The sequence below is a fragment of the Arachis ipaensis genome, chromosome B3 (assembly GCF_059453495.1).
Source record: "Arachis ipaensis isolate K30076 ecotype BB chromosome B3, ASM5945349v1, whole genome shotgun sequence".
In the NCBI taxonomy this organism is placed as follows: Eukaryota; Viridiplantae; Streptophyta; class Magnoliopsida; order Fabales; family Fabaceae; genus Arachis; species Arachis ipaensis.
In genome coordinates this window covers 115,891,354-116,035,532 of record NC_142438.1, presented here as the reverse complement: position 1 = coordinate 116,035,532, position 144,179 = coordinate 115,891,354, and the positions used below count along the sequence as shown (strand labels likewise).

The 144,179-nt window shown below is 38.0% G+C and overlaps 3 protein-coding genes, 4 non-coding genes and 1 pseudogene across 15 annotated transcripts in view; 3 read left to right on the top strand and 5 right to left on the bottom strand.

Annotated features, from left to right (window-relative positions):
• The window catches only part of LOC107630792 (Mitochondrial substrate carrier family protein), a 4,207-nt gene extending 2,740 nt beyond the window's left edge, over positions 1-1,467 (bottom strand). For 2 of the 8 annotated variants that reach the window (XM_016334035.3, XM_088509352.1), the window contains exons 1-4: positions 1,210-1,421; positions 970-1,077; positions 432-831; positions 1-365 (exon numbers count right to left, since the gene is read on the bottom strand). The exon at positions 1-365 is cut by the window's left edge. In XM_016334035.3, coding sequence (XP_016189521.1) covers positions 1-365; positions 432-758 — 692 coding nt within the window. In that variant the 5' untranslated portion in view covers positions 759-831; positions 970-1,077; positions 1,210-1,421. Of the gene's footprint in view, positions 832-969; positions 1,082-1,209 lie in introns of all 8 variants that reach the window. The other 6 variants (XM_088509351.1, XR_015907483.1, XR_015907484.1 and 3 more) reach the window with 6 other exon arrangements.
• A 25,270-nt stretch (positions 1,468-26,737) lies between these two features.
• On the bottom strand, positions 26,738-26,841 carry LOC148572156 (small nucleolar RNA R71). Its single transcript, XR_015908655.1, has one exon. It is a non-coding gene; the product is annotated as a small nucleolar RNA R71 (small nucleolar RNA).
• Positions 26,842-40,182: 13,341 nt separating this feature from the next.
• LOC107633476 (glucose-1-phosphate adenylyltransferase large subunit 1, chloroplastic-like) lies at positions 40,183-113,671 on the top strand (annotated as a pseudogene). Its single transcript, XR_015907062.1, has 12 exons — positions 40,183-40,192; positions 40,391-40,530; positions 40,610-40,701; positions 40,792-40,875; positions 40,975-41,030; positions 52,137-52,230; positions 52,314-52,426; positions 52,556-52,628; positions 53,074-53,159; positions 53,474-53,522; positions 53,660-53,741; positions 113,200-113,671. The product of XR_015907062.1 is annotated as a glucose-1-phosphate adenylyltransferase large subunit 1, chloroplastic-like (transcript).
• LOC148572155 (small nucleolar RNA R71) lies at positions 47,709-47,816 on the top strand. The gene has a single exon (XR_015908070.1). It is a non-coding gene; the product is annotated as a small nucleolar RNA R71 (small nucleolar RNA).
• Positions 60,914-62,098, top strand: LOC148572154 (uncharacterized). The gene has a single exon (XM_088507384.1). It carries the CDS (start codon positions 60,914-60,916, stop codon positions 62,096-62,098), a length of 1,185 nt encoding a protein of 394 aa, XP_088363510.1.
• Positions 78,562-81,657, bottom strand: LOC148572153 (glutathione S-transferase T2-like). Its single transcript, XM_088507383.1, has 3 exons — positions 81,576-81,657; positions 79,082-79,153; positions 78,562-78,989 (listed from the first exon to the last, which is right to left on the bottom strand). The coding sequence occupies exons 1-3, from the start codon at positions 81,655-81,657 to the stop codon at positions 78,562-78,564; spliced, it is 582 nt and encodes a 193-aa protein (XP_088363509.1).
• An 18,575-nt stretch (positions 113,672-132,246) lies between the features above and the next one.
• On the bottom strand, positions 132,247-132,354 carry LOC148572152 (small nucleolar RNA R71). Its single transcript, XR_015908869.1, has one exon. It is a non-coding gene; the product is annotated as a small nucleolar RNA R71 (small nucleolar RNA).
• Positions 132,355-140,435: 8,081 nt separating this feature from the next.
• Positions 140,436-140,543, bottom strand: LOC148572151 (small nucleolar RNA R71). Its single transcript, XR_015908867.1, has one exon. It is a non-coding gene; the product is annotated as a small nucleolar RNA R71 (small nucleolar RNA).
• Positions 140,544-144,179: the final 3,636 nt, after the last annotated feature.

The following is a 144,179-nucleotide window of genomic DNA, read 5'->3' as shown; positions in this document are numbered from 1 at the left end:
TCTAAAACTAAATCAGGATTGTAAACATCACTCTCATTAGCCACCGCCAAGGTGCTTGTATCTGTTGAAATGCAGTCCCCACCCACTGGGAAATTATTTTTCTTGTTCCCAAGATCTGTAGCCTTCACGTGGTATTTAAGTCCTTTAGGTGCATCCCTACTCATCCACCAATAAACATTTCGGGATTGAAATGAGATTTTCTCAGTCCCAAGTTTTGTTTCTTTCCGATATTCGTTTAAACTGTTATCAGTGGCCTGCATAAATCTCTGGAACAAAGAACCAATATGCTCTTGACGTCCATTACGTGACTGAAGCACCAATGCCTTTTGTGTTACCGTAGGGAAATCTAATTTTTCCTGCAAAATCTGTGAACCATATGCTGTAGCTCCCACATTAACATGAAAGTAATTAGTGTTAGTTGAGCTACATACCCCTCCATTCCTTTCCACATGAATGCCATCAGGAATATTCTTTATCGGGAACCCTTTATCATCTTGATTCACATTTTCCTTGCGGAGCAAAACTGACAATGGGCAACTTGCAGAATCCCATATCTGTCCTACTGCAGAGATGAGCTGAGCGGTGCTCAGTATCTGAGGGTGCTTCGGCTTTGGCTCAGAACTCGTGTAGCACTGCTTATTCTCACTATTGGAAACAGAAGGCTTATGATTCACACGGGAAAGACTTCCCCCATGTTGATTCCGCTTATATTTGATCGAATGTTGATCACTTTTTGGAGATTTATTGCATCCAGACATTCACAACTGTTTTTTTCTTTCTATATCTCCCTCAAGAATAAGATAACTTGAAAATGTCTGCATGGGGGAGAACCTGCAAACCCAGCATTATCATTCATGAATTGCAAACGAAATTAGTACTAACTTTTAATCACTTAGTACACTATATCCCTTATCTTGCAATTGAAACAAGAAAGAATAAATAAATAGATCAATAAGCAGAGTTAATTACCGGTTAAATGGTTCTCATGTGTGTGACATGGAAAAGAAGGGAATGGCAGGCGAATCAAAATCGCTGACATCAAGGTTGAAGCATATTAAGCTAAGAGAATCAGGTAATCTGCCTCCCAAATATAAATGAATTTATTAAAAGGAAAAAGTCAGGGACAAACCAATAGTAAAAAAGATGCTAGGTTAAAAAAAAATGAGAACATAAGTAAATTAATAACAAGAAGTTGAATGGAAGTGGAACCTGGAAGAGAGCAGCGAGAGTTGATGATGAGTACGAGCGGGAGAGGGCTTGAAATTCATGTTGACGACGCGAAAAAGAAGAGGGTTCAAGAAGCACAGCAAGCAACAATTTCAATGTGGGTTTATGCTTATGGATTGCTGCGCCCACTTTGCCTCGCATTACACCCAACACCTCCGATCGTATGAATCTCCCACCCTTCGTTTTCAACACACTTTCTTTTTTCTTTTTCAAAAAATAAAATAGAATAAAAAGAAAAGGGACAAATTATCCTGATCTTTTGGTCTGAGAGCATTTAAGTTATGGGTAAATATCTTTTTTGTCCCTGAGCATTTTAAATTGAGATATGTCGTACCTTTATCATCCAGAAACTTCAACCAGGTCCTCAACCATCAATATTAGTGGACGTATCGACCCATGTGACCGGTTGCCAACAGGTTGCCTGGATGACGTGTCAGGTGGAGGCTGAGTTGTCAAATGCAGGTGCCACGTGTCACTAGAAGTTGTTGCAGGGACTAAAAACCCCCTTCCTGCCCAAACTGTTCTCAGCCCCACCAGCAACACCCTTCACTCACCACCCCTCTCCAGCACTCCTCCACCACCGCCACTGCCGCCACCACTACAACCGCCTCACAACCTTCGCAACTCATGCGAGTCCTCCACCTCTTCTTCTTCCTCCACAACCTCCCAAAGCTTCACCCAATGGAGGTTCTCTCTCCCGACAACACCTTCCACAACAACCACCACCAACGCCACCACCGCTTCTACTTCCCAACAATCTCGAAGAACTCTTTCACCTCTCCGAGCTTCAACTCACTACCACCGCCTCACAACCTTCGCAACTCTTTGAAAGGGTGGTCTCCAACCATGGGGTTGAATTTCTAACCCTCTTACTAATTTTCATCCCCACGCCCAAGTCTAATGTCTTTAAGCATTGCTCTGTCAAACCAGATTTGCCTTCATGTTTCTATACAATCTAGTTGCTTTATCAACCAATCCATGCTTGCAATATACAGACATCATCGAATTGAATTGCTCTATGGATTTCAACCCTTTTCTAGTTTCCATTTCTAACCAAAGTTCTTCAGCACGGTTCAGATGTCCGATTCTACCAAATGCTTCAATAGCTAACATATAACTTTTTTATCTAACCAAGGGGAGTTCCTGAATGATTCCCCAAACTCTTTCTAGCTCTTCTGGGCTCCCCAAATATCCATACAATATAAGTAGAACATCGAATGTTGACCAATTGTTCCCTATAACAGACTTTTTCACAGCTTGAACATATGCTTCAGTTGCAGTATACAACCTTGCCACTGCATGAGCAATAGCTAAAATGCAGTAAGATATCTTGTTCGGTTCAACCTGTGCCTTCTTCATCTGAGCAAAGACCTTTACCAAGGTAAAATCCATCTCCCATCCAAGTGCAGAAGGCAGACCCAACAGCCTCCCCTTTCCGAAGCTTCTCGATCCTTCTAGACAAGCTCTCTGAGTTCTGAGGGCTCTCGGAATCGCTTTCGGAGGATTCTTGCGGTGATTGGATGCAAAGGAATCTGAAACGGAGGTGGGCATAAGGTGCTCGACGCATTGCCTCAATAAACCTGCGTCGCAGCATGTTTCTCTTTTCTTCCCTCGCCCAACAGAATTGAACAAATGAACAGCACGTTATGAGAATTTCCTTTCCTTTCTCATTGGGCAAATAACCCAATATTTTTTGGCGTTGGTGGTGGTTGTTGTGGCGGAGGAGTAATGGTGGTGGTGGTGGAAGGTGTTTTCGGGAGAGAGAACCTCCATTGGGTGAAGCTTTGGGAGGTTGTAGAGGAAGAAGAAGAGGTGGAGGACTCGCATGAGTTGCGAAGGTTGCGAGGCGGTTGTAGTGGTGGCGGCGGTGGCGGTGGTGGAAGAGTGTTGGGGAGGGGTGGTGAGTGGAGGGTGTTGCCGGTGGGGTGAGAACAGTTTGGGCAAGGAGGGGGGTTTTAGTCCCTGCAACAACTTCTAGTGACACGTGGCACCTGCATTTGACAACTCAGCTTCCACCTGACACGTCATCCAGGCAACCTGTTGGCAACTGGTCACAGGGGTCGATACGTCCACTAATGTTGATGGTTGAGGTTTCTGGATGATAAAGGTGCGACATGTCCCAATTTAAAATGCTCAGGGGCCGGAAAGGGTATTTACCCTTTAAGTTACTGAAGATTTTTTTTGGGTGACTAAGTTATTGAAAATTTAAAAATATATATGAGTTTTTTATTTCTTTAATTTGAATACATCGATTTAATTTGAATACATCTATTCCTGAGTCTAATTTATCTTATTTTAAAAATTCTTTTACGTGGACATCATTAGTTAGGTTAGTACAATAGAAGTCATATTTAATTTTTCCATTGGATGTGACAAACTCAAATAAATAGTAAGAATTAATGTGTCCAAATTTAAGAAGGTCAAAAATTTAAATATATTTTTAATTTTTGGAGACTTAAATGTTTACGAACTAAAAGATCAAAAACCTATTTATCTTTTTCTCTAGGATAACATAAATGTATTTACGTAAAATTAAATATTCAATATTAACCTGTAGTGCCAAGATCTTTTAAAGGCTAATTTTTTTATATGGAAATGATTATGGTGTAAGGCTAATTTTTTTATATGGAAATGATTATGGTGTAATGCAATGAAATAGACGTGCATCAAGTTTTTTGGATGTCAGTCAAAACACAACTTACATTTTACCCTTTTCACCCTTTTTAATTTTTTTTAAACTAAACAAAATGCAACTTGCATTTTTTGACATGCAGCTTTTTAAAATTTTCTGGTTTTTGACATAGGCCCAAAATGCAGAGTTTATGAGATGGCCCTTGTTTTTTTTTTTTGAAAAAGTAAAACGCAGGTTACATTTTAATTGGGCTGAAAACTTTTTTCAGTATCTGCAAAATGCAGCTTGCGTTTTATATGAAAAAGAATATTTTAATGGAGAGCCTTGCCTATAAATACGAAAGGCAGTTCATTCCAACTTGTACCTCACTTCTATTCCCTCACTTGTATTCCCATTCCTCTTTCTTTCATATATGTCATATTTGTAATTTTTTTGGCAATTAGTTGTGTCAAAAAAATCAGGTTAGGTGAGGTTGAGGTTATGGAAGATATTGCAAATATGCGAGTGTATTATAACGGTGAGATTATACCAAATACACACGAAAGAGTGACTTTTGTTTGTGAATGTCCGTTTTCATTTACTATTCCATGTACCATGAGTTTTGTAGAGTTGCAAAATGGTCTTTGTGAGAACATACAAAGTCACATTTCGAAAAGGGTGAGCAACATTTTGTACAGAAATCCTATACAAGTATTTGGTGGGTTGATACAGTTTCAAATAATGTCCACACTGACGACGCATGTATGCAGTGGATGTTCTATATTTATCAACAAACCCAATTTCACGTGCCGATGATAGAGTTGTACGTTGAGTTTGAACAGCGTACGGGAATGGTTGCGGTTGGCGACAATGTCAATGTTGATGAGCTCGGGAATATAGATTGGGAAGAAGATAACAACGACAGTGAAGAGGAGTTTGAAGCCAACTATGAAGTCGATGACGAAAACGATGACGAAGACTTGGTAGGCAATCCGATGGTACAAAATGAAGCGCATGCGATTGTAAGTCAACACCCCTTTGGTGTTCCGTCTTTTATGCGGACTTTGGATCTCGAAGCTATGCGTTCCCCAGAATTTTCTGAGTATGCGAATATAGGTATGTTATCTTATGGTTATTAATTAAAGTTACCACTACCATCAATTTTATTTGCCTTGTCCGAATAACAGTGATTCGCATGTCGTAGGTGAAAGCAATGTTGCGGCAGAAGATGGTGAGTTTAGTGTTGGAATGGAATTTGGTTTTAGAGAGTTAGTGATATCTGCAATCAAAAGCTACACTATCTCTAGAGGAGTTGATTACACTGTGTATGAGTCTGAACCGCAGATATTCTATGCAAAATGCAAGGGTTATAGTGCAGGGTGCGATTGGCTTATCCGGGGGCGCAGTCTGTGTCCGTAAATTATACGGATGACCCTGAGATATACCGACATCCAGACCACCGCCAACGTCAGAAGGACCGACATCTAGCATGCTTGCACCGCTAGTGTCATACAAACCAGAACCACTCATGTCCGGAGCACTCACTCCACCATAATCATACTCGTGCTAAAGGTCATGTCCCAAAAATCTCTCTTGCGAGTATTCATTTAAATCGAACAACTCGGTACGCGGTGGTGCGGAAGGACAAGGAGGATCTACATGACCCGGCGATCGATCCATTGAGAAGTCACTGGCATGACCTAATGTGGCGCGACGACCAACAGATTGCTCAGAAGGAGCATGCCGTTGCTGCTCTGGCATCCGAAATAGATAAACTGTATCTCTCAAGACCTGAGAGAAGCTGATGGAATCAATTCCAGCCAACGGACTGAACTGACCATCGGCTGGAATTACCAGTTGTGGTATGTAGGATTCCGCGAGCTGATGTGGTTGTGGTTCCGGTATATACGGTTATTGCTGCTCATATCCCGACACTGCTGTTGTTGCTCATATACCAAAAACTCTTGCTGTTGGCCGTAGGGCAGTGCCTGAAACTGCTAGGCATATGCCAGCTCCTGAAATTGCTGCTCATATGCCGGCACTTGATACTGATGTCATACCCTGACATCTGAAACTGGTGCTCATATGCCGGGGCCACTCTATACACTTGAATGACACTAACGGCGGCTTAGTGGAGCACATAAACAAATTTACAGTGAGGTCGTCCGGAACCACCACTCTTATATACGGCCACCATATAAACTGCATATCAGTAATCACGAGGCCAATTAGTAAAATTATTATTCTAAATAAGCAGCCTAACATAAATGGGAAAAACTTACATCGTTGACTCCTATGTCATTGAGTCCTTGCCTAAACTGCGCCGTAGACCTCCGTGTATATCTTGTTAGTCGGCGCCAATGACTCCACATAAACAAGATTAGAATGATTGCAATAAGAACAACAATAAAACAACAACGACAATAACAACAACAACAATAACAATAATAATAATTAAAATATATAATAATACCGTCGTGCAAGTGGAACACCAATATCGACGAGCTCATTGCGGGGAATAGGCGCCAGGAATGACATACGCTCCCATGCCCAAACAAAAAGTAGAATGAGTGGCCCATCCATCTCTTTACAGTTGTATCGTGATGCATGACACAACGATCTGTATAGATGTACTAGACTGGCTGCCCCCAACTGTATAGTGGAATTCGGTGGAAATCTTGAAGTAGAGGCAGAAACTTCGAGTTTAAAGAAGTGGTAGACTTATCTGGAAACACAACCATCCCGAGCACGCAGAAAATGTGAGCCTGGATGTACCTCTCAATGGACTCCTGCGTGTCATACGATTCGGTGTCTCTACATCGTCGGACCCATGCAGGATTTACCTTACCAAGACGTGATCATTCGGACCAGGCTGTCGACCAAAACAAGCAATGTAGTTCTCCACCAAAAGCTGGTGACTGCTGTTCGTTCTACTCGTGACAGGCTCCTCATTAACCGGAAGGCCAAGTATATGTGTCACGTCTTCCAGCGTCACCGTCACTTCGCCGATTGGAAGGTGAAACGTGTGGATTTTTGGCTTCCGTCGTTCCACCAAGGTACTTAGGAGTGCAGAATGGCCTCTCATTTTGCCTACTCGCGAAACGTATTGAAACCCAATAAATGCTAATGCCGCTGCAGCTATCTCGTTAAAGGTCTCTGGCGGATCAAGTTTTCTGGGCAATAAATTTCTGATAGCCTGCAAAAAAAATGATAATTATTAATATTACTTTATAACTATAATTAGTGTTAACAATAATATTAATAAAAATATTAATACTTTTCTTAATAATTAGCAACAACAATAACTATCACAATAATAATAATAATAATAATAATAATAATAATAATAATAATAATAATAATAATAAATTATTAAAAAATAATAATAAATTATTATTATCATAAACAGTATTATAAAAATTAACAATATACTAATCATAATAATAATTTTTTTAGGAGACTTAATCATAAAAATAATTACTCAAATATAACGAAAACACAAATAATAATAATAATAATAATAATAATAATAATAATAATAATAATAATAATAAAATACAAATAAATATATTTATTCATCATAAAATTAAAAAAAAATACTTACTCATTGAGGATGATCCAAATATTCAATAATATTTTCTTCAGGTAACGTAAAATCACGAACTATTTTTTTTCTAATAATTACTACTCTCTCTTCTTTCTACTATTCTTCTTCCTCCCTTCCTTGCGACCAAAAACCTCAAACCCTCCATCCCTTACAACACAAACCATCACTCACTAAAACTGAAGCTGAACCCTCACTTTACAAAACCTCACTTGCGTTCTGCTTTTAAAGACCCCCTTCGGCCATCCCCAAACACGTGCGAGCATGCAGCTTCTGCTCTTGCCAATCGCAACCTACTTATGCCAAGGCATCTTAGCCTAGTTTTACTAGTCTTTTTCCTTTGTTTTTAATAGGTTTTATGCACTTTCTTGAGTTACAAGTAAGTCATTTGGGTGGAAATTCATGTGTATTTGGATTCAATCAACCATGAGTAAATTGATGCATTTTCATGAGGTTTTGTGCTATAATTGCTTATATGTCAAGGATGATAAGAAGTCTCATGATTTTAGCATAGCTTTGATGCAATTGTTGATTGATGACAGGTGACCAAAAGGCTTGGAGGAAGGTTAAAGAAAGGGGATGGCAGCAATGGAAATGAAGGCAGCAAAACCACCCTGGGAAGAGCTCAAGTTTATACCAACGTTTGCCTCAAACTTGAGGTCAAACGTTGGCTAAAGAAGAACCCAGAAGATGCCAAAGTTTGCGCCAACGTTTGCCTCAAACTTGAGGTCAAACGTTGGTTCAAAAATAAGCCCTGGAGAAGCCAACGTTTGCGCCAATATTTGCCTCAAACTTGAGGTAACGTTTGTCTCAAACTTGAGGTCAAACGTTGGTTCAAAAACAAGCCCTGGAGAAGCCAACGTTTGCGCCAACGTTTGCCTCAAACTTGAGGTCAAACGTTGGCTCAAAAACAAGCCCTGGAGGAAGCAACGTTTACGCCAACGTTTGCCTCAAACTTGAGGTCAAACGTTGGCACAATTACACACCCAAGAGGACTAACGTTTGCGCCAACGTTTGCCTCAAACTTGAGGTCAAACGTCTGCTGCAAAATGGCCTTGGAGGGAGCACGTTTGAGCTCACGTTTGACCTTAAACACGAACTCAAACGTGAGTGACAGAAAAGCACCGTTCTGCATAATTTTTAACACGCCAACATTTGAGTTAAAGTTTGCCTCAAACGTTAACTCAAACGTAAATGCTCCAAAGTCCAAATTGCAAATGAATTTCTTCTCAAATCCAAGAGCAATCAACTGAGGCTATCTTCAATCCAATTCCATTAAGGCCAATGCCCAAATTCAAGGCTTTTTAATGATCAATAGAAGGAAGTGTATAAATAGAAGTTAGTTTGATTTAGAAAGGACCGCAATTTTTACTTTTGAACTTTCACCTCTTTTAGAATTTTTGACTTGTAATATGGAACTTTCATTTTTTAGATCTTAAAGAATTGGGAGGGAATTGAGTTCTCTTTCCCTCTGGGTTCTCTGTTTTCATTTTTTGCAAAGCTTTATTTGAGTCTTGGGTGTTGAGAATTGAGAAAATTCTGTCTCAATCTCACCTTGAGATCTCTCTCTGTTTTCATTTCACTGCACCATTGGAGAAATTGAGATTTGAATTTATTTCTTCTACTGTTTGATTTTAAATTTACTTGCAATTGATTTCTGAATTGGATCAAGGAAGGTAGTGAGATCTAGATTTAGTTTTCTAGTCTCTTGACCCCTGAGATCTGGAATTTCCTTTCTGTTCATCTGCTGAAGCTTTTTCAAGCCAAATTAATTTTCTGTTTGAGATTTACTTCAGTTTAATTCATCTTTTATTCTTCGGTCTATTGCAAATTTACTCTTCATGTTTAATTTCTGCAATCCCAATTCCCAATTTCTTTTATAATTCAAGCAATTTACATTTTTTGCACTTTAAACTTCAGTCATTTACATTTCTTGCAATCTAAGTTTCTGCAATTTATATTACTTGCACTTTAAGATTCAGCTTCTTTACTTTTTTTGCCCTTTAATTTACAGTCAATTGCCTCTCTCCTTTTACAATTCATGCAATTTAGCTTCTATTAGATACAATTCACTCAAATTAACTCTTGTTCGCTTGACTAAATCAACCACTAAACTAAAATTGCTCAATCCTTCAATCCCTGTGGGATTGACCTCACTCACGTGAGTTATTATTACTTGATGCGACCCGGTACACTTGCAGTGAGTTTTGTGTTGGATCATTTTCCACACATCAAGTTTTTGGTGCCGTTGCCGGGGATTGATTAGGTTGACAATGATTAAGTGAGGTGGTGATTTAGATTAAGCATTTTTCTTCTTCTTTATTTTTAGCTAACACATTAACTGTTTGAATTTTTGCCTAAGCTAACCAAAACTTCACTCTAGCAATGGATTGAAGTGTTACTGTTTTTCTGATTTTGTGTGATTTTCTTTGTTTTAGTTGTATGTCAGGAACAAGGGGAGCTATACCCACTTTTTGTGAACAAGACGAAAGAATCCTCAGGAGATTAAGAAGAGCAGAAAGAGGGAAAGGCATTGTTGGAGAAGAGGATTCAGAAGAAGAGTTCCAAGATATGGAGGAACACTCAACAAACCCAACAAATCCACCAGGAGGAGCAGCCAACAACAACAACAATCCACCACAGAGAAGAGTTTTGGCTTCCTACACATTTGCAAATCCTAGACATTGTGGAAATAGCATTCTTACCCCAAATGTTAATGCAAACAACTTTGAACTAAAGCCACAGCTCATCACCTTGGTGCAAAACAACTGCTCCTATGGAGGAGGACCACTTAAAGGCCCAAACCAACACTTATCCACCTTTCTGAGGATTTGTGATACTTTCAAAACCAATGGTGTACATCCTGATATTTACAAGCTGCTGTTATTTCCATTTTTCCTCAGAGACAAAGCTACTCAATGGTTGGAATCCTTTCCAAGAGATAGCATCAACAATTGGGAAGATCTAGTGAGCAAGTTTCTTGCCAAATTTTACCCACCTCAAAGGATCATTAGATTGAAGACCGAAGTACAAACATTCACACAGATGGATACTGAACCCATCTATGAGGCATGAGAGAGATACAAGGCTCTAATCAGGAAGTGCCCTCCTGAAATGTTCAATGAATGGGACATATTACAGAATTTTTATGAAGGCTTGACATTGAAATCTCAGGAGGCTCTAGATCACTCAGCTGGAGGCTCTTTGCAACTCATGAAAACTACAGAGGAGGCCCAAAATCTCATTGATATAGTTGCTAACAACCAATATTTTTTTGCTCACCAAAGGCATCGCCAACCATCACAAAGGAAAGGAGTGATGGAGTTGGAAGGAGTGGACTCAATCCTAGCTCAAAACAAAATGATGCAGCAGCAGATTCAGCAATAATTTGAGTAAATGGCCAAAAGGATTGATAGCCTCCAAGTTGCAGCAGTAAATACAAGTCAGCCATAAACCACATGGGAGCAAGGTGAAGAAGCTTGTGAAGATCAACAACAAGAACAAGTGAATTACATGCATAATCAAGGCTCTGGACACAATGAGGTTTATGGTGACACTTATAACCCATCCTGGAAGAACCACCCCAACCTCAAATGGGGAGACAATCATACTTAGACTCAACAGCCATGGCAAAGGAATTCAACCCAAAACAGTTGGAAAAACACAAACCACAACAACCAGCAGAATAACAACCAAAATACATACAGAAAACCCCAAAACACTTACCCCAACTCTAACCATCATCCATCCAATAACCAAGCCACCAACCAAAATACTTACCATCAATCCTCAACACCCCACAACCAACCAATCTCACAAGACTCTCAGAGGATCACCAATTTGGAGCTCTTAATGGAGAAAATGATGAAGCACCAAGAGATGACAACAAAGAACCAGGAAGCTTCCATGAAGAATATGGAGAGGCAGATTGGACAGCTTTCCAAGCAAATTGCTATTGAGAGACCATCAAGCTCATTACCAAGCGACACCATTCCTAATCCAAAAGAGGAATGCAAAGCTATACGGCTAAGGAGTGGGAAGACATTGGTGGACAACAGAGAAGCAACCAAGAAGCCTAAGAAAAGCAACAAAGAGCCAATAGAGACAGAGGAAGCTGGCAACAGGGATATGACAACAAGCAAAAATATCCCGGAGAAGCTCAAAGAGAAGGACAACCAGCCACAAATTGCAAGAAAAGGGAAGGAAGAAATGGAAGAACCAACCAAGGATCACAGGCAGGGAGTGAACTTGACACCTCCATTGCCATATCCCCAAAGGTTCAACAAAGAAGCAAAGGACCGACACTTTCCTAAATTTCTTGAAGTCTTCAAGAAATTAGAGATAAACATTCCACTGGCTGAGGCACTAGAGCAGATGCCTCTATACGCTAAATTTTTGAAAGAGCTTATCAACAAAAAGAGGAGTTGGTAAGAGAAGGAAACAATGCTTCTCACTGAAGAATGTAGTGCTGTGATTCAAGGGGGTATCCCACCAAAGCTCAAAGATCCAGGGAGTTTTGTAGTTTCATGTACCATAGGCAAGATAACCTTAGACAAAGCTCTCTGTGACCTTGGCGCCAGTATTAATCTGATGCCGTTATCAATAATGAGAAGGCTTGCCATAGAAGAACTCAAACCTACCAGGATGTCTTTGGTAATGGCTGATAGATCAATCAAGACACCCAATGGAATTGTGGAAAATCTTTTAGTAAAGGTGGGGGAGTTTATCTTTTCTGTGGATTTTTTGATTTTGGACACAGAAGAGGAAGGGAACAATTCAATCATCTTGGGAAGGCCATTTCTAGCCACAGCCAGAGCCATTATTAATGTAGAGAAGGGAGAGATGATCTTCAGAGTGCACAATGAGCAAATGGTCATTAATATCTTTAAATCAATGCAACACCCCCCTGAACAAGAGAACTACATAAAAGTGGATATAATATAAAGTCTGATAGAGGAAATGTTAGAGGCCACCTGTCAAGAATAAGATGAAGAAGAAGTGGAGGAGGAACAAGAAGAGGAAGTGGTAGAAATCTCCATTGAAGATAAGGAGAAGGATAAGCCAAGACAGGAGTTGAAGCCCTTTCCCCCTCACCTCAAATATGTGTTTCTTGGAGAAGAAGAGGCCCTGCCAGAGATTATTAACTCCTCCTTGAATATGGAAGAAGAAGCAAGGTTGACTGAAGTGTTGAAAGCTGATGAGCGGATAATTTATACGCTTTTTGGCATTGTTTTTAGTATGTTTTTAGTATATTTTAGTTAGTTTCTATTATATTTTTATTAGTTTTTATTTAAAAATCACTCTTCTAGACTTTACTATGAGTTTGTGTATTTTTTTGTGATTTTAGATATTTTCTGGCTGAAATTGAGGGACCTGAGCAAAAATCTGATTCAGAGGCTGAAAAAGGACTGCAGATGCTGTTGGATTTTGACCTCCCTGCACTCAAAGTGGATTTTTTTGAAGCTACAGAAGCCCAATTGGCGCGCTCTTAATTGCGTTGGAAAGTAGACATCCTGGGCTTTCCAGCAATATTTAATAGTCCATACTTTGCCCGAGATTTGATGGCCCAAACAGGCGTTCCAAAGTAGCTCAAGAATTCTGGCGTTTAACTCCAAAACTGGCACAAAAGCTGGAGTTAAACGCCCAAAATGGCATAAAAGCTGGCGTTTAACTCTAAGAAAAGTTTCTACACATGGAAGCTTCAATGCTCAGCCCAAGCACATACCAAGTGGGCCCGGAAGAAGATTTCTGCATTAATTACTTATTTTTGTAACCCTAGGCTACTAGTTTTCTATAAATAGGACCTTTTGCTATTGTATTTGGATATACTTGGATAGACCTTTTCACGTTTGGGGGCTAGCCTCATGGCCATGCCTAGACCTTGTTCTTATTTATTTTCAACGGTGGAGTTTCTACACACCATAGATTAAGGTGTGGAGCTCTGCTGTTCTTCATGAATTAATACAAAGTACTATTATTTTTCTATTCAACTCAAGTCTATTTCTTCTCCAAGATATTCATTCGCACCCAAGAACATGATGAATGTGATGATTATGTGACACTCATCACCATTCTCACCTATGAACGCGTGATTGACAACCACTTCCGTTCTACATGCAAACAAGCTTGAATGTATATCTCTTGGGTTTCTAATCTAAGATTGGAACCTTCGTGGTATAGGCTAGAATTATTGGCGGCCATTCTTGAGATCCAGAACATCTAAACCTTATCTGTGGTATTCTGAGTAGGATCTAGGAAGGGATGGCTGTGACGAGCTTCAAACTCGCGATTGTTGGGTGTGTGACAGACGCAAAAGGATCAATGGATCCTATTCCAACATGATCGAGAACCGACAGATGATTAGCCGTGCGGTGACAGCGCATTTGGAACGTTTTCACTGAGAGTACGGAAAGTAGCCATTGACAATGGTAATGCCCAACATAAAGCTTGCCATGGAAAGGAGTATGAATGATTGGAAGAAGGCAATAGGAAAGCAGAGGTTCAGGAGGAACAAAGCATCTTCATACGCTTATCTGAAATTCCAACCAAAGAATTACATAAGTATCTCTATCTTTATTTTATGTTTTATTTATCTTTTAATTATCAATTCTCCATCACCATCTGAATTAGCCTGACTGAGATTTACAAGGTGACCATAGCTTGCTTCAAGCCGACAGTCTCCGTGGGATCGACCCTTACTCACGTAAGGTTTATTACTTGGACGACCCAGTGCACTTGCTGGTTAGTTGTGCGGAATTGTGACAAAGTGTGATTCACGTTTAAGAGCTCCAAGTCCTTTGGCACCATTGTTGATGATCACAATTTTGCATACCAAGTTTTTGGCGCCGTTGCCGGGGATTGTTCGAGTTTGGACAACTGACGGTTCATCTTGTTGCTTAGATTAGGTACTTTTCAGAATTTTTAAGAATGAATTTTAGAGTTTCAAGGTGATGTTCTTATCATCACAAAAGCTGATTGATTCTCATCAATTTAGCTATTGAATGTAATGTCCTGCTGAAGCTTGGCCAAACATGTCTAATCTTTTTAGACTGAAGCTTTAGACTAACATTGCATGATTCCTGGAATTCTTATTAAAAGTTTTGATTCTCTTTATTTTCTTTTCCATATAAGTTTCGAAAATCACAAAAAATTTTTTTATAAAACCATAAAAATAAAAAATATTTTATGTTTCTTGTTTGAGTCTAGTATCAATTTTTAAGTTTGGTGTCAATTGCATGTTTTTATTCTTCTTGCATTTTTCGAATACATGCATTATGTTCTTCATTGATATTCAAGTTGTTCTTGATGATTTCAGTGCTCTGATCTTTAAATTCTCTTGTTTTGTGTGTTTTGTTATTTTTCTTATGCATTCTCAATTTATTAAAGCCTCTAATACAAAATTTCTAAGTTTGGTGTCTTGCATGCATTGTTCATTTGATCTTAGTTGCATTTTTTGTTATTCCTCATCATTAAAAATTCAAAAATATTTTCAAAACTATGTGTTTTCAAGTTAATAATACAGAGAATTGAAGATTCAGAACATTCAGCAGAGGAATCAAACATAAAAAGCTGGGCGTTCAAAACGCCCAGTGAAGAAGGAAAACTGGCGTTTAAACGCCAGCCAGGGTACCTGGCTGGGTGTTTAACGCCCAAAAAGGTAGGATTTTGGGCGTTAAACACCAGAATGGATGCCTGATGAGCGGATAATTTATACGCTTTTTGGCATTATTTTTAGTATATTTTTAGTAGAATCTAGTTACTTTTAGGGATGTTTTCATTAGTTTTTATGTTAAATTCACATTTCTAGACTTTACTATGAGTTTGTGTGTTTTTCTGTGATTTTAGGTATTTTCTGGCTGAAATTGAGGGACTTGAGCAAAAATCAGATTCAGAGGTTGAAGAAGGACTGCTGATGCTGTTGGATTCTGACCTCCCTGCACTCAAAATAGATTTTCTAGAGCTACAGAACTCAAAATGGCGCGCTTCCAATTGCATTGGAAATTAGACATCCAGGGCTTTCCAGCAATATATAATAGTCCATACTTTGCTCAATTTTAGATGACGCAAACTGGCGTTCAACGCCAGCTCTCTGCCCAATTCTAGCGTCTAGCGCCAGAAACAAGTTGCAAAGTGGAGTTCAACGTCCAAACTGGCACAAAAGCTGGCGTTCAACTCCAAGAATGACCTCTCCATGTGTAGACTTCAAGCTCAGCCCAAGCACACACCAAGTGGGCCCCGGAAGTGGATTTATGCATCAATTACTTACTTCTGTAAACCCTAGTGACTAGTTTATTATAAATAGAACTTTTTATCATTGTATTCAGAGTCTTGGTTACTCCGGTTCCCCTCTGGGGCCGAGACCAATGAACTCCATTATCACTTATGTATTTTCAACGATAGAGTTTCTGCACTCCATAGATTAAGGTGTGGAGCTCTGCTGTTCCTCAAAGATTAATGCAAAGTACTACTGTTTTCTATTCAATTCATCTTATTTCGTTTCTAAGATATTCATTCGCACTTCAACCTGAATATGATGAACGTGACAATCATCATCATTTCCTATGAACGCGTGCCTGACAACCACTTCCGTTCTACATTAGATTGAATGAGTATCTCTTAGATCTCTTAATCAGAATCTTCGTGGTATAAGCTAGATTGATGGCGGCATTCATGAGAGTCCGGAAAGTCTAAACCTTGTCCGTGGTATTCCGAGTAGGACTCTGGGATTGAATGACTGTGATGAACTCCAAACTCGCGAGTGCTGGGCGTAGTGACAGACGCAAAAGGATAGTAAATTCTATTCCAGTATGATCGAGAACCTCCAAGATGATTAGCCATGCAGTGACAGCGCATCAGACCATTTTCACAGAGAGGAATAGGATGCAACCAACGACAAGAGTGATGCCTCCAGACGATTAGCCGTGTTGTGACAGAGCATTTGGACCATTTTCCCGAGAGGATTGAAAGTAGCCATTGGCACCGGTGACATCCTTACACAAAGCCAGCCATAGAAAGGAGTAAGACGGATTGGATGAAGACAGCAGGAAAGCAGAGGTTCAGAGGAATGAATGCATCTCCATACGCTTATCTGAAATTCTCACCAATGACTTACATAAGTATTTCTATCATTATTTTAGTATTAATTTCGAAAACTCCATAACTATTTTATATCCGCCTGACTGAGATTTACAAGGTGACCATAGCTTGCTTCATACCAACAATCTCCGTGGGATCGACCCTTACTCACGTAAGGTTTATTACTTGGACGACCCAGTGCACTTGCTGGTTAGTTATGCGAAGTTGTGAAGATATGTTTAGACCATGGTTTTGTGCATCCGTTTTTTGGTGCCATCGCCAGGGAATCAATTTCGAACAATAATTCACAACCTGAGTAACAATTTCGCATACCAAGTTTTTGGTGCCGTTGCCGGGGATTGTTCGAGTTTGGACAACTGACGGTTCATCTTGTTGCTCAGATTAGGTAATTTTCTTTTTGTTTTATTTTCAAAAATTTTTTAAAAAATCTTTCAAAAATTTCCCCTTTGTTTTCGAAAAAAATTTTAAAATAAAAATGTTTTGAAAAATATATTTTTCTTCAGAATTTTTAAGAATGAATTCTAGTGTTTCATGAAGCATGTTGAAGCCTGGCTGGCTGTAAAGCCATGTCTAAATTCTTTTGGACTGAGGTTTTGGCTTAAAATTGAATGAATTACACTCATATTTTTACTAAAGCTTGGCTGGCTATTAAGCCATGCCTGACCCTTTGATTGGAGCTTTAGACTAAAGAGCATAAGATTCCTGGAATTCATATTAAAAATTTTGGAATCCTTATTTTTGTTTTTCAAATAATTTTCGAAAAAATACAAAAAAATTAGAAATCATAAAAATCAAAAATATTTTTTGTGTTTCTTGTTTGAGTCTTGAGTCATGTTATAAGTTTGGTGTCAATTGCATGTTCATCTTGCATTTTTCGAAAAAATTCATGCATTCATAGTGTTCTTCATGATCTTCAAGTTGTTCTTAGTAAGTCTTCTTGTTTGATCTTTGCATTTGCATGTTTTGTGTCTTTTCTTGTTTTTCATATGCATTCCTGAATTCTTTATGTCTAAGCATTAAAGAATTCTAAGTTTGGTGTCTTGCATGTTTTCTTTGCATTAAAAATTTTTCAAAAATGTGTTCTTCATGTTCATCATGATCTTCATAGTGTTCTTGGTGTTCATCTTGACATTCATAGCATTCTTGTGAATCATATCTTGTGATTTCTTGTGAATCAAGTCATTAATTGAGATTTTAAAAATCAAATCTTTTTCAAAAACTAATTTCTATCATATCTTTTCAAAAATATCTTCTTATCTTACCTTTTTCAAAAAAGTGATTGCAAAATATCTTTTCTAACTTCCTAACTTCTTATCTTTTCAAAATTTGTTTCAACTAACTAACTAACTTTTTGTTTGTTTCTTACCTTTTTCAAAACTACCTAACTAACTCTCTCTCTCTAATTTTCGAAAAAATCTTCCCTCTTTTTCAAAATTTCTTTTTAATTAGACTAATTATTTTATTTTTTATTTGAATTTTCGAAAAACTACTAACCTTTTTCAAAAACTATTTTCGAAAATCATTAACTCTTTTTCAAAAATTATTTTCGAAAATTCTCTCCTCCTCTCATCCCCTTCTATTTATTTATTCATCTACTAACACTTCTCTTCATCTCAGATCTCTGCTCCTATCATCACCTTTGTGTTTGGATTCTTCATTCTTCTTCACCCCTATTCCTTTTCTTCTTCTACTAATAATAAGGAACCTCTTTACTGTGACATAGAGGATTCCTCTTCTTTTCTTTTTCTCTTCTCTTTCTTATGAGCAGGGATAAAGAAAAAGGCATTCTTGTTGAAGCTGATCCAGAACCTAAAAGGACTCTGAAGAGAAAACTAAGAGAAGCTAAATTACAACAATCCAGAACCTTATTGAAAATTTCGAACAAGTAAAGGAGATGGCAGCCGAACCCAACAACAATAATGCAAGGAGAATGCTTGGTGACTTTACTGCACCTAATTCCAATTTACATGGAAGAAGCATCTCCATTCCTACCATTGGAGCAAACAATTTTGAGCTGAAACCTCAGCTAGTTTCTCTGATGCAGCAGAACTGCAAGTTTCATGGACTTCCATCTGAAGATCCTTTTCAGTTCTTAACTGAATTCTTGCAGATCTGTGATACTGTTAAGACTAATAGAGTAGATCCTGAAGTCTACAGGCTCATGCTTTTTGCTTTTGCTGTAAGAGACAGAGCTAGAATATGGTTGGACTCTCAACCCAAAGACAGCCTGAACTCTTGGGATAAGCTGGTCACGGCTTTCTTAGCCAAGTTCTTTCCTCCTCAAAAGCTGAGCAAGCTTAGAGCTGATGTTCAAACCTTCAGATAGAAAGAAGGTGAATCCCTCTATGAAGCTTGGGAAAGATACAAGCAGCTGACCAAAAAGTGTCCTTCTGACATGCTTTCAGAATGGACCATCCTGGATATATTCTATGATGGTTTATCTGAGCTATCAAAGATGTCATTGGATACTTCTGCAGGTAGATCCATTCACCTAAAGAAAACGCTTGCAGAAGCTCAAGAACTCATTGACATGGTTGCTAATAACCAGTTTATGTACACTTCTGAGAGGAATCCTGTGAGTAATGGGACGCCTATGAAGAAGTGAGTTCTTGAAATTGATACTCTGAATGCCATATTGGCTCAGAATAAAATATTGACTCAGCAAGTCAATATGATTTCTCAGAGTCTGAATGGAATGCAAGCTGCATCCAACAGTACTCAAGAGGCATCTTCTGAGGAAGAAGCTTATGATCCTGAGAACCCTGCAATAGCAGAGTTAAAATACATGGGTGAACCATATGGAAACACCTACAATCCATCATGGAGAAATCACCTAAATCTCTCATGGAAGGATCAAAAGCCTCAACAAGGCTTTAACAATGGTGGAAGAAACAGGTTTAGCAATAGCAAGCCTTTTTCATCATCCATTCAGCAACAGACAGAGAATTCTGAGCAGAATCCATCTAGCTTAGCAAATTTAGTCTCTGATCTATCTAAGGCCACTTTAAGTTTCATGAATGAAACAAGGTCCTCCATTAGAAATTTGGAAGCACAAGTAGGCCAGCTGAGTAAAAGGATCACTAAAATCCCTCCTAGTACTCTCCCAAGCAATACAGAAGAAAATCCAAAAGGAGAGTGCAAGGCCATTGACATAACCAAAATGGCCGAACCCAAAGAGGGAGAGGAGGACATGAATCCCAAGGAGGAAGACCTCCTGGGACGTCCAGTGACCAATAAGGAGCTTCCCCCTGAGGAACCAAAGGAATCTGAGACTCATCTAGAGACCATAGAGATTCCATTGAACCTCCTTATGCCATTCATGAGCTCTGATGAGTATTCCTCTTCTGAAGAGAATGAGGATGTTACTGAAGAGCAAGCTGCCAAGTTCCTTGGTGCAATTATGAAGCTAAATGCCAAATTATTTGGTATTGAAACTTGGGAAGATGAACCTCCCTTGTTCACCAATGAACTAAGTGATCTGGATCAACTGACATTGCCTCAGAAGAGACAGGATCCTGGAAAGTTCATAATACCTTGTACCATAGGCACCATGATCTTTAAGGCTCTGTGTGACTTTGGTTCAGGGATAAACCTCATGCCCCTCTCTGTAATAGAGAAACTGGGAATCTATGGGGTGCAAGCTGCTAAAATCTCATTAGAGATGGCAGATAATTCAAGAAAACAGGCTTATGGACAAGTAGAGGACGTGTTAGTAAAGGTTGAAGGCCTTTACATCCCTGCTGATTTCATAGTCCTAGATACTGGAAAGGAAGAGGATGAATCCATCATCCTAGGAAGACCTTTCCTAGCCACAGCAAGAGCTGTGATTGATGTGGACAGAGGAGAATTGATCCTTCAATTAAATAAGGACAACCTTGTGTTTACAACTCAAGGATCTCTCTCTGCATCCATGGAGAGGAAGCAGAAAAAGCTTCTCTCAAAGTAGAGTCAACCAAACTCTAAGTTTGGTGTCAAACCCCCATATCCAAACTCTAAGTTTGGTGTTGGGAGGTCTCAACAAAGCTCTGCACATCTATGAGGCTCCATGAGAGCCCACTGTCAAGCTATTGACATTAAAGAAGCGCTTGTTGGGAGGCAACCCAATGTTTATTTATCTAATTTTATTTTTTTTTCATGTTTTCTTAGGTTCATGATCATGTGGAGTCACAAAATAAATGAAAAATTTAGAAACAGAATCAAAAACAGCGGAAGAAAAATCACACCCTGGAGGAAGCACCTGTCTGGCGTTCAACGCCAGAACAGAGCATGGTTCTGGCGCTGAACGCCCAAAATGGGCAGTATCTGGGCGCTGAACGCCCAAAATGGGCAGCATCTGGGCGCTGAACGCCAGAATTGCACCCTGGAGAAGAGCTGGCGCTGAATGCCCAGAACAAGCATGGTTCTGGCGTTCAACGCCCAGAGTTGTGTGCAAGGGCATTTTACATGCCTAATTTGGTGCAAGGTTGTAAATCCTTGAACACCTCAGGATCTGTGGACCCCACAGGATCATCTCAGGATCTGTGGACCCCACAGGATCCCCACCTACCTCCACTCACTCTCTTCTCTCTTCTCAATCATCCTCTATTCCCAATAAACATTCTTCCCCAAAACCCTTCACCTATCACCTCCATCTCTCTTCCCTATTAACCCTTCACCACTCACATCCACCCACTCTTCCACATAAACCTACCCAATAAACTCCACCTACCTTCAAAATTCAAATCAATTTCCCACCCAAACCCACCCATATGGCCGAACCTTAACCCCCCTCCCTTCCCTATATAAAGCCTTCCATTCTTCCTCATTTTCACACAACACAACCCTCTCTTCTCTTCTTGGCCGAAACACACCTCCCTCCTCTTCTCCATCTTTTCTTCTTTTTCTTCATCTAATTCTTTATTTTCTTGCTCGAGGGCGAGCAATATTCTAAGTTTGGTATGGTAAAAGCATAAGCTTTTTGTTTTTCTATTACCATTGATGGCACCTAAGATCGGAGAATCCTCTAGAAAAGGGAAAGGAAAGACAAAAACTTCCACCTTCGAGTCATGGGAGATGGAAAGATTCATCTCCAAAGCTCATCAAGACCACTTCTATGATGTTGTGGCCAAGAAGAAGGTGATCTCCGAGGTCCCTTTCAAACTCAAAAGAAATGAGTATCCGGAGATCCGACATGAAATTCAAAGAAGAGGTTGGGAAGTTCTAACAAATCCCATCCAACAAGTCGGCATCCTAATGGTTCAAGAGTTCTATGCCAATGCATGGATCACCAAGAACGATGATCAAAGTAAGAACCCAGATCCAAAGAACTATGTTACAATGGTTCGGGGGAAATACTTGGATTTTAGTCCGGAAAATGTGAGGTTGGCATTTAACTTGCCTATGATGCAAGGAGATGAACGCCCCTACACTAGAAGGGTCAACTTTAATCAAAGGTTGGACCAAGTCCTCATGGACATATGTGTGGAAGGAGCTCAATGGAAGATTGACTCCAAAGGCAAGCCGGTTCAACTAAGAAGATTGGACCTCAAGCCTGTGGCTAGAGGATGGTTGGAGTTCATCCAACGCTCCATCATCCCCACTAGCAACCGATCTGAAGTTACTGTGGATCGGGCCATCATGATCCATAGCATCATGATTGGAGAAGAAGTAGAGGTTCATGAAGTCATCTCCCTTGAACTCTACAAAATAGCCGAAAAGCCCTCTCCTGGGGCAAGGCTAGCTTTTCCTCATCTTATCTGCCATCTATGTTACTCAGCTGGAGCTTCCATAGAAGGAGACATTCACATTGAGGAAGAGAAGCCCATCACTAAGAAAAAGACGGAGCAAGCAAGAGAGCCCATTCATGGAGCTCAAGAGGCGCAGGAAGCTCATCACCATGAGATCCCGGAGATACCTCATATGCATTTTCCTCCACAAAACTATTGGGAGCAAATCAACACCTCCCTAGGAGAATTAAGTTCCAACATGGGACAACTAAGGGTGGAACATCAAGAGCACTCCATCATCCTTCATGAAATAAGAGAAGATCAAAAAGCAATGAGGGAGGAGCAACAAAGACAAGGAAGAGACATAGAAGAGCTCAAGGACATCATTGGTTCCTCAAAAAGGAAACGCCACCATCACTAAGGTGGACTCACTCCTTGTTCTTACTTTCTCTGTTTTTCATTTTCTCTATGTTAAGTGCTTATCTATGTTTGTGTCTTCATTACATGATCATTAGTAGTTAGTAACTTTGTCTTAAAGTTATGAATGTTCTATGAATCCATCACCTCTCTTAAATGAAAAATGTTTTAATTCAAAAGAACAAGAAGTACGAGTTTTGAATTTATCCTTTAACTTAGTTTAATTATATTGATGTGGTGACAATGCTTCTTGTTTTCTGAATGTATGCTTAAACAGTGCATATGTCTTTTGAAGTTGTTGTTTAAGAATGTTAAATATGTTGGCTCTTGAAAGAATGATGACAAGGAGACATGTTATTTGATAATCTGAAAAATCATAAAAATGATTCTTGAAGCAAGAAAAAGCAGCAAAGAATAAAGCTTGCAGAAAAAAAAGGGGCGAAAAAAAATTAATAGAAAGAAAGAGAAAAAGCAAGCAGAAAAAGCCAATAACCCTTAAAACCAAAAGGCAAGGGCAAATAAAAAGGATCCCAAGGCTTTGAGCATCAGTGGATAGGAGCGCCTAAAGGAATAAAATCCTGGCCTAAGCGGCTAAACCAAGCTGTCCCTAACCATGTGCTTGTGGCGTGTAGGTGTCAAGTGAAAACTTGAGACTGAGCGGTTAAAGTCAAGGTCCAAAGCAAAAAAAAAAGAGTGTGTTTAAGAACCCTGGACACCTCTAATTGGGGACTTTAGCAAAGCTGAGTCACAATCTGAAAAGGTTCACCCAATTTTGTGTCTGTGGCATTTATGTATCCGGTGGTAATACTGGAAAACAAAGTGCTTAGGGCCACGGCCAAGACTCATAAAGAAGCTGTGTTCAAGAATCATCATACTGAACTAGGAGAGTCAATAACACTATCTGAACTCTGAGTTCCTATAGATGCCAATCATTCCGAACCTCCATGGATAAAGTGAGATGCCAAAACTATTCAAGAGGCAAAAAGCTACAAGTCCCGCTCATTTGATTGGAGCTATGTTTCATTAATAGTTTGGAATTTATAGTATATTCTCTTCTTTTTATCCTATTTGATTTTCAGTTGCTTGGGGACAAGCAACAATTTAAGTTTGGTGTTGTGATGAGCGGATAATTTATACGCTTTTTGGCATTGTTTTTAGTAGAATCTAGTTACTTTTAGGGATGTTTTCATGAGTTTTTATGTTAAATTCACATTTTTGGACTTTACTATAAGTTTGTGTGTTTTTCTGTGATTTCAGGTATTTTCTGGCTGAAATTGAGGGACATGAGCAAAAATCAGATTCAGAGGTTGAAGAAGGACTGTTGATGCTGTTGGATTCTGACCTCTCTGCACTCAAAATAGATTTTCTGGAGCTACAGAACTCAAAATAGCGCGCTTCTAATTGAATTGGAAAGTAGACATCCAGGGCTTTCCAGCAATATATAATAGTCCATACTTTGCCCAATTTTAGATGACGCAAACTGGCGTTCAACGCCAGCTCTCTACCTAATTCTGGCGTCCAGCGCCAGAAATAAGTTGCAAAGTGGAGTTCAACGCCCAAACTGCACAAAAGCTGGCGTTCAACTCCAAGAATGATCTCTCCACGTGTAGACTTCAAGCTCAGCCCAAGCACACACCAAGTGGGCCCCGGAAGTGGATTTATACATCAATTACTTACTTCTGTAAACCCTAGTGACTAGTTTATTATAAATAGAACTTTTTATCATTGTATTCAGAGTCTTGGTTACTCCGGTTCCCCTCTGGGGCCGAGACCAATGAACTCCATTATCACTTATGTATTTTCAACGGTAGAGTTTCTGCACTTCATAGATTAAGGTGTGGAGCTCTGCTGTTCCTCAAAGATTAATGCAAAGTACTACTGTTTTCTATTCAATTCATCTTATTTCGTTTCTAAGATATTCATTCGCACTTCAACCTGAATGTGATGAACGTGACAATCATCATCATTCCCTATGAACGCGTGCCTGACAACCACTTCCGTTCTACATTAGATTGAATGAGTATCTCTTAGATCTCTTAATCAGAATCTTCGTGGTATAAGCTAGATTGATGGCAGCATTCATGAGAGTCCGGAAAGTCTAAACCTTGTTCGTGGTATTCCGAGTAGGACTCTGGGATTGAATGACTGTGACGAACTCCAAACTCGCGAGTGCTGGACGTAGTGATAGACGCAAAAGGATAGTAAATTCTATTCTAGTATGATCGAGAACCTCCAAGATGATTAGCCATGCAGTGACAGCGCATCGGACCATTTTCACAGAGAGGAATAGGATGCAACCAACGACAAGGGTGATGCCTCCAGACGATTAGCCGTGCTGTGACAGAGCATTTGGACCATTTTCCCGAGAGGATTGAAAGTAGCCATTGGCACCAGTGACATCCTTACACAAAGCCAGCCATAGAAAGGAGTAAGACGGATTGGATGAAGACAGCAGGAAAGCAGAGGTTCAGAGGAATGAATGCATCTCCATACGCTTATCTGAAATTCTCACCAATGACTTACATAAGTATTTCTATCATTATTTTAGTATTAATTTCGAAAACTCCATAACTATTTTATATCCGCCTGACTGAGATTTACAAGGTGACCATAGCTTGCTTCATACCAACAATCTCCGTGGGATCGACCCTTACTCACGTAAGGTTTATTACTTGGACGACCCAGTGCACTTGCTGGTTAGTTATGCGAAGTTGTGAAGATATGTTTAGACCATGGTTCTGTGCATCCGTTTTTTGGTGCCATCGCCAGGGAATCAATTTCGAACAATAATTCACAACCTGAGTAACAATTTTGCATACCAATGCCAATTTGGGCGTTTAACGCCAGAAGGACACTAGAGGGAAGATTTTGTTTTTAACTCAAATTTTTTTCAAATCTTCATAATTTTTCAAAATCAAATCTTTTTCAAATCACATCTTTTCAATCATATCTCTTCAAAATCAATTTCTTTCCATTTTTTTAATTTTCGAAAATCCTTGTTATAATTAAAGATTTACTTCAAAAATTTCAAGTTGTTACTTGCCTATTAAGAAAGGATCAAACTTTAAATTTTAGAATCATATCTTTTAATTTCTTGTTAGTCAAGTAATCAACTTTAATTTAAAAAAAAACTTTCTTTTTCTAAATTGATTTTCAATCATATCTTCTCAATCATATCTTTTCAATCACATCTTTTTCAAAATTAATTCTCAATCATATCTTTTTAATTTCTAATTTCAAACTCTTTTCAAAAATCACTTAATTTTCGAAAATATCAATCAAATTTTCAAAATTTATTTTAATTATTTCAAAATCTTTTACTTTAATTTTCGAAAATTCTTCCCCTCTTCTCACATCCTTCTATTTAAAGGACTAATACTCCTCCTCAAGGTACAATTCAAACTCCCTCCTTCTTTATATGTTCGAATTCTCTTCCATCTACCTCCTCCTTCTATTCTTCTTTTCCTCTGACACCTCAAGGAATCTCTATACTGTGACATAGAGGATTCCCTACTTTCTTGTTCTCTTCTCTTTCATATGAGCAGGAACAAAGATAAAGGCATAGTTGTTCAAGCTGATCCTGAACCTGAAAGGACCTTGAAGAGAAAGCTAAGAGAAGCTAAAGAACAATTCTCTTTAGAGGGCCTAACAGAGCTTTTCAAGGAAGAAGAAACCATGGCAGCCGAAAACAACAATGCCAACAATGCAAGGAAGGTGCTTGGTGACTTTACTGTACCTACTCCCGACTTCTATGGGAGAAGCATCTCAATCTCTGCCATTAGAGCAAACAACTTTGAGCTTAAGCCTCAATTAGTTTCTCTAATGCAACAGAATTGCAAGTTTCATGGACTTCCATTGGAAGGTCCTCATCAGTTCTTAGCTGAATTCTTACAAATTTGTGACACTATTAAGACCAATGGGGTTGATCCTGAGGTCTACAGACTTATGCTCTTCCTTTTTGCTGTAAGAGACAGAGCTAGGACATGGTTGGATTCACAACCCAAAGAAAGCCTGAACTCTTGGGAAAAGCTGGTCAATGCCTTCTTGGAAAAGTTCTTTCCACCTCAAAAATTGAGCAAGCTTAGAGTGGAAGTCTAAACCTTCAGACAGAAGGAAGGAGAATCCCTCTATGAAGCTTGGGAAAGATACAAGCAATTGATCAGAAGGTGTCATTCTGACATGCTTTCTGAATGGAGCATCATAGGTATCTTCTATGATGGTCTGTCTGAACTATCCAAGATGTCATTGGATAGCTCTGCTGGAGGATCTCTCCATCTGAAGAAGACGCCTGCAAAAGCTCAGGAACTTATTGAAATGGTTGTAAATAACCAATTCATGTATACTTCTGAAAGGAACCCTGTGAATAATGGAACAACTCAGAAGAAAGGAGTTCTTGAGATTGATACTCTGAATGCCATATTGGCTCAGAACAAAATATTGACTCAGCAAGTTAATATGATTTTTCAGAGTCTGTCTGGAATGCAAGCTGCACCAGGCAGTACTAAGGAAACTTCCCCTGAAGAAGAAGCTTATGATCCTGAGAACCCTGCAATGGAAGAGGTGAATTATATGGGAGAACCCTATGGAAACACCTATAATCCTTCATGGAGAAATCATCCAAATCTCTCATGGAAGGATCAACAGAGACCTCAACAAGGTTTCAACAACAATAATGGTGGAAGAAAATGGTTCAGCAATAGCAAGCCCTTTCCATCATCTTCTCAGCAACAGATAGAGAATTCTAAGCAAAGCCACTATGACTTAGCACCCATTGTCTTTGACCTAATCAAAACCACTCAAAGTTTTATGACTGAAACAAGGTCCTCCATTAGAAATTTGGAGGCACAAGTGGGTCAGCTGAGTAAGAAAATTACTGAACTCCCTCCTAGTACTCTCCCAAGCAATACAGAAGAGAATCCAAAGAGAGAGTGCAAGGCCATAAACACGTCTCATATGGCCGAACCTGGAGAGGAGGAAGAGGCAGTGATTTCCACTGAGGAAGACCTCAATGGACGTCCATTGACCTCCATGGAGTTTCCTAATGAGGAACCATGATAATCTGAGGCTCAGACTGAGACCATAGAGATTCCATTAAATTTACTTTTGCCATTCATGAGCTCTGATGAGTATTCTTCCTCTAAAGAGGATGAAGATGTTACTGAAGAGCAAGTTGCTAAGTACCTTGGAGCAATCATGAAGCTAAATGCCAGGTTGTTTGGTAATGAGACTCGGGAGGATGAACCTCCATTGCTCATCAAAGAACTGGATGACTTGAATAGGCAGAAATTACCTCTGAAGAGACAAGATCCTGGAAAATTCTCAATCCCTTGTACCATAGGCACCATGACCTTTGAGAAGGCTCTGTGTGACCTGGGGTCAAGCATAAACCTTATGCCTCTCTCTGTAATGGAGAAGCTAGGGATCATTGAGGTACAAGCTGCTAGAATCTCACTAGAGATGGCAGACAATTCAAAGAAACAGGCTTATGGACTTGTAAAGGATGTCTTGGTAAAGGTTGAAGGCCACTACATCCCTGCTGATTTCATAATCCTAGAGACTGGGAAGTGTATGGATGAATCCATCATCCTTGGCAGACCCTTCCTAGCCACAGCAAAAGCTGCGATTGATGTTGACAGAGGAGAATTGATCATTCAAGTGAATGAAGACTCCCTTGTGTTTAAAGCTCAAGAATATCCCTTTGTAACCATGGAGAGGAAGCATGATGAGCTTCTCTCAATACAGAGTCAAATAGAGCCCCACAGTCAAACTCTAAGTTTGGTGTTGGGAGGCCACAACCAAACTTTAAGTTTGGTGTTGAACCCCCACATTCAAACTCTAAGTTTGGGGTTGGGAGGTTCCAACATTGCTCTGAACATCTGTGAGGCTCCATGAGAGCCCACTGCCAAGCTATTGACATTAAAGAAGCGCTTGTTGGGAGGCAACCCAATCTTTAATTATCTATATTAAATTTCTATTTTCTTTTGTTATTTTATGTTTTCTATAGGTTGATGATCATGTAAAGTCACAAAAACAATTGAAAAAGCAAAAACAAAAGGAAAAACAGAATGAAAAACAGCACACCCTAGAGGAGAAACTTACTGGTGTTTAAACGCCAGTAAGGGTAGCAGAATGGGCGTTAAACGCCCAGTCTGGCACCATTCTGGGTGTTTAACGCCAGAAATGGGCACCAGACTGGCGTTTAACGCCAGGAATGGGCAAGAAGCTGGCGTTAAACGCCAGAAATGGGCAGCAGCCTGGCGTTTAACGCCAGGATTGGCAGCAAGGGGCGTTTTGCACGCCACATGGTACAGGGATGAGAAATCCTTGACACCTCAGGATCTGTGGACTCCACAGGATCTCCACCTACCCAGCTCTCTCTCTATTCTTCACCCATTCACCAATCACCCCAATACCTCTTCCCCAAAAACCTCTCACCTATCAAATCCCACCATTCTCTTCACCACTCACATCCATCCTTCATAACACCCCACCTACCTCACCATTCAAATTCAAACTACTTTTCCACCCAAACCCACCCACAATGGCCGAAACCTAACCCTTTCTCCACTCCTATATAGACCCATCTTCACTCCTTCATTTTCATATAACATACACACTACCTATCCCCCTTGGCCGAAACACTTAGCCCCCTCCATCCCCTCTATTTCTTCTTCTTCTACTCTCTTTTTTCTTCTTTTGCTCGAGGACGAGCAAACCTTCTAAGTTTGGTGTGGTAAAAGCTAAAGCTTTTTGTTTTTCCATAACCATTTATGGCACCAAAGGCCAGAGAAACCTCTAGAAAGAGGAAAGGGAAGGCAAAAGCTTCCACCTCCGAGTCATGGGAGATGGAGAGATTCCTCTCAAAGGTGCATCAAGACCACTTCTATGAAGTTGTGGCCAAGAAGTTGTGACCACTACTATAGACCGGACTATCATGATTCATAGCATCATGATTAGAGAGGAAGTAGAAGTTCATGAGGTTATATCCCAAGAACTCTACAAGGTGGCGGACAAGTCCTCTACTATGGCAAGGTTAGCCTTCCCTCATCTCATTTGTCACCTTTGCAATTCAGCTGAAATTGATATAGAGGAAGACATCATCATTGATGAGGATAAGCCCATCACCAAGAAAAGGATGGAGCAAGTGAGAGAACCTCACCAAGAGCATGAGGAAACTCCTCATCATGAAATCCCTGAGATACCTCAAGGGATGCATTTTCCTCCATAAAACTATTGGGAGCAAATCAACACCTCCCTAGAAAAATTAAGTTCCAACATGGGACAACTAAGGGTGGAGCACTGATGACAAGTCATCTTATCCTAGTTTCACTAGTCTTTTTCTTTTGTTTTCACTTGAATTGTGCACTTTCTTGAGCTACAAGTAAGCTAATTTAGGTAGATTTTCATGCTTCCTTTGATTGAATCAACCATGTATGAATTCATGCTATTTCATGAGGTTTTATGCTATAATTGTCACATATTATGATAAAATGAATATCTCATGATTTTAAGCATAGCTTTGATGTGTTTGGTTGATTAATGATAGGTGAAGAAAGCTTGGAGAAAGGTTGAAGCAAGAAGGAATGGCTAGGAGTAAAGAGAGGACAATGGAATAAAGTGAAAATGAACCAGGAAGCAAAAAGCTGGACCAAAAGTTAGCCTCAAACTTTTGCACAAACTTTTGGGTGAAAAGTTAGCCCTAACGTTAGCCCCTAACTTTTGGGCTAACGTTGACACATGAAAGTTACTCCCTGGGCACCAAAAGTTTGCGCCAACGTTAGCCCCTAACTTTGTGGCTAACGTTGGCATGAGAAAAACACCCCCTGGCCACCAAAAGTTTGCGCCAATGTTAGCCTCTAACTTTTGGGCTAACGTTGGCACATGAACAATACAAAGGGGGAGCAAAAGTTTGCGCCAACGTTAGCCTCTAACTTTTGGGCTAACGTTGGCGCCATAAGTGCACTAAGGAAGGCCAACGTTGGAGCAAAAGTTAGACCCCTAACTTTTACACCAACGTGGGTATCAGCAAAACATGGGGGCTGATATGAAAAGTTGGACCAAAAGTTTGCCTCAAACTTTTACTCAAACTTTTACTCAAACTTTTGCAAAACTCCAACCCGGTTCACTTGGTTCACTTTGGTTCCTCTCCAAACTCCAAGAGCAATCAACCAAGGCCTCTCTCAACCCAATTCCACCAAGAGCAAAGGCCCAACTCAAGGCTTGAAGATCATTTGAAGAAAGTGTATAAATAGGATAGAATTCAAGTTCTTAAGGAGCTTTTCTTTTTGGAGTTTTCATAATAGTTTTCGGAGAGCTTTGGATATTGAGTGATCTTTAATTTCTTAGTTTGGGGGAAGGAGAATTCCACTCTCTTCCTCTTAGTTTTATTGCTTTCAATTTTAATTGCAATTGTCTTGGATCTTGGGTTGGAGAATTGAAGGAATTCTGTTTCAATCTCATCCGAAGATCCCTCTGTTTCTTCTACTGCTTATTGAATTTAATTTCTGTTAATTGTTCTTCATCTACTTTCTTTGCAATTTACAATTCCTTTGCAATTGTTCTTGTTGGATCTAGGAAGGCATTGAGATCTAGACTTGGTTATCTAGTCTCTTGGGTCCTGAGATCCGGATTCCCCATTTCCCATTCCCTGTTTACTGTTTTCATGCTTATTTACAATTCTGTTTTTAGATCCGGTTCAATCCAAGTGTTCTTTTACTTCTCTGTTGGTTGCAATTTACTTTCCCTAGTTTAATTTCTGCAATTCCAACTCCCAATTCCCTTTACAATTCAAGCTATTTACATTTCTTGCACTTTAAGATTCTGCAATTTACATTTCTTGCGTTCTAAGTTTCTGCCATTTAATTTCTTGTTCTTTAAGATTCAGCATTTAAATTCCTGTTCTCTTTAATTTCATGTCAATTACCCATTCCCTTTACTTTCCATGCAATTTAAATTCTGCAAATCACAAATCACTCAACCAAATCTTGATTCGCTTGACTAAATCAACCACTAAACTAAAATTTCTCAATCCTTCAATCCCTGTGGGATCGACCTCACTCCCGTGAGTTATTATTACTTGATGCGACCCGGTGCACTTGCCGGTTAGTTTTGGGTGTTTTGGAGAAATTGGTTTCTCTGCGAAAATATCCCATCAAGTTTTTTGCGCCGTTGCCGGGGATTGATTTAGATTGACAATGATTAAGTAAAGTGGAGATCTAGATCAAGCATTTTTTCTTTTCTGTTTCTTTAATTTTTGACTAACACGCTAACTGTTTGAATTTTTGCCTAAGCTAACTAATATTTCACTTCAGCCATGGATTGAAGTGTTATTGCTTTTCTGGTATTGTGTGATTCTTGTGTTTTGCTTGTATGTCAGATACAAGAAGAGAAGCAAGAGGAAAAAATGTTGCTGGAGAGGAAGAATCAGATGAAGAATATCATGAATTGGAGGAACACTCAACAAATCCAACAAATCCACCAGTGAGAATGGCCAACAACAATGGTCAACCCCAGAGGAGAGTCTTGGCTTCATATACATTTGCTAATCCAAGGCAATGTGGGAGTAGCATCCTTACCCCAAATGTCGATGCAAATAACTTTGAATTGAAGCCCCAACTCATTACCTTGGTGCAGAACAACTGTTCTTATGGAGGAGGCCCCTTGGAAGATCCAAACCAGCACCTATCCACCTTCCTGAGGATATGTAACACAGTGAAGACCAATGGTGTACATCCTGACAGTTACAAATTGTTGTTGTTTCCATTTTCCCTGAGGGACAAAGCCACTTAATGGTTGGAGTCATTTCCAAGAGAAAGCATCAACAATTGGGAGGATCTAGTGAGCAAGTTCTTAGCAAAGTTTTATCCTCCTCAAAGGATCATCAGGCTCAAAACAAAGGTTCAAACATTTACTCAGATGGATGGAGAGTCATTGTATGAAGCATGGGAGAGATACAAAGCTTTACTCAGGAAATGTCCACCAGAGATGTTTAATGAATGGGATAAACTCCAAAATTTTTATGAAGGACTGACAATGAAAGCTCAAGAGGCACTTGACTATTCAGCAGGAGGCTCAATGCAACTCATGAAGACAGCTGAAGAAGCTCAGAACCTCATTGACACGGTGGCTAACAACCAATATTTCTTTGGCCATCAGAGACAACACCAACCATCACTAAGGAAAGGAGTGTTAGAAATGGAAGGGGTTGACACCCTCCTAGCTCAAAACAAGATAATGCAGCAGCAGATTCAAGAACAATTTGAGCAGATGGCTAAAAAGATTGATAGTTTACAAGTTGCAGCAGTGAATACAAGCCAACCATCAACCACATGGGGACAAAATGAAGAAAACCAAGAAAATCAGCAGCAGGAACAACCTCAATATGTGCACAACCAAGGCTCATGCCAAAATGAGGTTTATGGTGACACCTACAATCCATCCTGGAAGAACCATCCAAATCTCAGATGGGGAGATAACCACACCCACAGCCAGCAACCGTGGCAGAAAAACTCAAACCAAAACAACTCAAGAAACACAACTTACTCAAACCACGACCAGCAAAATGCTAATAATAATCAATACAAGAAACCACAAAATACATATCAACCACCCCACCACAATCTACAAACTCATCAAAATAGCATTTCCGCACCAACATCTAACCTCCAAAACTACCACACTACCCCTACAAATAACTTCCAACAACCACATTCCACCCCCATCATACCACCAATAGACTATCATGAAAGTAGAATTTCAAGTCTTGAGGCAGCCATACAAGCAATTGCTCAGTCCACTCAAAGCTTGGTCAAAATGCAAGAGAGAAATGAAGCTACCATAAAGAGCCTTGAACGACAAGTGGGACAATTGGCCAAACAAGCTGAACGGCAAACCAATGTTCTCCCAAGTGATACAATCTCCAATCCAAAGGACAAAGGAAAAGCTACAAAGTGGGAGGAGTGCAAAGCAATCATAGTGGGAAGTGAAAAGACTAGGGAGAAGGAAGCCATCAATCAAGAAGAACACAACAGAGAAGTTCCACAAGAAGAGACAGAAGAGAGAAGTGAAGAGGAGAGAAAGACCAAGAATGCAAAAAGCTCAAAGAAAGATGTGGACATCCTTGAAACACAGCTACAAGAGAAGAAGGAAGGGGTGAAGCCAGATGTCCCCAAACTTCCGTACCCTCAGAGGTTCAAAAAAGAAAACGAGGATAAGCAATACTCAAAATTCCTGGATATATTCAAGACTCTCAGCATCAATATTCCTTTCTTAGAAGCACTTGAACAGATGCCATTATATGCCAAATTTATGAAAGAAGTACTCACAAAGAAAAGAACCCTGAAGGAAGGACAGATTATTGAGATGACAAAGGAATGTAGTGCTATCCTCCAAAGAGAGTTGCCAGAGAAGAAAGATGATCCTGGGAGTTTTTACATACCTTGCACCATAGGAAACATAACAATTGAGAAGTCATTTTGTGACCTCAGTGCAGGTATAAACTTGATGCCTTTGTCTCTAATGAGGAAACTTCAAATTTCTGAACTGAAGTCCACACGAATAGTTCTCCAAATGGCTGACAAATCCATTAAGCAAGCACTGGGAGTTGTGGAGAATGTGTTGGTAAAAGTGGGAAAATTCTTTCTCCCAGCTGATTTTGTCATCCTAGATATGGATGAAGACCCTAACACTCCCATCATCCTGGGGAGGCCTTTCCTGGCTACGGGCAGAGCATTGATAGATGTTGAAAAAGGAGAATTGTTGTTAAGAGTGCATGATGAGCACCTAGCATTCCATGTTTTTAAAATCCTGCATGAGCCTACTCAAGAAGAAGACTGTATGAAGGATAAGGCCAAGGATCAAAGCTTGAAGGAGGCATTCAATGAGTTAACTCCAAGACTTCTACATCCATGCTTGAAAGAAGTAGAGATGGTGCAACAGACCAAAGAAATCAAGGAGGAACTAGATCCAAAACCCCCAGATGAGAACCTCAACATTCCAGATAAAGAACCACCAAGGCATGAATCATCTCTTAAGAAAGAAGAGAAGAAGAAGAGGCCAAAAGGGTGGAAAAACAAGAAAATCCCCACTGAAGGCTTTTCACCAGGGGATAAAGTAATGTTAAACACCCAACCAACGAAGGTGTCCCCACAATCATCTGAATGCTATACTGTGAATCGGATCCTTTCACTTGAACACCTAGAGATCATCAAAGAGGAGACCGGAAGAAAGTTCACAGTAAGAGGAGAAAAGCTGAGGTACTATGATTTTCAACCTCCTTGATCAAAAGAACAAGATGTCAAGCTAGTGACAATAAAAGAGCGCTTGTTGGGAGGCAACCCAACCTGAGGTAGTTTTCTTTTCATAGCTTTTTCAATAAAAATGTTGAATAATTGATATGTATTGCAAGGAGCTAAGTTTGGTGTTGCACACCAAAAACAACTTAAGGGAGAATGGAGGATTCTAAGTTTGGTGTTCCACCAAAACCTCATTCAAAAGCACATTCTAACTTCCTGCACATTGTTAGTTCCAAGCAATCAAACAGATTATTCAACCACTTAACTGCTTTTTAGTCTTAACTTCATAACCTTTAGCAAGGACACAAGATTTTGCCTAGAGTTAACCTGCTGTATCCAGAGAAGTGGCAAGAAATTAAGTTTGGTATTCCCACACCAAATTAAATCCACAAGCCACACTCAACTCATGCATACTAACTGGTCATCTAAGGGCTTGAGAAGCAAGCAACTTTTGAGAATTATGCAGGGAATTCACCACCAGTTGAAGACACTATGCATCATAACTCAAAAGGGCACAACAGAAGGAAGGACAAAGGAACTGCAAACCAATAGGTTGTATTTACACTTAACTCTTACTGTTGAAAAATGTTTTGACTTGTGTTTTGTTAAAGTGTTCATCTAATACAAGTAGAATCACTCTTAGAATAAGTAAGCTAGTCTATGTGTGTGCTTGTGTGTTTACTTTCACTGAGCAAAAAGCATGCTTTGTCCCCTGCATTTTCAATTCAATAAAGAAATGTTTGAATGTGAAGTGAGATAGTTATCTGTTAGATAGAAGTATAATAAAAGTAAGTGGTGGTGTGTGTGTGTGATTGTATAATAGCTCACTTTAGTGAATAAGAGAACTAGGATGTCTCCTCTTAAGTAGAAAGTGGCCTACTGTCTATGAATCTCAATCAAATAAAAGTCCTTGGTTAGACAGAAAAACAAAAAGAAAGAAAAAAAGGGGGAGAAAAAGAAATAGCCAAGAAGTGGCAGAACAAAAGAAAAATGAAAAGAAACAAAGCTGGACACCAATAGCTTGAACCTTAGAATATATGCCTGTGGTGTCTTTGTATTAGGATCTGCTTGGATTATTAAGCTCTTTGGAGTGCATCAACACTTGATGACTTGGGTTAACTAACCCGAGATCATCAGCTGAAAGTCCACTATCAAGAGCAACCTAACTACAAGGCATTTAGTAGCCCAAAGAGGTGCTGGGCATCAATGTTCTAAGAAGGAATGTGAGCCAAGTGTCTATAGTGAATAATGTGTCAAGTATAAAGAAAAGGAAATGAACTTGCTACACATGACACTCAATTAAAGCTTATGAACAAAGTAATAGCCAAGGATAAAGGAATAATGAGAGGTCATAGCAGTATGTTGCTTGAAGCTTGAAGGAGACTTTCTAGGCCTAGGAGTCAATAAGAAGTGAGTATTTACATATCCACCCAAAATCCCATGAACTATCAATAATACTCTGCTAGCATGAACATCCTCTTCCATTTCATCCTTTCTTCTCAATAATTTTTTTTTCTTTTTCTTGCTTGGGGACAAGCAAGCTTTAAGTTTGGTGTTGTGATGACAAGTCATCTTAGCCTAGTTTCACTAGTCTTTTTCTTTTGTTTTCACTTGAATTGTGCACTTTCTTGAGCTACAAGTAAGCTAATTTGGGTAGATTTTCATACTTCCTTTGATTGAATCAACCATGTATGAATTCATGCTATTTCATGAGGTTTTATGCTATAATTGTCACATATTATGATAAAATGAATATCTCATGATTTTAAGCATAGCTTTGATGTGTTTGGTTGATTAATGATAGGTGAAGAAAGCTTGGAGAAATGTTGAAGCAAGAAGGAATGGCTAGGAGTAAAGAGAGGACAATGGAATAAAGTGAAAATGAACCAGGAAGCAAAAAGCTGGACCAAAAGTTAGCCTCAAACTTTTGCACAAACTTTTGGGTGAAAAGTTAGCCCCAACGTTAGCCCCTAACTTTTGGGCTAACGTTGACACATGAAAGTTACTCCCTGGGCACCAAAAGTTTGCGCCAACGTTAGCCCCTAACTTTGTGGCTAACGTTGGCATGAGAAAAACACCCCCTGGCCACCAAAAGTTTGCGCCAACGTTAGCCTCTAACTTTTGGGCTAACGTTGGCACATGAACAATACAAAGGGGGAGCAAAAGTTTGCGCCAACGTTAGCCTCTAACTTTTGGGCTAACGTTGGCGCCATAAGTGCACTAAGGAAGGCCAACGTTGGAGCAAAAGTTAGACCCCTAACTTTTACACCAACGTGGGTATCAGCAAAACATGGGGGCTGATATGAAAAGTTGGACCAAAAGTTTGCCTCAAACTTTTACTCAAACTTTTACTCAAACTTTTGCAAAACTCCAACCCGGTTCACTTGGTTCACTTTGGTTCCTCTCCAAACTCCAAGAGTAATCAACCAAGGCCTCTCTCAACCCAATTCCACCAAGAGCAAAGGCCCAACTCAAGGCTTGAAGATCATTTGAAGAAAGTGTATAAATAGGATAGAATTCAAGTTCTTAAGGAGCTTTTCTTTTTGGAGTTTTCATAATAGTTTTCGGAGAGCTTTGGATATTGAGTGATCTTTAATTTCTTAGTTTGGGGGAAAGAGAATTCCACTCTCTTCCTCTTAGTTTTATTGCTTTCAATTTTAATTGCAATTGTCTTGGATCTTGGGTTGGAGAATTGAAGGAATTCTGTTTCAATCTCATCCGAAGATCCCTCTGTTTCTTCTACTGCTTATTGAATTTAATTTCTGTTAATTGTTCTTCATCTACTTTCTTTGCAATTTACAATTCCTTTGCAATTGTTCTTGTTGGATCTAGGAAGGCATTGAGATCTAGACTTGGTTATCTAGTCTCTTGGGTCCTGAGATCCGGATTCCCCATTTCCCATTCCCTGTTTACTGTTTTCATGCTTATTTACAATTCTGTTTTTAGATCCGGTTCAATCCAAGTGTTCTTTTACTTCTCTGTTGGTTGCAATTTACTTTCCCTCGTTTAATTTCTGCAATTCCAACTCCCAATTCCCTTTACAATTCAAGCTATTTACATTTCTTGCACTTTAAGATTCTGCAATTTACATTTCTTGCGTTCTAAGTTTCTGCCATTTAATTTCTTGTTCTTTAAGATTCAGCATTTAAATTCCTGTTCTCTTTAATTTCATGTCAATTACCCATTCCCTTTACTTTCCATGCAATTTAAATTCTGCAAATCACAAATCACTCAACCAAATCTTGATTCGCTTGACTAAATCAACCACTAAACTAAAATTGCTCAATCCTTCAATCCTTGTGGGATCGACCTCACTCCCGTGAGTTATTATTACTTGATGCGACCCGGTGCACTTGCCGGTTAGTTTTGAGTGTTTTAGAGAAATTCGTTTCTCCGCGAAAATATCCCATCAAGCACCAAGGGCATTCCATCCTCCTCCATGAAATAAGAGAAGACCAAAGAACCATGAGAGAGGAGCAACAAAGGCAAGGAAGAGACATTGAGGAGCTCAAGCACTCCATAAGATCTTCAAGAGGAAGAACAAGCCGCCATCACTAAGGTGGACCCGTTCTTTAATTTCCTTGTTCTTTATTTTCTGTTTTTCGAATTTTTATGCTTTATGTTTGTTTATGTTTGTGTCTTTATTACATGATCATTAGTGTCTAAGTGTCTATGCCTTAAAGCTATGAAAATGAATCCATCACCTTTCTTAAATGAAAAATGTTTTTAATTGAAAAAAAAAAAGAAGTGCATGAATTTCAAATTTTAAAACAGTTTAATTATTTTGATGTGGTGGCAATACTATTGTTTTTCTGAATGAATGCTTGAACAGTGCATATTTTCGAATTTGATTGATTATGAATGTTAAAATTGTTAGCTCTTGAAAGAATGATGGGAAAAGGAGAAATGTTATCTGATGATCTGAAAAATCATAAAATTGATTCTTGAAGCAAGAAAAAGTAGTGAAAATCTTGCAGAAAAAAGGATATATGCGAAAAAAAGAGAGAAAAGAAAAAAAAAGAAAAGCAAGCAGAAAAAGCCAATACCCCTTTAAACCAAAAGGCAAGGGTGATAAAAAGGATCCAAGGCTTTGAGCATCAGTGGATAGGAGGGTCCACAGGAATAAAATCCTGGCCTAAGTGGCTAAACCAAGCTGTCCCTAACCATGTGCTTGTGGCGTGAAGGTGTCAAGTGAAAACTTGAGACTGAGCAGTTAAAGTCGTGGTCCAAAAGCAAAAAGAGCGTGCTTAAGAGCTCTGGACACCTCTAATTGGGGACTCTAGCAAAGCTGAGTCACAATCTGAAAAGGTTCACCCAGTTATGTGTCTGTGGCATTTATGTATCCGGTGGTAATACTGGAAAACAAAATGCTTAGGGTCACGGCCAAGACTCATAAAGTAGCTGTGTTCAAGAATCAACATACCTAACTAGGAGAATCAATAACACTATCTGGATTCTGAGTTCCTATAGATGCCAATCATTCTGAACTTCAAAGGATAAAGTGAGATGCCAAAACTGTTCAGAAGCAAAAAGTTAAAAGCCCCGCTCATCTAATTAATACTGATCTTCATAGATGTTTTTGGAATTCATTGTACATTCTATTCTTTTTATCCCATATGACACTACAAAATTCTTGTTTGTTTGTGGAAGTTTTTTAGTGGGAGTTATTATAAACCTCCATAATATATTTTAATAGTGACAATTTATAAAACCTCCCTAAATTATTAACAATAACCCCCACAGCCCAATTAATACTAAAAAAAATTTCTAGCCCAAATAATATTAGCCCATAACAAAAATTGAAAAAAAAATAACAGTTAGAAGAGGGCTTCGAGCGAGAGAGGGAGAGGGACGATTCATTGCCGCCGCCATTCATCTCCTTGCCGCCGTCGTCTCCTCCGTCAAGCGTTGCCGGTGGAGTTATGAATGGAGATCGTGGAGCCTCTGAATTTTTATTGATCTCTCAAAGTGACGATTTGATTCATATTGTTGAGGTAATGCTTTAAATCTTCTGCTTCTCCATCGTCTTCCACCGCGGGTTGTGCCGCTGGTTCTGCTGTTCTTCTGGCGACTTGAAGCACTCAGAGTGCGATTTCAGCGCGGATTCGGTGGTGCTAGCTGAGGAGATCAAGAAGGCGAGCTAGCGAGTCTCTGTAAGCTTCGATTGAAGCTACGTTCAAAACTATTAGATATCGTGGAACTGATTTCATGTCGTGTGGAGTCATTATAATGAGGATTTGTTCCTAATTTTTTATCGTTCTTTGCTTTCTTCAATTCTTCAATTTTTTTCAAAGATATTAGATTTTCTGATAATTTAATGATATAGTTTTGGCAAAATTATACACAAATCCTGCTTCTTATGTTTTAATGTACTCTTCTCTTCTGTAAATTTTTCAGGTCAAGGCAGAGGATTTGATATAGATTGTAAATTTTTTAGGTCAAGGTAGAGGATTTGATATAGATTTAGTTAACAAGGTCTACATTCTCACTCAGTTCAACTCAGCTTCACTCAACAGGCATATTGCACGTGCGTACAACTCTGGCACTGGTGTCACCTTTGGAGATGGCTATGTTGAGGTATACTTGATGGATTTTGTGTTGAAGAACTATACTTGTAATTACTCAAGACTAAGAATGCTTGTATTTATTATTTCAGGTTCTTGCTGCCACTCAAACTCCAGGGAGGCAGGTAAAAAATGGTTTCGGGGTACTGTTGATGCCGTGAGGCAGTTCCACTGGCTCTTTGAGGTATAATAATTCTATAGAAATTATAGTAGTTACATAATCTACACTTGAACTTTTTAATCCAAGTTATGTTGTTTAACTATGATGCTGTAGGATCCTAGAAGCAAGGATATTGAGGATGTCTTGATTCTTTTTGGGGATCATCTCTATCGAATGGACTATATGGACTTTGTTCAAGTAAGGCACCGTTTCGTCCAATCAATAGTACTTCCTTTCCTCCTTCAATACTGTTGATGCATTCAAATTTGACATGTTCTGACTCATCTTCATATCCAGAATCATCGCGAGAGTGGTGCAGATATTACTCTTTCTTGTCTCCCCATGGATGACAGGTAGGTTGGTGGTACACGAAGTTGTGATCTCAGGCAACGGCGCCAAAAACTCTGTACGCACGTCTTAATAAATCGTTTTTCATTTACAACTTCGACACAACTAACCAGCAAGTGCACTGGGTCGTCCAAGTAATAAACCTTACGTGAGTAAGGGTCGATCCCACGGAGATTGTCGGCTTGAAGCAAGCTATGGTCACCTTGTAAATCTCAGTCAGGCGGATATCAAATGGTTATAGTATTTTCGAAAATTAATATTAAATAAATAGAAAATAAAGATAGAAATAATTATGTAATTAACTGGTGAGTATTTCAGATAAGCGCATAGAGATGCTTTCGTTCCTCTGAATCTCTGCTTTCCCGCTGTCTTCATCCAGTCAGTCTTACTCCTTTCTATGGCTGGCTTTATGTAAGGACATCACCATTGTCAATGGCTACTTTTCATCCTCTCTGTGAAAATGGTCCGATGCGCTGTCACTGCATGGCTAATCATCTGGAGGCATCACTGTGGTCAATGGCTGCATCCTATCCTCTTGTGAAAATGGTCCAAATGCTCTGTCACAGCACGGCTAATCATCTGAGGTTCTCGATCATACTGGAATAGGATTCACCCTCCTTTTGCGTCTGTCACTACGCCCAGCACTCGCGAGTTTGAAGTTCGTCACAGTCATTCAATCCCAGAATCCTACTCGGAATACCACAGACAAGGTTTAGACTTTCCGGATTCTCATGAATGCCGCCATCAATCTAGCTTATACCATGAAGATTCTGATTAGGAGATCCAAGAGATAATCATCCAATATAAGGTGGAACGGAAGTGGTTGTCAGGCACGCGTTCGTGGGGGAATGATGATGATTATCACGTTCATCACATTCATGTTGAAGTGCGAATGAATATCTTAGAAGCGGAATAAGTTGAGTTGAATAGAAAAATAGTAGTACTTTGCATTAATTCATGAGGAACAGCAGAGCTCCACACCTTAATCTATGGAGTGTAGAAACTCTACCGTTGAAAATACATAAGTGAAAGGTCCAGGCATGGCCGAATGGCCAGCCTCCAAAACGTGATCACAGTATCAAAAATACAATCCAGGATGTCTAATACAATAGTAAAAAGTTCTATTTATAATAAACTAGCTACTAGGGTTTACAGAAGTAAGTAATTGATACATAAATCCACTTCCGGGGCCCACTTGGTGTGTGCTTGGGCTGAGCTTTAGCTTTCCACGTGCAGAGGCTTCTTTTGGAGTTGAACGCCAGGTTGTAACGTGTTTCTGGCGTTCAACTCTGGTTTGTGACGTGTTTCTGGCGTTTAACTCCAGACAGCAGCGTAGAACTGGCGTTCAACGCCCTTTTACGTCGTCTAAACTCGCCCAAAGTATGGACTATTATATATTGCTGGAAAGCCCTAGATGTCTACTTTCCAACGCAATTGAAAGCGCGCTATTTTGAGTTCTGTAGCTCCAGAAAGTGCAGGGAGGTCAGAATCCAACAGCATCAACAGTCCTTCTTCAACCTCCGAATCTGATTTTTGCTCAAGTCCCTCAATTTTAGCCAGAAAATACCTGAAATCATAGAAAAACACACAAACTCATAGTAAAGTCTAGAAATGTGAATTTAACATAAAAACTAATAAAAACGTCTCTAAAAGTAACTAGATCCTACTAAAAAATACTAAAAACAATGCCAAAAAGCGTATAAATTATCCGCTCATCACAACACCAAACTTAAATTGTTGCTTGTCCCCAAGCAACTGAATATCAAATAGGATAAAAATAAGAGAGTATACTATAAATTCTAAACTATCAATGAAACATAGCTCCAATCAGATGAGCGGGACTTGTAGCTTTTTTGCCTCTTGAATAGTTTTGGCATCTCACTTTATCCATTGAAGTTCAGAATGATTGGCATCTATAGGAACTCAGAGTTTAGATAGTGTTATTGATTCTCCTAGTTCAGTATGTTGATTCTTGAACACAGATACTTTATGAGTCTTGGCCGTGGCCCTAAGCACTTTGTTTTCTAGTATTACCACTGGATACATAAATGCCACAGACACATAACTGGGTGAACCTTTTCAGATTGTGACTCAGCTTTGCTAAAGTCCCCAATTAGAGGTGTCCAGGGTTCTTAAGCACACTCTTCTTTTGCTTTGGACCTTGACTTTAACCGCTCAGTCTCAAGTTTTCACTTGACACCTTCACGCCACAAGCACATGGTTAGGGATAGCTTGGTTTAGCCGCTTAGGCCGGGATTTTATTCCTTTAGGCCCTCCTATCCACTGATGCTCAAAGCCTTGGGATCCTTTTTATGACCCTTGCCTTTTGGTTTTAAGGGTTATTGGCTTTTTGCTCTTGCCTTTTTGTTTTAAGAGCTTTTGGCTTTTTCTGATTGCTTTTTCTTTTTCTATATTTTTTTTTGCCATTTTTTTTCTTTTTTTTTCTGCAAGCTTTGTTTTTTTTGCTGCTTTTTCTTGCTTCAAGAATCATTTTTATGATTTTTCAGATTATCAAATAATATGTCTCCTTGTCATCATTCTTTCAAGAGCCAACATATTTAACATTCTAAAACACCAACTTCAAAAGACATATGCACTGTTCAAGCATTCATTCAGAAAACAAAAAGTATTGTCTCCACGTCAAAATAATTAAACTAAGTTCAAGGATAAATTCGAAACTCATGTACTTATTGTTCTTTTGAATTAAAAACATTTTTCATTTAAGAGAAGTGATGGATTCATATTCACTACTTTAAGGCATAGACACTTAGACACTAATGATCATGTAATAAAGACACAAACATAGATAAGCACTTAACATAAAGAAAATGAAAAACAGAGAATGTAAGAACAAGGAATGAATCCACCTTAGTGATGGTGGCGTTTTCTTCTTGAGGAACCAATGATGTCCTTGAGCTCTTCTATGTCTCTTTCTTGTCTTTGTTACTCATCCCTCATTGCTTTTTGATCTTCTCTAATTTCATGAAGGATGATGGAGTGCTCTTGATGTTCCACCCTTAATTGTCCCATGTTGGAACTTAATTCTCCTAGGTCGGTGTTGATTTGCTCCCAATAGTTTTGTGGAAAAAAATGCATTTGAGGCATCTCCGGGATCTCATGGTGATGAGCTTCATGCGTCTCTTGAGCTCCATGAATGGGCTCTCTTGTTTGCTCCATCATTTTCTTAGTGATGAGCTTTTCTTCCTCAATGGGAATGTCTCCTTCTATGTCAATCCCAGCCGAATTGCATAGATGGCAAATGAGGTGAGAAAAAGCTAACCTTGCCATAGTGGAGGACTTGTCAGCCACCTTGTAGAGTTCTTGAGGTATAATCTTATGAACCTCTACCTCTTCTCCAATCATGATGCTATGGATCATGATGGCCCGGTCTATAGTAACTTCAGACCGGTTGCTAGTGGGAATGATTGAGCGTTGAATGAACTCCAACCATCCTCTAGCTACAGGCTTAAGGTCCAGTCTTCTCAGTTGAACCGGTTTGCCTTTTGAGTCAATCTTCCATTGAGCTCCTTCCACACATATGTCCATGAGGACTTGGTCTAACCTTTGATCAAAGTTGACTCTCCTTGTGTAGGGGCGTGCGTTCTCTTCCATCATTGGCAAGTTGAACGCCAACCTTACATTTTCCGGACTAAAATCTAAGTAATTCCCCCGAACCATGGTGAGATAATTCTTTGGGTTCGGGTTCTTACTTTGATCATGGTTCCTTGTGATCCATGCATTAGCATAGAACTCTTGAACCATTAGAATTCCGACTTGTTGGATGGGGTTTGTTAGAACTTCCCAACCTCTTCTATGGATCTCATGTCGGATCTCCGGATACTCATTTCTCTTGAGTTTGAAAGGGACCTCGGGGATCACCTTCTTCTTGGCCACAACATCATAGAAGTGATCTTGATGAGCTTCGAAGATGAATCTTTCCATCTCCCATGACTCGGAGGTGGAAGCTTTTGTCTTCCCTTTCCCTTTTCTAGAGGATTCTCCGGTCTTGGGTGCCATCAATGGTAATGGAAAAACAAAAAGCTTATGCTTTTACCACACCAAACTTAGAATATTGCTCGTCCTCGAGCAAGAGAAGAAAGAATAGATGAAGAAGAAGAAGAAAATATGGAGGAGAGGAGGGAGAGGTGTATTCGGCCAAGAAGGGGAAGAGAGGGTTGTGTTGTGTGAAAATAAAGAAGAATGGAGGGCTTTATATAGGGAAGGGAGGGGGGTTAAGGTTCGGCCATATGGGTGGGTTTGGGTGGGAAATTGATTTTGAATTTTGAAGGTAGGTAGAGTTTATGAGGTAGGTTTATGGGGAAGAGTGGATGATGTGAGTGGTGAAGTGGTGATAGGGAAGAGAGATTGAGGTGATTGGTGAAGAGTTTTGGGGAAGAGTGTTTATTGGGAAGAGAGGATGAACATTGAGAAGAGGGAAGAGAGTGAGTGGTGGTAGGTGGGGATCCTGTGGGGTCCACAGATCCTGAGATGTCAAGGATTTGCATCCCTGCACCCATTAGGCATGTAAAATGCCTTTGCATGCAATTCTGGCGTTTAAACGCCGAACTGATGCTTGTTCTGGGCGTTCAACGCCCAGATGCAGCATATTTCTGGCGTTGAACGCCAGCTAGATGCTTGTTTCTGGCGTTCAGAGCCAGCTCTTCTTCACTGTGCATTTCTGGCGTCTGAACGCCAGGATGCTGCTTGTTTCTGGCGTTCAACGCCAGAAACATACTCTGTTCTGGCGTTGAACGCCAGACAGATGCTCCTTACTGGCGTTTAAACGCCAGTGAGATCCTCCTCCAGGGTGTGATTTTTCTTCTGCTGTTTTTGATTCTGTTCTTAATTTTTTGATTTATTTTGTGACTCCACATGATGATGAACCTATAAAGACATATAACTAATAAAAATATAATTAAATAAAAATTGGGTTGCCTCCCAACAAGCGCTTCTTTAATGTCAATAGCTTGACAGTGGGCTCTCATGGAGCCTCACAGATGTTCAGAGCATTATTGAGATTCCCCAATACTAAACTTAGAGTTTGGATATGGGAGTTCAACACCAAACTTAGAGTTTGGTTGTGGCCTCCCAACACCAAACTTAGAGTTTGACTGTGGGGGCTCTGGTTGACTCTGTTTTGAGAGAAGCTTACTGTGCCTCTTTTCCATGTTTACAGAAGGATGACCTTGAGTTTTAAACACAAGGGAGTCCTCATTCAATTGAAGGACTAGTTTGCCTCTGTCAACATCAATCACAGCTCTTGCTGTGGCTAGGAAGGGTCTTCCAAGGATGATGGATTCATCCTCATCCTTCCCAGTATCAAGGATTATGAAATTAGCAGGGATGTAAAGGCCTTCAACCTTTACTAATATGTCCTCTACTTGTCTATAAGCCTGTTTTCTTGAATTGTCTGCCATCTCTAATGAGATTTTAGCAGCTTGCACCCCAAAGATTCCCAGTTTCTCTATTACAGAGAGGGGCATGAGGTTTATCCCTAAACCAAGGTCACACAGAGCCTTTTCAAAGATCATGGTGCCTATGGTACAAGGTATTAGGAACTTTCCAGGATCCTGTTTCTTCTGGGGCAATGTCAGTTGATCTAGATCACTCAGTTCATTGATGAACAAGGGAGGTTCATCTTCCCAAGTCTCAATACCAAATAATTTGGCATTCAGCTTCATGATTGCACCAAGGTACTTGGTAACTTGCTCCTCAGTAACATCCTCATTCTCTTCAGAAGAGGAATACTCATCAGAGCTCATGAAGGGTGTAAGGAGGTTCAATGGAATCTCTATGGTCTCTAGATGAGTCTCAGATTCCTTTGGTTCCTCAGAAGGAAACTCCTTATTGAACACTGGACGTCCCAGGAGGTCTTTCTCACTGGGATTTACGTCCTCAACCTTCCTCCTAGGTTCGGCCATGGTAATCAATTCAATGGCCTTGCATTCTCCTTTTGGATTCTCTTCTGTATTGCTTGGGAGAGTACTAGGAGGGGTTTCAGTGATTCTTTTACTCAGCTGGCCCACTTGTGCTTCTAAATTTCTAATGGAGGACCTTGTTTCATTCATGAAACTCACAGTGGCCTTGGACAGATCAGAGACTAAGTTTGCTAAATTAGAGGTATTTTGTTCAGAGTTTTCTGTCTGTTGCTGAGAAGATGATGGAAAAGGTTTACTACTGTTAAACCTATTTCTTCCATCATTATTAAAGCCTTGTTGAGGCTTTTGTTGATCCTTCCATGAGAAATTTGGATGATTTCTCCATGATGAGTTATAGGTGTTTCCATAAGGTTCACCTAAGTAATTTATCTCTGCTATTGCAGGATTCTCAGGATCATAGGCTTCTTCTTCAGAAGCTGTCTCTTGAGTACTGTTGGATACAACTTGCATTCCATTCAGACTCTGAGAAATCATATTGACTTGCTGAGTCAATATTTTGTTCTGAGCTAATATGGCATTCAGAGTATCAATTTCAAGAACTCCCTTCTTCTGAGGCGTCCCATTACTCACAGGATTCCTCTCAGAAGTGTACATGAACTGGTTATTAGCAACCATGTCAATGAGTTCTTGGGCTTCTGCAGGCATTTTCTTTAGGTGAATGGATCCACCTGCAGAAATATCCAATGACATTTTAGCTAATTCAGACAAACCATCATAGAATATATCCAGGATAGTCCATTCTGAAAGCATGTCAGAAGGACACTTTTTGGTCAGTTGCTTGTATCTCTCCCAAGCTTCATAGAGGGATTCACCTTCTTTCTGTCTGAAGGTTTGAACATCCACTCTAAGCTTACTCAGCTTTTGAGGAGGAAAGAACTTGGCTAAGAAAGCCTTGACCAGCTTATCCCAAGAGTTCAGGCTATCCTTAGGTTGAGAATCCAACCATATTCTAGCTCTGTCTCTCACAGCAAAAGGGAAAAGCATGAGCCTGTAGACTTCAGGATCTACTCCATTAGTCTTAACAGTATCACAGATCTGCAGGAATTCAGTTAAGAACTGAAAAGGATCTTCAGATGGAAGTCCATGAAACTTGCAGTTCTGCTGCATCAGAGAAACTAATTGAGGTTTCAACTCAAAATTGTTTGCTCCAATGGTAGGGATGGAGATGCTTCTTCCATGTAAATTGGAATTAGGTGCAGTAAAGTCACCAAGCATCCTCCTTGCATTATTATTATTTTCGGCTGCCATCTCCTCTTCCTGTTCGAAAATTTCTGAAAGGTGCTTGCTGGATTATTGTAATTTAGCTTCTCTTAGTTTCCTCTTCAGAGTCCTTTCAGGTTCTGGATCTGCTTCAACAAGAATATTCTTGTCGTTGCTCCTGCTCATATGAAAAAGAGGAAACAGAAAAATAATAATAGGGATCCTTTTTACCACAGTATAGAGGTCCCTGTGTGAGTAGAAGAAAAGAAGAAGAAAAGAATGTAGTGTAAGGAAAGAAACACAAGGGTAAGGAGAGTAGAGATGTGAGATGAAGAGAGGTGTTGGTAGATGAATAAATAAATAGAATGAGATGAGAGAGAAAGAGAATTTTCGAAAATTAAAAGAAGAAATAAATTAAAGTTGAATTTTGAAACAATTAGTTAATTAAAAAGAATTTTTGAAAAAAAGAGGGAGATATTTTCGAAAATTAGAGAGAGAGAGAGTTAGTTAGGTAGTTTTGAAAAAGATAAGAAACAAACAAAAAGTTAGTTAGTTAGTTGAAACAAATTTGAAAATAAATTTTGAAAAGATAAGAAGATAAGAAGTTAGAAAAGATATTTTAAAATCAAATTTTTGAAAAAGATATGATTTTGAAAAAGATAAGATAAAAAGATATTTTTTGAAAAGATATGATTGAAATTAGTTTTGAAAAAGATTTGATTTTTAAAATCACAACTAATGACTTCATTCACAAGAAATCACAAGATATGATTCTAGAACTTAAAGTTTGAATCTTTCTTAACAAGCAAGTAACAAGCTTGAAATTTTTGAATCAAAACATTAATTGATGATGTTATTTTCGAAAATTATGTGATAAAGATAAGAAAAAGATTTTTGAAAAATATTTTTAAAATTTTCGAAAATAAATAAGAAAAATGAAAAAGATTTAATTTTTGAAAAAGATTTTGAAAAAGATAAGATTTTTAAATTGAAAATTTGATTTGACTCATAAGAAACAACTAGATTTTAAAAATTTTTGAAAAAGTCAACTCAAATTTTCGAATTTTATGAGAGAAAAGAGGGAAAGATATTTTTTGATTTTTGAATTTTTATGATGAGAGAGAAAAACATAAAAAAGACTCAATGCATGAAAATTTTGGATCAAAACATGTGATGCATGCAAGAATGATATGAATGTCAAGATGAACACCAAGAACACTTTGAATGTCAAGATGAACACCAAGAACTTATTTTTGAAAAATTTTTTGATGCAAAGAAAATATGCAAGACACCAAACTTAGAAATTTTTCATGTATATTCACTATGAATGCAAGAATGCATATGAAAAATAAGAAAAGACACAAAACAAGAAAATATGAAGATCAATCAAGAAGGTTTATCAAGAACAACTTGAAGATCATGATGAATGCAATGCATGAATGCAATTTTCGAAAAATGCAAGATGAGTATGCAATTGACACCAAACTTAAAATCTGACTCAAGACTCAAACAAGAAACACGAAATATTTTTGATTTTTACGATTTTCTAATTTTTTTTGGATTTTTCGAAAACTAATGTGAAAAAGAAAAATAAGGATTCCAAAATTTTTAATATGAATTCCAGGAATCTTGCACTCTTAGTCTAAAGCTCCAATCTGAGGGTTAGACATGACTTAATAGCCAGTCAAGCTTTAGCATGTAAATCAGGTGGATCAGGAATAGTAGCAGGTGGATTAGCAACAACTAGCTTGCTCTTGATAATGTTGGGTTGGAAGCCCCAGTCTAAATGAATTTAGACATGGCTTTACAACCAGTCAGGCGTCACGTGCTTCATGAAACTCTAGAATTCATTCTTAAAAATTCTGAAGAACATAATAAAAATTTTTGAAAAGAATTTTTATTTTTTTCGAATATAAAGGAAAATTTTTTTGAAGATTTTTAAAAGATTTTTTTTTGAAAAATTTTTTTTTGAAAACTTTTTGAAAATAAAATAAGAAGAAAATTACCCAATCTGAGCAACATGATGAACCGTCAGTTGTCCAAACTCGAACAATCCCCGGCAACGGCGCCAAAAACTTGGTACACGAAGTTGTGATCTCAGGCAACGGCGCCAAAAACTCTATACGCACATCTTAATAAATCATTTTTCATTCACAACTTCGATACAACTAACCAGCAAGTGCACTGGGTCGTCCAAGTAATAAACCTTACGTGAGTAAGGGTCGATCCCACAGAGATTGTCGGTTTGAAGCAAGCTATGGTCACCTTGTAAATCTCAGTCAGGCGGATATCAAATGGTTATAGTATTTTCGAAAATTAATAATAAATAAATAGAAAATAAAGATAGAAATACTTATGTAATTCATTGGTGAGAATTTCAGATAAGCGCATAGAGATGCTTTCGTTCATCTGAATCTCTGCTTTCCCGCTGTCTTCATCCAGTCAGTCTTACTCCTTTCTATGACTGTCTTTATGTAAGGACATCACCATTGTCAATGGCTACTTTTCATCCTCTCTGTGAAAATGGTCCGATGCGCTGTCACTGCATGGCTAATCATCTGGAGGCATCACCGTGGTCAATGGCTGCATCCTATCCTCTTGTGAAAATGGTCCAAATACTCTGTCACAGCACGGCTAATCATATGAGGTTCTCTATCATACTGGAATAGGATTTACCCTCCTTTTGCGTCTGTCACTACGCCCAGCACTCGCGAGTTTGAAGTTCGTCACAGTCATTCAATCCCAGAATCCTACTCGGAATACCACAGACAAGGTTTAGACTTTCCGGATTCTCATGAATGCCGCCATCAATCTAGCTTATACCACGAAGATTCTGATTAGGAGATCCAAGAGATAATCATCCAATCTAAGGTGGAACGGAAGTGGTTGTCAGGCACGCGTTCGTGGGGGAATGATGATGATTGTCACGTTCATCACATTCATGTTGAAGTGCGAATGAATATCTTAGATGCGGAATAAGTTGAGTTGAATAGAAAAACAGTAGTACTTTGCATTAATTCATGAGGAACAGCAGAGCTCCACACCTTAATCTATGGAGTGTAGAAACTCTACCGTTGAAAATACATAAGTGAAAGGTCCAGGCATGACCGAATGGCCAGCCCCCAAAACGTGATCACATGATCAAAAATACAATCCAGGATGTCTAATACAATAGTAAAAAGTTCTATTTATAATAAACTAGCTACTAGGGTTTACAGAAGTAAGTAATTGATGCATAAATCCACTTCCGAGGTCCACTTGGTGTGTGCTTGGGCTGAGCTTTAGCTTTCCACGTGCAAAAGCTTCTTTTGGAGTTGAACGCCAGGTTGTAACATGTTTCTGGCGTTCAACTCTGGTTTGTGACGTGTTTCTGGCGTTTAACTCCAGACAGCAGCGTAGAACTGGCGTTCAACGCCCTTTTACGTCATCTAAAATCGGCCAAAGTATAGACTATTATATATTGATGGAAAGCCCTAGATGTCTACTTTCCAACACAATTGGAAGCGCGCCATTTTGAGTTCTGTAGCTCCAGAAAATACACTTTGAGTGCAGGGAGGTCAGAATCCAACAGCATCTGCAGTCCTTCTTCAACCTCCGAATCTGATTTTTGCTCAAGTCCCTCAATTTCAGCCAGAAAATACCTGAAATCATAGAAAAATACACAAACTCATAGTAAAGTCCAGAAATGTGAATTTAACATAAAAACTAATAAAAACATCCCTAAAAGTAACTAGATCCTACTAAAAACATACTAAAAACAATGCCAAAAAGCGTATAAATTATCCGCTCATCAGTTGGGTTAATGGTTTTTGAATCTGTTTCTAGTATAAATAATCACATTATGTATATCTTGAAATCACTCTGTCATCTTTCTCTGAATGAGAAAATAGCTCTTTTATCAATCCAAATGAATAAATGATTCAACAATGTTTGTCACATATTATTGTTTAAAACTCTCTTCATATGTGACAGTCGTGCCTCTGATTTTGGTCTATTGAAGATAGATGATAAAGGAAGGATTCTCTCATTCAGTGAAAAGCCCAAAGGAGAAGACCTAAAAGCAATGGTAATAACTCATGTTTGTGCTGCTTCTTACATATTAGGAGTTTCAAGAATAAGGTTTACAGCTAATACTGCTTCATAATATAGCAAGTAGATACAATAGTTCTTGGGCTTTCAAAGGAAGAGGCTGTAAAGAAACCATACATTGCTTCTATGGGTGTGTATGTATTCAAGAAGGAGATACTTCTAAATCTATTATGGTACTGAAATAGAGCAACATGTGGGGCTTTACAAAGAGCATTTAAATAAAATAATATTAACTGAAAATGAACTGACTCATCCTATTGCAAATTTTGTTTCGCTAAGTGCTACAAATTTATTAAATATAGATGGCGATTTCCAACTGTAAATGACTTTGGATCAGAGGTCATCCCTGTCTCAGCTAGAGAATTTTACATGAAGGTAAAGGAATAATTCACATATGATATTACATGTGGTGTGATATTTATCTTTCATTTTTAGTGTACTAGATTTCAATCCACCCATGGAATCCACATATATATATAACCATGAAATATTTATGAGAGAAATGGAATCCTGCCTTTGGATCTAGCAGAAAGCCTATGTTCACCCCATGAACATTGATACTATAGACAGATCAGTATAAACTGTATACTAACTGTTCAGTGATTTTTTTTCCTTTCTGTTTTTATATCCTTTGTTGTATCTATGCTTCTGGTTTATGTATATGAGAGGTCAATTATGGATCTTTGATCCAATTTGTATTAGGTGTTTGGCTATAAGTTTTACTTGAATCACTAATTTCACAGAAACATCTTTTTACCTCGATCTATGCTGTGTTTTTACTTTTACCTATTATTAATTTATTATTCCTTCTTGATTACAGTCCAACATGAGAATATTGGTCACCGAAGAGCTAGATTCATTGGATCTCACCTGGTTGACAGATTGATGGAAAATGAAAAAAATGAGGTCAGCATTAATATTTTTAGTCCAAAATCCCACTCAAAATCATGGAATTCTATGTTGGACCAAAAACTACTGCTGTGTGTGAAAGTGTTTCTGGAAGTTATTGAGCAGAACAAATAAAAAATATTAGTTAATTAATATAATATAATATAATAAAAATCCTTTTGGACCATATGTATATTATTAACTAAGCACTTGAATTTTGAATGGGAAAGAAAAAGGTTCAATGGTCAAAATAAGCAACCTTTGGACCAAAGTAAGCATAACTCTTAATTTTGCTTTTGATCAAGGTTCTAATTTTATTGTGTGTAAACCAGGATGCCGTGGTCTCTCGAAATTGGCTGTCTACTTTGTTTTTCTCTGAAGGTAATTAATTCTTTTGTTTCTGTTTTTTAATGATATAATTATGGTTTTTATATTTTCTATTTTGTTGCATTGATGTTTACCATTATGAACATATGGTCTCTTATTTCAATGTGTACTATGCTCTTAATTTTTTGAAGAGTGAGAGAAGAATCTATTTGCAATGAAGGGAAGAGTTTTGGTATATAATCTCAGATTCATGACAAGGGACATAAGGATGAGGTGTGTATTTTTGTTGTTTTTATTATTCTAAATGCAATGGTTGTTCTATGACAGTTCTTACATGTTTAAGGGATTATGGAATAAGGAATATATATTGGCATGTAGTTTATTTTTCATACAATAGAAAATGCTTCAAGATAAGTCGCTGAAGCTGGTGTATGCTTTTTTTTTCTACTAAGCTTGCAATTAGAGTTATTTCTAGTTTCTGGACAATGGAGAGCATGTTTCATAGATGAAAGGATTAGTGAAAACTAATTGACAATAGCCAGAGTTAGGACTTCAAGCTTGCTGTTGCTTTTTTTTTTAAATTTAAAAATATGTAAATGAGATGAGATTAATGAATAATTTGAAATTAAAAATAAATAAATAATTACAGAGTTTGTGGAGGTCTGAAAATCTCACAAAATAGATAATTTTTTTAAATTAAAAATTAATTTGTGGAGATTTTAAATTACCACAAAAATGATTTAAAACTGTCACAAAAATTCAATATAAAACCCCCACTAAACACACACAAAACCTCCACTGAATAGATTGTGGAGGTTTTTAAAAAGCCCCACAAAAGACCTCGTGGCACCTCAAATTCTGGGGGTTTTAGAAACTCCCACAAACCATTTGGTGGGGGTTATAAACCTCCACAAATAAGAGAAAAAACTGTCAAAAATAAACAAGATTCTTGTAGTGTGATCTTCAGTTGCTTGGGGACAAGCAACAATTTAAGTTTGATGTTGTGATGAGCGGATAATTTATACGCTTTTTGGCATTGTTTTTAGTATGTTTTTAGTATATTTTAGTTAGTTTCTATTATATTTTTATTAGTTTTTATTTAAAAATCACTCTTCTGGACTTTACTATGAGTTTGTGTATTTTTTTGTGATTTCAGGTATTTTCTGGCTGAAATTAAGGGACCTGAGCAAAAATCTGATTCAGAGGCTGAAAAAGGACTGCAGATGCTGTTGGATTCTGACCTCCCTGCACTCAAAGTGGATTTTCTGGAGCTACAGAAGCCCAATTAGCGCGCTCTCAATTGCGTTGGAAAGTAGACATCCTGGGCTTTCCAGAAATATATAATAGTCTATATTTTGCTTGGGATTTGATGGCCTAAACAGGCGTTCCAAAGCAGCTCAAGAATTCTGGCGTTTAACTCCAAAACTAGCACAAAAGCTGGAGTTAAACGCCCAAACTGGCACAAAAGTTGGCGTTTAACTCTAAGAAAAGTCTCTACACATGGAAGCTTCAATGCTCAGCCTAAGCACATACCAAGTGGGCCCGGAAGAAGATTTCTGCATTAATTACTTATTTCTGTAACCCTAGGCTACTAGTTTTCTATAAATAGGACCTTTTGCTATTGTATTTGGATATACTTGGATAGACCTTTTCACGTTTGGGGGCTGGCCTCACGGCCATGCCTAGACCTTGTTCTTATGTATTTTCAATGGTGGAGTTTCTACACACCATAGATTAAGGTGTGGAGCTCTGCTGTTCTTCATGAATTAATACAAAGTACTATTGTTTTTCTATTCAACTCAAGTCTATTTCTTCTCCAAGATATTCATTCGCACCCAAGAACATGATGAATGTGATGATTATGTGACACTCATCACCATTCTCACCTATGAACGCATGATTGACAACCACTTCCGTTTTACATGCAAACAAGCTTGAATGTATATCTCTTGGGTTTCTAATCTAAGATTGGAACCTTCGTGGTATAGGCTAGAATTATTGGCGGCCATTCCTGAGATCTGGAACGTATAAACCTTGTCTGTGGTATTCTGAGTAGGATCTGGGAAGGGATGGCTGTGACGAGCTTCAAACTCGCGATTGTTGGGTGTGTGACAGACGCAAAAGGATCAATGGATCCTATTCCAACATGATTGAGAACCGACAGATGATTAGCCATGCGGTGACAGCGCATTTGGAATGTTTTCACTGAGAGGACGGAAAGTAGCCATTGACAACGGTGATGCCCAACATAAAGCTTGCCATGGAAAGGAATATGAATGATTGGAAGAAGGCAATAGGAAAGTAGAGGTTCAGGAGGAACAAAGCATCTTCATACGCTTATCTGAAATTCCAACCAAAGAATTATATAAGTATCTCTATCCTTATTTTATGTTTTATTTATCTTTTAATTATCAATTCTCCATCACCATCTGAATTAGCCTGACTGATATTTACAAGGTGACCATAGCTTGCTTCAAGCCGACAGTCTCCGTGGGATCGACCCTTACTCACGTAAGGTTTATTACTTGGACGACCCAGTGCACTTGCTGGTTAGTTGTGTGGAATTGTGACAAAGTGTGATTCACGTTTAAGAGCTCCAAGTCCTTTGGCGCCATTGTTGATGATCACAATTTCGTGCAACAAAAGCTCACAAAACAACCTTGGGTTGGACAATTGAAGACATCAAAGGCATTAGCCCAGCCATTTGTATGCATAAAATTCTGTTGGAAGAAGAATCAAAGCCTGTAGTTCAACCCCAAAGAAGGCTCAACCCAACCATGACGGAGGTAGTTCAAAAAGAAGTCATGAAACTATGAAATGCTGGAATAATCTTTCCAATCTCTGACAGCTCATGGGTGAGCCTGGTTCAAGTTGTACCAAAAAAAGGAGGAATGACAGTCATCACCAATGAGAAAAATGACTTAATCCTCACTAGGACAGTGACTGGGTGGAGAATGTGCATAGACTATAGGAGATTGAACGATACTACAAGAAAAGATCATTTTCCTCTACCCTTCATTGATCAAATGTTGGAGAGATTGGCGGGCCATGCTTATTACTGCTTCCTAGATGGATACTCTGGGTACAATCAAATAGTGGTGGACCCCAAGGATCAAGAAAAGACTTCCTTCACATGTCCATTTAGAGTTTTCGCCTACAGGAGGATGCCCTTTGGGCTGTGCAACGCCCTAGCCACCTTTCAAAGGTGTATGCTTTCCATTTTCTCTGATATGGTGGAAAAATTTTTAGAAGTCTTCATGGATGATTTTTCTGTCTTTGGCAATTCATTTAACACTTGTCTGCATCATTTAACTCTTATTTTGAAAAGATGCCAAGAAACTAACATAGTGTTAAATTAGGAGAAATGCCATTTTATGGTTCCTAAAGGGATAGTTCTTGGGCATAAAGTGTCATGCAAAGGTATAGAAGTTGATAAAGCTAAAATAGAAATTATTGAAAAACTTCCTATACCTGTCAATGTGAAAGCAGTAAGGAGCTTTCTTGGGCATGCTGGCTTTTACAAGAGGTTCATCAAAGATTTTTCAAAAATAGCAAAACCATTGAGCAATTTGCTAATGCTTGATAGCCCTTTCATCTTTGATGACATTTGCAAACATGCCTTTGAAACCTTAAAGGGAAAACTCATTACAGCATCAATTATCACACCCCCTGATTGGAAACTACCTTTTGAACTTATGTGTGATGCAAGTGACCTTGCTATTGGTGTTGTGTTGGGGCAAAAGAAAGACAAGCTGCACCATGTCATATATTATACCAGCAAAGTGTTAAATGAAACACAGAAAAATTATACCACCACTGAGAAAGAGCTTTTAGCAATTGTATATGCATTTGATAAGTTTAGACAATACTTGATTGGTTCAAATGTTATAGTATATACTAACCATGCCGCTCTCAAGTATTTAATGTCCAAACAGGATTCAAAACCAAGGCTTATTAGGTGGGTGCTGTTGCTACAAGAGTTCGATATTGAAGTAAGAGATAGAAAGGGGAGTGAGAATCAAGTAGCAAATCATTTATCAAGAGTGCCACAAGAAGCCAACCAGGATAGACCACAGCAAGTGAATGAGAATTTCCTTGATGAGCACCTTTTTCAAGTTCAGCAAGCACCTTGGTTTACTGACATAGCAAACTTCAAAGTAGGAAGGAAGATACCTCAAGAATTCTCCAAGCAACAGGTGAAGAAGCTAATTAATGAAGCAAGAAGGTTCTTATGGGACGAACCTTTCTTATTCAAGAGATGCTCTGATGGAGTAATTAGGAGGTGTGTCCCTGAAAACGAAATGAGAGATATATTGTGGCATTGCCATGGTTCAGCCGATGGTGGACATTTTGGGCCAGAAAGAACAGCTGCAAAGATACTGCAGAGTGGCTTCTATTGGCCAACTATCTTCAAGGATGCCAGAGAGTTTGTTCACCAATGTAATGAATGCCAAAGAGCTGGAGGGTTAACAAGAAGGAATGAGATGCCTCAAAATTTCATTCTTGAAGTGGAGCTATTTGATCTTTAGGGCATAGATTTCATGGGACCATTCCCCCCTTCTTACTCCTTCAAATACATCTTGGTAGCAGTGGAATATGTCTCAAAGTGGGTGGAAGCAATAGCCACAACCACATGTGACGCACAAATTGTTCTTCAATTCCTAAAGAAGCACATTTTTACTAGATATGGAGTACCTAAAGGACTTATAAGTGATGGTGGTGGACATTTTTGTAACAAGCAGATGGAGAAACTCCTTCACAAATATGGAGTGATCCATAAAGTAGCTACACCATACCATCCTCAAACCAATGGCTAGGCTAAGCTTGCAAATAGAGAATCAAAGAGGATCCTAGAAAAGACTGTGGGAGCAACCAGGAAAGATTGGGCCAGAAAATTAGAGGATGCACTTTGGGCATACAGGATAGCATTCAAGACCCCTATTGGGAAGTCACCTTTTCAGATGTTATATGGAAAATCTTGTCACCTTCCTGTAGAGCTTGAACATAAAGCTTTTTGGGCCACTAAACTTCTCAACCTTGATTCTCAAGCAGCAGGGGAGAAGAGGCTGCTACAACTAAATGAGTTGGATGAGTTTAGGCTGGAAGCTTATGACAATGCCAAGATATACAAGGAAAATGCCAAGAGGTGGCATGACAAGAAGATCTCAAGGAAGGAGTTCAAACCAGGACAGCAAGTACTCTTGTATAACTCCAGGCTCAAAATTTTCCCTGGCAAGCTCAGATCCAAATGGACTGGCCCTTACTTGGTAACAAAGGTTTTTCCTTATGGAAGCCTTGAACTGTTAGATGAGGCAACAAAAAGTAAGTTCACAGCAAATGGGCACAGAGCCAAGCCATATTTAGGAGGTCAATGGAACAAGGAAAAGGAGGTTCAGAACTTAAACTGACCAAAGAATGAAAGATGTCAAGCTAGTGACAATAAAGAAGCGCCGATAAACCCATATTTCATGATATATGTTGTGCTCAATTTAAGTGATTTATTCAACCCTTCACCCACTTATTCATATGAAATTGCATGGTTTTACTTTCCCTTCCTTATTATGTGATATATGTGAAAAACATGTTTCCTATGCTTTAAAAATAATTATTTTAATTACCTTTTATTACCATTCGATGCCGTGATTTGTGTGTTGAGTATTTTCAGATCTCCTAAGGCAGGAATGATTTAAAGGATGGAAAGGAAACATACAAAAATGGAAGGAAAGCACAAAATTGAGTTTTTGAAGAAACTGGCAGCGACGTGAACGCATGGACGACGCAGCCGCGTGCCGAGCGCGAAAAGGCAGTGACGCGAACGCGTGACTAATGTGGATGCGCGCCTTGAGCAGAACGCAGATGACACGTACGCGTGACCGAAGTGAACGCGTGATAAGGAAAACTCCCAGATGACGCGACCGCGTGACCCACGCGGACGCGTGACAGACGCCACGCACCAAAAACTGCAGAAAATGCTCCCAACAATTTCTGAAACCCTTTTTGGCCCAAATCCAATACATAAAGCACAGATTAGATGTTATAAAGTGGGGAAATGCATCCATTCATAGGGAGGTCAATTATTATTCACTTTTCACAATTTAGATGTAGTTTTTAGAGAGAGAGAGGTTCTCTCCTCTCTCTTAGGTTTTAGGATTAGGATTCCTCTTAAAGGATTTAGGATTTCAACTCTTCATCAGGTTCAATATTTCTTTTACTTTATATTTCTCTTTTACTTTTAGATACTTTAATGCTCTCATTTAATTACTTATGCTGCCAAATTGGCTTATGAACTCCTTATGTTTAGATTGATTTTCTCTTATTAATGCAATTGAGGTATTTCAGATTTATGATTCTTGTTTAGCCTTTTTATATTCTTGGCTTTAATTGATTAACTGGAGGCTCTTGAGTTATCAACTTATCGTGATTGATTGTTATGTCGGCTAATTGACTGAAATTCCACTAACTCTAGTCTTTCCTTAGGAGTTGGCTAGGACTTGGGAATCTAACTAATTAGTTCACTTGACTTTCACTTACTTTCGTAAAGGTTAACTAAGTGGGATTAACTTCAATTCTCATAGGAGTAACTAGGATAGGACTTCCGAATTTTCATACCTTGCCAAGAGTTTATTTTACAGTTATTTATTTATTTTACTTGTCATTTAAATTACTTGTTCCTTACTTTCAAAACCCCCAATTTACAAAACTCATAACCAATAATAAGAACACCTCCCTGCAGTTCCTTGAGAAGACGACTCGAGGTTTAAATACTTCGGTTATCAATTTTAAAGGGGTTTGTTACTTGTGACAACCAAAACGTTTGTACAAAAGGATTTTCTGTTGGTTTTGAAGCTATACTTACAACGCGATCATATTTTTATATTTCTTTACCGATAGAAAAACCGATCGTCAAAATGGCGCCGTTGTCGGGGAACTACAAACATGTGCCTTATTATCGGTTATTGTAAATATTTTCCTTTTATTTGTTTATTTATTTTTGTTTTTCCCTTTTATTTCTATTATCTACTATGAATTCTCACCCCTCTCGCTTTGAGTTTGGTTCTAAATCTGTTGAAATGAGTGAAAGCTACAACAGGAATATGCATCAAGGTGTAAGCAATCAAAGATGGATGGAGCCAAGAGGCCCTGATCAACCCTTTAGGCAACAACACCCTCCAAGATATCATGGGCAAGGACCACTCTACAATGCATACTAAGCTGATAGACATGGTGGACCCCCTTGTAATTACCAACAAGCCCCACCCTGTGCTTATAGACCATCCTCTCAACGTAGCTTTGAACCACCACACTCACAAGCTCCCTTTCACCATTCACCACCGTATGACCCTTACCCACCACAATTCCAATCCAATTACTCCCAAAAACCACCACATTCTTATTTTGAACCCTCTTCCCCAACCAATGAACCCTCATACCCACCCCAACCTCCAATGAATGACAAACTTCGTGTTCTTCTTCAAGGGCAAGCGAGGATGCAAAGGGGCGTATTGGAACTCACTACTGCCTTAACTGAGGTAGTAAATATAATAGCTTCCCGACATCTGAGCGCTCAAAATACTCCCATGGCTGCATGTGGAGAATCAAAAGAAGAGCGTAGCATGAAAGAAATACTAGAAACTCCGGTGGACAATGAGAAGCATGGCTTTGTATTGGAACAAGTGGAGGAAGCCATGATAGTTGTAGAGGAAGAAGTGGTTGAAGATTTAGGAGATGCTGAACCTCCATGGGAATCGAGAGCTGTAAAGGATTCTGCTGAGAAGTTCAAAATTGATGTCAAAGAGGACAGTGCACAACCTCTAAAGCATATACCTTGTGAAAAATTGGACGGAACAGACCAAGAAGTTGATTCCATAGGCAGTGATGATCATGAATCATGCTCTCCTAGTTACGAACTTGCATCCGCAACTGAACTCCATGAGCCTGAAGAACCTTATCCAAGTGAATACGAAGATGATGTCGAGGTAGATTTCTCTCAACCTCCAACGTATGACTTGAGTGACGAGGAAGACATAGAAGACTTTGATCAGGATGCAGTTGCAGTTGAAAAATTTTGCAAAAAAGTGGAGGAATTCACAGGAAAATACAAGGGAGTAGAACTTACAGAACCACTGGAAACACCTGTCCCAAGGCCACTACCACCTAATACAAGCTTCAAGTGGGTACAATCCTTAACCTTTATCTTTACCTTTCCACTTAAATATGGTTTGCTTGAAATAGATGGCCAGCTTAGAGCTCTCTGCGGCTTTAAGAGTAAGAGGGAAATGGCTCGTATTCAGAGCTGGTGTACAAGGTTCAATAAGATTCCGCGCTTCGATTCGAAGTACAAGGATTGGTATCAAGTTCAATTGAATGGGTCTCGGAAGACATTTGGTCATCTTGGTGAGAAGACAATTTCTAAACCGCCCGGATGGAAGAATATAGATCAAGACGAAGGCGGATTTAAAAACAAAGTTTGGGATCCTGGAAAATTTTCTGACATTCGTCACCCCGGGAGCCTGAGAATCTATTTGAAGCTGCTCAAAAGCTTCACATACCTAGTTTGGGACCCCAGAGGCTGTTGGCATTCCAAACATTGGTGGAGATTTCTGGATGAATTTAAGCATAAGCTACCATAACAGAAGCTCATCAAATGTCCAACTTAAGGACTTTAACTAAAAGTGCTAGGTGGGAGACAACCCACCATGGTATGATCGTTCCTGTTTCAATTTTATTTCGTGTTGTTTATCTTTATTTTATTTTATTTCATTGAACCTGGATATTATTCATAGCATCTACATTAGCACTGCATATTGCATACTGCATAATTACATATATATATATAAAAAAGCACGCGATGCGTAAGCGTCGCTGATGCGTCCGCGTCACAAGTGCTTTAGGAAGAAAAGGAAAGTGAACAGAAAGTCACGTGAAAAGCGTGGCTAGAGGCGTGCCTTTGGCACGAATTGTTCCACGCGACCGCGTCGCTAACGCATTCGCGTCAGTTGCGAAAATACCTTCCACGCATCCGCGTCACTCACGCGAACGCGTGATCTGGAAATCGGCGTAAAAATCCAACGCCCAGAAATCTGGGTTGGAATCGTGCGGCTGGTGTGCGTTTAGCACAAAACGGCTCACGCGTTCACGTCCCTAACGCGAACGCGTCACTTGCAAAACACCCATCCCACGCGAAAGCGTGAGCGACGCGTCCGCGTCGCGTAGATAGCATGGCACCCTAATAGAGACAGAGAGTTGCGCTGAAACGACGCTGGAATTGTGCGTTTAGCATAATTTACAGCGACGTGGTCGCGTGCCTCACGCGTCCGCGTCATCCATCTTGTACCCAACCCGCGCGATCGCGTCAATCACACGACCGCGTCAATCCCATTTCACCCTAGCCATGCGATCGCGTGCCCCACGTGTTCGTGTGGATTCAAAATCAGTAACCCCAACCACGCGAAACCTTATTTCCCCCCCCCCCCCCCCCGCGTCACCATTCTCTTCCCCCCAACCCCCCTGCTCCCTCTCTGCTCCCCACCCAAACACCACCACCCCCAAGCACCCAGACCACCACGCGACACCCCCCCTCTCCCCTTTCTCTCCTTCTTCCTTCCCTCCTCTTCTTCTCTCTCTTCTTCCCTCCACCATAGTTGCCCCCACTGCGGCCAGCCACCACCACCACGCCACCAGCGCTGCCTCCCACCACCGACCACCACCACAGCTTCACCTCCCTCGCTCCCTTCTTACCCACCCCCTCCACCATTAAACCCTACCCGAAACCCCCCTACCACCGAACAGCCACCCACCGCCGCGCCAACCGCCCTTCACCGCCGCGTCAGCACCACCACCACCACACCCCCGTCATCTCTCTATTCCATAAATTTGTTCTTCCACACACCAGGTTCTACCGAACGCCAATTTCTCTATCACTTGTAGTTATTTGCTTATTTTTCAGATTATGTTCGAATTAGGCTAGTTAGAGATGCATATTTGTAGTGGATTCTAGGTGGTTAGATAGCTAGGATGTGGTTAGTGGATTTAGGTCTGATAATTGCGCTGTACTTGTTGCTTGTTTTACCTTTTCTGCAATTTTGGTCTGGCTGTGATATTTATACTGTTCATATGCTGTTCTTCACTGTTTCATGTTGCTGTTACACTGCTCTTTCATGTTCATATTACTTGTGTCTATTTGCAGCTTTATTTTAATTTATATGAACTATTCTGCTTGCTGTTTATTACCCGGGAACATCCAATTTTAGCCGAAATGCTGTCCAATTTTCTGCAAATTGTTTCCTTCTCATTCATGTATTGGTTTTGGCAATTTTGAATTTTTCATTACTTAGCTTTTACCAAACCAATTCATGAATGCACGGGATAGCATTATTATTCCTTCTTAATTCCCTGGCTAGTAAATCGCATTTTTGATGATTTCCTTTTAATTTTTGCTACTCTAATCTCTATTTGAATTATCATCAATAACCTAATATTTTTGCCTGAATATGAGTTGATTATTCTTTAAATTTGTGAATTTCTTGTTACCTAGGAAACATTTATCAATGCCACTCAGTTTAACTTTCTTTCTCCTAAACCCACTGCTTTCCACTTTCTAACCTCTTTTTCACTCTTAACCACTTTTAACTTTCAAACTTCTCTCTTTGATTTTTAACTATTTACTTTAACTTTCTAACTCAAGGCATGATTCTTATTTTTCCTACTTAACATGAATTGTACTTATATTACATTTTGGATTGTAATTTTTCATCTCAGATTTCTAACTCAAATACATTCCATAATGCACATATACTTAACTCATTTCATAATCCTACTGCTCTTTTGCCACTATGTGCTTATCTTCTTATTATTCTATTTGCCTACTTGTCTTCCTGCTTTGTTCTTCAATTATATCTTGGAATTTCTACTTTTCAGGATGTCTAACCCTCAGCGCAAAGGAAAAGGCAAAGCAACCACTGGCAAAAGAAAAAGAGGCAAATCCTCTATGTCTATCCTGGACATTATGCATGATGACTCCTGGCGGGAAAAACACTTTACCCCGCAGGAGAAGGCTGACCAGCTCCTCCCTGCCAATGATCCAGTTAAATTTGCAAACAGATACTGTGAGCTGAAGTATCCAGTGTTTTCCACCTCCAGGAACCTGTACCTGGAGAGGACTCTGAAAATTCCAGAGGAACTACAGCAGTACACCTCCGATCAGATCAAACAGAGAGGCTGGTTCTTCTTAGAGAGAAACTTGACAGAGGTCAATGCTTCCTGGGTCAGAGAGTTCTGCTGCAACTATTTCAAGACTACCCTGGATGCAGTGCACCTCAGAGGAAAACAAATATTGGTAACTGAGGAAGCCATTGAGGACATCCTCCACTTTCAGCCTAAATCAGATCAGCCTAATGGTTACCAAAAGGCTGAAGAGGACATGCGCTTTCTGAGATTTGACTGGGATGCTGTCAAGCAGAGGATAGCCCTTGATTCTATTGCCCCATGGGTCATGGAAAAGAACACAGCAATGCCTAAGGGAATCAAGCTGATGTATCTGAATGATGAGGCTCGGCTCTGGCACCAGATCCTGAGCAACTTTGTTATGCCGAGCACTCATGAGACGGAGCTGCCTGCTGCTATGATCACCCTTATATGGTGTGTGATGGAGGGTAAGGACCTGTATCTGCCACGATTCATCCAGCACTATATGGCCAGGGTCCATGTCAGAGGCACCCTTCATTTCCCTTATCTGATCACCCAGCTAGGCCGTCTAGCTGACGTGCCTTAGGAGCTGGCTGATGCGAAGCCGATTGCAAGAAGATCATTCCTCACAGCAAGAAGTTTCAGGCTTTAGGCTACAGACCTCTATTCCTCACAGCTTCTGGTGAGGCCGCCACATCTTCAGCTGCCCCTTCTTCTTCCACTGCTGCACCAGCCCCACCCACTGCACCTCCACCTGCCTCAGAGCCCATTTATCACCTCGTGCACCGCTTATTTCAGCAGCTATACCAGATGGAGCACCGCAACCGGCGGCGATATGAGCGATCTGAGCGTCGCAACAAGCGACGCTATGAGCACCTCAAGTTGATGATCCGATCTGGCGGCGACATCCCCTCCGAGCCTGACACACCATCAGAGCCATCCAAGGAGGAGGCGGACGAGCATGAGGAGGAGACACATGCACAGAGAGAGGCTGAGCAGGCAGAACTAGAGTAGGCTGCGCTACAGCAGGAGGAGCCACAACAGATTCAGGCCGCAGACCCAGAGATTCCTATACAGTCAGAGCCTCCACTGCAGCAGACATATCCTCCTACCCTCATCCAGTCTGCAGACCTTCAGGCCACCACCGAGACTCCAGCAGCCCATCCTTCCGGTGATGACACTCCTTCACACCCAGCTTGAGTGAGCATCGAGGACGATGCTTTACTTTAAGTGTGGGGAGGTCGCCATCCCTGGCGTATCTTTTTGGTGAACCACTACAGACACTTTTATCTTATTTTGTTATTTTCCTGTATTTTTATTTTTATTTTTATTTTTTAGTACTTATACATTGTTCTTTTGCTGTTTTTCTACCCTATTTTCCGCATTTTGCACTTTAGTTCATATTTTAGCCATTTAGTTTAGTTTGCAATTCTAAACTTATTAATTATAGAATATGTGGATTCATTAGTATAGTTTACCCTTTTAGCATATAATAGTTTGATTTAATTGAAAATAAAAGGAGTAAACTAGAAATCTTAGTAAATTAAAACAATCCACACACCTTGTATATATAGCATTACATGTTAGTTAGTTAACAATATTTCATCAAGGAACAACACTAAGATTTTAAGGGCCACCCTAAGATTTACATTGAGAATAATGGGAACTCTTAATTTTTACTTGCATGACATGTATAACTGATATATGATTTTCGAGCTGGAAAACACACAGCCTGTGAGTTTTGAGCTTAATTGTATGGTTGCATTCAGACCATAAATTTCATTCCTGTGTGTTTTACCCTTCTTTTTCATTCTGATGTTCTTTACTTTGTTTTAATCTATATGTCCAATTATAGAATATAGATACATACCAAGAGATGATTGAGGCCATCATTTGAATTTTTCCTCACTTATCCCAAATTAGTCTACCTTTTACATCACCCTTGTTAGCCCCCTTGAGCTTTTTAATCCCCTCTTGCTCTATAAACCACATTACTAGCCTTAAGCAGAAAAACAAAATAAAAATCCCAAGTTGAATCCTTGGTTAGTTTAAGATAGAAATTGTGTATTGTTTAAGTGTGGGAAATTTTATGGGAACATGGGATGATAGAAACAAAGTAGGAATTTAAAAAGAATAAGATGTTTCAAAAATAAATTTGGGAAGCATGCTCGTGTGAAATCAAAACAATTGAATTACCATGTGCATTGATGAAAAAAAAATTTCAAGCATTTAAATAAAGGGGATACAAAAATTCTCCAATTGCAAAATAAAAAGAATCAATGCACATGGGACAAAATTAAAGTTAATGCATGAGCTTGCAATACAAAGTGGAAAATTTGGGCAAATAGGTTAAAGAAACTTTGATTTATAAAGTATGTATGTTAGGTGAGATCTTAGACTAATCAAGGATTCACTTATTAGCTCACTTAGCCCTATACATATACCCTTACCTTTACCTTGACCCCATTACAACCTTGGAAAAGACCTCATGATTTTTGTATGTCTGTATTCCATATTTGTTGATTGGTTAGATGAGGAACAAAGTTATAGAAAGTAAGGATAGAAAAAGAATAGAGTGATTAACCCAATAAACACTGAGTGACTAGAGAGTAAACACAAAATCCAGTGAGGGTTCAATAGCTCATCACCATATATCTCCGCTTAAATTGTTAATTGTCTTGCAAGTTTGTGAAATATTTTTATCCATGTCAATTATAAAAGTGCTTTAACATTATCTAAGGTTTGGCTATGCATATATGATTCCTTGAGGATATGAATTAATTTAACTACATGTAAGCTTTATATACAAGTGAATAACAATTAGAATTGCATGATTCATTTAGGTAGTTGCATTTAGAATAGATTGCATTGCATGAGATTCCACCACTTTAACCTTACCTTACTCTTTATCTTGGATTTAGCATGAGGACATACTATTGTTTAAGTGAGGGGAGGTTGATAAACCCATATTTCATGATATATTTTGTGCTCAATTTAAGTGATTTATTCAACCCTTCACCCACTTATTCATGTGAAATTGCATGGTTTTACTTTCCCTTCCTTTTATGTGATATATGTGAAAAACATGTTTCCTATGCTTTAAAAATAATTATTTTAATTACCTTTTATTACCATTCGATGCTGTGATTTGTGTGTTGAGTATTTTCAGATCTCCTAAGGCAGAAATGATTTAAAGGATGGAAAGGAAACATACAAAAATGGAAGGAAAGCACAAAATGGAGTTTTTGAAGAAACTGGCAGCGACGCGAACGCATGGACGATGCAGCCGCGTGCCAAGCGTGAAAAGGTAGTGACGCGAACGCGTGACTAACGCGGACGCGCACCTTGAGCAGAACGCAGATGACACGTACGTGTGACCGAAGCGAACGCGTGACAGACGCCACGCACCAGAAACTACAGAAAATACTCCCAGCGATTTCTGAAACCCTTTTTGGCCCAGATCCAAGTACAGAAAGCACATATTAGAGGTTATAAAGTGGGGGAATGCATCCATTCATAGGGAGGTTGATTATTATACACTTTTCACAATTTAGATGTAGTTTTTAGAGAGAGAGGTTCTCTCCTCTCTCTTAGGTTTTAGGATTAGGATTCCTCTTAAAGGATTTAGGATTTCAACTCTTCATCAGGTTCAATATTTCTTTTACTTTATATTTCTCTTTTACTTTCAGATACTTTAATGCTCTCATTTAATTACTTATGTTGCCAAATTGGCTTATGAACTCCTTATATTTAGATTGATTTTCTCTTATTAATGCAATTGAGGTATTTCAGATTTATGATTCTTGTTTAGCCTTTTTATATTCTTGGCTTTAATTGATTAACTGGAGGCTCTTAAGTTATCAACTTATCGTGATTGATTGTTATGTCGGCTAATTGATTGGAATTCCACTAACTCTAGTCTTTCCTTAGGAGTTGGCTAGGACTTGGGAATCTAACTAATTAGTTCACTTGACTTTCCCTTACTTTCGTAACGGTTAACTTAGTGGGATTAACTTCAATTCTCATAGGAGTAACTAGGATAGGACTTCTGAATTTTCATACCTTGCCAAGAGTTTATTTTACAGTTATTTATTTATTTTACTTGTCATTTAAATTACTTGTTCCCTACTTTCAAAACTCCCAATTTACAAAATTCATAACTAATAATAAGAACACCTCCCTGCAGTTCTTTGAGAAGACGACCCGAGGTTTAAATACTTCGGTTATCAATTTTAAAGGGGTTTGTTACTTGTGAAAACCAAAACGTTTGTACGAAAGGATTTTCTGTTGGTTTAGAAGCTATACTTACAATACGATCATATTTTTATATTTCTTTACCGATAGAAAAATCGATCGTCAAGCACTTGTTGGGAGGCAACCCAACCTGAGGTACTTTTCTTTTCATATCTATTTTAATAAAAAGGTTAATTAATTTTATCTATATTGCAAGAAGCTAAGTTTGGTGTTGCACACCAAAATAATCTAAGGGAGAATGAAGAATTCTAAGTTTGGTGTTCCACCAAAAACCTCATCATACAACACATTTTCACCTTATGCATAATGCTAGCTTCAAGCAATCAGATAAACTAGTTAACCAGTCTGCTGTTTGCTAGTTTTTAGTTCCATAACCTTTAGTAAGGCCAAGAGAGTTCATGATTAGTTAACTTGTTACATCAGAAAAATAGTGGTAAGGGACTAAGTTTGGTGTTCACACACCAAAGTAAGTTCAAAAGCCTACAAATGCGCTTTGCATACTAACCAGCTGCCTTAAGGGCTTGAGAAGTAAGCAACTTTTGAGACTCATACAGAAAAATGGCCAACATTTGGAGACAACCTGCAGTAGAACATAAAAGAGACAATGAAGAAAGCTGAATTCTGGCAAAAGCTAACAGGCAAGGGCAAGGGAGAAACCAGCAAACAAGCAAGTGAGAAGAAAAAGAAAGACAGTTGAAAGGTGGAATTGCTCTTTGTTTATCACATTCAATAAAGAAAGAGCATGTTTGTTTAGTGATAGTCATTTTATTTTAATAGTCTCTACATCCTGTCTGTTTAACTTTGCAATAAATAGGCTAGCCTAAATGTGTTCTTGTGTTTATTCACGCTCACCTAACTAATTGCATGCTTTGTCCCCTATGTTTTTTTTAATTCAATAAAAGAGAAATATTTGAATTAGGAAGTAAATGTCCAATGTTGCAAAAGTGAGAATGAAAGTCAGTGGTGATATTTGTTGATTTAATGTATGGTTCATAAAATAAATGCTGCATAATGATATGTTCTTTGAAGTGTGAACTGGTTTGTTGTTATGAAGGCTTGTACCATTTAGGATCCCTTGAAAATGAAATAACAAAAAGAAAAAGGAAGAGAAAAAGCCAAAAGTGGCAAGGAAAATAAATAATAAGGCTAGGCACCAATAGCTTGGACCCTAGGACACATGCCTGTGGTGTTTTTGTACTAGGATATGCTTGGACAAGTAAGTTCTGAGGAGTATTTCAAAACTTGGCCACTTATATCAACTGATTTGGGATTGCCAACTGAAAGTCCACAATAAAGAGCAACCTAGCTACAAAACATTTAGTTATCCAAAGAGATGCTGGGCATCAATGATCCTAGGAAGAAAAGGGTGAGCCATGTGTCTGTGGTGAAGGAATGTTGAGCAAAAATTAAGCCAAAGGCTGCTGCAACATTTGCCACCAAGCCTTCAAAGAATAATAAGCTCTCTGAGCAAAACAAAGAAGGAAAAGTTAGCAAGGGAACAAGCCAAAGTAAAGCCTTATAGCAGCAAACTTAGTAAATCTTTGAGGAGACATCTCTTATGTAACAGCAAGCAATAAATAAACCACCATTGTCTGTATAAAAATCCTATGAACTGAATTCAACTATATGCTCAATAAGGATATGCACACTTCTCTGTTTCATGTCATTCTCTCTTATGTTTGATGCTTGCTTGGAAACAAGCAAGATTTAAGTTTGGTGTTGTGATGCCAAGGCATCTTAGCCTAGTTTTACTAGTCTTTTTCCTTTGTTTTTAATAGGTTTTATGCACTTTCTTGAGTTACAAGTAAGTTATTTGGGTGAAAATTTATGTGTATTTAGATTCAATCAACCATGAGTAAATTGATGCATTTTCATGAGGTTTTGTGCTATAATTGCTTATATGTCAAGGATGATAAGAAGTCTCATGATTTTAGCATAGCTTTGATGCAATTGTTGATTGATGACAGGTGACCAAAAGGCTTGGAGGAAGGTTGAAGAAAGGGGATGGCAGCAATGGAAATGAAGGCAGCAAAACCATCCTGGGAAGAGCTCAAGTTTGTGCCAACGTTTGCCTCAAACTTGAGGTCAAACGTTGGCTAAAGAAGAACCCAAAAGATGCCAAAGTTTGCGCCAACGTTTGCCTCAAACTTGAGGTCAAACGTTGGTTCAAAAACAAGCCCTGGAGAAGCCAACGTTTGCCTCAAACTTAAGGTCAAACGTTGGTTCAAAAACAAGCCCTGGAGGAAGCAACGTTTACGCCAACGTTTGCCTCAAACTTGAGGTCAAACGTTGGCACAATTACACACCCAGGAGGACTAACGTTTGTGCCAACGTTTGCCTCAAACTTGAGGTCAAACGTTGGCTGCAAAATGGCCTTGGAGGGAGCACGTTTGAGCTCACGTTTGACCTCAAACGTGAGTGACAGAAAATCACCGTTCTGCATAATTTTTAACACGCCAACGTTTGAGTTAAAGTTTGCCTCAAACGTTAACTCAAACGTAAATGCTCCAAAGTCCAAATTGCAAACGGATTTCTTCTCAAGTCCAAGAGCAATCAACTGAGGTTATCTTCAATCCAATTCCATCAAGGCCAAGGCCCAAATTCAAGGCTTAATGATCAATAGAAGGAAGTGTATAAATAGAAGTTAGTTTGATTTAGAAAATACCGCAACTTTTACTTTTGAACTTTCACCTCTTTTAGAATTTTTGACTTGTAATCTGGAACTTTCATTTTTTAGATCTTAGAGAATTGGGAGGGAATTGAGTTCTCTTTCCCTCTGGGTTCTCTGTTTTCATTTTCTGCAAAGCTTTACTTGAGTCTTGGGTGTTGAGAATTGAGGAAATTCTGTCTCAATCTCACCTTGAGATCTCTCTCTGTTTTCATTTCACTGCACCATTGGAGAAATTGAGATTTGAATTTATTTCTTCTACTGTTTGATTTTAAATTCACTTGCAATTGATTTCTGAATTGGATCAAGGAAGGTAGTGAGATCTAGATTTAGTTTTCTAGTCTCTTGACCCCTGAGATATGGAATTTCCTTTCTGTTCATCTGCTGAAGCTTTTTCAAGCCAAATTAATTTTCTGTTTGAGATTTACTTTAGTTTAATTCATCTTTTATTCTTCGGTCTATTGCAATTTACTCTTCTTGTTTAATTTCTGCAATTCCAATTCCCAATTCCTTTTATAATTCAAGCAATTTACATTTCCTGCACTTTAAGCTTCAGTCATTTACATTTCTTGCAATCTAAGTTTCTGTAATTTACATTACTTGCACTTTAAGATTCAGCTTCTTTACTTTCTTTGCCCTTTAATTTATAGTCAATTGCCTCTCTCCTTTTACAATTCATGCAATTTAGCTTCTATTGGATACAATTCACTCAAATCAACTCTTGTTCGTTTGACTAAATCAACCACTAAAATAAAATTGCTCAATCCTTCAATCCCTGTGGGATCGACCTCATTCATGTGAGTTATTATTACTTGATGCGACCCGGTACACTTGCCGGTAAGTTTTGTGTTGGATCGTTTTCCACACATCACCTACATTCTGTGCCTGCCACCTGCCAAATGCAACCTGCATTTTGTCCAGTTCAAGGTGGTCAAATGGCCGATCATTGTTTGCATGCAGAGGACATATATGACATGTTTCGGTTGCTGCTCTCCTCATGCAAAACGCAGCTTGCGTTTTGCAGCTACTTTTTTTCATGCAAATCGTAGCCTGCATTTTGTAGGTCTCTACATTTCTCAGGTCCACATATCTGGATAACATAGCATGCACCAATATTACTGCATAACACTCTCTGTTACTCCATTTTTAAATTAATTTATGTCTTTTAAAGGTTGATTTTTGTAAGTATCGAAAATATATTAGTGTTACACAATAAAATAAATGTGTATAAAGTATTTATACTACTATGATGTCATTACAAAATACAATCTGTGATTAACATTTTAACCATTTTTAAATATGCAAACTGGAAACCATAGGTTGCGTTTTACCTTTTTCTCTCTTTTTTTGAATTTTATTTTATTTTAAAACCTACAAAATACGGGTTGTGTTTTGTAAAGTATAGGTTGCGTTTTGATTAAATAAAATATTTTAATTCAAAAACTTTACTTATAAATACCATTGCCATTTATCTTTCTTTTGTACTTGAGTTTTTTTTTGTGACAATTAGTAATATAAAAAAATTTTGGATGAGGTGAGGTTAAAGTTTGAAAGGATTTGCAAATTTGTAAGTATATTATAATGATGAGATCATACCAAACACACACGAGTGAGTGACTTTTGTTTGTGAATGTTCTTTTGCTATTCCATGCACCATGAGTTTTGTGAGAACATACAAAGTCACATTTCAAAGAAGGTGAACAATATTTTATATAGGAATCATGTACAAGTATTTGGTGAGCTAATATAATTTCAAATAATGTTCATCACTGACGACGCATGTATGCAGTAGATGTTCTATATTTATTAACAAACTCGATTTCACGTGCTGATAATAGAGTTAGATTTTGAGTTTGAACAGCGTATGGGGTTGGGCGTGGTTGGCGAGGAGGATGAACTTGGAGATATAGCTTGAGAAGAAGATAACAACGACAGTGAAGGGGAATTTGAAACTAACTATGCAGTAGATGTTCTATATTTATGCAGTAGATGTTCTATATTTTATAGTTTTGTGAATGTTCTTGCAACTATGCATGCTCTAAAATTTATTGAGTATGCGAATATGGATATGTTATGTTTATTAATTAAAGTTACTACTACCATTTCTTTATTTAGGCTTGATCGACTAACGGTGGTTCGCATTTCATAGGTGAAGGTAATGTTGCTGCAGAACATGGTGAGTTTAGTATTAGAATGGAATTTGGTTATAGAGAGTCGCTGATCTCTATAATTAGACACTACACTATCTCTAGTGGAGTTGATTACACTGTGTATGAGTCGTAGTTGGAGACATTCTACGCAAAATACAAGAGGTATGGTATATGATGCGATTGGCTTATCTGAGCTAGCTTGATCCGAAAGAAAGGTTGTTGGGAGATTAAGAGATACAATGATAAATACACATGCACCACAAGGACGTTTCACAAGATCATGCCAAGTTAGACTCAGTCACGATTAAAAATGCTATCAGGCTGTTGGTTGTAGTAGACCCATTGATAAAGGTAAAATCTATTATTGCAAAAGTTCAATCCAGGTTCAATTGCACTGTAAGTTATGCAAGGTTTGGTTGGCAAAGCAAAAGTCTGACACAAAAATTTTCGGTGATTGAAAAGTTTCTTACTAGACTCTGCTAGTGTGATTAAAAGCAATGGCTACGAAGATGCCAAGGTCTCGTGTTTAAATAAAAACTCTCCCTGTTTATCGTGAGAGTGAGGAGGTAAAAGGTGTATGAGTTCTCCATTGAGTATTTTGGAGCTTTTATCCGTGTATTACAGTATTTAAATACTGCAACCCATTGGTGCAGGTTGATGACACACACCTGTATAGTAAATATAAAGGTGCACTTTTAGTTGCAGTAGACAAGACGGAAACCAAAATATTGTGCCGATTGCTTTTGTCATTGTGGAAGGTGAGATGGCAGATGCGTGAGAGTTTTTCTTACTAATTTGTGAAGATATGTTTTTACTCATGGAGGGTGACTCCCACGTATGGCTGTTATATAAACTGCACATCAATTAAATACAATGATAATTATATATATTGTTAAACACAAATGAAACTTTTTAACATAAGTCGTTAAAATGCACGTCATTGACACCCATGTCATTTAGTTGTTGCCTTAATCGTGCCGCAAACCTTTGCACATAAGCCGATAGTCGGCGCTAATAACTCCACCTAAATCAATTTACGTTGGTTGTAATCTTATAATAATAATAACAATAATAATGACAACAATAATAACATCAATAATAACAACAATAATAAAAAATTAATAATGATAATCATTACCGGTGCCCAATTGAAAAACTAACTACTGAAAACTCACCACAAGGGACGGGTGCTATCCACGACATATGCTCTCATGTCCAAACAAAAAGCAAAATAAGGGGGTCATCCATATCTTTACAGTTGTATCACGATGCACGACACAACGATCTGTATAGATGTGCCAGACTAACTTCTCCAACAGTAAGTTCAATGCGATGGAAATCTTGAAGGAGAGATAAAAACTTCGAGTTGGCAGAATTGGTCAACTTGTCTAGAAACACAATAATTCCAAGCAAGCAAAATGTGAACCTAGATATACTGCTCGATCGACTATTGGGTGTCTAACAGTTTGGTGTCTCTACATTGCCGAATCCACGCCAGATTTACCATCCCTAACATGTGATCTTGCGGATTGGGCTGCCTACCAAAAACTGCTATGTAGTTCTCGACAAAAAAGGAGTGACTGTTGTCCGTTCTGCCCATCACGGGCTCCACATTAACCGACATGCCAAGAATATGTGTGACATCTTTTAAGATGACAGTCACTTCGCTGATTAGAATGTTAAAAAGTGTGAGTTTCAAGCCTCTATCTCTCCATCAAAGCATTTAACAGTGCATAATGTCCTCTCACTTCACCTATTTGCGAAAAGTGATGGAACCCAATTAATACTAGAGCAGCTGCAGTTATCTCATTATAGATTTTTGGCAAATCAGAATTTTTTTAATAATAAATTCCTGGTAACTTGCAATAATATTAATAATAATAATAATAATAATAATAATAATAATAATAATAATAATAATAATAATAAGGGATAAGTACTTTTTTCGTCCCCAAGGTCTGGGGTCAAAATCAAAATCGTCCCCGACCTTTTTTTCTTATTAAAATCATCCTCAATGTTACAAAACATTATAAAATCATCATTTTCTACTTCAATTTTATTTTTTTTACTAAATTATCCTTAATAAATAATAAAAATAATTAAAAAATTAAAACAAAACCTAAACACCCCGCAACTCCCAACTCCCTCACCGTAATCCCACCCCTCACCCCACTCCCTCACCGTAATCCCCCACCCCTCTCACCTCCTCACCCCCTTCTTCATCACCACTAACCCAGTAACTCCCAATTCCCTTCTTCATCACCAAACCTCTTACCCCCTTCTTCATCACCAAGCCTCTTTCTCTCTCCCTCCCTCTCCAAGACTCTTACTCTCCCTCATCATTTATCCCTAACCACAAAATAAATAAAAAATTCAGCAACAACATCAATCACAAAATTCGCAATAATCCATCATCAATCATGTATATGTTCTTCAAAAATTAAAAAAAGAAAAAAGAAAAATAGGAAGAACGAAGAACAGAGATAGAGAAGGGTGAATCAACAATGGTGAAGCAACAAAAAAAACAAAAATAGAAGTAGGAGCGGCGGCAGGTTGGACGCAGGGGCGGGGAGTTACGGTGAGGGGGTGAGGGAGTGGGAACTGATGAAGGAGGAAGGGAATTTGGGGGTGGGTTTGGGGTGAGGGGGAGAGACGAAGAGATGTTGGGTGTGGGTGGGGTGGGGTTTTATTTTTTTAATATTATTTTTATTAATAGTTAAGGGTAATTTGGTCCAAAAAAATAGAAAAGGACGATTTTATAACGTTTTGTAACGTTGAGGATGATTTTAATAACAAAAAAAGATTAAGGACGAAATTGATTTTGACCCCAGACCTTGGGGACGAAAAAAGTACTTATCCCTAATAATAATAATAATAATAATAATAATAATAATAATAATAATAATAATAATAATAATAATAATAACAACAACAATTTAATAATTGTATAATATATAATAAAACATAAAAAATTTATATATTAAGGATTATCAAAATGTTCAATAACATACTCCGTAATTAATGTAAAATCACGAATCATTTTAATTAACTTAAAATTAAAAAAAATTGTTCTGATGATGAAAAAGAGAAGAAGTTCAAGTTCTTCACTTTCTCTCTCACATACGAAGAAGTTCTTCAAACTCTCTCACAATGTACAAGGCAAAACGTGGAAGGAGCAATGACCATATAAAAGAGAAATAGGAGAAAAGCAGTCAAAGAGGAAATACATGTCGCACATGCAACAGTGTTCAATGCGGTGCACCTACAAAACACAGGTTACGCCTCAGTCTACGCACTTATATGTAAAACGCAGATTGCGTTTTGCTTCTCCCGACAAAAAACTGGTCAAACGAGCAAGCCATGAGACACATTTCGAACATGCATTCAATGTAGGTTGCGTTTGCAGGATTTTTTTCTTTTTTTTTCTAATTTTTTGTTACTGACAAACGCATCTTGCATTTTGCAAGATGTTATTTTGCATGTCCACATTTTTATATAACTATAACACACTATGATCCAATATTATTGAGATACACCACTTTTTTTTCTCTATTTATAAATTAATTTCTGTCTTTTAAATATAAAAATAACTAACTGTCAAGCAATGATAATTAGTTTTTTAAATTTGGATTGGGTTTTCGCAAGTATTCATCCTCGAACACCGAAATGACACCTTCAACAAATTTTTTCAAGCATTCAATTGTAGTGCTCTCGCCTATGCGCACATAATTATCAACAGCATCAGCTGCTACGCCATATGCTAACATCCGTATCGCAGCGGTACATTTCTGGAGTGGCGACAAGCCTCTTCTTCCAATTGCATCAACCCTCTGTTGGAAATACGAATAGACGTTTGAGAGAGCGTCTACTATCCGAAGGAACACATGTCTTCTCATTCGAAATCATCGTCGAAAAATATCAGCATTATACATCGATTCATCTGCAAAGTAATCTTGGAAAAGGCGATCATGTTCTGCTTCTCGATCTCTGTTGATCCATCTACGAGTAATTGGGATAGAGCTTCTATCGATATCTTCTTCTTCTGAATCTTTGAGTAAATACTCATCGATCCAATTATCTATGAGTGTATTATCTTGCCATCTTCTTTTGCCATACAAAGCCTCATTAAATATATCATTAAAATTTCTAGCCATATCTAGAAATGTAATTTTTAGTTCTCTTTGGAGGTGAGAAACAAGAGTTGAAGTGGAGTTGCGGAGTCATTAATAGTTGATATTTATAAGTGTGTCTGCAATAAGTACCTTAACGGCTAGTTTTGCAACGGTCACTTTCATGAACAATAAGGGCACAATAATATTGAGTAATTTGAAAACTTACATCAAAAATAAATAAAACAAACTACATCACATACCAGTAATACGCAATAAAAATAAGAACATATTACATAACTCTACGAATACAAGGGACCATTAAGTAAACCACTTGGCGATTATTTTTTCACATGCAATCTAATGAAGAGCTCGTCGTTTTTCACTCATTGTAGACGTGTCAGCATTAAGTATTTGCATATCCATCTCCCTTTCCCTTTCCTTGGCCATCCTTTCCATCTCCCTTTCTTTTTCTTTTATCTCTATTTCTTTAATATACCTTTGAGTTTGTAATTCTTGTTCTTTCATTGCCGCTTGAATTTGTAACTCCTTCTCTTTGATTGTCATAATCTTTGCTCTATGTTCCTTCTCCTCTTCTCTTTCTTTTTCCCTATCCATTAGTTTCCTTTCTCTAACATTCTTAAAATCTTCCATGAGAGATATTTTTTGACAACCGATGATTTTCTTTCGCTAAAATCTTCAGACATTTGTGCTTTTCCCTTACATTTTCACTTGCTCTTCTTTGATCCTTGTGGGCGAACGGGAGAGTCCACACCGGGTTCGTCAGCCAACGGTGTTTCTGGGTTTGATGAGGATGAGTATGCTCCAGTTGCACTAACCTTGGTTCTCTTTGACCCGCCACTCTGTGTAGGTAGTTGGCTTCTCCATTTTTGCTCCAACCGAAGCATGTTCCAATGCCTCTCAAAAGTGAATTTTTGACCATAATTTGTGGAATAAAGTTTATAAGCCAACTCCTTTATATCATCAGCGTTCGAACTACTCCTTATATTTCGACTAGCTTGATCGTAGCAACTAGCAACTTGTGCAACAGCCTTGTTGATCTTATACCATCGTTTCTTACATGCAACTATCCCCCTTGTCATGTCGGAGAAAAATTCTACACAGTAGCTATGAATTCGACTCCAAAATGTTTCCCCTTTTGATCGGTACCAATTATAGGGTCAGTTGAAACATTTAATCATGCACTGATCAGCATCTCATCCTCTTTTCAATGCCAGTATTGAATACTATCTTGCCTCCGATCTTTAATATCATCATCATTGAGGTCGATAGCATCTAATCCACGAGGGTTGGCAAAATCTGAATATTGCGAATTTGGACTAGATTGTATAGGAGTCTGAGAGGATGGGTTAGAAGAGCCACCAACACCAGATGAGTTATGTCTTGATGCACTAAATTGAGTTGGAAACGGCAAGAAAGTTGGAGTAACATTTTCGATAGAGGGGTTAAATATGGATGAAAATGGAAAATGGGGTGTTTGTGAATTTTGATTTTGCGGTTGGAATATAGGAAATTAATTATTATAAGGAGCTTGAAAATTGAAATTAGAAAGATTTTGTGGAGTTGGATTTTGAAATGTATTTGGTAGTGTGAAGTTTTGATTTGGAACTTAAGAGTTTGAGGTTTGAGATTGTTGGGTATTTGGAATTTGAGGAAAGTTTTGTAAGTAATTGAAGAAAGAGTTGAGTTGGTTTGGATCCATTTTTTCGAACAAAAAATAATAGTAGTAGAATTTTGATTTTGTAAACTTGGAAGAAGATGAAGAAGAGTAGTAGAGAGTGTGAGAATAGAAGTGTATCTAAGTGGTATATATAGAGTAACAAAATATTAATTTATTAATAATAACGGTAACATAGTAACGGCGATTTTTACAACGGCTAGTTTTGCAACGGCTAAATTAATATAATAATATAAATATAAATAATATTTAATATTAATTATGATATAAATAATTAATATAAATTATTAATTAAATAAAAATTTAATTATTTAATCTAATTAATTATTAGTTAAATAATTAATATAAATTATTATTAAATAAAAATATCAATATTTAATATAATTAGTCATTATAATTATTATTAAATTAATTATTATTTAATTATATAATATAATTATTTAATTAATTAACATAACTATTTGATTAATTAATATTTTATACAATTTTTTATTTTTTATCTAACTTGTCATGTGGCAAGTGTGGATTGGCTAATGGGAGTCCCATTCAAAGGGACTCCCTCCTCTGAAATGCGTGAAGGAACTTAAGTGAGTTCCACTCCAACGCTCCAACTCTTTTTTCTCTCTGACAAAATAGTAGCAGGACTCTAAAATTTAGCCCGTTGGAGATACTCTTAGTGTTTGAAGTAGAAATGTAAAAACAGATAGTTCGTCCCATTAAATTAAGATTCATTCAAATATAGGATTGACTAGTTAGTCTGTCTTATTTTATAGTAAATTAGTGGATGTCTGGATGGTAAGTTAGTCCACCTAACTTTTTATTTTTTAAAGGCAGTAAAAATGATTAAAAATTAGCTAATAAAAATAATTGATGAATAAAAATTTAATTATAATTTAAATATAAATAAAACATAATCAAATTATAATATAATTTTTTTCACAATCTTCTTTTAAAATCTCAACGTCAATAAAATTATCCTTCATAATATACTTTTTCAAATTACCACATAGAATAAACAAAATAACAATTTCAACATAACTTTCATATAACAAACTATTTTAAAACAACAACATTCATAATATAATACAATATAAAAGTAGAAATAAAATTTTTTGATAGAAAACAAAAGATTCATCTTCATTCTAAGAAACAACTTAAGTCACATAATTTGGAGTATATATTTGATAGTAAAAAATAAAATAAATTAAAAAATAATAAAATAAAATAAAATAAACAAAGAAACTAAAAAATAGAATAAAAAAATAGTCTTTGAAAATTATAATTTTTAACTTATATTTATATATATATATATATATATATATATATATAGTAATCATTACTCTTTCTAACAAAAAAAAAACTCTGGCTTAGTAGACCGATCTACTATCACACCAAAATTAGCGGGTATAAAATCTTAATCCAACCCGTAATGTTTGGTCAATTAGGTTAGGGAGTTGCATTTATTTTGACACCCCTAGTTAAAAATAGATTAACTTTAACTTGACTTGTTAAGAGCTCGATAAATTATTGTTTTTAAGTCTGAATATAAACTCTTCGTTAAATGAGTTAATCTTAAACTTAAGTAAACTTAACTCATTTGATTGTGAGTGGGTTCACTACAACACGAATGGAGCACAACGGCGAAAAATTGGGGGCCTTTCACCTTGCCGCCGCAAGACAAGTCTGCGGAAGAAGGTTCCTTTTGTGTGCCGCAACATCAACAGTGGTTCGATCCAGAAACGCCTCTAGCTGAGGATCTTATCATAGTTCGATTTTAATTATTGCCTTGTTTATCTTATCATATATAGTTAATTGATTCCCCCAATTTTTATTAAAAACTCGCAAAGTGAGCTTGGTAGTGCGCGAAACACCGTCGTCGCTGCTCTACCGTGCGCAACTGCTGCCGATCCATCTTCCTCTCTCCAGCATCGAGCTTTTGCCTCTCATCCACAATTCCTGAAACCCAAACTCTCTCATCCACATTGTGTGAAATCTCTAACCTCTGCTCTACCCTGCGCCTCTATGTGGGTTATCGAGACGCACAGCTGCCATCCGTGCTTCTTTCGCCGGTGTCGAAGTTTCCCATCTCCTTGATCGTGCGTGAAACTATTACACCATCCTCCATCGTGTGCCAATCTGAGCTATCGCAGCCTCTCTCCTATCACTGGTTCGTTCTGACACTTTGATCTTTCCTTCTTGTTTTCATTCTTGGTTCAGAATTTTGAAAAAGAATTTGTCTATATCTTCCATTAATTGTGGTTAATTGATGCTATTTAGAGTTATGAATTTGAAGGTACCACTTTTTTTTTTTATTTAATGGGTGCTTTGTATTGAAAGTGATAGTTAGAGTAGATAAATGAAAAAATGGTCATTATCACTATTAGAGGAATGAATTCGTCATGGATCGTGCTTCTTATTTTTGGAATTGGAATCATTAAACAAGAGGGACTTAGGTGCGTGTATAGATCAAAACAAAAAATTGCTAAGGTGTTCATGCTGATCTCCATTATGCTCTTTGTATGCTACTAGTAGCTATGTTCTGCTTCTGAGCTTGGAATTGCTGAGATTGTTCGGTTTAATAGTTGTTGATCTAATGATGTGTGTTAGGGGAATTATTTGCAAATTTTGATGCTAATTGTTGCCATTTTCTGGTCATTGTGCTTATTCTGCTATTGCTTATTTGCTATTGCTATTGGACCACTTCTCATGGTGCTGATTTGTTATCTTTGGTGTTCATTTATTAATTGCACAATTATGTTCCTCACAATTCTGATTTATTACTGATGTGTTGCTTACCAATTGTTATGCTATTGCCATTGTGGTGTTACTCTACTCTTAACCAATTTGGTTCATTTTATGCTAAGTGTTGCTGTTTGGTTGCTACTATGCTTACTGTGACAAGTTGTAGTGATCTTAGACTAATTAATCATTCTCTAATAGGTTAAGTATCCTTCTAGCTTAAATTTAAGTTGATTTTGGTCATTGCCTTGCTTTAGTCTATCATAAAAAATAGTAATCGGGTGGATCAATAGTCACACTTGCTGCTTATATCACTCACCATGAACTTACTAAGCCCTTTACAGTTAATTAATCTTGCTTTCTTCACCTTTTTTTAAGTTCTCTTAGTGTCATTTGTTAAAAGGATCGCCATTGTTTGTATCCTCACACATTATGTTTTCTGTATATCTAAATCCAAGAAAAAAGTAAATATGGCCGAACCCTAACCCTCTCTCCACCCCTATATAAACCCATCTTCACTCCTTCATTTTCACACAACATAAACACTACTTCTCCCCCTTGGCCGAAACACCAACCCACCTCCATCTCCTCCATTTCTTCTTCTTCTACTCTCTTCTTTCTTCTTTTGCTCGAGGACGAGCAAATCTTCTAAGTTTGGTGTGGTAAAAGCATTTCTTTTTGTTTTTCCATAAACATTTATGGCACGAAAGGCCGGAGAAACCTCTAGAAAGAGGAAAGAGAAGGCAAAAGCTTCCACCTCCGAGTCATGGGAGATGGAGAGATTCATCTCAAAGGTGCATCAAGACCACTTCTATGAAGTTGTGGCCAAGAAGAAGGTGATCCCCGAGGTCCCTTTCAAACTCAAAAAGGGTGAATATCTGGAGATCCGACATGAGATTCGAAGAAGAGGTTGGGAAGTTCTCACCAACCCCATTCAACAAGTCGGAATCTTAATGGTTCAAGAGTTCTATGCCAATGCATGGATCACCAAGAACCATGATCAAAGTGTGAACTCGGACCCTAAGAATTGGCTTACAATGGTCTGAGGGAAATACTTAGATTTCAGTCCGAAAAATGTAAGGTTGGCATTCAACTTGCCCATGATGCAAGGAGATGCACACCCCTACACTAGAAGGGTCAACTTTGATCAAAAGTTGGACCAAGTCCTCATAGACATTTGTGAAGAGGGCGCTCAGTGGAAGAGAGATTCAAGAGGGAAGCCGGTTCAATTAAGAAGGCATGACCTCAAGCCCGTGGCTAGGGGATGGTTAGAGTTCATCCAACGCTCAATTATTCCCACTAGCAACTGGTCTGAAGTTACTATAGACCGAGCTATCATGATTCATAGCATCATGATTAGAGAGGAAGTAGAAGTTCATGAGGTTATATCCCAAGAACTCTACAAGGTGGCGGACAAGTCCTCTACTTTGGCAAGGTTAGCCTTCCCTCATCTTATTTGTCACCTTTGCAATTCAGCTGGAATTGACATAGAAGAAGACATCCTCATTGATAAAGACAAGCCCATCACTAAGAAAAGGATGGAGCAAACAAGAGACACCGCTCATGGACAAGAGAATGAGGAAATTCCTCATCATGAAATCCCTGAGATGCCTCAAGGGATGCATTTTCCTCCACAAAACTATTGGGAGCAAATCAAAACCTCCCTAGGAGAATTAAGTTCCAATATGGGACAACTAAGGGTGGAACACCAAGAGCATTCCATCCTCCTCCATGAAATTAGAGAAGACCAAAGAACCATGAAAGAGGAGCAACAAAGGCAAGGAAGAGACATTGAGGAGCTCAAGCACTCCATAAAATCTTCAAGAGGAAGAACAAGCCGCCATCACTAAGGTGGACCCGTTCTTTAATTTCCTTGTTCTTTATTTTCTGTTTTTCAAATTTTTATGCTTTATGTTTATTTATGTTTGTGTCTTTATTACACGATCACTAGTGTCTAAGTGTCTATGCATTAAAGCTATGAAAATAAATCCATCACCTTTCTTAAATGAAAAATGCTCTTAATTGAAAAAGAAAAAGAAGTACATGAATTTTGGATTTTAAAACAGTTTAATTATTTTGATGTGGTGGCAATAATTCTTGTCTTCTGAATGAATGCTTGAACAGTGCATATTTTTTAAATTTGATTGTTTATGAATGTTAAAATTGTTGGCTCTTGAAAGAATGATGGAAAAGGAGAAATGTTATTTGATAATTTGAAAAATCATAAAATTGATTCTTAAAGCAAGAAAAAGCAGTGAAAAGCTTGCAGAAAAGAAATATATATGCGAAAAAAAAAGAGAGAAAGCAAGCAGAAAAAGCCAATAGCCCTTAAAACCAAAAGGTAAGGGTAAAATAAAAAGGATCCAAGGCTTTGAGCATCAGTGGATAGGAGGGCCCACAGGAATAAAATCCTGGCCTAAGCGGCTAAACCAAGCTGTCCCTAACCATGTGCTTGTGGCGTGAAGGTGTCAAGTGAAAACTTGAGACTGAGCGGTTAAAGTCGTGGTCCAAAGCAAAAAGAGTGTACTTAAGAGCTCTGGACACCTCTAATTGGGGACTCTAGCAAAGCAGAGTCACAATATGAAAAGGTTCACCCAGTTATGTGTCTGTGGCATTTATGTATCCGATGGTAATACTGGAAAACAAAATGCTTAGGGTCATGGTGCACGAAATTGTGATTCACACTTTTCACAACTCCGCACAACTAACCAGCAAGTGCACCGGGTCGTCCAAGTAATACCTTACGTGAGTAAGGGTCGATCCCACGGAGATTGTTAGCTTGAAGCAATTTATGGTTACCTTGTAAAACGTAGTCAGGAGATTAATTATGATTATCAGTTTGAATTGCAAAAAATAAAAGAGCATGAAATAAATACTTGTTATGCAGTAATGGAGAATATGTTGGAGTTTTGGAGATGCTTTGTCTTCTGAATCTCTGCTTTCCCCTGTCTTCTTCTTCATGCACGCAAGGTTCCTCCTATGGCAAGCTGTGTGTTGGTGGATCACCGTTGTCAATGGCTACCATCCGTCCTCTCAGTGAAAATGGTCCAGGTGCGCTGTCACCACACGGCTAATCATCTGTCGGTTCTTACTCATGCTGGAATAGGATCTATTGATACTTTTGCGTCTGTCACTACGCCCAACCCTTGTGAGTTTGAAGCTCATCACAATCATTCAATCCCTGAATCCTACTCGAAATACCACAGACAAGGTTTAGACTTTCCGGATTCTCAAGAATACTGCCAATGGATTCTAGCTTATACCACGAAGATTCTGATTAAGGAATCCAAGAGATACTCATTCAATCTAAGGTAGAATGGGAGTGGTTGTCAGGCACGCGTTCATAGATTGAGAATGGTGATGAGTGTCACGGATCATCACATTCATCATATTGAAGTGCGAATGAACATCTTAGATAGAAACAAGCGTGTTTGAATAGAAAACAGAAATAATTGCATTAATTCATCGAGACACAGCAGAGCTCCTCACCCCCAACAATGGAGTTTAGAGACTCATACCGTCAAAGAGTACAAATTTCAGATCTAAATTGTCATGAGGTACAAAATAAATCTCTAAAGGTTGTTTAAATACTAAACTAGTAACCTAGGTTTACAGAAAGTGAGTAAACTAAGATAGATAGTGCAGAAATCCACTTCTGGGGCCCACTTGGTGTGTGCTGGGGCTGAGACTTGAGCTTTACACGTGCCTAAACTATTTCCAGAGTTAAACGCCAGGTTGTAACCTATTTCTGGCGTTTAACTCCAACTTGTAACCTGTTTCTGGCGTTTAACACCAGAATGCAACATGGAACTAGCGTTGAACGCCAGTTTACGTCATTTATCCTTGAGTAAAGTATGGACTATTATATATTTCTAGAAAGCCCTGGATGTCTACTTTCCAACGCAATTGAGAGCGTGCCATTTGGATTCCTGTAGCTCTAGAAAATCCATTTCGAGTGCAGAGAGGTCAGAATCCAACAGCGTCTGCAGTCCTTTTTCAGCCTGAGTCAGATTTTTGCTCAGCTCCCTCAATTTCAGCCAGAAAATACCTGAAATCATATAAAAATACACAAACTCATATTAAAGTCTAGAAATATGATTTTTATTTAAAAACTAATAAAAATATAATAAAAAGTGACTAAAACATATTAAAAACTACCTAAAAATAATGCCAAAAAGCGTATAAATTATCCGCTCATCACAACACCAAACTTAAATTGTTGCTTGTCCCCAAGCAACTAAAAACAAAGTAGGATAATAAAAAAAGAGAATATACAATGAATTTCAAAAACATCTATGAAGATTAGTCTTAATTAGATGAGCGGGGCTATTAGCTTTTTGCTTCTGAACAGTTTTGGCATCTCACTTTATCCTTTGAAGTTCAGAATGATTGGTATCTATAGGAACTCAGAATTTAGATAGTGTTATTGATTCTCCTAGTTCAGTATGTTGATTCTTGAACACAGCTACTTTATGAGTCTTGGCCGTGGCCCTAAGCACTCTGTTTTCCAGTATTACCACCGTGGCCACAAACACATAACTGGGTGAACCTTTTCAGATTGTGACTCAGCTTTGCTAAAGTCCCCAATTAGAGGTGTCCAGGGTTCTTAAGCACACTCCGTTTTTGCTTTGGACCTCGACTTTAACCGCTCAGTCTCAAGTTTTCACTTGACACCTTCACGCCACAAGCACATGGTTAGGGATAACTTGGTTTAGCCGCTTAGGCCAGGATTTTATTCCTTTAGGCCCTCCTATCCACTGATGCTCAAAGCCTTGGATCCTTTTTATTTACCCTTACCTTTTGGTTTTAAGGGCTATTGGCTTTTTGCTCTTGCCTTTTGGTTTAAAGAGCTTTTGGCTTTTTCTGCTTGCTTTTTCTTTTTCTTTTTCTCTCTTTTTTTTTCGCATTTTTTTCTTTTTTTTTTCTTTTTTTTTCTGCAAGCTTTTGTATTCACTGCTTTTTCTTGCTTCAAGAATCATTTTTATGATTTTTCAGATTATCAGATAACATTTCTCCTTTTCATCATTCTTTCAAGAGCCAACATTTTTAACATTCATAAACAACAACTTCAAAAGACATATGCACTGTTCAAGCATTCATTCAGAAAATAAAAAGTATTGCCACCACATCAAAATAATTAAACTATTTTAAAATTCGAAATTCATGTACTTTTTTTTTCTTTTTCAGAAAACAATTTTCATTTAAGAAAGGTGATGGATTCATAGGACATTCATATCTTTAAGACATAGACACTTAGATACTAGTGATCATATAGTAAAGACACAAACATAACTAAACATGAAGCATAGTAAACGAAAAATAGGAAAATAAGAACAAGGAGATTAAGGAATGGGTCCACCTTAATGAGGGTGGCGTCTTCCTCTTCTTGAAGGACCAATGGTGCTTTTGAGCTCCTCTATGTCTCTTCCTTGCCTTTGTTGCTCCTCCCTCATAGCTCTTTGATTTGCAGTCAATTGCTCTACCACTGAATTATGGAAAAACAAAAAGCAATGCTTTTACCACACCAAACTTAAAAGGTTTGCTCGTCCTCGAGCAAAAAGAAGAAAGAAGTGGAGAAGATGGAGGTGTGTGAATGGGTGGGTTTGGGAGGGGAATGGTTTGAATTTGAATGGTGAGGTAGGTGGAGATCCTGTGGGGTCCACAGATCCAGAGAGGTCAAGGATGTATCATCCCTGCTCCTATTAGGCGTGTAAACGCCCCTGCAGTGCAATCCTGGCGTTTAACGCCAGACTGCTGCCTATTTTTGGCGTTAAACACCCAAATGTAGCCTGTTTCTGGCGTTTAACGCCAGGTTGATGCTTGTTTCTGGCGTTAAACGCCAGCTTGGTGCTTGTTTCTGGCGTTAAACGCCAGACAGATGCTTGTTTCTGGCGTTTAAACGCCAGAATGCTCTTCCTCCAGGGTGTGCTATTTTTAATGCTGTTCTTCATTCTGTTTTTGATTTTTCAGTAGTTTTTGTGACTTCACATGATCATCAACCTAAAAAAACATAAAATAGCAATAGAAAATAAAGAGATATAGTTAAATAACATTGGGTTGCCTCCCAACAAGCGCTTCTTTAATGTCAATAGCTTGACCTTACTGAGCTTTTAATCTAGTCTCAGCCTTGAACATTCTTGCTCAACATTGCCTTCAAGATAATGCTTGACTCTCTGTCCATTAACAATGAACTTCCTATTAGAATCAATGTCTTGAAGCTCCACATGGCCATATGGTGACACGCTTGTAATCATATATGGTCCCCTCCACCGGAATTTCAGTTTCCCGGGGAATAATCTAAGCCTAGAGTTAAATAGCAAAACCTTCTGTCCTGGTTCAAAGACTCTAGGTGACAACTTTCTGTCATGCCACCTTTTTACTTTCTCCTTGTAAAGCTTAGCATTTTCGAAAGTAGTGAGTCTGAATTCCTCTAGCCCATTTAGCTGGAGTAATCTTTTTTCTCCAGCTAATCTGGCATCAAAGTTTAGGAATCTGGTTGCCCAGTAGGCCTTATGCTCCAGTTCCACGGGCAGATGACAGGCCTTACCATACACAAGCTGGTATGGAGAGGTCCTTATAGGAGTCTTGAATGCTGTTCTGTAAGCTCACAGAGCATCATCCAAGCTTCTCGCCCAATCCTTTCTACGGGTACTTACTGTCCGTTCTAGGATTCTTTTTAGTTCTCTATTAGTGACTTCAGCTTGCCCATTTGTCTGTGGATGATATGGAGTTGCCACCTTATGGCTAATTCCGTACCAGACCATAGCAGAGTAAAGCTGTTTGTTGCAGAAGTGAGTGCCCCCATCACTAATTAGTGCTCTAGGGACACCGAACCTGCTGAAGATATGTTTCTGGAAGAACTTCAGCACTGTCTTAGTATCATTAGTGGGTGTGTCAATGGCCTCTACCCATTTGGATACATAGTCGACTGCCACCAGAATATAAGTGTTTGAGTATGATGGTGGAAAAGGCCCCATGAAGTCAATTCCCCATACATCAAACAACTCAATCTCCAAGATTCCTTGTTGAGGCATGGCGTAACCATGAGGCAGATTACCAGCTCTCTAGCAACTGTCATAGTTACGTACAAATTCTCAGGAATCTCTGTAGAGTGTAGGCCAGTAGAAACCACATTGGAGGACCTTGGTGGCTGTTCGCTCACCTCCGAAATGACCTCCATATTGTGACCCATGGCAATGCCATAAGATCCTCTGTGATTCTTCTCTAGGCACACGCCTACGGATTATTCCGTCTACACATCTCTTAAAGAGATAGGGTTCATCCCACAAGTAGTACTTTGCATCAGTAATTAATTTTTTTCTTTTGTTGCCTGCTGTACTCCTTGGGTATGAACCTTGCAGCTTTATAGTTTGCAATGTCTGTAAACCATGGTGTTTCCTGAATGGCGAACAAATGCTCATTCGGAAAGGTTTCAGAGATCTCAATAGAGGGAAAGGACGCCCCTTCTACTGGCTCTATCCGGGACAGATGATCAGCCACTTGATTTTCTGTCCCTTTTCTGTCTCTTATTTCTATATCAAACTCTTGCAGAAGGAACACCCATCTTATGAGCCTGGGTTTTGAATCCTTCTTTGTAAGTAGATATTTAAGAGTAGCATGGTCAGTGTACACAATCACTTTGGATCCTACTAAGTATGATCTAAACTTGTCAATGGTATAAACTACTGCAAGCAATTCTTTTTCTGTGGTTGTGTAATTTTTCTGGGCATCATTTAAAACACGGCTAGCATAATAAATGACATGCAGAAGCTTGTCATGCCTCTACCCCAATACTGCACCAATGGCATGATCACTGGCATCACACATTAATTCGAATGGTAATGTCCAGTCTGGTGCAGAAATAACTGGTGATGTGACCAGCTTAGCTTTCAGAGTTTCAAACGCCTGCAGACACTCTGTGTCAAACACAAATGGCGTGTCAGCAGCTAGTAGGTTACTTAGAGGTTTTGCAATTTTTGAAAAATCCTTTATAAACCTCCTATAGAATCCTGCATGCCCCAGAAAGCTTCTGATTGCCTTAACATTGGTAGGTGGTGGTAATTTTTCAATTATCTCTACTTTAGCTTGATCCACCTCTATTCCTTTGTTCAAAATCTTATGCCCAAGGACAATCCCTTCAGTCACCATAAAGTGACATTTTTCCCAGTTTAAAACCAGGTTAGTCTCTTGGTATCTTTTCAGAACCAGTGTCAGGTGATCAAGACAGGAGTTGAATGAGTCTCCATATACTGAGAAGTCATCCATGAAGACTGCCAGAAATTTTTCCACCATATCAGAGAAAATAGAGAGCATGCATCTCTGAAAGGTTCAAAGCGCATTACACAACCCAAATGGCATCCTTCTGTAAGCAAACACTCCAGATGGACATGTGAATGCTGTCTTCTCTTGATCCTGGGGATCTACTGCAATTTGGTTGTAGCCTGAATAGCCATCCAAAAAGCAGTAATAATCATGACCTGCTAGTCTTTCTAGCATCTGGTCTATGAATGGTAAAGGAAAATGATCCTTTCTGGTGGCAGTATTGAGCCTTCTGTAGTCAATACACATGCGCCACCCTGTAACTGTTCTTGTAGGAACCAGTTCATTTTTTTCATTATGAACCACTGTCATGCCTCCCTTTTTGGGGACAACTTAGACAGGGCTCACCCAGGGGCTATCAGAAATAGGATAAATAATCCTAGCCTCCAGTAACTTGGTGACCTCTTTCTGTACCACTTCCTTCATGGCTGGATTTAGCCGCCTCTGTGGTTGAACCACTGGCTTAGCATCATCCTCCAATAGGATCTTGTGCATGCATCTAGCTGGGCTTATGCCCTTGAGGTCACTTATGGACCACCCAAGAGCTGTCTTGTGTGTCCTTAGCACTTGATTTAGTGCTTCCTCTTCCTGTGGATTTAAGGTAGAGCTTATAATCACCGGAAAAGTGTCACCTTCAGACCTTCAGACAAAAAGAAGGTGAATCCCTCTATGAAGCTTGGGAGAGATACAAAGGACTGACCAAAAAGTGTCCTTCTGACATGCTTTCAGAATGGACCATCCTGGATATATTCTATGATGGTTTGTCTGAGTTATCTAAGATGTCATTGGATACTTCTGCAGGTGGATCCATTCACCTAAAGAAAACGCCTGCAGAAGCTCAAGAACTCATTGACATGGTTGCAAATAACCAGTTCATGTACACCTCTGAAAGGAATCCTGTGAATAATGGGACGCCTATGAAGAAGGGAGTTCTTGAGGTTGATACTCTGAATGCCATATTGGCTCAGAACAAAATATTGACTCAGCAAGTCAATATGATTTCTCAGAGTCTGAATGGAATTCAAGCTGCATCCAACAGTACTCAAGAGGCATCTTCTGAAGAAGAAGCTTATGATCCTGAGAATCCTGCAATAGCAGAGGTGAATTACTTAGGTGAACCTTATGGAAACACCTATAACTCATCATGGAGAAATCATCCAAATTTCTCATGGAAGGATCAAAAGCCTCAACAAGGCTTTAATAATGGTGGAAGAAACAGGTTTAGCAATAGCAAGCCTTTTCCATCATCCACTCAACAACAGACAGAGAATTCTGAGCAGAATCCATCTAGCTTAGTAAATTTAGTCTCTGATCTATCCAAGGCCACTGTAAGTTTCATGAATGAAACAAGGTCTTCCATTAGAAATTTGAAAGCACAAGTGGGCCAGCTGAGTAAAAGAATCACTGAAATCCCTCCTAGTACTCTCCCAAGCAATACAGAAGAAAATCCAAAAGGAGAGTGCAGGGCTATTGACATAACCAAAATGGCCGAACCCAATGAGGGAGAGGAGGACGTGAATCCCAAGGAGGAAGACCTCCTGGGACGTCCAGTGATCAATAAGGAGCTTCTCTCTGAGGAACCAAAGGACTCTGAGGCTCATCTAGAGACCATAGAGATTCCATTGAACCTCTTTATGCCATTCATGAGCTCTGATGAGTATTTCTCTTCTGAAGAGAATGAGGATGTTGCTGAAGAGCAAGCTGCCAAGTTCCTTGGTGCAATCATGAAGCTAAATGCCAAATTATTTGGCATTGATACTTGGGAAGATGAACCTCCCTTGTTCATCAATGAACAAAGTGATCTGGATCAACTGACATTGCTTCAGAAGAGACAGGATCCTGGAAAGTTCATAATACCTTGTACTATAGGCACCATGATCTTTAAGGCTCTGTGTGACCTTGGTTCAGGGATAAACCTCATGCCCCTCTCTGTAATAGAGAAACTGGGAATCTATGGGGTACAAGCTGCTAAAATCTCATTAGAAATGGTAGATAATTCAAGAAAACAGGCTTATGGACAAGTAGAGGACGTGTTAGTAAAGGTTGAAGGCCTTTACATCCCTGCTGATTTCATAGTCCTGGATACTGGAAAGGAAGAGGATGAATCCATCATCCTAGGAAGACCTTTCCTAGCCACAGCAAGAGCTGTGATTGATGTGGACAGAGGAGAATTGATCGTTCAATTGAATAAGGACAACCTTGTGTTTACTACTCAAGGATCTCTCTCTGCATCCATGGAGAGAAAGCAGAAAAAGCTTCTCTCAAAGCAGAGTCAAACAAAGCCCCCACAGTCAAACTCTAAGTTTGGTGTTGGGAGGCCACAACCAAACTCTAAGTTTGGTGTTGGGAGGTCTCAACAAAGCTCTGCACATCTGTGAGGCTCCATGAGAGCCCACTGTCAAGCTATTGACATTAAAGAAGCGCTTGTTGGGAGGCAACCCAATTTTTATCTAACAATATTTCTCCTAGTTATATGTCTTTATAGGTTCATGATCATGTGGAGTCACAAAATAAACAAAAAAAATTGAAAACGGAATAAAAAACAGCAGAAGAAAAATCACACCCTGGAGAAAGCACCTGCCTGGCGTTCAACGCCAGAACAGAGCATGGTTCTGGCGCTGAACGCCCAAAATGGGCAGTATCTGGGCGCTGAACGCCCAAAATGGGCATCATCTGGGCGCTGAACGCCAGAATGACACCCTAGAGAAGAGCTGGCACTGAACGCCCAGAACAAGCATGGTTCTGGCGTTCAACGCCAGAAATGGCCAACAAATGGGCGTTAAACGCCCAAAATGGGCACCAACCTGGCGCTGAACGCCCAGAGTTGTGTGCAAGGGCATTTTACATGCCTAATGGGTGCAGGGATGTAAATCCTTGACACCTCCGGATCTGTGAAACCTCACAGGATCCCTACCCACCTCACCCTCTCTTTCTCCATTCATGACCATCCCTTCTGTTTTCTATTCACCACTCACATCCATACACACATCCCCCCATCTCCTCCATATCTTCTTCTTCTTCTTCTTCTTCTTCTTCTTCTTCTTCTTCTTCTTCTTCTTCTTCTTCTTCTTCTTCTTCTTCTATTCTTTCTTCTTTTGCTCGAGGGCGAGCAACATTATAAGTTTGGTGTGGTAAAAGCATAAGCTTTTTGTTTTTCCATTACCATTAATGGCACCTAAGGCCAGAGAAACCTCAAGAAAGAGGAAAGGGAAGACAATTGCTTCCACCTCTGAGCCATGGGAGATGGAAAGATCCATCTCACAAGCCCATCACTAAGAAAAGGATGGAGCAAATAAGAGAGCACATTCATGGATCTCAACAGGCACATGAAGAAGCTCATCATCAAGAAATCCCTGAGATACCTCAGGGGATACAGTTTTCTCCACAGAATTTTTGGGAGCAAATCAACAACTCCATAGGAGAATTAGGTTCCAACATGGGACAATTAAGGGTGGAACATCAAGAGCATTCCATCATCCTTCATGAAATTAGAGAAGATCAAAAAGCTATGAGGGAGGAGCAACAAAGACAAGGAAGAGACATAGAAGAGCTCAAGGACATCATTGGTTCCTCAAGAAGGAAATGCCACCATCACTAAGGTGGACTCATTCCTTGTTCTTACATTCTCTGTTTTTGTTTTCTATGTTATGTGCTTATCTATGTTCGTGTCTTCATTACATGATCATTAGTATTTAGTAACTATGCCTTAAAGTTATGAATGTCCTATGAATCCATCACCTCTCTTAAATGAAAAATGTTTTAATTCAAAAGAACAAGAAGTACATGAGTTTCAAATTTATCCTTGAACTTAGTTTAATTATATTGATGTGGTGACAATGCTTCTTGTTTTCTGAATGAATGGTTGAACAGTGCATATGTCTTTTGAAGTTGTTGTTTAAGAATGTTAAATATGTTGGCTCTTGAAAGAATGATGACTACGAGACATGTTATTTGATAATCTGAAAAATCATAAAAATGATTCTTGAAGCAAGAAAAAGCAGCAAAGAACAAAGCTTGCAGAAAAAAAATAATAAAATAGGCAAAAAAAAATAGAAAGAAAAAGAAAAAGCAATCAGAAAAAGCCAAAAGCTCTTAAAACCAAGAGGCAAGAGCAAAAAGCCAGTAACCCTTAAAACCAAAAGGCAAGGGCAAATAAAAAGGATCCCAAGGCTTTGAGCATCAGTGGATAGGAGGGCCTAAAGGAATAAAATCCTGGCCTAAGCGGCTAAACCAAGCTGTCCCTAACCATGTGCTTGTGGCGTGAAGGTGTCAAGTGAAAACTTGAGACTGAGCGGTTAAAGTCAAGGTCCAAAGCAAAAAAAGAGTGTGCTTAAGAACCCTGGACACCTCTAATTGGGGACTTTAGCAAAGCTGAGTCACAATCTGAAAAGATTCACCCAATTATGTGTCTGTGGCATTTATGTATCCGGTGGTAATACTGGAAAACAAAGTGCTTAGGGCCATGGCCAAGACTCATAAAGAAGCTGTGTTCAAGAATCATCATACTGAACTAGGAGAGTCAATAACACTATCTAAACTCTGAGTTCCTATAGATGCCAATCATTCTGAACCTCAATGGATAAAGTGAGATGCCAAAACTATTCAAGAGGCAAAAAGCTATAAGTCCCGCTCATTTGATTGGAGCTATGTTTCATTGATAGTTTGGAATTTATAGTATATCTTTTTATCCTATTTGATTTTCAGTTGCTTGGGGACAAGCAACAATTTAAGTTTGGTGTTGTGATGAGCGGATAATTTATACACTTTTTGGCATTGTTTTTAGTATGTTTTTAGTAGGATCTAGTTACTTTTAGGGATGTTTTCATTAGTTTTTATGTTAAATTCACAATTCTGGACTTTACTATGAGTTTGTGTGTTTTTCTATGATTTCAGGTATTTTCTGACTGAAATTGAGGGACTTGAGCAAAAATCAGATTCAGAGGTTGAAGAAGGACTGCTGATGCTGTTGGATTCTGACCTCCCTGCACTCAAAGTGGATTTTCGGGAGCTACAGAACTCAAAATGGCGCGCTTCCAATTGCGTTGGAAAGTAGACATCCAGGGCTTTCCAGAAATGTATAATGATCCATACTTTGGCCAAGAATAGATGACGCAAACTGGTGTTCAACGCCAGCTTTCTGCCCAAATCTGGCGTCCAGCGCCAGAAAAGGAGCCAAAACCAGAGTTGAACGCCCAAACTGGCACAAAAGTTGGCGTTCAACTCCAAGGAGGATCTCTAGACGTGCAACACTCAAAGCTCAGCCCAAGCACACACCAAGTGGGCCCCGAAAGTGGATTTATGCATCAATTACTTACTCTTGTAAACCCTAGTGACTAGTTTATTATAAATAGAACTTTTTATCATTGTATTCACAGTCTTGGTTACTCCGGTTCCCCTCTGGGGCCGAGACCAATGAACTCCATTATCACTTATGTATTTTCAACGGTAGAGTTTCTACACTCCATAGATTAAGGTGTGGAGCTCTGCTGTTCCTTAAAGATTAATGCAAAGTACTACTGTTTTCTATTCAATTCATCTTATTTCGCTTCTAAGATATTCATTCGCACTTCAACCTGAATGTGATGAACGTGACAATCATCATCATTCCCTATGAACGCGTGCCTAACAACCACTTCCGTTCAACCTTCGACTGAATGAGTATCTCTTAGATCTCTTAATTAGAATCTTCGTGGTGTAAGCTAGAATGATGGCGGCATTCAAGAGAATCCGGAAAGTCTAAACCTTGTCTGTGGTATTCCGAGTAGGATTCAATGATTGAATGACTGTGACGAGCTTCAAACTCGCGATTGCTGGGCGTAGTGATAGACTCAAAAGGATAGTAAATCCTATTCCAGTATGATCGAGAACCGACAGATGAATAGTCGTGCCGTGACAGGGTGCGTTGACCATTTTCACTGAGAGGATAAGATGAAGCCATTGACAAGGGTGATGCCTCTAGACGATTAGCCATGCCGTGACAGGGAATTTGGATCATTTTCCCGAGAGAAGACCAAAAGTAGCCATTGACAATGGTGATGTATCACATAAAGCCAGCCATGGAAGGGAGTAAGACTGATTGGATGAAGATAGCAGGAAAGCAGAGGTTCAGAGGAACGAAAAGCATCTCTATTCGCTTATCTGAAATTCTCACCAATGAATTACATAAGTATCTCTATCCTTTATTATTTATCTTTTAATTATCTAATCCAATCACATTTAACCCAACCTGACTGAGATTTGCAAGGTGACCATAGCTTGCTTCATACCAACAATCTCCGTGGGATTCGACCCTTACTCACGTAAGGTATTACTTGGACGACCCAGTGCACTTGCTGGTTAGTTGTGCGAAGTTGTGAACCATGGTATTGGCATCATGTTTTTGGCGCCATTACCAGGGAAAGAAAGAGCGATGAATTTTACATAATCAAAGTGTAATCACAATTTCTGCGCACCAATAGTGGATGCAGGTATTAGGTTGATACTTGCCCCAAGATCACATAAAGCTGTCTTGGTGCAATTACCCTCTAATATGCATGGTATTAGAAAGCTCCCGGGATCTTTAAGCTTTTCTGGGAAGCTTTTCAGAATGACTGCACTGCATTCCTCAGTGAGGAGAACTCTTTCAGTTTCTCTCCAATCCTTCTTATGACTCAAGATCTCTTTCATGAACTTGGCATAAGAGGGTATTTGCTCAAGTGCCTCTGCAAACGGAATCTTTATTTCAAGAGTCCTGAGATAGTCTACAAAGCGAGCAAATTGCTTATTGGTATGCGAAATTGTTACTCAGGTTGTGAATTATTGTTCGAAATTGATTCCCTGGCGATGGCACCAAAAACGGATGCACAGAACCATGGTCTAAACATATCTTCACAACTTCGCATAACTAACCAGCAAGTGCACTGGGTCATCCAAGTAATAAACCTTACGTGAATAAGGGTCGATCCCACGGAGATTGTTGGTATGAAGCAAGCTATGGTCACCTTGTAAATCTCAGTCAGGCGGATATAAAATAGTTATGAAGTTTTCGAAATTAATACTGAAATAGGGATAGAAATACTTATGTAAATCATTGGTGAGAATTTCAGATAAGCGTATGGAGATGCATTCATTCCTCTGAACCTCTGCTTTCCTGCTGTCTTCATCCAATCCGTCTTACTCCTTTCTATGGCTGGCTTTATGTAAGGATGTCACCAGTGCCAATGGCTACTTTCAATCCTCTCGGGAAAATGGTCCAAATGCTCTGTCACAGCACGGCTAATCGTCTGGAGGCATCACCCTTGTCGTTGGTTGCATCCTAGAAAATGGTCTGATGCGCTGTCACTGCATGGCTAATCATCTTGGAGGTTCTCGATCATACTGAAATAGAATTTACTATCCTTTTGCGTCTGTCACTACGCCCAGCACTCGCGAGTTTGGAGTTCGTCACAGTCATTCAATCCCAGAGTCCTACTCGGAATACCACGGACAAAGTTTAGTCTTTCCGGACTCTCATGAATGCCGCCATCAATCTAGCTTATACCACGAAGATTCTGATTAAGAGATCTAAAAGATACTCATTCAATCTAATGTAGAACGGAAGTGGTTGTCAGGCATGCATTCATAGGGAATGATGATGATTGTCACGTTCATCACATTCAGGTTGAAGTGCGAATGAATATCTTAGAAGCGAAATAAGATGAATTGAATAGAAAACAGTAGTACTTTGCATTAATTTTTGAGGAACAGCAGAGCTCCACACCTTAATCTATGGAGCGCAGAAACTCTACCGTTGAAAATACATAAGTGATAATGGAGTTCATTGGTCTCGGCCCCAGAGGGGAACCGGAGTAACCAAGACTACGAATACATTGATAAAAAGTTCTATTTATAATAAACTAGTCACTAGGATTTACAGAAGTAAGTAATTGATGCATAAATCCACTTCCGGGGCCCACTTGGTGTGTGCTTGGGCTGAGCTTGAAGTCTACACGTGGAGAGGTCATTCTTGGAGTTGAACGCCAGCTTTTGTGCCAGTTTGGGCGTTGAACTCCACTTTGCAACTTGTTTCTGGCGCTGGACGCCAGAATTGGGCAGAGAACTGGCGTTGAACGCCAGTTTGCGTCGTCTAAACTTGGGCAAAGTATGGACTATTATATATTGCTGGAAAGCCCTGGATGTCTACTTTCCAATTCAATTAGAAGCGTGCCATTTTGAGGTCTGTAGCTCAAGAAAATCTATTTTGAGTGCAGGGAGGTCAGAATCCAACAGCATCAGCAGTCCTTCTTCAACCTCTGAATCTGATTTTTGCTCAAGTCCCTCAATTTCAGCCAGAAAATACCTGAAATCACAGAAAAACACACAAAATCATAGTAAAGTCCAGAAATGTGAATTTAACATAAAAACTAATGAAAACATCCCTAAAAGTAACTAGATTCTACTAAAAACATACTAAAAACAATCCCAAAAAGCGTATAAATTATCCGCTCATCACAACACCAAACTTAAATTGTTGCTTGTCCCCAAGCAACTGAAAGTCAAATAGGATAAAAAGAAGAGAATATACTATAAATTCCAAACTATCAATGAAACATAGCTCCAATCAGATGAGCAGGACTTGTAGCTTTTTGCCTCTTGAATAGTTTTGGCATCTCACTTTATCCATTGAAGTTCAGAATGATTGGCTTCTATAGGAACTCAGAGTTTAGATAGTGTTATTGACTCTCCTAGTTCAGTATGATGATTCTTGAACGCAGCTATTTTATGAGTCTTGGCCGTGGCCCTAAACACTTTGTTTTCCAGTATTACCACCGGATACATAAATACCACAGACACATAATTGGGTGAACCTTTTCAGATTGTGACTCAGCTTTGCTAAAGTCCCCAATTAGAGGTGTCCAGGGTTCTTAAGCACACTATTTTTTTGCTTTGGACCTTGACTTTAACCGCTCAGTCTCAAGTTTTCACTTGACACCTACACGCCACAAGCACATGGTTAGGGACAGCTTGGTTTAGCCGCTTAGACCAGGATTTTATTCCTGTAGGCCCTCCTATCCACTGATGCTCAAAGCCTTGGGATCCTCTTTATTTACCCTTGCCTTTTGGTTTTAAGGGTTATTGGCTTTTTGCTCTTGCCTCTTGGTTTTAAGAGCTTTTGACTTTTTCTGCTTGCTTTTTCTTTCTAATTTTTTTTCGCCTATTTTTTTTTCTGCAAGCTTTGTTCTTTGCTGCTTTTTCTTGCTTCAAGAATCATTTTTATGATTTTTTAGATTATCAAATAACATGTCTCCTAGTCATCATTCTTTCAAGAGCCAACATTTTTAACATTCTTAAACAACAACTTCGAAAGACATATGCACTGTTCAAGCATACATTCAGAAAATAAGAAGCATTGTCACCACATCAATATAATTAAACTAAGTTCAAGGATAAATTCAAAACTCATGTACTGCTTGTTCTTTTGAATTAAAACATTTTTCATTTAAGAGAGGTGATGGATTTATAGGACATTCATAACTTTAAGACAAAGTTACTAACTACTAATGATCATGTAATGAAGACACAAATATAGATAAGCACTTAACATAGAGAAAACAAAAAAATAGAAGAAATAAGAGCAAGGAATGAATCCACCTTAGTGATGGTGGCGTTTCCTTCTTGAGGAACCAATGATGTCCTTGAGCTCTTCTATGTCTCTTCCTTGTCTTTGTTGCTCCTCCCTCATTGCTTTTTGATCTTCTCTTATTTCATGAAGGATGATGGAGTGCTCTTGATGTTCCACCCTTAGTTGTCCCATATTGGAACTTAATTCTCCTAGGGATGTGTTGATTTGCTCCCAATAGTTTTGTGGAGGAAAATGCATATGAGGCATCTCCGGGATCTCATGGTGATGAGCTTCCTGCGCCTCTTGAGCTCCATGAATGGGCTCTCTTGCTTGCTCCATCTTTTTCTTAGTGATGGGCTTCTCTTCTTCAATGTGAATGTCTCCTTCTATGGAAGCTCCAGCTGAGTAACATAGATGGCAGATAAGATGAGGAAAAGCTAGCCTTGCCCCAGGAGAGGGCTTTTCGGCTATTTTGTAGAGTTCAAGGGAGATGACTTCATGAATCTCTACTTCTTCTCCAATCATGATGCTATGGATCATGATGGCCCGATCTACAGTAACTTCAGATCGGTTACTAGTGGGGATGATGGAGCGTTGAATGAACTCCAACCATCCTCTAGCCACAGGCTTGAGGTCCAATCTTCTTAGTTGAACCGGCTTGCCTTTGGAGTCAATCTTCCATTGAGCTCCTTCTACACATATGTCCATGAGGACTTGGTCCAACCTTTGATTAAAGTTGACCCTTCTAGTGTAGGGGCGTTCATCTCCTTGCATCATAGGCAAGTTAAATGCCAACCTCACATTTTCCGTACTAAAATCCAAGTATTTCCCCCGAACCATTGTAACATAGTTCTTTGGATCCGGGTTCTTATTTTGATCATGGTTTTTGGTGATCCATGCCTTGGCATAGAACTCTTGAACCATTAGGATGCCGACTTGTTGGATGGGATTTGTTAGAACTTCCCAACCTCTTCTTTGAATTTCATGTCGGATCTCCGGATACTCATTTCTTTTGAGTTTGAAAGGGACCTCGGGGATCACCTTCTTCTTGGCCACAACATCATAGAAGTGGTCTTGATGAGCTTTGGAGATGAATCTTTCCATCACCCATGACTCGGAGGTGGAAGTTTTTGTCTTCCCTTTCCTTTTTCTAGAGGATTCTCCGGTCTTAGGTGCCATCAATGGTAATGGAAAAACAAAAAGCTTATGCTTTTACCACACCAAACTTAGAATATTGCTCGCCCTCGAGCAAGAGAAGAAAGAATAATGTGAAGAAGAAGAAGAAAATATGGAGAAGAGGGGGAAGGTGTGTTTCTGCCAAGAAGAGAAGAGAGGGTTGTGTTGTGTGAAAATGAGGAAGAATGGAGGGCTATATATAGGGAAGGGAGGGGGGTTAAGGTTCGGCCATATGGGTGGGTTTGGGTGGGAAATTGATTTGAATTTTGAAGGTAGGTGGAGTTTATTGGGTAGGTTTATGGGGAAGAGTGGGTGGATGTGAGTGGTGAAGGGTTTTGGGGAGGAGTGTTTATTGGGAATAGAGGATGATTGAGAAGAGAGAAGAGAGTGAGTGGAGGTAGTGGGGATCTTGTGGGGTCCACAGATCCTGAGATGATCCTGTGGGGTCCACAGATCCTGAGGTGTTCAAGGATTTACAACCTTGCACCAAATTAGGCATTTAAAATGCCCTTGCACACAACTCTGGGCGTTCAGCGCCAGGTTGGTGCCCATTTTGGGCGTTCAACGCCCATTTGTTGCCCATTTCTGGCGTTGAACGCCAGAACCATGCTTGTTCTGGGCGTTCAGCGCCAGCTCTTCTCCAGGGTACAATTCTGCGTTCAGCGCCCAGATGCTGCCCATTTTGGGCGTTCAGCGCCCAGATACTGCCTATTTTGGGCGTTCAGCGCCAGAACCATGCTCTGTTTTGGCGTTGAACGCCAGACAGGTGCTTCCTCCAGGGTGTGATTTTTCTTCCGCTGTTTTTTATTCTGTTTCTAGATTTTTCGTTTATTTTGTGACTCCACATGATCATGTACCTATAAAGACATATAACTAATAGAAATATAATTAAATAAAAATTGGGTTGCCTCCCAACAAGCGCTTCTTTAATGTCAATAGCTTGACAGTGGGCTCTCATGGAGCCTCACAGATGTGGAGAGCTTTGTTGAGACTCCCCAACACCAAACTTAGAGTTTGGATATGGGGGTTTGACACCAAACTTAGAGTTTGGTTGTGGCCTCCCAACACCAAACTTAGAGTTTGACTGTGGGGGCTTTGTTTGACTCTGCTTTGAGAGAAGCTTTTTATGCTTCCTCTCCATGGATGCAGAGAGAGATCCTTGAGTTGTAAACACAAGGTTGTCCTCATTTAATTGAAGGATCAATTCTCCTCTGTCCACATTAATCATAGCTCTTGCTGTGGCTAGGAAGGGTCTTCCAAGGATGATGAATTCATCCTCATACTTCCCAGTATCTAGGACTATGAAATCATCAGGGATGTAAAGGCCTTCAACCTTTACTAACACGTCCTCTACTTGTCCATAAGCCTGTTTTCTTGAATTGTCTGCCATCTCTAATGAGATTTTAGCAGCTTGCACCCCATAGATTCCCAGTTTCTCTATTACAGAGAGGGGCATGAGGTTTATTCCTGAACCAAGGTCACACAGAGCCCTAAAGATCATGGTGCCTATGGTACAAGGTATTATGAACTTTCCAGGATCCTGTCTCTTCTGAGGCAATGTCAGTTGATCCAGATCACTTAGTTCATTGGTGAACAAGGGAGGTTCATCTTCCCAAGTTTCAATACCAAATAATTTGGCATTTAGCTTCATGATTGCACCCAAGAACTTGGCAGCTTGCTCTTCAGTAACATCCTCATTCTCTTCAGAAGAGGAATACTCATCAGAGCTCATGAATGGCATAAGGAGGTTCAACGGAATCTCTATGGTCTCTAGATGAGTCTCAGATTCCTTTGGTTCCTCAGGGGGAAGCTCCTTATTGGTCACTGGACGTCCCAGGAGGTCTTCCTCCTTGGAATTCACGTCCTCCTCTCCCTCTTTGGGTTCGGCCATTTTGGTTATGTCAATGGCCTTGCACTCTCCTTTTGGATTTTCTTCTGTATTGCTTGGGAGAGTACTAGGAGTTCAGTGACCCTTTTACTCAGCTGGCCCACTTGTGCTTCCAAATTTCTAATGGAAGACCTTGTTTCATTCATGAAACTTATAGTGGCCTTGGACAGATCAGAGACTAAGTTGGCTAAATTAGAGGTATTTTGTTCAGAATTCTCTGTCTGTTGCTGAGTGGATGATGGGAAAGGTTTATTATTGTTAAACCTGTTTCTTCCACCATTATTAAAGCCTTGTTGAGGCTTTTGATCCTTCCATGAGAAATTTGGATGATTTCTCCATGATGGGTTATAGGTGTTTCCATAAGGTTCACCCATATAATTTACCTCTGCTATTGCAGGGTTTTCAGGATCATAAGCTTCTTCTTCAGAAGATGCCTCTTGAGTACTGTTGGATGTAGCTTGCATTCCATTCAGACTCTGAGAAATCATATTGACTTGCTGAGTCAATATTTTGTTCTGAGCCAATATGGCATTCAGAGTATCAATTTCAAGAACTCCCTTCTTCATAGGCGTCCCATTATTCACAGGATTCCTCTCAGAAGTGTACATGAACTGGTTATTAGTAACCATGTCAATGAGTTCTTGAGCTTCTGTAGGCGTTTTCTTTAGGTGAATGGATCCACCTGCAGAAGTATCCAATGACATCTTTGATAGCTCAGATAAACCATCATAGAATATATCCAGGATGGTCCATTCTGAAAGCATGTCAGAAGGACACTTTTTGGTCAGCTGCTTGTATCTTTCCCAAGCTTCATAGAGGGATTCACCTTCTTTTTGTCTGAAGGTTTGAACATCCACTCTAAGCTTGCTCAGCTTTTGAGGAGGAAAGAACTTGGCTAAGAAAGCCGTGACCAGCTTGTCCCAAGAGTTCAGGCTGTCTTTGGGTTGAGAGTCCAACCATATTCTAGCTTTGTCTCTTACAGCAAAAGGGAAAAGCATGAGCCTGTAGACTTCAGGATCTACTCCATTAGTCTTAACAGTATCACAGATCTGCAAGAATTCAGTTAAGAACTGAAAAGGATCTTCAGATGGAAGTTCATGAAACTTGCAGTTCTGCTGCATCAGAGAAACTAGCTGAGGTTTCAGCTCAAAGTTGTTTGCTCCAATGGCAGGAATGGAGATGCTTCTTCCATGTAAATTGGAATTAGGTGCAGTAAAGTCACCAAGCATTCTCCTTGCATTATTATTATTTTCGGCTGCCATCTCCTCTTCCTGTTCGAAAATTTCTGAAAGGTTATCTTTGGATTGTTGTAATTTAGCTTCTCTTAGTTTCCTCTTCAGAGTCCTTTCAGGTTCTGGATCTACTTCAACAAGAATATTCTTGTCTTTGCTCCTGCTCATATGAAAAAGAGGGACAAAAAAATAATAATAATAGGGATCTTTTTTACCACAGTATAGAGGTCCCTGTGTGAATAGAAGAAAAGAAGAAGAGAAAATCTGAACTCAGAGAGATAGAGGGAGTTCGGATTTTTGGTGAGTGATGTGAGGAAGAGATGTTAGTAGATGAATAAATAATTAGAATGAGATGAGAGAGGGAAAATTTCGAAAATTATTTTTTTTTTTAAAAAGGGTTAGTGATTTTCGAAAATAGTTTTTGAAAAAGGTTAGTAGTTTTCGAAAATTAAAATAAAAAATTAAAATAATTAGTTAATTAAAAAGAATTTTTGAAAAAGAGGGAAGATATTTTCGAAAATTAGAGAGAGAGAGAGTTAGTTAGGTAGTTTTGAAAAAGATAAGAAGCAAACAAAAAGTTAGTTAGTTAGTTGAAACAAATTTGAAAATCAATTTTGAAAAAATAAGAAGATAAGAAGTTAGAAAAGATATTTTAAAATCAAATTTTGAAAAAGATAAGATAAGAGGATATTTTTGAAAAGATATAATTGAAATTAGTTTTGAAAAATATTTGATTTTAAAAAATCACAATTAATGACTTGATTCACAAGAAATCACAAGATATGATTCTAGAACTCAAAGTTTGAATCTTTCTTAACAAGTAAGTAACAAACTTGAAATTTTTGAATCAACACATTAATTGATGATATTATTTTCGAAAATATGATGTAAAATTAAGAAAAGGATTTTTGAAAAATATTTTTGAAGTTTTCGAAAATAACTAAAAAAAATTGAAAAAAGATTTGATTTTTGAAAAAGATTTTGAAAAAGATAAGATTTTTTTTAAATTGAAAATTTGATTTGACTCATAAAAACAACTAGATTTTAAAAATTTTTAAAAAAGTCAAATCTAATTTTCGAAATTTTAAGAAAGAAAAAGGGAAAGATATTTTTTTTATTTTTGAATTTTTAATGATGAGAGAGAAAAACATGAAAAAGACTCAATGCATGAAAAATTTGGATCAAAGTATGTGATGAATGCAAGAACACTATGAATGTCAAGATGAACACCAAGAACACTTTGAATGTCAAGATGAACATTAAGAACATGTTTTTGAAAAATTTTTAATGCAAAGAAAACATGCAAGACACCAAATTTAGAATTCTTTAATGCTTAGACATAAAGAATTCAGGAATGCATATGAAAAACAAGAAAAGACACAAAACATGCAAATGCAAAGATCAAACAAGAAGACTTACCAAGAACAACTTGAAGATCATGAAGAACACTATGAATGCATGAATTTTCGAAAAATGCAAAATGAATATGCAATTGACACCAAACTTATAACATGACACATGACTCAAGCAAGAAACATGAAAAATATTTTTGATTTTTATGATTTTATGAAATTTTTTTTTGTATTTTCTTTTAATTTTTTTCAAAAATCATTTTGAAAAAAGAAAAATAAGGATTTCAAAATTTTTAATATGAATTCCAGGAATCTTATGCTCTTTAGTCTAAAGCTCCAATCAAAGGGTCAGGCATGGCTTAATAGCCAGCCAAGCTTTAGTATGTAACTCAGACATGACACGCCTGACATGCCCTACACAGAAGAATTAGACATGGCTTTACAGCCAGCCAAGTTTCCACATGCTTCATGAAACACTAGAATTCATTCTTAAAAATTCTGAAGAAAAATATATTTTTGAAAACATTTTTATTTTAAAATTTTTTTCTTTTTTTTTTTCGAAAAAAAGGAGAAATTTTTGAAAGAATTTTGAAAAATTTTTGAAAATAAATCAAAAAGAAAATTACCTAAGCTGAGCAACAAGATGAACCGTCAGTTGTCCAAACTCGAACAATCCCCGGCAACGGCGCCAAAAACTTGGTATGCGAAATTGTTACTCAGGTTGTGAATTATTGTTCGAAATTGATTCCCTGGCGATGGCACCAAAAATGGATGCACAGAACCATGGTCTAAACATATCTTCACAACTTCGCATAACTAACTAGCAAGTGCACTGGGTCGTCCAAGTAATAAACCTTACGTGAGTAAGGGTCGATCCCACGGAGATTGTTGGTATGAAGCAAGCTATGGTCACCTTGTAAATCTCAGTCAGGCGGATATAAAATAGTTATGGAGTTTTCGAAATTAATACTGAAATAGGGATAGAAATACTTATGTAAATCATTGGTGAGAATTTCAGATAAGTGTATGGAGATGCATTCATTCCTCTGAACCTCTGCTTTTCTGCTGTCTTCATCCAATCTGTCTTACTCCTTTCTATGGCTGGCTTTATGTAAGGATGTCACCGGTGCCAATGGCTACTTTCAATCCTCTCGGGAAAATGGTCCAAATGCTCTGTCACAGCACGGCTAATCGTTTGGAGGCATCACCCTTGTCGTTGATTGCATCCTATTCCTCTCTGTGAAAATGGTCCGATGCGCTGTCACTGCATGGCTAATCATCTTGGAGGTTCTCGATCATACTGGAATAGAATTTACTATCCTTTTGTGTCTGTCACTACGCCCAACACTCGCGAGTTTGGAGTTCGTCACAGTCATTCAATCCCAGAGTCCTACTCGGAATACCACGGACAAGGTTTAGACTTTCTGGACTCTCATGAATGCCGCCATCAATCTGGCTTATACCACGAAGATTCTGATTAAGAGATCTAAGAGATACTCATTCAATCTAATGTAGAACGGAAGTGGTTGTCAGGCACGCGTTCATAGGGAATGATGATGATTGTCACGTTCATCACATTCAGGTTGAAGTGCGAATGAATATCTTAGAAGCGAAATAAGATGAATTGAATAGAAAACAGTAGTACTTTGCATTAATCTTTGAGGAACAGCAGAGCTCCACACCTTAATCTATGGAGTACAGAAACTCTACCGTTGAAAATACATAAGTGATAATGGAGTTCATTGGTCTCGGCCCCAGAGGGGAACCGGAGTAACCAAGACTACGAATACAATGATAAAAAGTTCTATTTATAATAAACTAGTCACTAGGGTTTACAGAAGTAAGTAATTGATGCATAAATCCACTTCCGGGGCCCACTTGGTGTGTGCTTGGGCTGAGCTTGAAGTCTACACGTGGAGAGGTCATTCTTGGAGTTGAACGCCAGCTTTTGTGCCAGTTTGGGTGTTGAACTCCACTTTGCAACTTGTTTCTGGCGCTGGACGCCAGAATTGGGCAGAGAGCTGGCGTTGAACGCCAGTTTGCGTCATCTAAACTTGGGCAAAGTATGGACTATTATATATTTCTGGAAAGCCCTGGATGTCTACTTTCCAATGCAATTAGAAGCGTGCCAGTTTGAGTTCTGTAGCTTCAGAAAATCCATTTTGAGTGCAGGAAGGTCAGAATCCAACAGCATCAGCAGTCCTTCTTCAACCTCTGAATCTGATTTTTGCTCAAGTCCCTCAATTTCAGCCAGAAAATACCTGAAATCACAGAAAAACACACAAACTCATAGTAAAGTCCAGAAATGTGAATTTAACATAAAAACTAATGAAAACATCCCTAAAAGTAACTAGATTCTACTAAAAACATACTAAAAACAATGCCAAAAAGCGTATACATTATCCGCTCATCACTTATCCTGCTCCTCTTGGAAGAGTTTTTGAGGATAAGGTATCTTGGCTTTTTATTCTTCAACCTTGGTTGCTGCAGGTTTATTTCCAACAGAGGTGGTTGGAGAAGCCTTTTTAGAGGGGTTGTTATCAGCACTTGTGTATGTCTGATCCCTCACTGGCAATTGAATGCCAGAGTTGGAAGCTGGATTGGCGTTGGACGCCAACTCCTTGCTTGTTCTTGGCATTTGGATGCCAGAACTGAGCTTCCATTGGGCGTTTGATGCCAACTCCCTGCCTATTTTTGGCGTTTGAACGCCAGAGCTGTGCATGGGTTGGGCGTTTAACGCCAGCTTTGCATCCCTTTCTGGCGTTTGAACGCCAGAGTTATTCCTCTCTGGGCCCTTACTGTCCTCAGAGGGATTTTGTATAGTATTTTGTTCATCCTCTGTCAGTTGCTCTTTTCGTGGCTTTCTGCTATTCTGAAGTGAGGTATTTAATATTTTCCCACTTCTTAATTGAACTGCCTGGCACTCGTCTGTTATCTGCTTTAATAACTGCTGTTTTGTCTGATTCAACTGTGCTTCCATATTTTTATTAGCATTTTTAGTGTCTTGTAGTATCTCTTTGAATTCTGCTAGCTGTTTTGTTAGAAAACACAATTGTTGACTGAGTTCAGCAACTTGTTCTGGAGGACCAAGCTTACTAGATACTGCTTTGGCTTCTTCTTTTGTGGAGGACCCACTACTTATGTACAGATGCTGATTTCTAGCAACTATATCAATAAGCTCTTGAGCCTCTTCAATAGTTTTCCTCATGTGTATAGATCCACCAGCTGAGTGGTCTAGAGATACCTGAGCTCTTTCTGTAAGCCCATAGTAGAAGATGTCTAATTGCACCCACTCTGAAAATATTTCAGAGGGGCATTTCCTTAGCATCCTTCTGTACCTCTCCAGGCATTATAAAGGGATTAATCATCCTCTTGTTTAAATCCTTGGATGTCCAGCCTTAGCTGTGTCATCCTTTTTGGAGGGAAATATTGATTCAGGAATTTTTCTGATAACTGTTTCCATGTTCTTATGCTTGCTGTGGGTTGGTTATTTAACCACCTTTTAGTTTGATCTTTTACAGCAAATGAAAACAGTAACAGTCTGTATACATCCTGATCTACCTCCTTGTCACGTACTGTGTCAGCAATTTGCAAGAATTGTGCCAGAAACTCAGTAGGTTCTTCCTGTGGAAGGCCGGAATACTGGCAGTTTTGCTGCACTATGATAATGAGCTGAGGATTTAGCTCAAAATTGCTTGCTTTGATGGGAGGTATACAGATACTACTCCCATATGCAGCAGCAGTGGGGTTAGCATATGACCCCAGAGTCCTTCTGGACTGTTCATTTCCACTTAGGTCCATGATGGGAAAGGGAGATGATGCGGATTGCAAATAAATTTTTTTTTTTGAAAACCGAAAGTAGAATTAAATAAAATAAAATAAAATAAATGAAAAATTGACTATATTTTCAAAAATTAGAAGAAAAAGAAATAAAAGAAAATTGAAAACTAAATTAATTAATTAAAAAGATTTGAAAAAAAAAGATGTGGGTGAGGATTTTCAAAAAAATGAAGAGAGAGAAATTAGTTAGAAAGTTTTGAAAAAGATATGTCTTAAAATTAAAGATACTTGTAAGAAAATAAAATAAAATAAAAAAGAAAAGATATGAAAAAGATTTGATTTTAAGATTTGAGATTAGAAAAGATAAGATAAGCTATGTAAGAGAGGATAAGGAATTTAAATTAAAAAGTTTTGAAATTTAAATTTGAAATTTGAAATTTTGAAAATTGAAATTTGAAAATTGAAATTTGAAAGTTGAAATTTGAAAGTTGAATTTTGAATTTTCGAAAAAGTCAACAATATAAGATAAGGATTTGAAAAAGATTTAAATTTTGAAAAGATTTGATTTTTAAATTTGAAAATTAGATTTTGAATTTTAAATTTTGAAATTTGAATTTTGAAATTTTGAAAGTTGAAATTTGAAATTTGAAAAGATAAAATTTTGAAAAAGATATGATTTTTTTAAAAAAAATTTGAATTTTGAAATTTTTAAAACTAAGATAAGATAAAATAGAAATTTTAAAATAAAAATCTGAGTTTTTTTGAAAAAATTTTGAAATATTTGCTCAAAAATAGTTAGAGAAGATAATTTTTTTATTTTTGAATTTTATGATGAAAAAGAAAAACACACAACTTAAAATTTTTAGATCTAATGCTCCTTGTTTTCAAAAATTTTGGAGGAAAAATACCAAGGAACACCAAACTTAAAAATTTTAAGATCAAAACACAAGGAAAACTCAAGAACACTTTAAAGATTCACAAGAACAACAAGAACATGAAGAAAGAACACCAAACTTAAAATTTTTAGAAAACCAAAATAAAATTTTCGAAAACTAAAGAAAAGTTAACAGGAGAACACCAAACTTAAAGTTTGGCACAAGATTTATTCAAAGAAAATTTATTTTTGAAAAGATTTTAGAAAGAAAATTCCCAATTACCAAGAACATAAGCACACTGCTCTAGCCAATTGAGCTATAAATTTAAAGTGTTTTAATAAAGGTATTTAATGTATAAATTTTTTTTGAATACTGATAATTCAAAAATGCACAAGAAAAACAAGAAAAATCACAAAACAAGAAAAACTAAAGATCAAACAAGGAAAATAAACAAGAACAACTTGAAGATTAAGAAAGAACAATGAACACAAATTCGAAAATTTAAAAGGAAATAAAAACATGCAATTGACACCAAACTTAAAATATGAAACTAAACTCAAATAGAAAAGCTCAATTATTAGTTTATAAAAATTTCGAAAAAATGTAAAAAGAGAAAATAAGGATTTAAAAAAAATTTCAACCAAAAACAATAATAGAAGACTCTAAACCAAAAAGAAAAATTTTTCCTAATCTAAGCAACAAAATAAACCGTCAGTTATCTAAACTTGAACAATCCCTGGAACGGCGCTAAAAACTTGGTGCACGAAATTGTGATTCACAATTTTCACAACTCTGCACAACTAACCAGCAAGTGCACTGGGTCGTCCAAGTAATACCTTACGTGAGTAAGGGTCGATCCCACGGAGATTGTTGGCTTGAAGCAATTTATGGTTACCTTGTAAATCTTAGTCAGGAGATTAATTATGATTATCAGTTTGAATTGCGAAAAATAAAAGAGCATGAAATAAATACTTGTTATGCAGTAATGGAGAATATGTTGGAGTTTTGGAGATGCTTTGTCTTCTGAATCTTTGCTTTCCCCCTGTCTTCTTCTTCACTCACACAAGGTTCCTCCTATGGCAAGCTGTGTGTTGGTGGATCACCGTTGTCAATGGCTACCATCCGTCCTCTCAGTGAAAATGGTCCAGGTGCGCTGTCACCACACGGCTAATCATCTGTCGGTTCTCACTCATGCTGGAATAGGATCCATTGATCCTTTTGCGTCTGTCACTACGCCCAACCCTTGTGAGTTTGAAGCTCGTCAAAGTCATTCAATCCTTGAATCCTACTCGGAATACCACAGACAAGATTTAGACTTTCCGAATTCTCAAGAATGCTGCTAATGGATTCTAGCTTATACCACGAAGATTCTGATTAAGGAATCCAAGAGATACTCATTCAATCGAAGGTAGAACAGGAGTGGTTGTTAGGCATGCGTTCATAGATTGAGAATGGTGATGAGTGTCACAGATCATCACATTCATCATATTGAAGTGCGAATGAACATCTTAGATAGAAACAAGCGTGTTTGAATAGAAAACAGAAATAATTGCATTAATTCATCGAGACACAGCAGAGCTCCTCACCTCCAACAATGGAGTTTAGAGACTCATGCCGTCAAAGAGTACAAAGTTCAGATCTAAATTGTCATGAGGTACAAAATAAATCTCTAAAAGTTGTTTAAATACTAAACTAGTAACCTAGGTTTATAGAAAATGAGTAAACTAAGATAGATAGTGCAGAAATCCACTTCTGGGGCCCACTTGGTGTGTGCTGGGGCTGAGACTTGAGCTTTACACGTGCCTAGACTGTTTCTAGAGTTAAACGCCAGGTTGTAACCTGTTTCTGGTGTTTAACTCCAACTTGTAACCTGTTTCTGGCGTTTAACGCCAGAATGCAACATCAACGCCAGTTTATGTCATTTATCCTTGAGCAAAGTATGGACTATTATATATTGCTGGAAATCTCTGGATGTCTACTTTCCAACGCAATTGAGAGCGCGGTATTTGGACTCCTGTAGCTCCAGAAAATCTATTTCGAGTGCAGGGAGGTCAGAATCCAACAGCATCTGCAGTCCTTTTTCAGCCTGAGTCAGATTTTTGCTCAACTCCCTCAATTTCAGCCAGAAAATACCTGAAATCATAGAAAAATACACAAACTCATAGTAAAGTCCAGAAATATGATTTTTATTTAAAAACTAATAAAAATATAATAAAAAGTGACTAAAATATATTAAAAACTACCTAAAAACAATGCCAAAAAGCGTATAAATTATCCGCTCATCAGGTCACGGCCAAGACTCATAAAGTAGATGTGTTCAAGAATCAACATACTTAACTAGGAGAATCAATAACACTATCTGGATTCTGAGTTCCTATAGAAGCCAATCATTCTGAACTTAAAAGGATAAAGTGAGATGCCAAAACTGTTCAGAAGCAAAAAGTTAAAAGCTCCGCTCATCTAATTAATACTGATCTTCATAGATGTTTTTGGAATTCATTGTATATTCTCTTCTTTTTATTCTATTTGATTTTTAGTTACTTGGGGACAAGCAACAATTTAAGTTTGGTATTGTGATGAGCGGATAATTTATACGCTTTTTGGCATTGTTTTTAGTTTGTTTTTAGTATATTTTAGTTAGTTTTTATTATATTTTTATTAGTTTTTAAATAAAAATCATATTTTTGGACTTTACTATGAGTTTGTGTATTTTTCTGTGATTTTAGGTATTTTCTGGCTGAAATTGAGGGACCTGAGCAAAAATCTGATTCAGAGGCTGAAAAAGGACTGCAGATGTTGTTGGATTCTGACCTCCCTGCACTCGAAGTGGATTTTCTGGAGCTACAGAAGTCGAATTGGCGCGCTCTTAATTGTGTTGGAAAGTAGACATCCTGGGCTTTCCAACAATATATAAAAATTCATACTTTGCTCAAGATTTGATGGCCCAAAATAGCGTTCCAAGTCAGCATAGAAATTCTGGCGTCAAAACGCCAGAACTGGCATAAAAGCTGGAGTTAAACGCCCAAACTGGCACAAAAGCTGGCGTTTAACTCCAAGAAAAGTCTCTACACGTGAAAGCTTCAATGCTCAGCCCAAGCACACACCAAGTGGGCCCAAAAGAAGATTTCTGCATTAATTACCTATTTTTGTAACCCTAGGCTACTAGTTTTCTATAAATAGGACATTTTGCTATTGTATTTACAGACGCTTTTCATATATACCTTTTGATCTTTATGTTCACGTTCGGGGCTAGACATTCGGCCATGCCTAGACCCTGTTCTTATGTATTTTCAACAGTGGAGTTTCTACACACCATAGATTAAAGTGTGAAGCTCTGCTGTTCTTCATGAATTAATACAATTACTATTGTTCTTCAATTCAATTCACGCCTACTTCTTCTCTAAGATATTCATTCGTTCTTCAACTTGATGAATGTGATGATCTGTGACACTCATCATCATTCTCACCTATGAACATGTGCCTGACAACCACCTCTGTTCTACTAGCAATGGCTTGAATGCGTATCTCTTGGGTTTCTAATCTAAGATTGGAACCTTCGTGGTATAGGCTAGAATTATTGGCGGTCATTCTTGAGATCCGGAAAGTCTAAACTTTGTCTGTGGTATTCCGAGTAGGATCTGGGAAGGGATGACTGTGACGAGCTTCAAACTCGCGATTGTTGGGCGTGTGACAGACGCAAAAGGATCAATGGATCCTATTCCAACATGATCGAGAACCGACAGATGATTAGCCGTGCGGTGACAGCGCATTTGGAACATTTTCACTGAGAGGACGGGAAGTAGCCATTGACAACGGTGATGCCCAACATAAAGCTTGCCATGGAAGGGAGTATGAATGATTGGATGAAGGCAATAGGAAAGCAGAGGTTCAAGAGGAACAAAGCATCTTCACACGCTTATCTGAAATTCCTACCAATGAATTACATAAGTATCTCTATCTCTATCTCTATCTTTATTTTATGTTTATCTTTTAATTATCAATTCTCCATAACCATTTGAATCTGCTTGACTGAGATTTACAAGATGACCATAGCTTGCTTCAAGCCGACAATCTCCGTGGGATCGACCCTTACTCACGTAAGGTATTACTTGGACGACCCAGTGCACTTGCTGGTTAGTTGTGCGGAATTGTGACAAAGTATGATTCACGTTTGAGAGCTCCAAGTCTTTGGCGCCATTGTTGATGATCACAATTCCGTGCACCAAGCATACAATTCGGTCGTCGGTGTCGGTTGCTAAGTACTGCGCAAAAAAATTGCCAAAGTGTGTATTTGTTTTCGCTGTTGATAAAAATTGCAAAATTGCTTAGAGCAGAGAAGCTTCTAGAGCACACTCTGATCAAAGTTATTTTTCTTTCAACTTTGTTATTTGTTATGAGTATGATGATTTTGATTTATTGTTATTGTTCTATTCATCTTTTGCCTATGTGAGATGTAGAATTAATCATTCTCTTAGTTAGAAAAATAATAATAATAAGAAGCAATTGAGACTGATACAAAATATGATATTATTAAAGTGTTATAAGCAATATTCAACTGTTAAAGTGTTATAAGCAATATTTAGTATTGGCAACTTCTCAACAATACAACTTGACCCTATTATCAATATTATTAAAGTGTTATAAGTAATATTCTGGGAGTTTTGGATATTGTTGGATAATTGACAATATAGTATATTGGGGATTATCAGGTTGGTGACCTGAATTTTATAAGTTTCGTTGTTTTCTCAGCATGATCCATCACTTTGCACATATACATTTCGTATTTATAGGAAATAGAGGTGAATGTGGTATATAGTGTTTATTTTAAATTAGCAACCAATTAAGACATTTAGTCAATAATAGCCGATGCTAATGCAATATATATATCCTATTTAAAAAAAAATAATAATGCAATAACAATAATACAGATTAATAAGCATGTGATGTTATAGAAATCTAAAGATATTCAAAAATCGTTTTTCTTCTTTATTATTGGACCTGAAATGACAAAGTACTTAGAAATTCGACCATATTAAATATTATTATAAAAGATTATCAAGGTGGATGGTAGAATATTATTGAGTGCGAGTTGATGAATGACCTAAAGTATAAGATTGGACAAAAGGTCAAAGTGGATACTGGTATTCTAGATTTCATCATCATTGACATGGGTGAGGTAAACTATGTCCAGTATCTGAGAGTCAGTGAGATCAAAAGGGTTGGGAAGATGAATTTTCTGTTAGCCTCCCAAGTTAGTAGCAGCACTCTGTTGTTGGATAGAAGTAATAGCAGCATTGCCACCTTAGGATGATGAGATCAAATTAGTGGTGCCACTAGAATCTGTGTTGGACATTGCCATGATATAAGATATAGAGTTTAATTATCCTCTAATAAGTTGTGTTTGAATTTTGAAAGAAAACATAGCCTTGTCTTGTGATTTCTAGATTGTTGTCTTCAACGTATTTACAGGCTTTTTCCACTGCCTGAGAGAGTTTGAAGTAGTTGCACATGAATAATGATAGTAACCTATTTATATAAAAAAAATAGTTTAAGTGATATTAAAAAATACCAATGGTTCTAACGAAAGAATGCTAAAAAAATGGTTCAATGAACTGAACTTTGGGAAATCCTACCAACTAGTTCAAACCAAATACCAATTATGAGTTTATTTGGTATATAATAAGAATGATTAAATATGTTAAGATAGAGCAAAGGACGTGTACGTCACATTGCACGTGTAAATGGCAAGAAACTCATTCACACACCCTTGTTCATATAATATTAGATTTCTAAAGTATGACCTCAATAAAACTCACTTGTTCCCCAGAGAATAAATTGGTTTTTAAATAATTTTTTAATCAAATTTATCTTTTAAAGAATTTAAATTATTCATATTAATCGTTATTAATACCTTGTGTTTGAGCTTCTGTCCACATTACTATGATGTTGGCTAGACTTAGGCCCGTTTGGAAACTCTAGAAGTAGCTTTTTTTAACTTTTGACTTATGAAAAGTAGTAGTATTAATGTCGGGTGCAATTTTCAAAACCAAATTGCAACTTTCTAAGAAGCTATTTTGGAGCTTATAGAGAAGTTAAAAAAAATGACTTCTCTCATAATACTTCTACTTTTCATTACATTTCTTTAAAATAAGCACTTTTAGGGTTAAAGATACAAACATAAAATAACTTATAGATAAGTTACTTTTAACAGAGTCATTTATTATTTAAGTTATTTTATCAAAAGGAACTTAATTAAGTTAGTTACCCAAACTGGGCCTTAAGCTTTGTTTCTTTTTGTCTTGTCACTGTGGTTGTTTTGTTCAATCCTAAGTTGATTTAATAATTTGTATTTGTGACTAATGTAAGAACATATACACATATATCACTAAGCTAAAATATCTTATTAAATTGTTCAATTTTAAATGCTTTATAAACATAAATATTTGATTAGATGATAAAGTAAATATTTAAAAGTCCCACATATGGTTAGACTCTATTCATACTGCTGGTAAATTAACATTTTTTATTTTAGAATAATTCCAGGGAGAAACAAAAAGGGTTAATTTTACTATATACGTTCAAACTATTTTAAATCAAATATAATAGAGGATATTATATCCGACTATTCTCTTCTTTTTTTTTTTTTTTTTTTTGAGTTAACACTCAAATAAGGGCTGAAAATTTGTATTTGAGAATTCTGTTCTTTATACATTATGATTGTTTAGTTTTTTAATTATTATTTAATTCTAACTTTTACTTCTTTTGTTTTTTCTCATTTTTTAAGGATTTTTCTTCTTTTATTTTCATTTTTTTGGATTTGGGATAAGCAATTCTTTCTACCAGTAATTTTTTAGAAAGTACAAAATTTTACAATGAGTAAGAAACCTCTTCAATACCTTTCGTGTGCTAATGTTATCCGGAATACAAGAAACTTTGTTTTTGTTTCTGTTTTGAGTTATTCGTCGCTTTTTACATGGTTTTGCTTGTAATAAACTGTTATTGGTTCTTCTGATATAATCCATTTTTATCACCAATTTTTTTTAGTTTTATGTCTTTATTTACTGTTGATTTATTGTTTGTGATATTTCATTAAATTAGACATTGATAAGAGCTGGATTACAAACCACAAGGTAGTGCAGAATATAAGAATGGTCTAAATAGATTCCTTGACTTCGCATTTACCAATGCATCATCCGATGGGATGATACATTATCCATATCCTTTGTGTGGGTTTCGGTTTTTCCAAACTAGAGAGGATGCGTACGATCATCTTCTGATGAAACCCTTTCCCCCTAATTATACTTTTCGGTTACATCAGGGTGAGAGGATCGTAGACGAGAGCTCCAACAATAGAGAACTAGAGCCCACTGGAAACTCAGTAGATCAAATGTGTGACATGGTCCACGAAGCATTTAAGTTCCCGGGCCTGCAGGGTGATGATGAAGACTCGATGGATGAACATGTCGGAGATGGTGCGGAGGGGTTGCCGTACTTATCCGACGAACCTAGCCGCGAGGCTCGTGCCTTTCATGACTTGCTTGAGGATGGCGAGCAGGAATTATATCCGAGATGCTCAAGATTCTCGAAGCTGTCTTTCTTGGTGAGGCTGTACCATATAAAGTGCATGTACGGAGTGAGCGACAAGGGTTTCGGGTTGATTCTAGAGCTATTTGGGGATGCCTTTGAGCATGCAAAGATTCCAAAGACCTTGCACGACGCCAAGAAGATCATAAGGAAGCTCGGTATTGAGTACAAGAAAATAGATGAATGTCCAATTGACTGCATGTTATACCAGGGCTTCGACCAAGACCTGTCTAAATGCAAATAGTGTGGAGCATCCAGATGGAAGCAAAAGACCTGAAAGAATTCTTTAGTAAGGATCCATGTCGTTGTCAAGAAGAATGGGAAACCTCTGCCGGCGAAGATTCTCCGTTACTTTCCTCTGATTCCACGGTTGCAACGATTATTCATGTCCAGCAAAACATCCGTGAACATGTTGTGGCACAAGAGAGGAACCAACTCTGACGGTTCTTTGAGGCATCCCAGTGACGGCGAGGCCTGGAAAGCATTTGACAGGAGATATACTGACTTTTTTGGCGATCCACGCAGTGTTCGCTTAGCCTTGGCCAGTGATGATTTCAATCCTTTGGGAAACCTGAGTTCAAAGTACTCAATATGGCCAGTGATTCTTATTTCGTACAACTTACCCCTTGAATTTGCATGAAACAAACCAACTATATTCTCTCCATGATTATTCCCGATCCTAAAATGCCTGGCAATGACATAGATGTCTACCTACAGCCCCTGATCGATGAGTTGAAGTAGTTGTGGGCCGGTGTTGATACGTACAATGCAAGTGAGAAGAAAACCTTCAAGATGCATGCTGTGTTGCTAAGGACTATCAGTGATTTTCCGGGCTTGGACAATTTATCTGGATGGAATACGTACGGTGGGAGAGCTTATCCTACATGCAATATGGATGCCGAGACTAAATAACTCACCTTCAGTCAGAAATAGTGTTTCATGGGTCACCGTCACTTCTTGAATCATGATCACAGATATAGACAAGACCGGAGTAGATTTGATGGTAAGGTAGAGAATAGATCCCTACCTGTCAAATTGACTGGCAGGGCTATCTTGAGATATTTGGAGGGTGTGCACGTCTCACTCGGCAAGGTGCAAGCGATTGGCGGTAAAAGAAGACACAGACAACAGATCGTGGTGCAAGACGAGTCTCCTTGGAAAAAGAGGAGTATATTCTTTGATCTCCTATACTGGGAGAACAACGAATTACGTCACAACCTTGACGTGATACACATAGAGAAGAATGTGTGTGACAACATTGTTTTCACCATGTTGAACGAGAGTGGTAAATCCAAAGACCACCTAAAAGCTTGAAAAGATCTCCAGTTGGTGGGAATCAGGCATGACATGTGGCCACTTGAAGGTAAAAAATATCCCTCTGCAGTCTTTACCATGTCCAATCCACAGAAGGATGTCTTTCTGAGGACCATCAAGAATGTGGTCTTTTCAGACGGATACTCTAGCAACATCTCTCGCTGTGTTGATTTAAAACAACGCAAGTTATTGGGCTTGAAGAGTCATGACTGCCACATTCTAATGGAACAACCATTGCCAATTGCATCAAAACATGTTTTACCCACCCCCAATACGGTCCAGTGAGCTATCGGCCTTTGATTTTGCGGCGGTTTAAAACCGTTGCTAATCATGAAAAAACTGCCGGTAAGTAACGCCTCCCATATAGTGGTTACAAAAAATAACAAATTTATATATTTATATTTTCATATAAAAATTTATAGTTACTTTTATAAACGATTTGATAAAAGACATAAATTATAATTTATAGTTTTTTATACATAAATTATTATTTATTTATATAGAATTATAGATTGTGTTTACTTTATTTGGGTTAGCTTATGAATATAAGACAATTTATAAATTTTTTAGTGATATAAAATTTAACTTTGTAAATAAACTCAATATTAACAAGTCGAACTAAACTAAATTCAATTTTGGTGAACTAAGATTGAACTTGACTTAGAGCTCGTTTAGGGAAATTTCAAAAGCTATTTTTTTGGACTTTTGACTTATAAAAAGTTACATTAATATTGTTTAAGAGTTTTTGAAGAAATCAACAAATTTAACTTCTCTACTTTTCAAAAGCTATTTTATCACTCTTATTAAAATAACTTTAAAACAAGTACTTCTATAATAAAAATCTAAATACAAAATAACTTATTTATAAACTACTTTTAATAGAAGTCTTTATGTTTTAAATTATTTTGGATTGTCACTTTATATTGTTTTAAAAGATGTTTTTAACTTTTCTAAAAATTATTTAAGAGCTTTTAAAGAAATAAAAACATATGACTTTTCTCATTTTCAAAAGTTATTTTATCATTTTTGTAAGACCCCAGATTTTTAGAAAATGAATAATGAATTATTTATGTTTATATATATGGTTTTATTTTTAGAAAGGTCATGAGATTTCGAGTTTTAAATTAATTCAGTTTTATATAAATTTCAATTATAATTAAATATTTTTGATTTACTGAAATTAATGGTTCTTGCTTAATTAGAATTCAAAGTTTTAATAATTGGAGATAAAAGAGAGTTTTGTATATAATTTAAATTAAATAATTAAAAGTTTTGATTAATATTATGAACTAAGAAAAAATTTATTTTATTTATCTATAATTTTAAAATTAGAAGTATTTAATTAAAAATAATTTGTAATTTAAAAAATAAAATAGTACTCTTAAAATTAATTATATTGATTAAATTTGGTTTTAAATTAAAACTCTACACAAACCCTAAATTCCGAATTCTAAATCCTAATTCCCAATTCACTAATCCTAACCCTAATTTCCACTGCCATTCCCTTCTCAATATACACACTACACCCAAAACCCTCATTACACATAACTCATACGACACCCACACATACACATACACTACTGGTGGAAAGAAAAAGAAAGAAAGGGAAAGAGAGAAGGGAGGGATCGAAGGAGAAGAAGAGGAAGGAGGGGGGAAGCTGCTGCCACGCCGCCGCGTCCAGCTCGCTCTCGTGCCGCCACCACACCACGTCACCGTCGAGAGAAGAACCGCGAGAGAGGAACGTGAGCCTATGGCTGTGGAGAGGAGCCGCTGCTGTGACGCTGGAGACGCGAGTCGGGGACGAAAAGGGGGACATTGCCGAGATTCTATCATTTTTTCGTCGCTGCCGTTGAGGGAGGACGCCGCTGAGGAGAGGAGCCTGACACTGTTGCCGAAGCTTTGTCATCGACGCCGAGCTTCTGCCGCTATCGTGTTTTGAACGCCATTGTGGTGGATGCCGTCGCTGCTGTCTGGATCATTGTGGTCAGAGCCGCCACTAAAGAAAGGCTGTTCAGTCACCGTCATCAAATTGCATGTGGCTGTTAAAGCTCATTGTCACTACTCTGATCGTCGGAAGTCACCGACGAAGTTGTGGTCGTCCCATTCCACTATTCTTTTTAATTCTGTAAGTTGTCCTCATTCCAAAAATCCTCACTGTTACCATTATGTTTTTATGGTTATTGAGAACCTTGAGATATTAATGTATTAGGGCTGTGTAAATTCCACTGCAAATTGTTAGATGATACTGCTGTTGCGGGAAGTTGTTGGTGCGGCTAATGCTGCTGCTGTTGCGAGTTAGAATGAAGTTGGAATCACGCTTAATTTGTGGATTTCGACTAATTGAGGTAGGTGTTATTTTATTAAATTAAATATTTTAAACTTTGAATGCCTAAGAAGTTTACCAAATTATTGTAAATATATAAATGCTTGATCTATGATGGATTTTGGATGCGGAGTAGATGTGTGACTGGTTATGTCTCTTGGTGGTTTTATGTGGTTTGAGATCTTTGTTAAAAGAACGTGTATGTTGGTGTGAAAGTTTACTGAAAATGTATTGGGTGTTTGTAATTGAGAAAGCATGTTTTGTTCCTCGATTGAAATATGTTTGAATGATGACTTTGAAGACGCTAGGTAATGCTGATTTTGGCTTTTAAGATTGATTTTGAGTTTAGATCGTGACTGTGACTAAATTGCTAGAAATTTTGATTCTAATTTATTATGTTAGATGGTGGTTATTGAACTATTTGTTTGATTAGGTTGTGATTGTTGTTGTATTGAATGTTAAAGTGAGCCGTTGGTTACTAAACTGAAATAAAGTAGGTTGATTATTAAGAAAATGAGGGAGCTCGGAAGGGTGTTGAAGTCTAATTTTTTAGAGAATGTTTTGTCCCAATTTTTGTAAAAGTATACAAAAAAGTGATTTTGTTTTGAAAACCTGATTTAAATATGTATTTACATTAAGAAGCGAACTTTGTATTAAAAATTTGATTTACAAGCTTATTTTGAGAAATAATTTTGAAATTGAACCTGGTTAGCTTTTAGATTTGTAAAATGATTTGGCATTGGATTTGGAATGTTTGATGTATCAAGGATGATCTTTGAGAATCGAAAATGATTTGGTCGGGACCCTGGAAGGGTCGCATAGTCCAAATTTTAGAGGAAATGCTGTCGAAATTTTTATAAAATTCGGGACTTTATTTGAAATGCTATTTTAAAAGATGTGGTTTTGAAAAGTAAAATTATTTGAGACTTATTTAGTTGGGAAAAGATTTATTCTATTTTGAATTCGATTTATTAAGAAAAGTATAATGTTTTAAATTCCATCTTTTGGGAAAGGAATCTACGCCACAGGAGAGCAGAGAACAAGGATTACAAGAATATATTAACTGAAAGGGTCTCTGCCATAGGAGAGCAGAGGCCATGGATAAAGAAAATGTTTTAAGAGGTTGTCTACCACATGAGAGCAGATGTGACTTTGTTTGGGCCTTAGTGGCAAATGTATAGTGGGGACGCCCACACACTGAAAACTGTTTTCCAGATGTAAGCACATTGATTTAAAAGTCACATTGTATGCAGCCTAGCCATAAGACTTATGAACATACTGTATGCATCTGGAAAGCCATATCTGGGACTCGTGCCCGGGTAATGTCGGGAGCGGGTAGGCAACCGACACATGAGCTCATGGCCTGCGTTAGGAATAGACATGCATCATATTGTTTGCACTTTTGCATTTGATTGTGTTTGCTTATCTAGTTTCTCTATGATTGTGTTGTTTGTCTTATTGCAATTTGTTTGTGTGTTGATTTGTTTCTTGTGCTATTAGTTGGTATATTGAGGTGACTGAGAACTGAGGTTGTGATTGAGATTTGTTTATGTTTGGAAATTTAAAGAAGGTAATTAATTATATAAAGTAAAAGTAAAAAGTATTTCCAAAGGTTTAATAAAATTGTTTTACTGAGTAAGTTAATTATTTGCTTTAAATTTATTACTTTTACGGCATTTCCATTTCCTATTGAGAACGTGTGGATTGTTCTCCCCCCAAAATCTTCCACCCTTTCAGTGACAGGTTCGAAGATTCAATATGAAGCTGCGGACGAATAATAGATTTACTTGTGGTACCTGTTGTATTTATAGAGTTCCCACGGCTTTGTTGCTTTAGCTATTATTTTGTCCAGAGGGATAGGTATTGTCTTCAAATTTTATATTGAATTCATTTGTATAGCATTTATTATTATTATTAATTATGTGATTATTATTATTTGAAGATCTTTAATATGTGATTTTAATTACTAAAAACAAATTTCTGGAATTTTCTATAAAACTGAAACGCGACATCGAACTAAAGGCTCAATATTAAATAGTTAAAAAGGAAAACGAGGTAGTAACACCTTACTTTTGGTACAATCATAACATGCTAAAAGTTAGGGTGTTTCAATTTCTATTTATTAAAAATAGTTTAATTAAATTATTTATCTAAATATAAAATTACTTATTTATAAACTATTTTTAATATAAATTTTTATATTTTTAATTTAAAAAAAAAAACTTAATTAAATTATGTAGTCATGCATACATAATACATGGAGACGATCTGGTACGCATCTGTGCCATATTTCTTAAGGCATGCCAATAAAGAGAACTGTCAGTGTCATATCTTTATGGTTGAGAAGTTTATTATTGGTGAATACTATAATATTTAAAAGATGGTGTCTATTTATAACAAAAATAAAAAATTAATATTTAATTTAAAAAAATATAAAAATAAATTATTTTAAAAAATTTAAATTTATTACAAAAGATAAGTTATATAAATTTTAGACAATAATTCATAACTCATAAATATTATAAAATTGGTTTTTTGTATTTGTCTTTTAAATTTTAGTCTTTGTTAGTTCAGTTTTTATAGTTAATAATATATTATTTTAATTTTTAATACTCACTTTTACATTTATTTTATTTTATTTTATTTTAATTTTAAAGACTAAATAAAGGATAATTTTTAAAAGATACCTAATTGTACTGATTTTACAAATATTTACTCGAAGCGTTTCAGCCTTTTAGGTTATTGTCTTTTTTTTGGAAATTCAGTCTTCCAAATAGTTATACGTTGTAAGATCATCTCCCGTAGGAAACTCATTCCAGTCCCTATTTATGGCCTACTTGTCATAAAAAATAACTTCACATCAGCTTTTGCGTCATAAACAGTAAATAGGAACTCAAAATATCTCTCTCTTTTCTATTAGAAGGAACTAACTTTAGTCCATATTGTGGTCTTACTTAATTAATTAAAATAATTAAAATTAATATAATTACTATTTTTTTATAATAATATTATTTAAATTAATAAATTCAAAAATAATTCAGTATTATAAAATATTAAAATAGATAACTTAAATTTGATTAGTATTTCAAATTTTAGAAATAAAAATAAAGAAAAATTATTTTGTAATATGTAAAAATTAAATTTATTTTTTATGTAAATAAATTTAATTAGTTATGATTCAATATAATAATATAAATAATATTTGATATTGACTTAATATAATTATTTATATTAATTATGATTTAATATAACTAATTAATAAATAATTAATAAAAATAATTAATTAAATAGATATATAATTATTTAATATAATAAATTATTATAATTATTAATAAATTAATTATGATTTAATTATTTAATATATATATATATATGTATATCTAATATGTTTTTAATTTTTTTTTATTAACTTACCACATAACATGATCTTATTGGCTGCTGCAAGTTCCTCTTTAGAGGAACTCTTAGCTTTGATCCACGTGAAGGGTTTCCCTTCACTCTTCACTCCAACGGTAATTGAGTCCCCATATTTCAGAAGAGGGACTCCATTTCCTAGCGTTAGAGTTGCTCTAAGGTTTCTATTTGTCTTTAAGTGAGCCATTCAATGACTAGTATAACCCTAAAATGATGGTAATGGATAAAAATGAGAGAATAGAGTCATAGACTGCTCAAGTCCAAAGGACAAAAGAAGAGAACACAAAAGTGATTGATACCTAATCAAAGATCATAAAACTTTCAACGTATAATCTTATGTTCACTTCAAAAATAGGCTAAAAAATTCGGTTATGGGTTTATTATTGGTCTTTTATTCGAAAATGGGTGCAGCGCTTGTAATTACAAATTGATGGAGCTGTCAGTTGAAAGATTCAACACAGAGGGGTGGAGGGGGCGTGTTGAATGCAGCACGTGGGGGGCGTGATAGCCATGTGGCAAAGTCTGGTTCATGGAACTACAGCACATAGGTGGGCGTGCTGAGTCAGCAGGGGGAGGGGTGTGTTACACGTGGCAAACTGTCATTGGCTAATGAATCAAAAAGTGGGGGGGAGGGGTGTACTGAGTCAGCACATGGGGGTGTGTTGAGTGCTCTATATATAAGGCAAAGCTCGGTACCATTTTCATTGCGAGGAAGAGTATTCTTTGAGTGTTCTTTGATTGTGCTGCTAGTGTAATGGAGGATACCACATACTTGGTAGTATATCACAACGGTGAGATTATACGGAATACTCATGAAGGAATGAGGTTTGTGTGTTAGAATCCATTTTCGTTTGTGGTTCCATACACCATGACATTGATGGAGCTTCAGAACGGTCTCTGTCAAATTATGGAGAATAGAATGTTGACGAGAGTGAGTAGAATTTTGTATCGGAATCTGGTTATAGTTTGTGGTGGTCTAATACAGTTTGATATTATGCCGATCATTGACAAAACGAGTATGCAGAATATGTTCCAAATTTACCGGTAGACTCATATGCAACAGTCAAAGATTGAGCTGTATGTTGAGTTTGAAAATGTAAAGGCAGATGAGATTCAAAATAATTTAGATATAGAGGATGATATAGCTGAAGTGTACGACGAAATGAACAATGACAGTGAAGAGGACTTCGAAACCACTTATGAAGCCAGCAGAAGACGAGGATGGTAATGTGGGAGTCGAGGCAGCAGTGGAGAATGTAGTGGTTCATCCCACAGTTAGTTAACCGATGAACATCCCACCTTTTATGCGTAATTTGGATCTTGATGCCATGAATGCACCGGAATTTTTGGAATATGAAAACATAGGTACGTGATGAGTGAATAATACATTTTTGTATTTTTATATTTTGGATGGATCAATAAATGATCATTTTTGCTTTCTGTAGGTGTTGCTGACCCTGAGGATGGAGAGTTCAAGATCGGAATGGAGTATAGTTCTAGAAAGTCTGTCGTCGCAGTAATTAGAAGTTACACTATCTCTAGAGGAGTCGACTACAGTGTTTATGAGTCCGAGCTACAGACGTTCTATGCAAAATGCAAGATGTATGGGCGTGGGTACGATTGGCTTATCCGAGCCAGCTTAATACAGAAAAATGGTTGTTGGGAGATACGGAGATACAAGGTAGGCACATGTGCACCATGGGAACGATTTCACAGGACCATTTCAAGTTAGACTCGGAAACAGTTGCTGAGGCTATAAGGCCATTGGTTGAGACTGACCTATCTATCAAGGTCAAATCTATAATTGCGGAAGTCCAGTCAAGGTTCAATAACACCATCAGTTACTGAAAGGCTTAGTTGGCAAAGCAAAAGTCTATACCAAAGTTTTCGATGGTTGGGTGGATTCTTACCAAGCTTTGCCATGGTGGCTCTCAGTCATGGTTCAGAAGATGCCAGGTTCAATTGTCCAAATAGAAATACCTCCCCTATACAACGGGAGTGAGGAGGCGGACTGTGTCAGAATACTTCACCGCGTATTTTGGAGTTTCAATCCATGCATTAGGGCATTCAAGCATTGCAAGCCTCTAGTTCAGGTTGATGGCACACACCTATATAGAAAATACAAAGGTACACTTCTGGTTGCTGTTGCACAAGATGGGAACCAGAACATTGTGCCTATCGCCTTTGCCCTGGTGAAGGGGGAGACAGCTGATGCGTGACACTTCTTTCTCAGGAATCTACAAAGGCATGTTGTTAGAAAAGACGGTGTGGGTATGATCTCAGACCGACATGAGTCAATTCGGGCAGCAGTAAATCATTCCGGCGATGATTGGCAACCTCCGAGAGCACGGTGGATGTTTTGTATATGGCACATCGGTAGCAACTTCTTAAGGGCGTTCAAAGTACCGCACCTGCAAAAACTTGTTGTCAACATAGGGTATTTAAGGACGGTGGAGGAGTACAACATCAACTATAGGAGGTTGGAAGAGTGAGGCGAGGCATATGCTCGGGAGTGCGAAACCATTGGACTTAGACACTGGGTATTGGCATTTGAAGAGGGTCATCAATGGGGCCATATGACGACAAAACTTGTGGAGTGCATTAATTCAGTGTTGAAAGGTGCTCGAAATCTCCCTGTGTTGGCCCTCGTCTGAGCAATGTATTATCGGTTAAATGAACTATTTACGCGGAAGAGTGTCGAGACTCACGAACGCAAGTGTGCTGGATTTACTTACTATGTATTTACACAACAACGGATAGAAGCAAATATGCAACGTGCTGGAAATATAGTTGTCCACCAGTTTGATAGACGAAATGAGGTATTTGAGGTGCGTGAAATGCCTAATAGAAAGGTGTTTGTAGTTGATCTTACGCGACAGATGTGTGACTGTGGGCACTTTCAGGTGGAATGACTACCATGTCGACATGTTATTGCTTTCTATGCCAACCAGTGACTTAATTAGAAGTTGTATGTGCATGATGTGTACAGGATGACAGAGGTTCGTAAGGTCTACAGATTTGATTTCATACCATTAGGAGATGCAGAGACGTGGCCTGCTTATCAGGGACCCACATTGATTGCTAATCCCTCCTTGAGGCGCATGATGAGCGGATAATTTATACGCTTTTTGGCATTGTTTTTAGTATGTTTTTAGTAGGATCTAGTTACTTTTAGGGACATTTTCATTAGTTTTTATGTTAAATTCACATTTCTAGACTTTACTATGAGTTTGCGTATTTTTCTATGATTTCAGGTATTTTCTGGCTGAAATTGAGGGACTTGAGCAAAAATCAGATTCAGAGGTTGAAGAAGGACTGCTGATGCTGTTGGATTCTGACCTTTCTGCACTCAAATTGGATTTTCTGGAGCTACAGAACTCAAAATGGCGCGTTTCCAATTGCGTTGGAAAGTAGACATCCAGAGCTTTCCATCAATGTATAATAGTCCATACTTTGGCCGAGTTTAAATGACGTAAAAGGGCGTTGAACGCCAGTTCTACGCTGCTGTATGGAGTTAAACGCCAGAAACAAGTCACAAACCAGAGTTGAACGCCATAAATACGTTACAACCTGGCGTTCAACTCCAGAAAGAGCCTCTGCACGTGTAACATTCAAGCTCAGCCCAAGCACACACCAAGTGGGCCCCGGAAGTGGATTTATGCATCAATTACTTACTTCTGTAAACCCTAGTGACTAGTTTATTATAAATAGAACTTTTTATCATTGTGTTCGCAGTCTTGGTGACTCCGGCTCCCCTCTGGGGTCGAGACCAATGAACTCCATTATCACTTATGTATTTTAACGGTAAAGTTTCTGCACTCCATAGATTAAGGTGTGGAGCTCTGCTATTCCTCAAAGATTAATGCAAAGTACTACTGTTTTCTATTCAATTCATCTTATTTCGCTTCTAAGATATTCATTCGCACTTCAACCTGAATGTGATGAACGTGATAATCATCATCATTCCCTATGAACACGTGCCTGACAACCACCTCCGTTCTACCTTAGATTGAATGAGTGTCTCTTAGATCTCTTAATTGGAATCTTCGTGGTGTAAGATAGAATGATGGCGGCATTCAAGAGAATCCGGAAAGTCTAAACCTTGTCTGTGATATTCCGAATAGGATTCAATGATTGAATGACTGTGACGAGCTTCAAACTCGCGATTGCTGGGCGTAGTGACAGACACAAAAGGAGGGTGACTCCTATTCCAGCATGATCGGGAACCTCAGATGATTAGCCGTGCCGTGACAGGGCATCTTGGACCATTTTCACAAGAGGAGGGGATGTAGCCACTGACAACGGTGATGCCCTTGCATAAAGCCAGCCATAGCAAGGAATAAGACTGATTGGATGAAGATAGCAGGAAAGCGGAGGTTCAGAGGAACGATTGCATCTCCACACGCTTATCTGAAATTCTCACCAATGATTTACATAAGTATTTCTATCCTTCTTTTATTACTACATTTCGAAAACTACATAACTATTTTATATCCGCCTGACTGAGATTTACAAGGTGACCATAGCTTGCTTCATACCAAAAATCTCCGTGGGATTCGACCCTTACTCACGTAAGGTATTACTTGGACGACCCAGTGCACTTGCTAGTTAGTTATGCGAAGTTGTGAAGATATGTTTAGACCATGGTTCTGTGCATCCGTTTTTGGTGCCATTGCCATGGAATCAATTTCGAATAATAATTCACAACCTGAGTAACAATTTCGCATACCAAGTTTTTGGCGCCGTTACCGGGGATTGTTCGAGTTTGGACAACTGACGGTTCATCCTGTTGCTCAGATTAGGTAATTTTCTTTTTTGTTTTCTTTTCAAAAATTTTTCAAAAATATTTCAAAAATTTCTCCTTTGTTTTCGAAAAAAAAAATAATAAAAATATTGTTTTCAAAAATAAATTATTCTATGGCTTCAAAACTTTCAAGAATGAATTCTAGAGTTTCATGGTAACATGTTGAATCCTATCTGGCTGAAAAGCCATACCCAAACTCCTTTGGGATTGGTCTTCAACTAATCACCTCAATGGATGTAAATCCATTCTAAAGCTTGACTGGCTATTAAGCCATGTCTAACCCTCAGATTGGAGCTTTAGACTAAAGAGTACAAGATTCCTGGAATTCATATTAAAGATTTTGAAATCCTTATTTTTCTTTTTAAATCAATTTTCGAAAAAAAAATTTCCAAAAAAAATTAGAAAATCATAAAAATAAAAAAAAAATATTTTTGTGTTTCTTGTTTGAGTCATATGTCATGTTATAAGTTTGGTGTCAATTGCATACTCATCTTGCATTTTTCGAAAATTTATGCATTCATAGTGTTCTTCATGATCTTCAAGTTGTTCTTGGTAAGTCTTCTTGTTTGATCTTGATGTTTTCATGTTTTGTGTCTTTTCTTGTTTTTCATATGCATTCTTGAATTCTTAGTGCCTAAGCATTAAAGATTTCTAAGTTTGGTGTCTTGCATGTTTTCTTTGCATTAAAAATTTTTCAAAAATATGTTCTTGATGTTCATCATGATTTTCATAGTGTTCTTGGTGTTCATCTTGACATTCATAGCATTCTTGCATGCATTCATTGTTTTGATCCATAACTTTCATGCATTGAATCATTTTTCTTGTTTTTCTCTCTCATCATAAGAATTCAAAAATAAAAAAAATATCTTTCCCTTTTTCTCTCATCAAATTCAAAAATTTGGATTGACTTTTTCAAAAATATTTAAAAATCTAGTTGTTTTTATGAGTCAAACCAAATTTTCAATTTAAAAAAAAAGCTTATCTTTTTCAAAATCTTTTTCAAAAATCAAATCTTTTTTTTCAATTTTTATTAGTTATTTTTGAAAATTATAAAAATATTTTCCAAAAATCTTTTTCTTAATTTTATATCATAATTTTCGAAAATAATATCATCAATTAATGTTTTGATTCAAAAATTTCAAGTTTGTTACTTACTTGTTAAGAAAGATTCAAACTTTAAGTTCTAGAATCATATTTTGTGATTTCTTGTGAATCAAGTCATTAATTGTGATTTTAAAAATCAAATCTTTTCCAAAACCAATTTCAATCATATCTTTTCAAAAATACCTTCTCATCTTATCTTTTTCAAAATTTGATTTCAAAATATCTTTTCTAACTTCCTAACTTCTTATCTTTTCAAAATTTGTTTCAACTAACTAACTAACTTTTTGTTTGTTTCTTATCTTTTTCAAAACCACCTAACTAACTTTCTCTCTCTAATTTTCGAAAATATCTTCCCCCTTTTTCAAAATTTCTTTTTTTATTAATTATTTTAACTTTTGATTTTAAACTTTTCAAAAAAAAATTTTACTAACCTTTTTCAAAAAAAAATTATTTTTCGAAAATTACTAACTCTTTTTCAAAAATTATTTTTCGAAAATCCTCTCCCTCTCTCATATTATTCTATTTATTTATTCATCTACTAACATCTCTTCCTCACATCACTCACCTAATTCGAACCCCCTATTCTATCTGTGTTCGAATTTTTTTCTCTCCTTTTCTTCTTCTACTAACAATAAGGAACCTCTTTACTGTGACATAGAGGATTCCTCTTCTTTTCTTTTTCTCTTCTCTTTCTTATGAGCAGGGACAAAGAAAAAGGCATTCTTGTTGAAGCTGATCCAGAACCTGAAAGAACTCTGAAGAGGAAACTAAGAGAAGCTAAATTACAACAATCCAGAGACAACCTTATTGAAAATTTCGAACAAGTAAAGGAGATGGCAGCCGAACCCAACAACAAATGCAAGGAGAATGCTTGGTGACTTTACTGAACCTAATTCCAATTTACATGGAAGAAGCATCTCCATTCCTGCCATTGGAGCAAACAATTTTGAGCTGAAACCTCAGCTAGTTTCTCTGATGCAGTAGAACTGCAAGTTTCATGGACTTCCATCTGAAGATCCTTTTCAGTTCTTAACTGAATTCTTGTAGATCTGTGATACTGTTAAGACCAATGGAGTAGATCCTGAAGTCTACAGGCTCATGCTTTTCCCTTTTGCTGTAAGAGACAGAGCTAGAGTGTGGTTGGACTCTCAACCCAGAGATAGCCTGAACTCTTGGGATAAGCTGGTCACAGCTTTCTTAGCCAAGTTCTTTCCTCCTTAAAAGCTGAGCAAGCTTAGAGCGGATGTTCAAACCTTCAGACAGAAAGAAGGTGAATCCCTCTATGAAGCTTGGGAAAGATACAAGCAGCTGACCAAAAAGTGTCCTTCTGACATGCTTTCAGAATGGACCATCCTGGATATATTCTATGATGGTTTATCTGAGCTATCAAAGATGTCATTGGATACTTCTGCAGGTGGATCCATTCACCTAAAGAAAACGCCTGCAGAAGCTCAAGAACTCATTGACATGGTTGCTAATAACCAGTTCATGTACACTTCTGAGAGGAACCCTGTGAGTAATGGGACGCCTATGAAGAAGGGAGTTCTTGAAATCGATACTCTGAATGCCATACTGGCTCAGAATAAAATATTGACTCAGCAAGTCAATATGATTTCTCAGAGTCTGACTGGAATGCAACCTGCATCCAACAGTACTCAAGAGGCTTCTTATGAAGAAGAAGCTTTATGATCCTGAGAACCCTGCAATAGCAGAGGTAAATTACATGGGTGAACCATATGGAAACACCTATAATCCATCATGGAGAAATCATCCAAATCTCTCATGGAAGGATCAAAGGCCTCAACAAGGCTTTAATAATGGTGGAAGAAACAGGTTTAGCAATAGCAAACCTTTTCCATCATCCACTCAGCAACAGACAGAGAATTCTGAGCAGAATCCATCTAGCCTAGCAAATTTAGTCTCTGATTTATCTAAGGCCACTGTAAGTTTCATGAATGAAACAAGGTCTTCCATTAGAAATTTGGAAGCACAAGTGGGCCAGCTGAGTAAAAGGATCACTGAAATCCCTCCTAGTACTCTCCCAAGCAATACAGAAGAGAATCCAAAAGGAGAGTGCAAGGCCATTGACATAAGCACCATGGCCGAACCTGTAAGGAAAGGAGAGGACGTGAATCCCAAGGAGGAAGACCTCCTGGGACGTCCAGTGATCAATAAGGAGCTTCCCTCTGAGGAACCAAGGGACTCTGAGACTCATCTAGAGACCATAGAGATTCCATTGAACCTTTTTATGCCATTCATGAGCTCTGATGAGTATTCCTCTTCTGAAGAGAATGAGGGTGTTACTGAAGAGCAAGCTGCCAAGTTCCTTGGTGCAATCATGAAGCTAAATGCCAAATTATTTGGTATTGAGATTTGGAAAGATGAACCTCCCTTGTTCACCAATGAACTAAGTTATCTGGATCAACTGACATTGCCTCAGAAAAGACAGGATCCTGGAAAGTTCATAATACCTTGTAGTATAAGAACCATGATCTTTAAGGCTCTGTGTGACCTTGGTTCAGGGATAAACCTCATGCCCCTATCTGTAATAGAGAAACTGGGAATCTATGGGGTACAAGCTGCTAAAATATCATTAGAGATGGCAGAAAATTCAAGAAAACAGGCTTATGGACAAGTAGAGGACGTGTTAGTAAAGGTTGAAGGCCTTTACATCCCTGCTGATTTCATAGTCTTGGATACTGGAAAGGAAGAGGATGAATCCATCATCCTAGGAAGACCTTTCCTAGCCACAGCAAGAGCTGTGATTGATGTGGACAGAGGAGAGTTGATCCTTCAATTAAATAAGGACAACCTTGTGTTTACAACTCAAGGATCTCTCTCTGCATCGATGGAGAGGAAGCAGAAAAAGTTTCTCTCAAAGTAGAGTCAACAAAAGCCCCCACAGTCAAACTCTAAGTTTGGTGTTGGGAGGCCACAACAAACTCTAAGTTTGGTGTCAAACCCCCATATCCAAACTCTAAGTTTGGTGTTGGGAGGTTTCAACAAAGCTCTGCACATCTGTGAGGCTCCATGAGAGCCCACTGTCAAGCTATTGACATTAAAGAAGCGCTTGTTGGGAGGCAACCCAATTTTTATTTATCTAACTATATTTTTCTTAGTTATATGTCTTTATAGGTTCATGATCATGTGGAGTCACAAAATAAATATAAAAATTGAAAACGGAATAAAAAATAGCAGAAGAGAAATCACACCCTGGAGGAAGTCCTTACTGGCGTTTAAACGCCAGTAAGAAGCATGTTTTGGGCGTTCAACGCCAGAACAGAGCATGGTTCTGGCGCTGAACGCCAGAAATGGGCAGCATCTGGGTGTTTGAACGCCAGAAATGCACCCTGGATGAGAGCTGGCGCTGAACGCCCAGAACAAGCATGGTTCTGGCGTTCAACGCCAGAAATAGGCTACAAATGGGCGTTCAACGCCCAGAACAAGCACCAATCTGGCGCTGAACGCCCAGAGTTGTATGCAAGGGCATTTGGCATGCCCAATTTGGTGCAAGGTTGTAAATCCTTGAACACCTCAGGATCTGTGGACCTCATAGGATCCCCACCTACCTCCATTCACTTCTTCTCACCCCTCTTTCACACAATCCCATAAACACACTTCCCCAAAACCCTTCACCAATCACCTCAATCTCTCTTTCTCCATTCATGATAATCCCTTCTGTTTTCCATTCACCACTCACATCCATACACACATCCCTCCATCTCCTCCGTATCTTCTTCTTCTTCTTCTATTCTTTCTTCTTTTGCTCGAGGGCGAGCAACATTCTAAGTTTGGTGTGGTAAAAGCATAAGCTTTTTGTTTTTCCATTACCATTAATGGCACCTAAGACCAGAGAAACCTCTAGAAAAGGGGAAGGGAAGACAAAGGCTTCCACCTCCGAGTCAGGGGAGATGGAAAGATTCATCTCAAGGGTCTATAGCTCAGTGGTAGAACATGTGGCTGCAAATCAAGAGATCCCTGAGATACCTCAGGGGATGCACTTCCCTCCACATAAATATTGGGAGAAAATCAACACCTCCCTAGGAGAATTAAGTTCCAACATGGGACAATTAAGGGTGGAACATCAAGAACACTCCATCATCCTTCATGAAATTAAAGAAGATCAAAAAGCAATGAGGGAGGAGCCACAAAGGCAAGGAAGAGACATAGAAGAGCTCAAGAACATCATTGGTTCCTCAAGAAGGAAACGCCATCATCACTAAGGTGGACTCATTCCTTGTTCTTACTTTCTCTGTTTTTTGTTTTCTATGTTAAGTGCTTATCCATGTTTGTGTCTTCATTACATGATCATTAGTAGTTAGTAACCATGTCTTAAAAGTTATGAATGTCCTATGAATCCATCACCTTTCTTAAATGAAAAATGTTTTAATTCAAAAGAACAAGATGTACATGAGTTTCGAATTTATCCTTGAACTTAGTTTAATTATATTGATGTGGTGACAATGCTTCTTGTTTTCTGAATGAATGCTTGAACAGTGCATATGTCTTCTGAAGTTGTTGTTTAAGAATGTTAAATATGTTGGCTCTTGAAAGAATGATGACAAGGAGACATGTTATTTGATAATCTGAAAAATCATAAAAATGATTCTTGATGCAAGAAAAAGCAGCAAAGAACAAAGCTTGCAGAAAAAAAAAGAAGAAAAAAAAATATAAGCGAAAAAAAATAATAGAAAGAAAAAGCAAGCAGAAAAAGCCAAAAAGCTCTTAAAACCAAGAGGCAAGAGCAAAAAGCCAATAACCCTTAAAACCAAAAGGCAAGGGTAAATAAAAAGGATCCCAAGGCTTTGAGCATCAGTGGATAGGAGGGCCTAAAGGAATACAATCCTAGCCTAAGCGGCTAAACCAAGCTGTCCCTAACCATGTGCTTGTGGCGTGTAGGTGTCAAGTGAAAACTTAAGACTGAGCGGTTAAAGTCAAGGTCCAAAGCAAAAAAAAAGAGTGTGCTTAAGAACCCTGGACACCTCTAATTGGGGACTTTAGCAAAGCTGAGTCACAATCTGAAAAGGTTCACCCAATTATGTGTCTGTGGCATTTATGTATCTGGTGGTAATACTGGAAAACAAAGTGCTTAGGGCCACGGCCAAGACTCATAAAATAGCTGTGTTCAAGAATCATCATACTGAACTAGGAGAGTCAATAACACTATCTAAACTCTGAGTTCCTATAGAAGCCAATCATTCTGAACTTTAATGGATAAAGTGAGATGCCAAAACTATTCAAGAGGCAAAAAGCTACAAGTCCCACTCATCTGATTGAAGCTATGTTTCATTGATAGTTTGAAATTTATTGTATATTCTCTTCTTTTTATCCTATTTGATTTTCAGTTGCTTAGGGACAAGCAACAATTTAAGTTTGGTGTTGTGATGAGCGGATAATTTATACGCTTTTTGGCATTGTTTTTAGTATGTTTTTAGTAGGATCTAGTTACTTTTAGGGACATTTTCGTTAGTTTTTATGTTAAATTCACATTTTTGGACTTTACTATGAGTTTGCATGTTTTTCTGTGATTTCAGGTATTTTCTGGCTGAAATTGAGGGACTTGAGCAAAAATCAGATTCAGAGGTTGAAGAAGGACTGCTGATGCTGTTGGATTCTGACCTCCCTGCACTCAAATTGGATTCTCTGGAGCTACAGAACTCAAAATGGCGCGCTTCCAATTGCGTTGGAAAGTAGACATCCAGGGCTTTCCAGCAATATATAATAGTCCATACTTTGGCCGAGTTTAGATGACGTAAAAGGGAGTTGAAATCCAGTTCTATGCTGCTATCTGGAGTTAAACGCCAGAAACAAGTCACAAACCAGAGTTGAACGCCAGAAATACATTACAACCTGGCGTTCAACTCCAGAAAGAGCCTCTGCACGTGTAACATTCAAGCTCAGCCCAAGCACACACCAAGTGGGCCCCGGAAGTGGATTTATGCATCAATTACTTACTTCTATAAACCCTAGTGACTAGTTTATTATAAATAGAACTTTTTATCATTGTGTTCGCAGTCTTGGTGACTCCGGCTCCCCTCTGGGGTCGAGACCAATGAACTCCATTATCACTTATGTATTTTAACGGTAGAGTTTCTACACTCCATAGATTAAGGTGTGGAGCTCTGCTATTCCTCAAAGATTAATGCAAAGTACTACTGTTTTCTATTCAATTAATCTTATTTCGCTTCTAAGATATTCATTCGCACTTCAGCCTGAATGTGATGAACGTGACAATCATCATCATTCCCTATTAACGCGTGCCTGACAACCACCTCCATTCTACCTTAGATTGAATGAGTGTCTCTTAGATCTTTTAATTGGAATCTTCGTGGTGTAAGATAGAATGATGGCGGCATTCAAGAGAATCCGGAAAGTCTAAACCTTGTCTGTGATATTCCGAATAGGATTCAATGATTGAATGACTGTGACGAGCTTCAAACTCGCGATTGCTGGGCGTAGTGACAAACTCAAAAGGAGGGTGACTCCTATTCCAGCATGATCGGGAACCTCAGATGATTAGCCGTGCCATGACAGGGCATCTTGGACCATTTTCACAAGAGGAGGGGATGTAGCCACTGACAACGGTGATGCCCTTGCATAAAGCCAGCCATAGCAAGGAATAAAACTGATTGGATGAAGATAGCAGGAAAGCGGAGGTTCAGAGGAACGATTGCATCTCTACACGCTTATCTGAAATTCTCACCAATGATTTACATAAGTATTTCTATCCTTCTTTTATTACTACATTTCGAAAACTACATAACTATTTTATATCCGCCTGACTGAGATTTACAAGGTGACCATAGCTTGCTTCATACCAAAAATCTCCGTGGGATTCGACCCTTACTCACGTAAGGTATTACTTGGACGACCTAGTGCACTTGCTAGTTAGTTATGCGAAGTTGTGAAGATATGTTTAGACCATGGTTCTATGCATCCGTTTTTGGTGCCATTGCCATGGAATCAATTTCGAATAATAATTCACAACCTGAGTAACAATTTCGCATACCAAGTTTTTGGCGCCGTTGCCGGGAATTGTTCGAGTTTGGACAACTGACGGTTCATCCTGTTGCTCAGATTAGGTAATTTTCTTTTTTGTTTTCTTTTCAAAAAAATTTCAAAAATCTTTCAAAAATTTCTCCTTTGTTTTCGAAAAAAAAATAATAAAAATATTGTTTTCAAAAATAAATTATTCTATGGCTTCAAAACTTTCAAGAATGAATTCTAGAGTTTCATGGTAACATGTTGAATCCTATCTGGCTGAAAAGCCATACCCAAACTCCTTTGGGATTGGTCTTCAACTAATCACCTCAATGGATGTAAATCCATTCTAAAGCTTGACTGGCTATTAAGCCATGTCTAACCCTCAGATTGGAGCTTTAGACTAAAGAGTACAAGATTCCTGGAATTCATATTAAAGATTTTGAAATCCTTATTTTTCTTTTTCAAATCAATTTTCGAAAAAAAATTTCCAAAAAAATTTAGAAAATCATAAAAATAAAAAAAATATTTTTGTGTTTCTTGTTTGAGTCATATGTCATGTTATAAGTTTGGTGTCAATTGCATACTCATCTTGCATTTTTCGAAAATTTATGCATTCATAGTGTTCTTCATGATCTTCAAGTTGTTCTTGGTAAGTCTTCTTGTTTGATCTTGATGTTTTCATGTTTTGTGTCTTTTCTTGTTTTTCATATGCATTCTTGAATTCTTAGTGCCTAAGCATTAAAGATTTCTAAGTTTGGTGTCTTGCATGTTTTCTTTGCATTAAAAATTTTTCAAAAATATGTTCTTGATGTTCATCATGATCTTCATAGTGTTCTTGGTGTTCATCTTGACATTCATAGCATTCTTGCATGCATTCATTGTTTTGATCCATAACTTTCATGCAGTGCATCATTTTTCTTGTTTTTCTCTCTCATCATAAGAATTCAAAAATAAAAAAAAATATCTTTCCCTTTTTCTCTCATCAAATTCAAAAATTTGGATTGACTTTTTCAAAAATTTTTAAAAATCTAGTTGTTTTTATGAGTCAAACCAAATTTTCAATTAAAAAAAAATCTTATCTTTTTCAAAATCTTTTTCAAAAATCAAATCTCTTTTTTTTTCAATTTTTATTAGTTATTTTCGAAAATTATAAAAATATTTTTCAAAAATCTTTTTCTTAATTTTATATCATAATTTTCGAAAATAATATCATCAATTAATGTTTTGATTCAAAAATTTCAAGTTTGTTACTTACTTGTTAAGAAAGATTCAAACTTTAAGTTCTAGAATCATATTTTGTGATTTCTTGTGAATCAAGTCATTAATTGTGATTTTAAAAATCAAATCTTTTCCAAAACCAATTTCAATCATATCTTTTCAAAAATACCTTCTCATCTTATCTTTTTCAAAATTTGATTTCAAAATATCTTTTCTAACTTCCTAACTTCTTATCTTTTCAAAATTTGTTTCAACTAACTAACTAACTTTTTGTTTGTTTCTTATCTTTTTCAAAATCACCTAACTAACTTTCTCTCTCTAATTTTCGAAAATATCTTCCCCTTTTTCAAAATTTCTTTTTTTATTAATTATTTTAACTTTTGATTTTAAACTTTTCAAAAAAAAAAATTTACTAACCTTTTTCAAAAAAAATTAATTTTCGAAAATTACTAACTCTTTTTCAAAAATTATTTTTCGAAAATCCTCTCCCTCTCTCATATTATTCTATTTATTTATTCATCTACTAACATCTCTTCCTCACATCACTCACCTAATTCGAACCCCCTCTTCTATCTGTGTTCGAATTTTTTTCTCTCCTTTTCTTCTTCTACTAACAATAAGGAACCTCTTTACTGTGACATAGAGGATTCCTCTTCTTTTCTTTTTCTCTTCTCTTTCTTATGAGCAGGGACAAAGAAAAAGGCATTCTTGTTGAAGCTGATCCAGAACCTGAAAGAACTCTGAAGAGGAAACTAAGAGAAGCTAAATTACAACAATCCAGAGACAACCTTATTGAAAATTTCGAACAAGTAAAGGAGATGGCAGCCGAACCCAACAACAATAATGCAAGGAGAATGCTTGGTGACTTTACTACACCTAATTCCAATTTACATGGAAGAAGCATCTCCATTCCTGCCATTGGAGCAAACAATTTTGAGCTGAAACCTCAGCTAGTTTCTCTGATGCAGCAGAACTGCAAGTTTCATGGACTTCCATCTGAAGATCCTTTTCAGTTCTTAACTGAATTCTTGCAGATCTGTGATACTGTTAAGACCAATAGAGTAGATCCTGAAGTCTACAGGCTCATGCTTTTCCCTTTTGCTGTAAGAGACAGAGCTAGAGTGTGGTTGGACTCTCAACCCAGAGATAGCCTGAACTCTTGGGATAAGCTGGTCACGGCTTTCTTAGCCAAGTTCTTTCCTCCTCAAAAGCTGAGCAAGCTTAGAGCGGATGTTCAAACCTTCAGACAGAAAGAAGGTGAATCCCTCTATGAAGCTTGGGAAAGATACAAGCAGCTGACCAAAAAGTGTCCTTCTGACATGCTTTCAGAATGGACCATCCTGGATATATTCTATGATGGTTTATCTGAGCTATCAAAGATGTCATTGGATACTTCTGTAGATGGATCCATTCACCTAAAGAAAACGCCTGCAGAAGCTCAAGAACTCATTGACATGGTTGCTAATAACCAGTTCATGTACACTTCTGAGAGGAACCCTGTGAGTAATGGGACGCCTATGAAGAAGGGAGTTCTTGAAATCGATACTCTGATTGCCATACTGGCTCAGAATAAAATATTGACTCAGCAAGTCAATATGATTTCTCAGAGTCTGACTGGAATGCAACCTGCATCCAACAGTACTCAAGAGGCTTCTTATGAAGAAGAAGCTTATGATCCTGAGAACCCTGCAATAGCAGAGGTAAATTACATGGGTGAACCATATGGAAACACCTATAATCCATCATGGAGAAATCATCCAAATCTCTCATGGAAGGATCAAAGGCCTCAACAAGGCTTTAATAATGGTGGAAGAAACAGGTTTAACAATAGCAAACCTTTTCCATCATCCACTCAGCAACAGACAGAGAATTCTGAGCAGAATCCATCTAGCCTAGCAAATTTAGTCTCTGATCTATCTAAGGCCACTGTAAGTTTCATGAATGAAACAAGGTCTTCCATTAGAAATTTGGAAGCACAAGTGGGCCAGCTGAGTAAAAGGATCACTGAAATCCCTCCTAGTACTCTCCCAAGCAATACAGAAGAGAATCCAAAAGGAGAGTGCAAGGCCATTGACATAAGCACCATGGCCGAACCTGTAAGGAAAGGAGAGGACGTGAATCCCAAGGAGGAAGACCTCCTGGGACGTCCAGTGATCAATAAGGAGCTTCCCTCTGAGGAACCAAGGGACTCTGAGGCTCATCTAGAGACCATAGAGATTCCATTGAACCTTTTTATGCCATTCATGAGCTCTGATGAGTATTCCTCTTCGGAAGAGAATGAGGGTGTTACTGAAGAGCAAGCTGCCAAGTTCCTTGGTGCAATCATGAAGCTAAATGCCAAATTATTTGGTATTGAGATTTGGAAAGATGAACCTCCCTTGTTCACCAATGAACTAAGTTATCTGGATCAACTGACATTGCCTCAGAAGAGACAGGATCCTGGAAAGTTCATAATACCTTGTAGTATAAGAACCATGATCTTTAAGGCTCTGTGTGACCTTGGTTCAGGGATAAACCTCATGCCACTATCTGTAATAGAGAAACTGGGAATCTATGGGGTACAAGCTGCTAAAATATCATTAGAGATGGTAGAAAATTCAAGAAAACAGGCTTATGGACAAGTAGAGGACGTGTTAGTAAAGGTTGAAGGCCTTTACATCCCTGCTGATTTCATAGTCTTGGATACTGGAAAGGAAGAGGATGAATCCATCATCCTAGGAAGATCTTTCCTAGCCACAGCAAGAGTTGTGATTGATATGGACAGAGGAGAGTTGATCCTTCAATTAAATAAGGACAACCTTGTGTTTACAACTCAAGGATCTCTCTCTGCATCCATGGAGAGGAAGCAGAAAAAGTTTATCTCAAAGCAGAGTTAACAAAAGCCCCCACAGTCAAACTCTAAGTTTGGTGTTGGGAGGCCACAACAAACTCTAAGTTTGGTGTCAAACCCCCATATCCAAACTCTAAGTTTGGTGTTGGGAGGTTTTAACAAAGCTCTGTACATCTGTGAGGCTCCATGAGAGCCCACTGTCAAGCTATTGACATTAAAGAAGCGCTTGTTGGGAGGCAACCCAATGTTTATTTATCTAACTATATTTTTCTTAGTTATATGTCTTTATAGGTTCATGATCATGTGGAGTCACAAAATAAATATAAAAATTGAAAACGGAATAAAAAACAGCAGAAGAAAAATCACACCCTGGAGGAAGTCCTTACTGGCGTTTAAACGCCAGTAAGAAGCATGTTTTGGGCGTTCAACGCCAGAACAGAGCATGGTTCTGGCGCTGAACGCCAGAAATGGGCAGCATCTGGGCGTTTGAACGCCAGAAATGCACCATGGATGAGAGCTGGCGCTGAACGCCTAGAACAAGCATGGTTCTGGCGTTCAACGCCAGAAATAGGCTACAAATGGGCGTTCAACGCCCAGAACAAGCACCAATCTGGCGCTGATAGCCCAGAGTTGTGTGCAAGGGCATTTGGCATGCCCAATTTGGTGCAAGGTTGTAAATCCTTGAACACCTCAGGATCTGTGGACCCCACAGGATCACCTCAGGATCTGTGGACCCCACAGGATCCCCACCTACCTCCACTCACTTCTTCTCACCCCTCTTTCATACAATCCCATAAACACACTTTCCCAAAACCCTTCACCAATCACCTCAATCTCTCTTTCTCCATTCATGATAATCCCTTCTGTTTTGCATTCACCACTCACATCCATACACACATCCCTCCATCTCCTTCATATCTTCTTCTTCTTCTATTCTTTCTTCTTTTGCTCGAGGGCAAGCAACATTCTAAGTTTGGTGTGGTAAAAGCATAAGCTTTTTGTTTTTTCATTACCATTAATGGCACCTAAGACCGGAGAAACCTCTAGAAAAGGGGAAGGGAAGACAAAGGCTTCCACCTTCGAGTCAGGGGAGATGGAAAGATTCATCTCAAGGGTCTATAGCTCAGTGGTAGAACATATGGCTGCAAATCAAGAGATCCCTGAGATACCTCAGGGGATGCACTTCCCTCCACATAAATATTGGGAGCAAATCAACACCTCCCTAGGAGAATTAAGTTCCAACATGGGACAATTAAGGGTGGAACATCAAGAACACTCCATCATCCTTCATGAAATTAGAGAAGATCAAAAATCAATGAGGGAGGAGCCACAAAGGCAAGGAAGAGACATAGAAGAGCTCAAGAACATCATTGGTTCCTCAAGAAGGAAACGCCATCATCACTAAGGTGGACTCATTCCTTGTTCTTACTTTCTCTGTTTTTTGTTTTCTATGTTAAGTGCTTATCCATGTTTGTGTCTTCATTACATGATCATTAGTAGTTAGTAACCATGTCTTAAAAGTTATGAATGTCCTATGAATCCATCACCTTTCTTAAATGAAAAGTGTTTTAATTCAAAAGAACAAGAAGTACATGAGTTTTGAATTTATCCTTGAACTTAGTTTAATTATATTGATGTGGTGACAATGCTTCTTGTTTTCTGAATGAATGCTTGAACAGTGCATATGTCTTTTGAAGTTGTTGTTTAAGAATGTTAAATATGTTGGCTCTTGAAAGAATGATGACAAGGAGACATGTTATTTGATAATCTGAAAAATCATAAAAATGATTCTTGAAGCAAGAAAAAGCAGCAAAGAATAAAGCTTGCAGAAAAAAAAGAAGAAAAAAAATATAAGCGAAAAAAATAATAGAAAGAAAAAGCAAGCAGAAAAAGCCAAAAAGCTCTTAAAACCAAGAGGCAAGAGCAAAAAGCCAATAACCCTTAAAACCAAAAGGCAAGGGTAAATAAAAAGGATCCCAAGGCTTTGAGCATCAGTGGATAGGAGGGCCTAAAGCAATACAATCCTGGCCTAAGCGGCTAAACCAAGCTGTCCCTAACCATGTGCTTGTGGCGTGTAGGTGTCAAGTGAAAACTTGAGACTGAGCGGTTAAAGTCAAGGTCCAAAGCAAAA

Coding starts and splice junctions, on each gene's coding strand:
- LOC148572154 (XM_088507384.1), top strand. CDS start 60,914: ATGAATGACAAACTTCGTGTTCTTCTTCAAGGGCAAGCGAGGATGCAA.
- LOC148572153 (XM_088507383.1), bottom strand. CDS start 81,657: ATGGAGGATGGTGTAATAGTTTCACGCACGATCAAGGAGATGGGAAAC. Junction 79,154..81,575: donor AAGAAGCACGGATGGCAGCT/GTGCGTCTCGAT, acceptor CGCAATATTCAG/ATTTTGCCAACCCTCGTGGA. Junction 78,990..79,081: donor TAAAGATCGGAGGCAAGATA/GTATTCAATACT, acceptor ACCGATCAAAAG/GGGAAACATTTTGGAGTCGA.